This window comes from Mobula hypostoma, chromosome 14 (assembly GCF_963921235.1).
Source record: "Mobula hypostoma chromosome 14, sMobHyp1.1, whole genome shotgun sequence".
Classification (NCBI taxonomy): Eukaryota; Metazoa; Chordata; class Chondrichthyes; order Myliobatiformes; family Myliobatidae; genus Mobula; species Mobula hypostoma.
In genome coordinates this window covers 25,364,768-25,508,946 of record NC_086110.1, presented here as the reverse complement: position 1 = coordinate 25,508,946, position 144,179 = coordinate 25,364,768, and the positions used below count along the sequence as shown (strand labels likewise).

At 42.1% G+C, this 144,179-nt stretch overlaps 1 protein-coding gene across 1 annotated transcript; it reads left to right on the top strand.

Moving 5' to 3' along the window:
• Positions 1–50,708: 50,708 nt before the first annotated feature.
• lpcat2 (lysophosphatidylcholine acyltransferase 2) lies at positions 50,709–141,736 on the top strand. Its single transcript, XM_063067436.1, has 14 exons — positions 50,709–51,008; positions 53,034–53,176; positions 67,037–67,257; positions 70,392–70,504; positions 70,615–70,675; positions 73,365–73,423; positions 75,153–75,187; positions 85,689–85,743; positions 98,588–98,670; positions 98,984–99,109; positions 112,102–112,255; positions 118,423–118,521; positions 134,160–134,301; positions 139,985–141,736. Exons 1-14 carry the CDS (start codon positions 50,811–50,813, stop codon positions 140,170–140,172), a joined length of 1,677 nt encoding a protein of 558 aa, XP_062923506.1. The 5' UTR covers positions 50,709–50,810; the 3' UTR covers positions 140,173–141,736.
• Positions 141,737–144,179: the final 2,443 nt, after the last annotated feature.

Here is a 144,179-nt window from a genome sequence, read left to right as displayed (position 1 = left end):
TGGGACACACTGACCCCGATGGGGAACACTGACTTCGAGGGGCTACGCTGACTCCGATGGGCCACATTGAATCTGATGGACAAACTGACTCCGATCGGACACACTGACTCCGATGGGCCACACTGACTCCAATGGGGCCACACTGACCACGATGGCCCACACTGACCCCGATGGGGCACACTGACTCTGATGGGCCACACTGATTCTGATGGGGCCACACTGTTTCTGATGGGCCACACTGACTGCGATGGCCACAGTGACTCTGATGGGCCAGACTGACTCTGATGGGCCACACTGACCGCGATGGGCCACACTGACCGCGATGGGCCACACTGACCCCGATGGGGCACACTGACCCCGATGGGGCACACTGACTCTGATGGGCCACACTGAACCCGATGGGACACACTGACTCCGATGGGGAACACTGACCTCGACGTGCCACGTTGACCCCGATGGTCCACGCTGACTCCGATGGGGCACACAGACACTTATGGGCCACACTGACTCTGATGGGGCCACACTGATTCTGATGGGCAACGCTGACTGCGATGGGCCTCACTGACTCTGATGGGCCACACTGACTCGGATGCGGAACATTGACCACGATGGGGCACAGTGAATCTGATGGGACCACATTGACTCTGATGGGACCACACTGACTCTGATGGAGCACACTGACTTTGATGGACCACACTGACCCTGATGGGGCCACACTGACTCTGATAGGTCACACTGACCTTGATGGGGCCACACTGACTCCGATGGGCACACTGACTCCGATGGGCCACACTGACCCCGAAGGGCCACACTCTCCCCAATGGGCCACAGTGACTGCGATGGGCAACACTGACCACGATGGGGCACAGTGACTCTGATGGGACCACATTGACTCTGATGGACAAACTGACTCCGATGGGGCACACTGACTCCAATGGGGCCATACTGACCCCGATGGGCCACACTGACCCCTATGGGGCACACTGACTCTGATGGGCCACACTGAACCCGAAGGGACACACTGACTCCGATGGGGCCCACTGACTCCGATGGGCCACACTGACCGCAATGGGCCACACTAACCGCAATGGGCCACACTGACTCCGAGGGTCCACGCTGACTCCGATGGGTCACACTGACTCCAATTGGGCACACTGACTCCGATGGGCCACACTGACCCCGATGGGAACAGTGACCCCGATGGGCCACACTGACTCCGATGGGGCACACTGACCTTGATGGATCACACTGAAAGCGATGGGTCGCACTCTCTCCGATGGGCCACACTGACTCCGATGGGGCACACTGAATCCGATGGGCCACACTGACTCCGATGGGGCACACTGACCCCGATGGGGCACACTGACCCTGATGGGGAACACTGAGTCTGATGGGGCACACTGACCCCGATGGGGAGCACTGACCCCGATGGGGCACACTGACGCCGATGGGGAACACTGACCCCAATTGGCCACACTGACCCTGATGGTGAACACTGACTCCGATGGGACACCCTGACACTGATGGGGCCACACTGACCCCGATGTGACACACTGACCCCAATGGACACACTGACCCCGATGGGACACACTGACTCCGATGGGACACACTGACTCCGATGTGGCACACTGAACCCGATGGGGCACACTGACCCTGATTGGGAACACTGAGTCCGATGGGGCACACTGACCCCGATGGGGAGCACTGACCCCGATGGGCCACACTGACCCCGATGGGGCACACTGACGCCGATGGGGAACACTGACCCCGATTGGCCACACTGACCACGATGGTGAACACTGACTCCGATGGGACACCTTGACACTGATGGGGCCACACTGACCCCGATGTGACACACTGACCCCAATAGACACACTGACCCCGATGGGACACACTGACTCTGATGGGACACACTGACTCCGATGGGGCACACTGAACCCGATTGGGCACACTGACCCTGATGTGTCACACTGACTCTGATGGGCCACACTGACCCCGATGGGGAACACTGACTTCGAGGGGCCACACTGACTCCGATGGGCCACATTGAATCTGATGGACAAACTGACTCCGATGGGCCACACTGACTCCAATGGGGCCACACTGACCACCATGGGCCACACTGACCCCGATGGGGCACACTGACTCTGATGGGCCACACTGTGTCTGATGGGGCCACACTGTTTCTCATGGGCCACACTGACTGCGATGGGCCACAGTTACTCTGATGGGCCAGACTGACTCTGATGGACCACACTGACCGCGATGGGCCACACTGACCGCGATGGGCCACACTGACCCCGATGGGGCACACTGACCCAGATGGGGTACACTGACTCTGATGGGCCACACTGAACCCGATGGGACACACTGACTCCGATGGGGAACACTGACCTCGATGGGCCACGTTGACCCCGATGGTCCACGCTGACTCCGATGGGGCACGCTGACCCTGATGGGTCACACTGACTCTGATGGGCTGCACTGACCACGATGGGCCACACTGACTGCGATGGGCCACACTGACTCCGATTGGGCACACAGATTCTTATGGGCCACACTGACTCTGATTGGGCCACACTGACCGCGATGGGCCACACTAACCGCGATGGGCCACACTGACCCCGATGGATAACACTGACCCCAATGGGGCACACTGACTCTGATGGGCCACACTGAACCCGATGGGCCACACTGACTCCAATGGGGCCACACTGACCCCGATAGGGCACACGGACACTGATGGGCCACACTGACTCAGATGGACAAACTGACTCCGATGGGACACACTGACCCCGATGGGGAACACTGACTTCGAGGGGCTACGCTGACTCCGATGGGCCACATTGAATCTGATGGACAAACTAACTCCGATCGGACACACTGACTCCGATGGGCCACACTGACTCCAATGGGGCCACACTGACCACGATGGCCCACACTGACCCCGATGGGGCACACTGACTCTGATGGGCCACACTGATTCTGATGGGGCCACACTGTTTCTGATGGGCCACACTGACTGCGATGGCCACAGTGACTCTGATGGGCCAGACTGACTCTGATGGGCCACACTGACCGCGATGGGCCACACTGACCGCGATGGGCCACACTGACCCCGATGGGGCACACTGACCCCGATGGGGCACACTGACTCTGATGGGCCACACTGAACCCGATGGGACACACTGACTCCGATGGGGAACACTGACCTCGATGGGCCACGTTGACCCCGATGGTCCACGCTGACTCCGATTGGGCACGCTGACCCTGATGGGTCACACTGACTCTGATGGGCTGCACTGACCACGATGGGCCACACTGACTGCGATGGGCCACACTGACTCCGATTGGGCACACAGATTCTTATGGGCCACACTGACTCTGATTGGGCCACACTGACCGCGATGGACCACACTAACCGCGATGGGCCACACTGACCCCGATGGATAACACTGACCCCGATGGGGCACACTGACTCTGATGGGCCACACTGAACCCGATGGGCCACACTGACTCCAATGGGGCCACACTGACCCCGATAGGGCACACGGACACTGATGGGCCACACTGACTCAGATGGACAAACTTTCTCCGATGGGACACACTGACTCCAAGGGCCACACTGACTCCAATGGGGCCACACTGACCCCGATGGGCCACACTGACCCCAATGGGGCACACAGACTATGATGGGCCACACTGACTCTGATGGGGCCACACTGATTCTGATGGGCCAGACTGACTCCGATGCGGCACACTGACTCCGATGGGCCACATTGACTCTGATGGACAAACTGACTCCGATGGGACACACTGACTCCGAAGGGCCACACTGACTCCGAAGGGCCACACTGACTCCAATGGGGCCACACTGTCCCCGATGGGCCACACTGACCCCGATGGGGCACACTGACTCTGATGGGCCACACTGATTCTGATGGGGCCACACTGTTTCTGATGGGCCACACTGACTGCGATGGCCACAGTGACTCTGATGGGCTAGACTGACTCTGATGGGCCAGACTGACTCTGATGGGCCACACTGAATCCGATGGGCCACACAGATTCCGATGGGGCACACTGAATCCGATGGGGCACACTGACTCCGATGGGGCACACTGACCCCGATGGGGAACAGTGACCCCGATGGGCCACACTGACTCCTATGGGGCACACTGACCCTGATGGATCACACTGACTCTGATGGGCCACACTGACCCGGATGGGGCACACTGACCCCGATGGGGCACACTGACCCCGATGGGCCACACTGAAAGTGATGGGCCACACTGAAAGTGATGGGCCGCACTGTCTCCGATGGGCCACACTGACTCCGATGGGGCACACTGACCCCGAAGGGCCACACTGACCCCAATGGGGCACACAGACTATGATGGGCCACACTGACTCTGATGGGGCCACACTGATTCTGATGGGCCAGACTGACTCCGATGGGGCACACTGACCCGGATAGGGCCACATTGACTCTGATGGACAAACTGACTCCGATGGGACACACTGACTCCGAAGGGCCACACTGACTCCAATGGGGCCACACTGTCCCCGATGGGCCACACTGACTCCGATGGGGCACACTGAATCCGATGGGCCACACAGATTCCGATGGGGCACACTGAATCCAATGGGGCACACTGACTCCGATGGGGCACACTGACCCCGATGGGGAACAGTGACCCCGATGGGCCACACTGACTCCAATGGGGCACACTGACCCTGATGGATCACACTGACTCTGATGGGCCACACTGACCCGGATGGGGCACACTGACCCTGATGGGGCACACTGACCCCGATGGGCCACACTGAAAGCGATGGGCCGCACTGTCTCCGATGGGCTACACTGACTCCGATGGGGCACATTGAATCCGATGGGCCACACTGACTCCGATGGGGCACACTGACCCCGATGGGGCACACTGACCCTGATGGGGAACACTGACCCCGATGGGACACACTGACTCCGATGGGACACACTGAGTCCGATGGGGCACACTGACCCCGATGGGCAACACTGACCCCGATGGGCCACACTGACTCTGATGGACCACACTGACTCCGAGGGGCCACGCTGACTCCGAATGGCCACATTGACTCTGATGGACAAACTGACTCCGATGGGACACACTGACTCCGAAGGGCCACACTGACTCCAATGGGGCCACACTGTCCCCGATGGGCCACACTGACCCCGATGGGGCACACTGACTCTGATGGGCCACACTGATTCTGATGGGGCCACACTGTTTCTGATGGGCCACACTGACTGCGATGGCCACAGTGACTCTGATGGGCCAGACTGACTCTGATGGGCCACACTGAATCCGATGGGCCACACAGATTCCGATGGGGCACACTGAATCCGATGGGGCACACTGACTCCGATGGGCCACACTGACTCCGATGGGGCACACTGACCCTGATGGATCACACTGACTCTGATGGGCCACACTGACCCGGATGGGGCACACTGACCCCGATGGGGCACACTGACCCCGATGGGCCACACTGAAAGCGATGGGCCGCACTGTCTCCGATGGGCCACACTGACTCCGATGGGGCACACTGACCCCGAAGGGCCACACTGACCCCAATGGGGCACACAGACTATGATGGGCCACACTGACTCTGATGGGGCCACACTGATTCTGATGGGCCAGACTGACTCCGATGGGGCAGACTGACTCCGATGGGCCACATTGACTCTGATGGACAAACTGACTCCGATGGGACACACTGACTCCGAAGGGCCACACTGACTCCAATGGGGCCACACTGTCCCCGATGGGCCACACTGACTCCGATTGGGCACACTGAATCCGATGGGCCACACAGATTCCGATGGGGCACACTGAATCCGATGGGCTACACTGACTCCGATGGGCCACACTGACTCCGATGGGGAACAGTGACCCCGATGGGGCACACTGACCCTGATGGGGAACACTGACCCCGATGGGACACACTGACTCCGATGGGACACACTGAGTCCGATGGGGCACACTGACCCCGATGGGCAACACTGACCCCGATGGGCCACACTGACTCTGATGGACCACACTGACTCCGAGGGGCCACGCTGACTCCGAATGGCCACATTGACTCTGATGGACAAACTGACTCCGATGGGACACACTGACTCCGATGGACCACCCTGACTCCAATGGGGCCACACTGACCCTGATGGGCCACACTGACTCCGATGGGCCACACTGACTGCGATGGGCCACACTGACTGCGATGGGCAACACTGACCACAATGGGGCACAGTGGCTCTGATGGGACCACATTGACTCTAATGGGACCACACTGACTCTGATGGGACCACACTGACTCCGATGGGGCACACTGAATCCAACGGGCCACACTGATTCCGATGGGCCACACTGAGACCGATGGGAAACACTGACTCCGATGGGGCACACTGACTCCAATGGGGCACACTGACTCCGATGGGCCACACTGACCCCGATGGGTCACTCTGACCCCGATTGTCCACACTGACTGCGATGGGCCACACTGACTCCGATTGGGCACACTGACTCTGATGGGTCACACTGACTTTGATGAGGCCACACTAATTATGATGGGCATCATTGACTGCGATGGGTCACGCTGACTGCGATGGGCCACCATGACTCTGATGGGCCACACTGACTCGGATGGGAAACACTGACCACGATGGGGCACAATGACTCTGATGGGATCACATTGACTCTGATGGGACCACACTGACTCTGATGGACCACACTGACCCTGATGGGGCCACACTGACTCCAATGGACACACTGACTCCGATGGGGAACACTGACCCCGATGGGGCACAGTGACTCTGATGGGACCACATTGACTCTGATGGGACCACACTGACTCTGATGGGACACACTGACTCCGATGGACTACACTGACCCTGCTGGGGCAACACTGTCTCTGATGGGTCACATTGACCCTGATGGAGCCACACTGACTCCGATGGGCCACATTGACTCTGATGGACAAACTGACTCCGATGGGCCACACTGACTCCAATGGGGCCACACTGACCGCGATGGGCCACACTGACCCGATGGGGCACACTGACTCTGATGGGCCACACTGATTCTGATGGGGCACACTGACTGAGATGGGCCACAGTGACTCTGATTGGCTAGACTGACTTCGATGGGCCACACTGACCGCGATGGGCCACACTGATTCCGATCGGCCACACTGACCCGATGGGGCACACTGACTCTGATGGGGCCACACTGATTCTGATGGGCCACACTGACTGAGATGGGCCACAGTGACTCTGATTGGCTAGACTGACTTCGATGGGCCACACTGACCGCGATGGGCCACACTGATTCCGATGGGGCGCACTGGATCCGATGGGCCACACTGATTCCGATGGGCCACACTGAACCCGATGGGACTCACTAACTCCGATGGGCCACACTGACCCCGATGGGACACAATGACCCCGATGGGGCACACTGAATCCGATGGGGCACACTGAATCCGACGGGCCACACTGATTCCGATGGGCCACACTGAGACCGATCGGACACACTGACTCCGATGGGCACACTGACCCCTATGGGGAACAGAGACCCCGATGGGCCACACTGACTCCGATGGGGCACACTGACCCTGTTGGGTCTCACTGACTCTGATGGGCCACACTGACCCCGATGGGGCACACTGACCCCGATGGGCCACACTGACTGCGATGGGCCACACTGACTCCGATTGGGCACACTGACTCTGATGGGCCACACTGACTTTGATGAGGCCACACTAATTCTGATGGGCAACACTGACTGCGATGGGCCACACTGACTGCGATGGGCCACACTGACTCTGATGGGCCACACTGACTCGGATGGGGAACACTGACACCGATGGGCTCCACTGACCCCGATGGGGAAAACTGACTCCGGTGGGCCACACTGACCCCGATGGGCACCCTGACTCCGATTAGTCACACTGACTCTGATGGGCCACACTGATCGAATGGGACCACACTGATTCCGATGGGGCCATACTGATTCTGTTTGGCCACACTGACTGCGATGGGGAACACTGACCCCGATGGACCACACTGACTCCGATGGGGCACGCTGACCCTGATGGGTCACACTGACTGCGATGGGTCACACTGACTGCGATAGGCCACACTGACTCTGATGGGCCACACTGACTCGGATGGGGAACACTGACCCCGATGGGCCACACTGACCCGATGGGCCACACTGACTGCGATGGGCAACACTGACCACGATGGGGCACAGTGACTCTGATGGGACCATATTGACTCTGATGGGACCACACTGACTCTGATGGACCACACTGACCCTGATGCGTCCACACTGACTCTGATGGGTCACACTTACACTGATGGGGCCACACTGACTCCGATGGGCCACATTGACTCTGATGGACAAACTGACTCCGATGGGACACACTGACTCCGAAGGGCCACACTGACTCCAATGGGGCCACACTGACCCCGATGGGCCACACTGACCCCGATGGGGCACACTGACCTCGAAGGGGCACACTGACTCTGATGGGCCACACTGACCCCAATGGGCCACACTGACTCCGATGTGGCCACACTGACTCTGATGGGCCACACTGACTCCGATGCCTCTCTCCTGGGTGATTGTAAACAGGCGACACTGCAGTGTGAATCCTAGTCCTTACTACTGCTGAACCACACAGCTTTCACACCATTCGCCCATGAATCTGTGATTCAGACCTGCAGTATTCCACATTAAAAATGTCCAACAGGGTCTTGAGATCACAAGAAAAACGACTAGGACAATTATTCGATATTAGACTGCATACTGCCTTCACACACCAACTCCTTCAACACCTCTTTGACACACATAGCAGCACGATCCACAACAAGTTCAGCTCCTTCAGTTTCTCCACCAATGAGCAACTCAGTGATGGGACAGACCAGCAGTACTTTAAATTCGTCATGTCCAACAGGACATAAAAAATATGTTTATAAAAGACACATCTGGTTGACCCTGTAGAGCCACTGCGATCGAATATGCCACCTTCTTTGTCCAGCATCCCTCTCATGTCTCTATAATTCCCTTTACTCCATTGTACTGACACATCTGACTTTATCTTCTCCCTCTCAAGCTGCAGGGTAAATTCTATCATATTACAATCACTGCCTCCTAAAGGTTCCTGTACTTAAAATTTCCTAATCAAATCTGGTTCATTACACAGCCCAATCCAGAAATTCCTTTTCCCTGAGAGGGCTCAACCACAAGCTGCTCTAAAAGGCCATCTCATAAGCATTCTCTTGGTATCTAGCACCAACCCGATTTTCCAAATCTACCTGCATATTGAAATCCCACATAACTATAGTAACATTGCCCTTTTTACATGCCTTTTCTATCTCTGTTTGCAATTTGTATCTTACATCTAGATACTGTTTGGAAGCCTGTATATAACTCCCATTAGGGTCTTTTTACCCTTGCAGTTTCTTAACTCTAACAACAAGGATTTCATTTCCATGTCACCTCTCTCTAAAGATTTGATTTCATTTTTTACCAACAGAGTCACCCCACCTCCTCTGCCTACCTTCCTGTCCTTTTGATATAGTGTGTATCCTTGGATGTTAAGCTCCCAACTATGATCTTCTTTTAGCCATGACTGAGTGATGCCCACAATGTCATGCCTGCCAATCTCTAACTGTGCTACAAGATCATCTAACTTTTCCGTATATTGTGTGTATTCAACTATAACACCTTCAGTATTGTATACGTTGACCTTTTTGATTAATCTCCCATGTTACACTTCAACTCATCCCACTGACTGCAATACTGCCCGATCATCTGCCTGTCCTTCCTCACAGTCTCACTCCACACTGAACCTACTTGTATAACAACTGCCCAGTTCTTAGCTCTACCACTCCAGATCCCATCCCCTTCCAAATTAGTTTAAACCTTCCCCTAAAGCTCCAGCAAATATTGGTCCTCCTTATGTTCAGGTGTAACCCATCTTTTTGTACAGGTCATACCTTGCCCGGAAGAGATCCAATAATCCAGAAATCTGAAACCCTGCCACCTGCACCATTTCTTCAGTGCACATTCATTGCCAAATCATCCCATTCTTACCCTCACTGGGGCATGGGACGGGCAGCAATTCAGAGATTACCACCCTGGAAGTCTTGCTTTTCAGCTTTCTACCTAACTCCCCATATTCTCCACTCAGGAAGGACCCTTTTTCTACCCATGTCAATGGTACCGCTATATTCTCAACTTCCAGCTGCTCACTCATAATAAAGGACTGTCGTTCTCTCTTCTCTCACCTACTATTGGAAAAAAGATTCAAAAGTTAATAACATGCACCACCAGGCTCAAGGTCAGCTTTCATCCCACAGTTATTGGACCACTCATAAGCTGAAAGCTGAATTCTTGATCTTCCAGTTGATTTCATCGTGACTTTATTTGTGCTTTTTCCTCTGTAACTGCAGCTCTATATTCTGCATTCTCTATTCCTTATCAGTACCCTGATGTATTTACGTATGAAATAATCTGACTGGACGACTTACAAATAAATGTTTTTCACTCTATCTCAGTACAAAAGACAATATAATAATAAATCAAAACCAAGTTGTACAGCATTCTGACCTGGAAATGGATCACTGTTTGTTCATCAGCACCAGGTCTCCTGGATCTCTCTTCTAACAGCACCAAGGGTCTGCAGCAATTCAGGAAGGTGACTCACCACGTCTCAAGGCGAAATAGAATGGGTAATAAGTGCTGGTCTTATTGGCAATGCCCAGATCCCAAAAATAGCCTGAAGAAATAGCACTTGGAAATCCGGTGCTTATACAGTCAGAACACTCCTGAAGAGTTTAGAAGCGATCTTAGTGGTGTCACTCTGGAATTTGAAGTATTTTTGTATATCGGTGACCTAGATCTTACAATTGACAGTAACTCAATTTTGATTTGAGGTTTCATTTATGGTAGTCCCTCATTTATTAGCAAAAGCGGCACAGTAAAACAGCAATTGTAACTCAGATTTTCCAAATATAATGTGGTTCCAGCACGGTTAAGCATAAAGCAAGCACTTCTATGTCATCATGCAAAACCGGCAGCTGTAGGTTTTAACAAAATAGCAGAGATGTTTTATGTTTAAGAAAAAACCACAGCAACTCATTTATTGAACAGCAAAAACTGAACACAAAGCGCCCTAACAGTCCTTTACGTAATTATGTCTTCACATCAGATCAGCCTTTTAACGAGAAACCTCCAACTCTATGTCAATGATTGGGAATTTTGCATGTTTCAACCAATTACATTAACCTACACAGGCCATCCCCCAGAATTCACCAAAATTGGTCTTGGTGAACCTGTGAGAACTCAGACGAGCTGCCCAGCTTGGGTCCTATGTTCCGTGGGTGGAGGAACAGCAAGTGCCTCTGGCTCGTCTAGAGGTGTGTTGACACGCTCATGGTTATATCATGACAGCAGGGGCATGGTAGCGGAATCGTCCAAGTCTTGGTGGGTAGTTTTAAGGTGAACTACCAAAATATGTTCAGGTTTACCCTTCTTATCTAAGATAAAAGTCTTTTCTCTCCGTTCCAAAACATGGAAGAGGCTATCGTAAGGGGGCCTAAGGGGTTGTTGGTGTGCATCATCGCAGGCAGAAAGAAACGGGGCAGGATGTAGGTCAACAGGACCCATGAGTGTTGTATGCCATGATGGTAATTAGGAATAGGTGAAAAGAAATTGAATTCACAGAGGACGGTGGAACGCAGTTGAAAGGCCGGCCAGGTCATGCTGCCTGTATACCAACTCAGTCAAGGAAGACTGCAGGTCCTCTTTTGGAGCTGTTCTGAGCCCCAGCAGGACCCGTGGGAGATGATCATGCCAACACTCATCGGTCAGGGAGGTCCTCAGAGGAGCCTTTAAGGAGCGGTGAAACCACTCGCAGAGACGATTGGACTGCGGATGATACACCAAAGTGTGTCGTAGCCTAACTCCAAGGTTTTGGGCCATCGCAGCCCAGTGGTCTGATATGAATTTGGGACCATGGTCAGAGGAAATATCAGATGGGATGCTAACCAAGGAACTTAAGTGCACATGAATGCCTGAGCCACATCTGCAGCTGTCATCGATGCTAGGGGGACAACCTTTGGCCACCTGGTGGTACAGTCCACCATGGTAAGAGGTGTGTGAAGCTGCGGGGGGAAGAAGAGGGCCAACAAGGTCCACATAGATGTAGCCAAACCATGGTTCAGGGGCCTCTAAAAGTGCCAATGGTGCATGGGCATGACAGTTACGTCCTTACTAAGGGCATGCCACAGAAAGTTTAATGCAATCAGATTTGTGAGGACTTCCGGCCCTGATGCGAGAGGTCACGTATGGAGTTAAAAACAGTCCGCCTCCAGTTTTTGGGCACTATGGGGCAAGGGCAACCGGTTGAGACATCACACAGGAGAGAAGTAATAACTACCCTGAACTGAATGTCAGTCAAACAGTGGCCCATGACTGCTATTTGGTAAGCCTGGACCCTCTGCGTCAGTAGCTTGGTCAGCTGTCATGCTGCCATAGTCAACCCCTATGTGTATGACCTCAATGGCTGTGCGTGAGAGGCAACCAGCCACAGCTACTCGGATATGTAGGTCAAGTGGCATTGTTGTCATGCAGACCAAGGGTCTGATATTTTGCACGAGGGGTTTGTGGTCAATGAACACTATGAATTGCTGTCCCTCTAGAGGAAAAAGAAAATGGTGGCCAACCAGATAGGGACCGAGAAGATCACAGTCAAACATGCTGTACTTCCTTTCAGGAGGACAGAGCTGCCGGCTGAAGAAGGTAAGCAGCTCTGACCAACAGTTCATGCACAGCAGCAACAGCATAGAATGAGGTGTCAGTCGTAATGGCTATAGATGCGTTGGGGAGCTGGTGGGCCAGCAGGGTCATATTAGAAAGAGCTCCTTTGGTATCATCAAATACACTGGTCATGTTGACTGACCAGTCAAGCACTTGATTAGGGGGTATTGCCTTTAAGTGAATTATATAGGGGGGAAAATAAGTTCAGCAACTTGCGGAATGAAGCGGTGATAGAAATCCAGCATGCCTAAAAACTCCTGTAGTTTTTAGTAGTTCAGGGTGGTGGGAAATCTATAAAAGATCTAAAAACCTTTGATGGGAGGAGTTTCACACCTTCTGTGGAGATGCGATGGCCTGGAGAGTCAATGGCTGACAACCCAAACTGGCATTTAGCAGGGTTAATATTCAACCCGTGTTGGCTTAAGCACTGGAAAAGTGTGCAGAGATGAGATATGTGTTCAGATTTGGATGCAATGGCAACAGGTACGTCATCCAGGTAAACAAAAAGAAAATCTAAGTCTTTTAATACAGAGTCCATCAGCCATTGGAAGCTCTGTGCTGCATTTTTTCAGCCCAAATGGCATGCGTAGAAACTCAAAGAGGCCAAACAGGGTTATCACAGCCATTTTGGGAGTGTCCCCTGGGCACACAGGCACCAGATGGTAGCCCCTAACTAAATCGACTTTGGAAAAAAATTAACTTTTCGGCCAAACGTCGAAAAATCCTGAATGTGCGGGATTAGCTAATGATCGGGGTGGTGGCCTCGTCAATCACCACATGGGCAGCAACCACCATTGGACAGGAACCATATGGAGGGGCAAAGCCCAGGGACTGTTTGACCAGCATGCAATGCTAAGTCTTTCCAGGCTGGAAAACTCAATCTTCACAGTTGCCAGCTTTTCTGTGTCCAGTCTAGGTGCGTGGCATGGACTGGCGAGACAGTTGTAGAAATGTGCAGCTCGAGCTCATGTTTTGTGACTGTAGTGAAGAATACTACACTAGGGCTTGGTGAGGAATGGGAATTCACCCAGCAGTTGAGTAAACTGGTGCGTGTGCTTGACATCCACAAGCCAGCAGTTCTTAGAATCGTCTAATAGTCCTTGGGCTCACAGGGAATCTGCACTGAGCAGAGGTCTAGCCACTTTAGCCAGAACGAAGTCCTGGGTGCAACATCACCACTGATGCAGAGCATCACTCGTCATATCCTGTAGGTTGAATCCTGCTGCCATTGTCGGCCTCCAGTAAGTTCTTGTCACTCTTTGCCTTCTCATCAATAGGCAATGCAGGCAGCACACCCACTTGAGCACTCTTGTCACATAGGAACTGTCACCCTGAAAAGGCTACCTGTAATGAATTGTAGATTACCCTGGCAGTAACCTTCTACTGACTGTGACTTTATTTGCCAAAGCTTTAGTTGATTTGCTTTGAAATTCTAATAATCGCTTAAAATAATCAGCACTTTTACGTGTCATATGGCTGTGATTGGTAGTTAAGTGTCTTTTCAATTTTGCTAGAGACATTGCTGCATTTGTAAGTAGTTTGCCACAGACTAGGCACAATGGAATAGGACAACTGAGATCAGCAGTCCATGTAAAACCCATTGATAAGTGGCTTTCATTGTAAAGATGGACTGTTTGTGTCCATTGTTGCACTAGTCCAGTGAAATGACTCAGAAGATTGTAATTTTTCATCATTAACCCTCTCAGGATTGCCTGCAAGCCTAGGTCAAGAATCCTCCTCTTCATTCTCACACCTCCTCTTGAAAAATCGCCACACTAGACCATCCTTAGAATGAAAAGTTCCCTCCAATTTTCTACTACACAGTAGTTTGTTCGCTCTCATAAGTCAGTTGGCAGTGCGTAGGGGGAAGTTGAGGGCGGTAATTCAGAAGGGAGAGTATGACGTCACAGCTGAAGTTGGACAAATCCATTCAATGCTCAGAAAACGCACTTCACGCTCCTCATCAACCTACCACCTTCCCCTCTAAGCAAGACAGTGCTCACAAATTACCAACAGCCTCCCCTTTCTCACGTCAAATATTGAGAATGGACTCAAGCAAATAAACATGGTCCAACTGCATACTGCCGTACTGAGTTGAGGGACTTCCAACAAGTTTGCTAAAGGAGCTACTTGGTCACTGCCCAGCACTGCGAGTACTAGCATCGCGCATTGTGCAAAGTTCAGAAACTACGTTTTTTTTTAATCATGATCTCTAGCAGAACCCTTAGCGACCTCTCACAGAACCCTACGGTTCCGCGGAACTCCGATGGGAAACCCTGTCCTAGAGCATAGGGGTCACTAACATGGGTTTTCACAAATAGAATGGCAGAGACGTTTTACGTTTAAGAAAAAACAACAACAACTCATTTATTGATCAACAAAAACTGAACACAAAGTGTGCTAAAAATCCTTTATGTAATCACATCATCATGTCAGACCAGCCTCATAAAGTGAACTCAATGTCAGCAGTTGGGAATTATGTACATTTCCACCAACTGCATTACCCTACACAGCAAAACAAATGTGCAAGTGTTTGCATATAGCTATGCTGCCTAAGACTTTTGTATAGTACTGTATTTGTCAACATGGAGCTGAGAGCAAGTTTGTAAATCCGGCGGGAACAAAGAATGTTGAGAATGGCGAGGGTGCAGCACCACGAGAGGGGTGTGGGACAGGTGGTAGAGAAGGACTGTCAGGGGCAAGATGTGGTGCAATTGCAGACACACCCGGTCCTGAGGCACCAGGCAAGGTTATTTGATTGAAATATTGTGATATATTGGTAGCTCCGGTTGGCTACTTGGAAATTTGGTAGATCATCGAGCTTGACAAAATGTTTGCAGACGGTTTGGCTCCAACTGAGAAACCATCATCAGTGCGCAATGGAAGGTGTTGTCGCCTCAGAATGCCAGCTTATATACTCTGGGGTCCAAATGGATATTGATAAGGTGTCGTGATCTGGTTGGCTGGTTCAAAACACAGGGAACAGTTTAGCAGTAGAAGATTCTGATTGGCTAGCTTCGAGGGAGGTCAAATGGAAGTGTCTGATCCTGAGATAATTGGAAATTTGTTGATTGTTGATACTGTTATTGTTCCTCTTTTCTCTGTAAGGGTTCACATAGCAGATCTATGCCGCTGTTTTTGTTGATGGATCCTTCTGGAGAGAACAACGCTTTGAGAAATTTGCGTTCTTTTCTTGTTCTTGCTTGAGTCAAGACTCTGACTGTTGTCCAGATGAAAAGGTGTCCTTCCTTTTATATAGAGTATATCTTTGATATATATTTGATAAAAGTTATTTGATTCTAAACAATTGGTTTAATGGTCATTACAGAATATCTCTCCAGTTCTTCATGCTTCCTCTCCTCTCCCTTCTCCATTTCCCAACCATGATTCCCCCCTGCCTGCTCCCTTCCCACTCTCAGTCTACAAAAGAGACACATATCAGAATCCTCCAATGGCCTCAGAATTATGACCCTCATATTAGCCATTTCTGCTTTGGGAAAAAGTATTTGGCAATCCTCTTAATCTATGATTCTTATCATTGTATTCATCTCTATCAGGTCACTTCTCAACCTCCTTCATTCCCAAGAGAATAGCCCTAGCCCTAGATTCACCTCTTGACTGAACTAATGTCAGCTTTAGAGGCCACTGGTCTCAGTGTTGACCAACATTGTCTCCTAGTAAATGATAAATCAAGATTTTAAAATTCTTACCTTTGTTTTTGGATCTCCTCCCCCATCTCTATTATATCTTCCTAACCATAATGCTCCAATAATGCTCTTTGTCAACTTTGAATTTAAGCACTCTAAAAATGGTGCATGTGCCTTTGTTAAATTCCAAATTTCTTCCTTAAGAGCCCGAAACATGTGTGTAATATTTACATGATCAGAAAAAGTCAGCATAAATTTGAAAGAGTTTTCGAAGGGGCAACTAAAATCATTTGTAGGTTTTCTCTTGACTTGGATCCAGGAAGGTATTTGCTGAAGCCCCCCCCCCCCCACAAATAGACTGATAGCTAATGTAAAAATTGGTTAAATTAACATCAAATTATTGAACTGTCTAGGGAAGTGTCTGACGGGCAGGTAAAAGAATATTTAAATCAGCAGAATGTGGCTTAATTTTATTCCATGAGAATCTACATCAGGGCCATAACTATTCAATGTATTTATAAATACTTTTGATGAGGAAGAAGTTATGTATCCAAATTTGGTGATGATTCTAAGATAGGCTGCATTGTGCGCACTGTAGAAAAAGCATTGCATCACAAAGAGATTTTACTAGTTTGAACAAATAAGCCGAACTGTGGCAAATGAATTTCAATATAAACCACTCCTCCTGTAAAACCTAAAAAGGCTTTAACAATGTACATTTGAATGTGATAATCAGGAAGGTGTGGGACTCCAACAGACTTGTGGCTTCACATACACAGACTATGCACAAACAAAATTTTAAAAATAACTTGGGCACGTACTGAAATTAATTAAGTTGTCTGCTGAAATTGTGTCTCCAGGCAGTGGAAGGTGATATTTTTAGGTGCTTTGACAAGACTATACCTGGATTTACAACTGGCAATTGCAAACAGCACACTTCAGGAACGTTGGATTTGGTCTTTGAGGGATGCAGTATAGATTTACCAGAATGATAGCTGGCTTACAACAGTTAAGTTACCTGGAGGCATTATAAGAACAAACATTGTGTTTCATGTGCTTTTATATTCTTTTTTTCGATCTGAGCATCATTAACAGAGCCAGCATTTATTTACTTTCTCTAATTGCCCCTTGTGTGGGCACGTGGCCAAGTGGTTAAGGCATTGGACTAGTGACCTGAAGGTCATGAGTTCAAGCCCCAGCCGCAGGAACATGTTGTGTCCTTGAGCAAGGCACTTAACCACATATTGCTCTGCGACGACACTGGTGCCTACAGGTCCTAATGCCCTTCCCTTGGACAACATTGGTGTCATGGATTGGGGAGACTTGCAGCATGGGCAACTGCTGGCCTTCCATACAACCTTGCCCAGAGTGAAGACTTTCCAGGTGCAGATCTATGGTCTCGCAAGACTAACAGAAGCCTTTACTAATTGCCCCTGAAAAGATAATGGTATTAAGTGAACTCTAGGACACCTGCAGACCTTCATTTGAACTTTCCTGCACAGTGATGTTAGGTTGGGAGTCCTAGGGTTTACATTCAATGGTAATGAAGAACTGGTGATATACGCTCAGCAGACATTTTATTAGACACCTCCTGTACCTAATAAAGTGGCCAAACCATATGTTCGTGGTCTTCTGCTGGGTCACCCATCCACTTCAAGGTTCGACATGGGGTGCATTCAGAGATGTTCCTCTGCACACTATTGTTGTACGCATACTTATTCAGGTTACTGTCACTTTCCTGTCAGCTTGAAACCAGCCTGGCTATTCTCCTCTGACCTCTCTCATTAACAAGGAATTTTCAGCCACAGAAATGCTACTCACTTTATGTGTTTTTTTTTGTTTTTCACGCCATTCTCTTTAAACTTTAGAGTCCCTTGTGTATGAAAACCCAAGGAGATCAGCAGATTCTGAGATATTCAAGTCACCTCGTCTGGCACCAACAATCATACCACCATCAAAGTCACTTAGACCACATTCCATCCTCCACTTTGATGTTTGGTCTGAGCAACAGCTGAACCTCTTGACCATGTCTGCATTCTTTTATGCTTTGAGTTGTTGCCACATATTGTCTGATTAGATATTTGCATTAAAGAGCAGGTGTATAGGTATTCAAATAAAGTGGCCACTGAGTGTATTCCCAGCAGTATAGTATGCATCTTACAGGTGAACAAGCGGGTTCCCATGTGCCCATTAAGCTTGTCCTTGGAGATGTTAGAGGTTGCAGGTACAGGAGATCCTGTAGGAGAAGATTGGACAATGCATTTTGTAGATGGCAAAACTGGCAGCTGGTGTGCATTGGTGATGGAGGGAAATGAGTATTTAGGATGGTTACATTCATTAAAAATAAGTTACTTTGTCCAGGATGATAAAATCATTTTCAGAGTCTTAGCCCTGCTCTCATCTAGGAAAGCAAAGGATATTTTATCACACTCCTGTAACATTTTATGGACAGTGGAAAGGGTTTGAGGTATCACACACCACAATATATCCATTTTCTGACATGTTCTTGTATTTATATTACTGGTCCAGTTAATCATGACTCCCAAAATAATAATGGTGATTGACTTGGCAATGGTAATTCGAATTGAATTGAATTGTATTGACTTTGTTACTTATGTCCTTCATATACATAAGGAGTAAAAATCTTTACGTTACGTCTCAAAAAATGTGTAATGTGCAATTTATAGTAATCTATAATAAATGGTATGTACAACAGGATATAGTTAATATAACATAGAAATACAATTGTGTCAGCATGAGTTAAGCAGTCTGATGGCCTGGTGGAAGAAGCTGTCCCGGAGTTTGCTGGTCCTGGCTTTTCCGCTGCGGTACCGCGTCCTGGATGGAGCAGCTGGAACAGTTTGTGGATGGGGTGACTCGGGTCCCCAATGATCCTTCAGGCCTTTTTTACTCACCTGTCTTTGTAAATGTTCTGAATAGTGTGAAGTTCACATCACAGATACGCTGGGCTGTTTGCACCACTCTCTGCAGGGTCCTGCGATTAAGGGACGTACAGTTCCCATACCAGGCAGTGATGCAATTGTGCCCCTATAGAAAGTTCTTAGGATTTTGGGGACCATACCAAACTTTTTCAACCGTCTGGGGTGAAAGAGGCGCTGGTGTGTCTTTTTCACCACACAGCTAGTGTATACAGACCACGTGAGATCCTCAGTGATGTTTATGCTGAGGAACTTAAAGCTGTTCACCCCTCTCAAACCTAGATCTATTGATGTCAATAGGGGTTAACCTGTTTCCATACCACCTGTAGTCCACAACCAGCTCCCTTGTTTTTGCGATATTGAGGGAGAGGTTGTTTTCTTGATACCATTGTGTTGGGTAATGACTTCTTCCCTGTAAGCTGCCTCATTATTATTTGAGATGGGGCCAATTAGTGTAGTGTCATCAACAAACTTAATTGGCAGATTGGAGCTGTGAGTGGCAACACAGTCATGGGTATAAAGAGAGAAAAGGAGAGGGCTTAGGACATCGTCCTGAGGGACACCTGTGTTGAGGGTCAGAGGGGCAGAGATGAGAGACCTCACTCTTACCACCTGCCAGCAATCTGACAGGAAGTCCAGGATCCAGCTGCACAAGGCGGGGTGAAGGCCGAGGTCTCTGAGCTCCTTGTCGAGCCTGAATGGAATTATGGTGTTGAATGCTGAACTGCAGTCCGAAAATAGCATTCTCACATAAGCATCCTTCTTCTCCAGAGGTGTAGAGCTGTGGCTATTGCATCATCTGTTGATCGGTTGTGTCGGTAGGCGAAGTGTAGGGAGTCCAGAGTGGGTGGTAGCATGCTGCAGATGTAGGCCTCAACCAGCCTCTTAAAGCGTTTGCTTATTATTGAGGTCTAATACTCTTAGATTTCAAGGGTAGGTGGTTGAACTTTCGTAGGAAGTGGTTATTCCCTGGTACAGTGTGACATAAATGCCTATGTATGAATGTTATTCAGAGTTCACTGTATGTTGGCATCGCTACTCCATTTGCAGAGGAGAAGCACAGTACACTGTACAAACATCTCCATTTCTGGCTTTATAGTGGAAGGAATAACATTGATGAAGCAGTTTAAGGTGGTTCTGGAACTCCGGTGGTGATTTAGAAAGCTAAAGGGCCATTTAGTGGATTTTCATGAAATTATGGAGAACGGTTAGGTTGATATAGGTAAACTATGCCTACTAGCTGGCTATTCTAGGAATGGTGAACATTGTAGAAATATCACAGCCAAAGCGTTCAGGTGTAATCTAGGCCCGAAGTGATTCACCTTGGAGGAGCCCAGGCGCTAATGTGAGGTACCATCCACTGTTCAGGCAATTTAAATGCCAGCCCAGATAGACTGGAGGCTACCCTCACCACGGCACCAAGGTTGTAAGACTGCCCTCGGCTGCTGTGCTTCGTGTCTGCGAACTTTGCGGCAATTTTCCCAGCTAATGTGATGAACTGGATTCTGAGGCTTTAGGCCTACTCCTGGCTGCTCCAGGAATTTGGATCTAAGCACTCAATTTGTTCAGAATGCTGCACTTGTTGCTTGCTTCTATTGTTTGCATGATTTGTTTTGTTTTTTTTTCCTCTTTCTCTCTGCGCATTGGGGGTTGGTCTTATTTTTTTAATTTGGGTTCTTAAAAGTGCCTCGCTTTGTGATGGCCTGGAAGCAAACATATCTCAAGGTTGTGTAATTTATGCATTCTTTGATAATAAATGTACTTTGAATCTTTGTAATGTTAGGGAACAGATCGAGATGCAGAGGAAGGCTGAAATTTGGAAATCTTTTCCATGGGTAAAAGTTGATACTGTGTTATTTATTCATTGTAAATTTAAACTTGAGACATTTTTACTAACTGATGGTATTGGGAATGAGGGGAAGAAGTGTGCTTATGATGTTTTAAGCCACAGATCAATCATCGTGTTACTAAAATAAAGAAAGTGATTCAGACGGTGAAGCAGCCTACACTGCTGTGTTTCTATATATCTTATTATCTCTATTTCTCAACCTCCTTCCACCTTTTAGCTGTTCCTTGAAGCTATCTCGTATTTTTGGAGCCTCTAGCTCCAGCTCCAGCCTGGACCTTGACCGCCAGCACCTCCAGGTCGAGACTTTACTCACTGCTGCTGGTTCCTCAGACTCCCCTTCCCCTTCCACCACTGTCCAGCCTCATGTCTCTCAAGCTCCACCATCACCTCCTGGATCCTCAGAGCCTCCATCTTCCTCTCAGCCCACTTTCCCTGAACACTGCAAACCTCCTCTCCCTCCTGACACCACCAACTCTCTTCCCCCATCTGGACTCAGGTCTAATCCTTCCAATCTTTCCCTCTCTGAGGCAGAACGTTCTGTCCTCAGCAAAGGCCTTACTTTGTCCCCCTTTGCCCACTCCTCAGTGAGTTTTGCACCAGCCATGACGTTGAGCTCTTCTTATATCGCCTCCGTCTCTGAGCCCAGTTCATTGGCAAGAAATCCACACTCCGCACTGATGACCCCTTTCCCCCATCTTCAGCTCTCCTCCTCTTCTTGGACACCCCGCTCTGGCTCCCTGCCTACCCTGGATCTTTTCATCTCAAATTGCCGACAAGACATCAACCATCTCAACTTCAACACTCCTCTCTCCTCTTCGAACCTTACTCCTTCTGAACGCACTATCCTCACTCTCTCTGCACCAATCCCAAATTTAACATCAAACCCGCAGGCAAAGGGGGTGCTGTTGTAGTCTGGCGCACTGACCTCTACCTTGCTGAGGTCAGCTTTCAGATACCTCCTCATACCTGCCCCTTGAAGAGGAACCCCCACTCCAACCTATCAGAAAACCATCTCCGACACCACCACTGACCTCATCATATCTGGAGAACTCCCATCCACTGCCACCAAACTCATAGTTTCCTTACACCACACTGCTGGCTTCCACTTCCATAAACCCGACTGTCAGGGTAGGCCTATTGTCTCTGCCTGTTCCTGCTCCACTGAACTCATACCTCGATTCTGTTTTCTCCTATTTAATTCAGCCCCTTCCCATCTACATCCACAGCACTTCTCATGCTCTCGATCTCCTCAGTAACTTACAATTCCCTAGCCCTGACTGCCTGTTTTCACCATGGATGTTCAGTCTCTATACACTTCTATCTCCCATTAAAAAGGCCTCAAAGCTCTCCACTTCTTTCTTGACTAAAGAACCAACCAGTTCCCCTCCACCACCATCCTCCTCCATCTGGAAGAACAGGTCCTCACCCTCAACAATTTTTCCTTCGGTTCTTCCACTTTCTCCAGACTCAAAGGGTAGCCATGGGCACCTGCATGGACCCCAGCAATGCCTACCTCTTTGTTGGCTACTGTGACGAGAATACACATAAATTAAGATGTTTGCTGGCCTGGGCTAGCACCAGTGGCATCAGCAGTTGGTCTGCCACCTGTCCTCAGGGGAGGGAGAGATAAGGAACACAATGAAGCAGCATTTGGAGGTGTTAAGGAAGGAGCCATCAGTCTGGGTATTGTCAAGATCGGCTCCCCCTTTGAACCCTGAACTGTTTGAAGTGATGGGCAGGCGATTTGGAGATGTGTAATGAAGGGACAGGAGAGAGAGCTGTCTAGATCGGCTCCCCCTTTGAACCCTGAACTGTTTGAAGTGATGGACAGGCGATACCCCAGCAGGGGGATAAAAAGGGACAGGTTCGCTGAGGCAGGACACACACGACACCACGAGGTAACGAGACCCTGGAAGCGGTGCGCCTCTCACAAGTTGGTGGGAAGCTCTTGGACGGCTGATCGCGGGATCAGCCTTAGATGCACAGGGTGGAAAGGTACGATCAGCGGGAACCCGGTGTGTGTCCACCCTCGCTTGGGTGCCGGGTTCACTGCAGAGGATCGACCACATCTGGAGGAGGGGTCACAGTCGGTGACCCCAGGTGACATCACAAAGGACCGGCCCGAAAGCTGCTTGTGAGCAATATCGCAGGTCTGTGTGCGGAAGCCGTTTTGAATGATCAGTCGTTCTCGTTCTCTCCCTCCCTCCCCCCACCCTGTCCATCGCCATGGCAACTATTACTGCGAACTGAACTAAATTGAACTGGACTTTGTGTCACTTTGAAATTGGTCATTTACCCCTAGACAACAATAGAGCTTGGTTGATCCTGTTATCTTAATTCTGTGCACATGTGTGTTTATCATTGCTGAACTGTTGCATTTATTATCCTTTCGATTACTGTGTTGCTTGTTTCTTTAACAAAACTTTCTTAGTTCTAGTAATCCAGACTCCAACTGAGTGATCCATTTCTGCTGGTTTGGCAACCCAGTTACGGGGTACGTAACACTACATACAATATTCCATGTCCCTATCCTTTCCCAGTAACACACCCCAACACTTCCTCTGCTACATTGATGACTACATTGGTGCTGCTTCATGCACCCATGCGGAGCTCATCAATTTCATCAACTTTGCCTCTAGCTTCCATGATGCCCTTATATTCACTTCATCCATTTCTGACAACTCCCTCCCCTTTCGCAATCTCTCTGGAGGCAAACTGTCAACCAACATCTTTTATAAATGTATCAATTCCCACAGTTACCTTGACTATACCTCTTCCCACCCTGTCTCCTGTAAAAATGCAATTCCCTTTTCTCAGTTCCTTCACTTCCGCCACATCTGTTACCAAGATGTGGCTTTTCATTCCAGGACATCAGAGTTCCTCTTGTCCTTCTTACTATCCCATGAGCCTCTGCATCCCACAACTTCCGCCACCTCCAAAGGGTTCCTACCACTAAACATTTCCTTACCTCCAGCTCTTTCCACATTCCACAGGGATCGCTCCCTCCATGATTCCCTTGTCCATTTGTTCCTCCCCACTAATCTCTCCTGGCACTTACTCTACAAGCAACCAAAGTGCTCCACCTGCCCATACACCACCTCCATCACCTCCAGTCAGGGCTCCAAGCAGTCCTTCCAGGTGAGGCAACACTTCACCTACGAATCTGCTGGGGTTGTCAGTGTGTCCGGCGTTCCTGATGTGGCCTCCTCTACATCAGTGAGACCCGTCATACATTAGGGGACCGCTTCGTTGAGCACCTCCATTCCATCCACCGAAAGTGTAACTTCCCAGTGGCTAAGCATTTTAATTCCCATTCCCGTTCTGACATGTTAGTCCATGGTCTCCTCTTGTATCAAGATGAGACCATCTTCGGGGTGGAGAAACAACACCTTATAATCTGTCTTGATTGCCTCCAATCTGTTAGCATGAACATCGATTTCTCCTTCCAGTAATATTTTTTTCACTTCCCCCCCCTTCTTCTTCTATTACCCACTCTATATTTTACTTTTTCTCTCCTGCCCAACACTCCACCCTGGGTCCCCTCCTTCTTCCCTTTCTTTTAGGGTCCTATCAATTCCTTCTTCTCCAGACCTTTACCTTTCCCACCCACTTGACTTCACCTACCACATTATATTGGGAAACATTTTAACTCTGTTTTCTAAGTGTTTATTTTAAAGTGTGCTTTCATTGCGTATCAGGTGTTTATTCAGATGTTGACCATGCCTTTACTATGCATTAAGTGTCTGTTACTGAGTGCGTTGGATTACTATGGTATTTGAGATGTAACCATTGAATGAAACCTGTGTACTTTTAACCCCTCGAGAAAAACGAATGTAGCCAACTAAGAGAGCTAAGAGTGATTGATTTATTAGTTAGAGTAAAAAACTTACAGAGGTGTGCTAACCCGGAAGGGCTATAAAGAATGCTGTGTGAAAATGACAAATGGGCAGTCAGTGACAGACCGACACAGCCTGGTCCACTGTCTGTCTCAGCTTTACTTTGCAAATTAAAGTTTAAACATGTCTTGAAGAATCTTCGGCGCTTCCTTGTCATTTGTGAAACCACGACAAAACTGGCATAGTCGGCAGGATTGGGAAGAGACCCGTGGAAGAAGGAAACGGCAAATTGAGGGCACTTCCTGATCCCTGGGGGACCTCCACAGAGCTAACAGAATTCAGGGTGCACCCAAACAAAGGTAAGCGCTTTTTAGCGACAATTTGGACTAAGAATTCTGTTGGTTTTTGGGGAGATCTCGGGGACTCAGAAGTGTGAAACAACTGCCGAAGGGTCTCTCCGATTCAAAGAATCTGGCAGAATTGAGGGTTAAAAGGAGGCTCGGAGGATTAATCAAGAACACTGCAGTGAGGGGGTTGAGTATGAATAAAGTAATAAGAAATTAAGTGAGAAAAATTCCACGTGGTGTTGGTAAGTCCCTGTGGATACCGCTTCATACGAGACGAAGGGCTGAACGGACAGGGAAAGAAAGAAAAGAGAAAATCCTCGTGAATACCGCCTTAAGAAAAGTTAAGGGTCTGAATAGGCAAGGTGCAAAAAGAAAGTTCTGCGGATACCGCCCGAGAAAGGGGTCTGCATGGGCAGAACAGAATAGAAGATAAGGATAGCTTAAGTAGATAATTTAGACGCAGGTGAGAAGAAACCATAAGGCTAGATAGAGAATATGTTATAAAAAATAGTATTACTTTGGTGTGAGATGCCAAGAATACTTTAAAAGGGGGAAGAACAATATGACAGGGAAAGGAACAGCAGTAGAAATATTGAGTAGAATATTCCCGGTGTGTCAAGGTAAGATCGCGGAAATTTCAGAAAAATGGGAAAAAAGAACCAAAAATCTGGTCACGAAGTGGCCGAAAGAAGGAACATTTGATGTAAGTTTATGTGAGGAAATGGAGGCGCTGATTAAAAATTATAAACCAGGAGATAAATCTAAAAAAAGGGAGAAAAAAAGAAAACAGGAGATAGAAGTGTTAAAACTCTTTAGGATGGAGGGAGAAAGATTGAGAAAGAAAGGACGAATATCAGTAGCAAGTAAAGAAGACACTGAGAAACAAGAAAAGCAGTTTGGTAAATCACAGGAGAAACAGAATAAAGAGCCGACTCTATACCCAGACCTGAGAAATGTAGAAACCCCTCCCCCTTATTACGAGAAGGAGACTCTTAAACAGTGCCCTGTATTAACAGGAGAACTAGAACTGGAGGGAAAGTTTTAAGTCTGGGAGACCGAGGAGGAAAGAAGGAAATATGAGGAGGAGAGAGGGGCACTGTGGAAGGAGCTGCAGGAAGATAAGAAAAAAGTAGAACGAGAAAGTAAGATAATAAGAGAACGTATGAAAGAGTTGCAGGAATTGAGACTGAGGAAAAATCAGGAGGAATTCCTGTTACAGGAACACGACACTGAACAGGCTAAAAAGAAGATGATTTATCAGAAGAGCAAGAGTCAAGTAATGAGTATGAGGGTATAAGAGAGTGTAGACAGGGGATAGAAGAGGAGTTCCTTGAAGGGGAAAAAGAGAGAATGGAAAAGGGGATAAGAGAAGCAGAGAAAGAGTATAGGAGATTACAGCAGAAATTGGGTTTCCCACTGGGTTTCCAACAACAGTTTGAGGAATTCACGAGTACTCGAGCAAATGCTAGCCTGAATCAGAAAGAGAGAATTCTAAGGAGAAGTCAAGAGAAAATAGGAAAACAAGGGAGAGAGCAAACCCCCGGGAGATTTGTGTGGCAGCCAGTAAGAACGAGGTCAGAAGGGGACGAGGAGTCGGATGAGGAGGAAAATCAGAATATGGGGAGAGAAGGAAAAAAAGTGATGCCGTTGTTTGTAAAAGGGTCAGGACAAGTACACTATGTTCCTTGGGGCTCCCAGGACCTGGAAGGGCTGAAAAACACCCTGCCTAGCTTACATGAAGGAGCAGGGAAGTGGATTAGAGCTTTTGAAGAAGAAACTATGGGATGGTTATTGGCTATGGGAGATTTGAAGGCACTGCTGATAAAGTTGATGGGAACCTCCAAATTAAAAGAGTTGATGGAAACAGCTGGACTACTAAATGCGTTCAGCCCAATGACTGACGGGACCAGCTTTGACCAAGTGAGGCAGAGGGTATGGCAGGCCCTCAGGAAGTTTTACCCACCCAAAGTGGACCCCAAAGCTTTGAAAGGGGATCCGCTGGGGGACACTGAGAATCAGCAGCCTATGTAGAAAATCAGTTGAAAAGGTGGAGGCTGGAGACTGAGCAAGAAGTGGAAGACAACTCGTTTATGACCATACTGTTCCGAACCGCCGTTTTGGAAGCAATGCCTCCGCAAGTTAAATCTAAATTGGAGGAAGTGGTCGGACTGATGTCAATGAACTCACAAGAATTTAAAGACCACATAATTCATGTGGTTGAGAAATATCGGAAAGACAAACAGAAGCTGATTGAGAGCAGGAAGAGGTGCAAAGAAAGCTAATGCAAATGCAGCTTGAAGAACTCAAAAAGAAGGAAAAAGAGAAGGGAAAAAATATGCTGCCAGTAGCACCCAATTTGAGTGCAACCGTTGAAATGAATGAAATACCACAGTATGGAGGAACCGGTCGCGCTGTCAGACAGGGGCCAGAAAACCCCATGCCAATAACAAACGTCTTTGGAGGAGCATTCCCACAAACGCCCTATCAGGAACAGGGTAAATTTAAACAGCAGCCCAGACAGGACTGGAAACCCCAAGGAGGGGGACAGAGAGGTTATGGACAAAGAGGGCCAGTGAGGAGACAAGGGGAGAGAGAGATAGAGAGACTGTGTTAGGGGTGTAACCAGCCAGGACATATGAGAAGAGACTGTCCACTCAGGTTATGGCCCGTCACGTACCAACAGGGGCCGATGAAAAGGGAACCGCAGGTTAGCCAACGATCAGCCCCCACGGGCTCAACTGGACCCGTGAACCCCTATGCAAGATGCTAGGGGTGCCCAGAGAACCCAGGTGTGAAGGGACATTACCCAGTGATAACAAGGGAGGCAGAAGAAGAACCCATTGTTCAGGTTATGTTAGAAGGGCAATTGACACCCATGACGATAGACACTGTATACCTGTGTACAGCCACAGTACGCCCTTCACCTTCCCATGTCAGGAAAATTTATTAAGACTGTAGGGTTCTATGGGGAAAGCATAGTTAACACAATATACAGCTCCAGTACGGTTGGGGATGGGCAGTAAAAGAATAGTTTTGCCAGTATTACTGTCCAAAGGAACCCCGATTAATTTGCTAGGCAGAGATGCACTATTAAAACTAGAATTAAAATTAGAATGCACTAGAAATGGGTTGAGTGTGGAAAGAGCGAATACTCAGTTACTAGTGCGGGAAATCAAGAAAGCTAATGTTTTCTGGATAGGAGACATGGAAGATCAGATCTGGGAAACCTGGGAAAAATGGAAAAAGGGCGTGCAGGCCATATTGCCCAAGGCGGAAGCGCCCAAGTCTGAGTTACATTGCACAGTAATTTTTGACGAGACTCAGAGTAGGGAGTTAGAGGAGAGATGGCACGAGGGGCCATGTACCCGGCAAGCACCTAAGAGGAGAGGCTATAATAATTGGAAAACAAGGGGCAGCCCTACAAGTCAGGTGGAATACCTTCTTGGAGAAATGGTATAGAATACCGGAGGCTGTGCCCCACATAACGTTGCTGGTGAATGAAGGATACCAGTCTAGAGACCTAGGACCCTTAGTAAAACGCGCTGGAACCGTAATGGTTTGCAGGAAAATTATGCAGGAGGTATGGGCACCGGGAGACGACAACTACATTAAAATAATGGTAGATATAGATATGACAGGAACTATAAAGGAGGTCGAAATAATTCCTCAGCTGCACATGTCACTATTGGAAAAGGAGAAAGGTCAGGGAAAAGATAACAGGCTGGATAGGCCTGTTCTGTGGTGGCAACATGACACGGACATAGGGAGAATAAAAACAGCAAGTCCGGTAGAAATAAAACTGAAAAAGGGAGCAGTTCCACCTTGGAGACCACAATACCCTCTAAGACCAGAAGCAGAGGAGGGAATAGCTCCCACGATACAGGGGTTGCTCGAAGCAGGCGTACTTAAGAGGATAGATAGTCCGTATAATACTCCGCTGTTGCCCGGCTTAAAAGCGGACAAATCCAAATGGAGACTGGTACATGATTTACGAGCGGTAAATGAGGTAGTGGAGGACTGGCCAGCCATAGTCCCCAACCCACACACGCTTTTGACTAACGTTCCGCCGGATTCAAGCTATTTTTCAGTGATTGATTTGGGTTCAGCTTTCTTCAGCATTCCCCTGGCCGAGCAGTGTCAGTATTTATTTGCATTTACATACAGAGGTAACAAGTATACCTATGCAAGAATGACGCAAGGATTTAAGCACTCACCGCACATTTTTAATCAAGTATTAAAGGCAGACTTAGAGGGTATACAATTGGAAAGTACATTAATACAGTATGTGGATGATTTGTTAATTTGCTCCGAAAGTGAGGAGCAGTGTGACCAGGATACCGTAACCCTTTTAGAAAGACTGGCGTATGGAGGACATAAGGTATCAAAAAAGAAGTTGCAATTCTGTAAGCAACAGGTAAAATACCTAGGTAGGGTAATTTCCAAGGGAATGAAGGCGATAGCGCCGAGTCAAATTGAGGCAATAGCTAAAGTTCCTAAACCCCATGACTGTGTAAGAGAGACAATGGCATTTGCCAAATTAAGAGCAGATTTACGATCCGAACCACTAGAAGAGGAAGATAAAAAGGTTTGAGCAACATACACCAAAGTTGCTGGTGAACGCAGCAGGCCAAGCAGCATCTATAGGAAGAGGCGCAGTCGACGTTTCAGGCCGAGACCCTTCGTCAGGACTAACTGAAGGAAGAGTGAGTAAGGGATTTGAAAGTTGGAGGGGGAGGGGGAGATGCAAAATGATAGGAGAAGACAGGAGGGGGAGGGATAGAGCCGAGAGCTGGACAGGTGATAGGCAAAAGGGGATACGAGAGGATCATGGGACAGGAGGTCCGGGAAGAAAGACAAGGGGGGGGGGGTGACCCAGAGGATGGGCAAGAGGTATATTCAGAGGGACAGAGGGAGAAAAAGGAGAGTGAGAGAAAGAATGTGTGCATAAAAATGAGTAACAGATGGGGTACGAGGGGGAGGTAGGGCCTTAGTGGAAGTTAGAGAAGTCGATGTTCATGCCATCAGGTTGGAGGCTACCCAGACGGAATATAAGGTGTTGTTCCTCCAACCTGAGTGTGGCTTCATCTTTACAGTAGAGGAGGCCGTGGATAGACATGTCAGAATGGGAATGGGATGTAGAATTAAAATGTGTGGCCACTGGGAGATCCTGCTTTCTCTGGCGGACAGAGCGTAGATGTTCAGCAAAACGGTCTCCCAGTCTGCGTCGGGTCTCACCAATGTATAAAAGGCCACATCGGGAGCACCGGACGCAGTATATCACCCCAGTCGACTCACAGGTGAAGTGATGCCTCACCTGGAAGGACTGTTTGGGGCCCTGAATGGTGGTAAGGGAGGAAGTGTAAGGGCATGTGTAGCACTTGTTCCGCTTACACGGATAAGTGCCAGGAGGGAGATCAGTGGGGAGGGATGGGGGGGACGAATGGACAAGGGAGTTGTGTAGGGAGCGATCGCTGCAGAATGCAGAGAGAGGGGGGGAGGGAAAGATGTGCTTAGTGGTGGGATCCCGTTGGAGGTGGCGGAAGTTACGGAGAATAATATGTTGGACCCGGAGGCGGGTGGGGTGGTAGGTGGGGACCAGGGGAACCCTATTCCTAGTGGGGTGGTGGGAGGATGGAGTGAGAGCAGATGTACGTGAAATGGGGGAGATGCGTTTAAGAGCAGAGTTGATAGTGGAGGAAGGGAAGCCCCTTTCTTTAAAAAATGAAGACATCTCCCTCGTCCTAGAATGAAAAGCCTCATCCTGAGAGCAGATGCGGCGGAGACGGAGGAATTGCGAGAAGGGGATGGCGTTTTTGCAAGAGACAGGGTGAGAAGAGGAATAGTCCAGATAGCTGTGAGAGTCAGTAGGCTTATAGTAGACACCAGTGGATAAGCTGTCTCCAGAGACAGAGACAGAAAGATCTAGAAAGGGGAGGGAGGTGTCGGAAATGGACCAGGTAAACTTGAGGGCAGGGTGAAAGTTGGAGGCAAAGTTAATAAAGTCAACGAGTTCTGCATGCGTGCAGGAAGCAGCGCCAATGCAGTCGTCGATGTAGCGAAGGAAAAGTGGGGGACAGATACCAGAATAGGCACGGAACATAGATTGTTCCACAAACCCAACAAAAAGGCAGGCATAGCTAGGACCCATACGGGTGCCCATAGCTACACCTTTAGTTTGGAGGAAATGGGAGGAGCAAAAGGAGAAATTATTAAGAGTAAGGACTAATTCCGCTAGACGGAGCAGAGTGGTGGTAGAGGGGAACTGATTAGGTCTGGAATCCAAAAAGAAGCGTAGAGCTTTGAGACCTTCCTGATGGGGGATGGAAGTATATAAGGACTGGACATCCATGGTGAAAATAAAGCGGTGGAGGCCAGGGAGCTTAAAATCATCGAAAAGTTTAAGAGTACGCATGATCCTCTCGTATCCCCTTTTGCCTATCACCTGTCCAGCTCTCGGTTCTATCCCTCCCCCTCCTGTCTTCTCCTATCATTTTGCATCTCCCCCTCCCCCTCCAACTTTCAAATCCCTTACTCACTCTTCCTTCAGTTAGTCCTGACGAAGGGTCTCGGCCTGAAACGTCGACTGCGCCTCTTCCTATAGATGCTGCTTGGCCTGCTGTGTTCACCAGCAACTTTGATGTATGTTGCTTGAATTTCCAGCATCTGCAGAATTCCTGTTGTTTGAGATAAAAAGGTTTTGTTTGTAGCTGGCTCCTGTTATATGGATTATGATGGAAATCATGCAGATTTCTCAGTAGTGCAGCAGGATCAGACAAGCTTTAAGACTATTAGAGTGGAAGCTTGCCCCCAACTCTGTTCCGCCCAGTTAGCGGAAATCAAAGCCCTGACAGCAGCGTGTGAAATGATGGAAGGTGAGAAAGTAGACATTTATACTGATTCGGCATATGCGCATGGAGTGTGTCATTTGTTTGGGGCAGTGTGGAAACAGAAAGGATTTAAGAAGAGTAATGGAGATCCCATACAGCACTGTCAGCAAATTTTAGATTTAATAACAGTGATGATGAAACCCGAAGCGCTGGCTATAGTGAAGTGTCAGGCACATAAAAAAGGAAATGATGTAATAACTAAGGGAAATCAAGCTGCAGATGAAGCAGCCCAGAAAGCATCTGGATGTATGTCGGCCTTCATTGCGCCCCAGGTAAGTTTGGAGCCGGAACCTAAGGTAGAGTACCTGATTAAGATACAAGGTAAGGCAACATTGACAAAGCAGACAATGTGGAGACGAAGGGGGCCCAAGCAGAGCCCAGACGGTCTGTGGAGCACGGAGGATGGTTTATTGGTAGCACCCACCCCGTTGTTGACTATCCTGATTTCAGAAGCGCATGGGATGGATCATTGTGCAAGGGGGGAAGTAATAAGGAAGATAAAAAAGGACGGTTTTTGGTCGCCTTATTTACAGGCTTCAGTAGATCATGTGCTGTTGCAGTGCGAGGTATGTGCACAGAATAATGTTCGGAAAGGAACTACAACCCCAGTAGGTCATATACCCATGCCCGAAGGGCCATTTAAACATTTAGTGATTGACTACGTAGATATGATAAGGACAGTAAGAGGGAAAAGATACATGTTAGTAGTAATTGACAGATTCAGTAGATGGGTAGAAGCAGTACCCTCGAAAGATCAAGGGGCAGGAACAGTGGTAAAATTCCTGACAAACGAAGAGATCCCAAGATTCGGAATACCTACAGAAGTCAGCTCAGACAATGGTTCAGTGTTTATCCAAAAAGTGGTCAAATTAGTATTGCAAGCACTAAGAATAAAGCAGAGGTTTGGATGCGTCTATCACCCTCAGTCGCAGTGCATGGTGGAAAGAATTAACGGGACTTTAAAAACCAAACTGAATAAAATTTGTGCGGGTACTAAACTCAATTGGATTGACACGCAGCCGTTAGCGTTAATGAGTTACTGCATGCAAACTAATCGAGTGACGTGTCTAACACCGCATGAAATGCTAACCGGAAGGCCCATGCCAGTGCCCCAGTGGAGAGGACCATATAAAGGGCCTAGCTTGGAACAACTGGAAGTAGAACTAAAACAATACATGCAGCAACTAACCATGATACATTAGTCTATCTATGCACAGGGAAAACGGAAAGAGCCGGAGATCATGCAAAGGGAAGGACCAATCAAGCCCGGAGATCAGGTCTATGTGCGAGTTTTTCGAAGAAAGTGAAACGAACCAAGAAGGGAAGGGCCTTTTACGGTAACCAAGGCGTCACCCACCACAGTTTAAGTAGAGGGACGTTCCACCTGGTACCATCTCAATCACTGCACCAGAGTAGTCCCGCAGCTACAGTTAGGTGTGGAGCCTGAGGTAAGTGGTGAAGAGGAACGGATAGCAGGGGACAGACGAGAAGAACAAGAAGTTGTCACTGTACCACTGGAGTTTGATAAGGGAAATTTTTGGTCCTGAGGACAGGCCCGAAGACCCTAAGGATGGGGTTATGGGTGGTAGTACTTTTTCAGATAATGGGGACGTCTTGGGGGCAACCAGTCTCGCCCCTCGGGATGATACACTCAGATACTCTTGTGCAGACTTGGAGACCATTAATTTGGCAGATGTGGCATGGGACTGTTAGGATCCCACAAAACCTGAGAGAAAGGAGTAAGAGAAGCACAACAGTTACCTCCATACCATGGTATCAGAACACGTGGTACCAATGGGCAAACTATACAACAGGGATGATGAAGAGGCAGGATTGTTATCTGTGCTCAAGGGCAAGCCCTGTGCAGCATGTGGTCCCCATGCCCTACAACTCCTCCACTTGCGCACAATGGCGAGGGGAGCATAGGGAACGGTGTGAATGGCAGTGCCCGAGTGCGACCAAGGCTTGTTCCATGAGGGTTTGCGTTAAGGTAAACCCCTGTTATCAGAAGTGTGTGGCCAACACACCAATGTGCCCTTATTGGTGTATGTTATACCAGGCTTCCTCGCAGTTTGATCAAAACAAGCTTGCCTCTAACTGTAATTACAGCAGACCGTGGGCTATAAATAAAAGAAGCCAGACACCCACAATGGGAAAGCTTAAAATGCAGGAACATCTGAGTTATGAATGCTTCACGCGGACGGGTGATCTCTCGGTTGGGCATTTCAGCGGCAACTGTGTTAAGACTTGGGATGTAACCCCAGGCCGAAGATACAAGACATGTACCCCTCCACCCGATGGTGCACTGGATGCCCAGACCATCCCATTAGCAGATACCTGGTGGCTGTGTGGACAGGAGGGAGGTCTGAGATCCACGCTCCCCCTCGGTTGGACTGGTACATGTACACGGGTTATGCTGATTCAAGAAGTTGTAGTATCCCCTGAAGTACAATTTGACGCTCCGAAGCAGCAGACACTGCGGCGGAAGAGGCGAAAATATGAACCTGATCCAACAATCCAGATCGACAGTATAGGACAGCCGAGAGGTATATCTAACGAGCTTAAGGCAAGAAATGAGATTGCTGCAGGCTGGGAAGCACTTATACCTGTAATAGGGGTTAGCAAAAATGTTGAGTGGATAAATTATATATATTATAATCAACAGAGATTCACTAACTACACCGATGATGCGCTGGAGGCACTAGGACAACAGCTGGATGCAACTAGTAGAGTGGCGTGGCAGAATAGACAGGTGTTAGACTGGCTGTTGGCAGAAAAAGGAGGAGTTTGTGTAATGTTTGGAGAACAATGCTGTACTTTTGTACCAAATAACACTAGTCCGGAGGGATCATTTACCAGAGCAATGAACAAATTGACAAGTCTGAGAAGAGAAGTTAGACAGAATGCAGGGTTTGGACATCAGTTACTTGACTGGTTAGATAGTAAACTAGGGGGAAGGGGAGCATGGCTAACCAAGATAGCGATAACTGTAGGTATTGTATTGGTAAGCTGTGCGATTGTTTTGTGCTGTTTTCTTCCGTGTCTCAAGTCTCTTATAGTGCGGGCCGCAACAAAATGCTTTCCGATGCTCCTGGAAATTGCTGAATCAAGCCCAGTGGAAAGAGAAACACCGATGATGTATTGTTACAGCTTACACGACATGCAAGATGTACAGGAGGGAAATGATAATGTGGCAGTAGACTGTAAACGCTCCTGAATCTTTTTTCCTGTCGCAGTCACGAAGGGACAGGTTTTTGGCTCAGTGGCCTAGGAAGGTAGGGAGAGAACATTTCGAGTTCTAAGCACAAGAAATTATAGTTTGACCCAGATTTGGGAGTAAATTCTGGAGTTTATTTGAGCTTTTGTGTGTGTACTCGAAGTTTCCTCTCTCTTGTGAGACTTTGTAAGTCTCAAAGGAGGGATTTTATTGGAAAACATTTTAACTCTGTTTTCTAAGTGTTTATTTTAAAGTGTGCTTTCATTGCGTATCAGGTGTTTATTCAGATGTTGACCATGCCTTTACTATGCATTAAGTGTCTGTTACTGAGTGCGTGGGATTACTATGGTATTTGGGATGTAACCATTGAATGAAACCTGTGTACTTTTAACCCCTCGAGAAAAACAAATGTAGCCAAGTAAGAGAGATAAGAGTGATTGATTTATTAGTTAGAGGAAAAAACTTACAGAGGTATGCTAACCCAGAAGGGCTATAAAGAATGCTGTGTGAAAACGACAAATGGGCAGTCAGTGACAGACCGACACAGCCTGGTCCATTGTCTGTCTCAGCTTTACTTTGCAAATTAAAGTTTAAACATTTCTTGAGAATCTTCAGCACTTCCTTGTCATTTGTGAAACCACGATAGCCTCATTTATTCCACATCTTCCCCTTTCCTTTCCAGTCCTGAAGAAGGGTCTAGGCTCAAAACAGCAATTGTTTATTCATTTCCATAGATACTGCCTGACCTGCTGTGTTCCCTCAGCACTTTGTGGGTGTTGCTCTGGATTTGCAGCATCTGCAGACTTCCTCATGTATGTTCTTTTTTTTTGTTATCTATCTTAATCGTTCTTAATGTATTTATCATTATTCTTTATTTGATTGTATTCCTCTAAAGTGCCTGAGGACGTCTTTTTAAATTAAATCTCCAATTTAAATGTAAGTTCCTGTTATAGCTCCTCAGGAGCCTTGAATCGTTGAATGTTCCTCTTTTAAGAGCAAACTGTTCCAGTCTCAACTTCTCCAACAGCCCAGATTTACTATTATGTTGTTATTCCCCACTGTCTAAAAATAGAAAATAATTTTATTCTGGGTCAAACCCATGCTGCTCTTGAGGCACTGCCAATACTCTGAATGACAATGTGAGGCCAGTTTATGCATGGCAGGGTAGGAAGAGCACTAAAAATGCACTTTCTTGTCACACAAAAAAAGAGGAAGGCTGGGTATGAATCAAACTAATGTGCCACAGAAGCAGAAGGAGAGTATGGCAGAACACTGTCTAACCTTGCAGTTTCATTTTGCAGTCTTTGTTGGCTGAGGTGTACAGAGATATCATACAAAGGAATAAAACTTCTTAACATAGTTTCCTCGTTGGTCCCAAATCTAATGCACCATCACTCAGGGAGAATGAAAGGAAGTATTGAAACTTCATGCATGTGTTCTTCCTTGCCACAGTGCAATATTGTTCTGTTGTAGTGTTGAATTCGTTTACTATCAAATATTGTTTGTTTGCAATATTTTTCCCATGGGTGCTAAAGACATTTCCTAAACTACTGTTGAACTGATTTAAGAGAAGTTGAGATAGGTACATGGATGAGAGAGGTACGAAGGGATTTGATCTGGCTGCAGGTGGATGGATGAGGCGGAAAATCAGGCCAGCATTGACTAGATGCACCAGAGGGCCTGATTTTGTGCTGTCGTGCTCCCTGGTCCTATTCCCATCTTGATAGCACCCTAAATCATGTAGTAATGTTTGTTACTAGAGTTGGTTTTCTCAAAGTATTGCTGCATATTTAACAAGTAAAGCAGTGAGGCTGCTCAGCCATGATCTACACTAATCCACTTTGTAAATTAATTCACACATTAATAAAAACAATTTGCAGAGCTATCAGTTAGGTAACACAGTGAGTAATTGACTCTGATTGAAGTTAGTGTAAATGTTTTGAATTCCTATTAGCACTAAATGACTATAAAACAGATTGATGCAACAGATTGAACAGATCTTTCTGATGAAAGTCCATTGACCTGAAATAATAACTCTTTCTCCCTCCACAATGGCTGCCTAAGAATTTCCAGCATTTTCTGTTCCATCTTGGGCTGGCCAGTATCTGCAGTTTTTAAAAGTTTTGTTCAAATTGGTAAATATGAACTAAAAATGTGATCTTGATTCAAATGCAATGATAAACACATCACTTGGTTACTTTCATGCATTCTGTCAAGTTACTTTCAGCATTAATCAACAATATAGTGGTGGTGGACCACAGCAAGCATATTTGGAGGTAAATTTGGAATTTATTGATAATATGTAATGAGAAAAAAAATAACATCTAGGAGGAAAGAGATTTAAAGGGAACGAGTAACGTGCATTTTAATTTATTGTGTAGTATAGAAAAGAAAAGTTTAATTTGTAATAATTCTTTATTGCATAAAGGAGTTTTAACTCCAGCATGATGATAATTGGAAAAGATAAAATAAGTTTCAGAACTTGAAGAGTTAAAATGACTTTCTATGTTCAGCGCATGCTCAGTTCTGTTTTGACACAATATTGATTGAAGATTAGTAATACACTCCGAAACAACCTGGTTATCTAACAGTAGAAGTAATCCATCGTATCAGGAACTTCTTTGTCAAATTGGAATACATTTGACTGTATTTGAACATGCAAATGAACGTTGCTAAAGTTTCAATTACAAACAAGAGAGAATCTGCAGATACTGGAAATCCAAGCAACACACACAAAATGCTGGAGGAACTCAGCAGGGCAGGCAGCATCTATGGAGAAGAGTACAGTCAACATTTCAGGCCAAGACCCTTCATTGGGACTGAGAAGGAAGAGGGAAGATGCCAGAATAAAAAGGTGGAGGGAGGGGAAGGAGGCTTGCTGGAAGGCTTTATGTATTTGCATAAACTAACATAATAACTAAATACTTGTGGTATTACTTCCAAATTATTCTCAAAACCTTATCCATGTTTATGTCTGAGGAAATAAATACCTTAATTTTCACCCAAAAATAAATAGATTAAACAACAAATATAACAGCACATTTTTTTTTCTATAAATAAGTACTTTTAGTTTATCTTAACTAAGATGTCAAAGATGTCACTGGGGGAGGGGAGAGACATATTTTGGAGTTCTTGGTAGTTGAATTATAAGGAAGTTGAAGGAAATAATCCAGAGATTAGTGGGGGTCTGGAACTCACTGAAGGAAAAGGTGGCAACACATTTAGAAAGATGAGCACTAGAAATACCATAATCGACAAAGATTTGTAGCCCAGCAATGTGCGAACAATATGCCAAACGAGCATGTTCCATTCTACCGAAATCTGGATAGTCCCTGTCTAAACTGATATCATACGCCTATCCAAAATGTTTAAATTAGAACTTTTGTTCAGAATTCCCCTGACTGATCCTTCATTTCAAGTTAAGTCCTCTTCTCTTTCCATATTACGTATTCTTCTTAGCTACACATAAATACAAATAAGTAAATGTGATCAGTCATAACACAATATTGAATAACAATGGCAACACTTCCCTTTGGCAACGAAAGTTGTACCTATGCCAATCGATTCACAAAATCTGACTAATTTTCTGGAAAATGGATATTTTGTATATAGTACCACTAGGACATTATAGTTCTTGATGTTTTTATTTCTCATCCCTGTTATATTCTTGATACGCCCCTTGTAACCTTTGAGACAAGTACAGTTGAAATCAGAAGTTTACATACACCTTAGCCAAATACATTTAAACTCAGTTTTTCACAATTCCTGACATTTAATCCTAGAAAACATACTCTGTCTTAGGTCAGTTAGGATCACTACTTCATTTTAAGAATGTGAAATGTCAGAGTAATAGTAGAGAGAATGATTTAGTTCAGTTTTTATTTCTTTCATCACTTTCCCAGTGGGTCAGAAGTTTACATACACTTTGTTAGTATTTGGTAGCATAGTCTTTAAATTGTTTAACTTGTGTCAAACATTTTGGGTAGCCTTCCACAAGCTTCTCACAGTAAGTTGCTGGAATTTTGTTCCATTCCTCCAGACAGAACTGGTGTAACTGAGTCAGGTTTGTAGGCCTCCTTGCTCACACATGCTTTTTCAGTTCTGCCCACAAATTTTCTCTCAGATTGAGGTCAGGGCTGTGTGATGGCCACTCCAATACCTTGACTTTGTTGTCCTTAAGCAATTTTGCCACAACTTTGCAGGTATGCTTGGGGTCATTTTCCATTTGGAAGACCCATTTGCGATCAAGCTTTAACTTCCTGGCTGATGTCTTGAGATATTGCTTCAATATCTTAATTTTCCTTCCTCATGATGCCATCTATTTTGTAAAGTGCATCAGTCCCTCCTGCAGCAAAGCACCTCCAAACATGATGCTGCCACCTCCATGCTGTACGGTTGGGATGGTGTTCTTCGGTTTGCAAACCTCACCCTTTCTCCTCCAAACATAACGATGGTCATTATGGCCAAACAGTTCAATTTTTGCTTCATCAGACCACAGGACATTTTTCCAAAAAGTAAGATCTTTGTCCCCATGTGCACTTGCAAACTGTAGTCTGGCTTTTTTATGGAGGTTTTGGAGCAGTGGCTTCTTCCTTGCTGAGCAGCCTTTCAGGTTATGTTGGCATAGGACTTGTTTTACTGTGGATATAGATACTTGTCTACCTGTTTCCTCCAGCATCTTCACAAGGTCCTTTGCTGTTGTTCTGGGATTGATTTGCACTTTTCGCACCAAAGTACATTCATGTCTAGGAGACAGAATGCATCTCCTTCCTGAGCGGTATGACGGCTGCGTGGTCCCAGGGTGTTTATACTTGCGTACTATTGTTTGTACAGATGAATGTGGTTCCTTCAGGCGTTTGGAAATTTCTCCCAAGGATGAACCAGACTTGACAACATATTTTTGACCTCAATCCGATAGAAAATTTGTGGGCAGAACTGAAAAAGCGTGTGCGAACAAGGAGACCTACAAACCTGACTCAGTTACACCAGTTCTGTCTGGAGGAATGGAACAAAATTCCAGCAAATAACTGTGAGAAGCTTGTGGAAGGCTACCCAAACCATTTGACCCAAGTTAAATAATTTAAAGACAATGCTACCAAATATTAACAAAGTGTATGTAAACTTCTGACCCACTGGGAAAGTGATGAAAGAAATAAAAGCTGAAATAAATCATTCTCTCTACTATTATTCTGACATTTCACATTCTTAAAATAAAGTAGTGATCCTAACTGACCTAAGACAGAGAATGTTTTCTCGGATTAAATGTCAGGAATTGTGAAAAACTGAGTTTAAATGTATTTGGCTAAGGTGTATGTAAACTTCTGACTTCAACTGTATGTGCCCTGGCTCTGTGCTCCTGTCCATGAAATTCACTGGACATGCATTATAATTGTCCAATGATAAATTGTCTTTTTTAGTTTTTCTCAGTTTGACTAATCTCATTGGATACACAACACTCTAAGGTTCTGCAGTATGCTTATAAGATTAAATAAAATCACTTTTTGCAAAGAAAATGTAACAAAGAAAGGTGTGTAACCAATAGTCTATCTGCCTACAAACCTCCACTGAAATTTAAAATATATATTCAGCAAAATGTATATTAGTTTTCAAAGGTAACAGAAATCAAGTTTAAAATCTAATGGTTTGAGCTTCTATAAAAAAAGCTACAGCTGCCGCAACAGATGCATTTATTTTCAGTGAATAGTACATGACTTACTTTGTTGTACACTGTAATTGTCATATCTGTTCATTTGTTGATACAGATATATAAAGAATATTATTTATTTGGGGAGAGAAGTGAAGGTTATCAGCTTAAATGAACAATTAAGTCTGTGGTTCCATTGTGTATCTTAGACACATGAAAAAAGGACACATTTTACATTGTGTTTTCTCCACAGTGTGATTCGCTTAGTGACCCTCCTCAGCAACATCTGGGGCTATCTTTATTCAATATAACAGTCTTGTTTTACAATAGGTTAGCAAAATAGTCAGTTATCCACATTGGAATGTACTTAAAATTTTCACCCTATGAAGATTTTGCTTCCCTGTTTTTTTAAAAATCATGCTGAACCATCTTCAAATATAACCTGAGTGCATCTGCAATATCCTTACTGCCATTCAGGAACCTTTAGAAGCTGTAGTTAGTCTCTCTTGGTACATCTCATGTGCTCAGCCTGAGCCTGTCCAGGTTGGGTGAAACTAATCAAGATTCATTGAGTAGCTTAACTCATAACTGTTAATAAAAGTTTGTTGAAACTAATTAAAACCACTAGTAATATAAATTAAAATGCTCCAAATAACAGAAGATATTGTAAAAATCTACAAAAGTATATGATATAAGAGTAAGGCTCTGAAAACTTGTGCCAACCAACAGGTGGGAATATTCAAGAACGTTTTCAACCTTGATCTCTGCTACAGTCAGAACTTCCCACCTGGTTCAAAAAGGTAACAATTATACCAGTGCCTAAAAGAGTAGCATCAGCTGCCAGCAGAACTCACATCTACAGTGATGAAATCCTTTGAGAGGTTGGTGATGGCTAGAATGAACTCATGCCTCAGCAAGGAACTGGACTCATGTAATTTGCCTATCACCACAATAGGTCGACAGCAGTTGCAATCTCAACGGCTCTTCACACAACCTTATATCACCTGGATAATACAAACACCTACGTCAGGATGCTGTTCATTGACTATAGCTCAGCGTTTAACACCATCACTCCCACAATTTGCAGAACCTGCACCACTTTACCTCCCTCTGCAATTGGATCCTTCACTTCCTAATCAGAAGACCACAATCTGTGTGGATTGGTGATAATATCTCCTCCTTGCTGAACATAACTGGCGCACCTCAGGGGTATGTGCTTAGTCCACTGCTCTCGTCCCTCTATACCCATGACCATGTGGCTCAAATACCATTTATAAATTTGCTGATGATACAACCATTGTTTGTAGAATCTCAGATGGAGATGAGAGGGCATACAGGAGCAAGATATACCAGCTAGTTGAGTGGTGCCACAGCAACAATCTTGCACACAATGTTAGTAAGATGAAAGAGCTGATTGTGGTCTTCAGGAAGGGTAAGATTTGATTTGTCAACTAAAACACTCAGAAACTTCTGTAAATGTACAGTGGAGAGCATTCTGACAGGCTGCATCACTGTCTGGTATGGGGTGGGGGGGGGGGAGCTACTGCACAGGACCAAAGGAAGCTACAGAAAGTTGTAAAATTAGTCAGCGCCATCTTGGGTACTAGCCTGCATAGCATGCAAGACATCTTCATGGAGTGGTGCTTCAGAATGTTGACGTCTATTATTAAGAAATCCTTCATCCAGGGTATGCCATCTTGTCATTGCTACATCAGGAAGGAGGTACAGAAGCCTGAAGGCTCACACTCAATAATTCAGAAACAGCTTCCTCTCCTCTGCCATATGATTCCTAAATGGACATTGAACCCAAGAACACACTACCTCACTTTTTAAAAGATGTATGTTACTTCTGTTTTTGCACTAATTTAATCTATTCAATATACATACAGAATATATACCTACTGTAATTGATCTACTTATTTAATGATTTATTTTCTTTCTATATTATCATGTATTACATTGAACTGCTGCTGCTAGGTTAACGAATTTCATGACACATGCCCATGATAATAAACCTGATTCTGATTCTGAATTTTATCAGCACCTTGGAAAGCTGCTATTATACCAAAATTTCTTAGAGTCAGGCTGTGTGGAAAACTGATAACCTAACTTCTGTCCTCGTGTAAATCTTGCTGTGAATATAAAGAATTTTTTCCTCATAGTTTCTTCAACTTTTGGAGACTGCTTTTTAGGGTTGATTTGACATGGGTCACATAGTCTCTCACAGCATGCTGGGTAGAATCTAGGTCATTGAGTAGTTAAACAAGCATCTTCTTGAAGGTAGTACCTGCCTCCCAAAGCAAGGTCACTGTTGTGATGTTGATGATTGACAGCATCCTTCCACAGAGAAGTAGTCAGCTGATTCATTGAGGGTGATATTTCTTGTATTAGGTAGAGCATCAGGGATAAAAGTTTCCTTCAAATGATTGTAATAGAATCTTTTACTAGAAAGCAGGCACAGATCTGTGTTTAGGCCTCATCTGATAGACAGCAACTCCAACTGTGTTGACTCATTTGGCACCACACAGGAATAATACTCTGGACATTTCAACCTACGTTTATAGAAAGGATTTCTCAATCAGAGGCAGTGAGTTCCACTTGCTGAGCCAAACATTTATACAAGTATTCAACTTAATAGTTGGGCATGAAGGATCAGTCCACTTATATAACAAGAGGCTCACTTTCATTGTTAGTCTTATGCTAGGTTAGATTGTCCCCTGTTACTAATGCTTGCCTCGCCCTTGACTTACCTAAGTGTACAACAGAGCCAGCTGCAGTGTCACTGATCTGGTGGTTCAGGCCACCCCCCTCCACTTCCAGCAGCATCCAAGGTAAAAACTTGTTCAAGAGGGACCAGCCACAAAATAATCTTGCACTACCTACCTTCCCCTCCTGGCTATTGGTCATCTATGTGACTGAACATTTGGTGAGAGACCATCTTCCTGAAACACAGTGGTCTCTGGTGACGAGAAAAGACCTAGAATCTAAATCTAACTCAGAGCAAAATAAGTCAGTGAGGATGCAGACTAATTCACAGGGGTAATGGAGAAGAATTGCAATAAAGTTGGTGGCCTAGCAAGGAACTTTTGGCATGGACTGATTATGATGAGTTCAGTCTTAATGATTAATGGGAATTGTAGGTCATCCAAAATATAGTGTTAAATCAGCAAATTGATAGCTCAAGTGATGGAATAGCTAAGGGCATTTGTGGAAAAGTAGAGCTAAAAGTTGTGTGCACAGAAATATGCCATTTAGGCCATAACGCCATTGTTAACTTATTGAATGAACTATCAAAAGTTATTTCACTCCACATCAATTCAAACTGTTTATCCACTTCAAGCAACACACAAAAAAATGCTGGTGAACACAGCAGGCCAGGCAGCATCTATAGGAAGAGGTACAGTCGACGTTTTGGGCCGAGACCCTTTGTCAGGACTAACTGAAATAAGAGATAGTAAGAGATTTGAAAGTGGGAGAGGGAGGGGGAGATCCGAAATGATAGGAGAAGACAGGAGAGGGAGGGATGGAGCTAAGAGCTGGGAAGTTGATTGGCAAAAGGGATACAAGGCTGGAGAAGGAAGAGGATCATGGGATGGGAAGGCTAGGGATAAAGAAAGGGGGAGGGGAGCCCAGAGGATGGAGAGCAGACAAGGAGTTATAGTGAGAGGGACAGAGGGAGAAAAAAGAGAGAGAGAGAGAAAAGGGGGATAAATAAATAAATAAACAAAGGATGGGGTACGATGGGGTGGAGGGTCATTAACAGAAGTTAGAGAAGTCGATGTTTATGCCATCAGGTTGGAGGCTACCCAGACGTAATATAAGGTGTTGTTCCTCCAACCTGAGTGTGACTTCACTCCACTTAAAGTAACTCCTAATCTTAATCTACATTGTTACTGATGGGCAATCCTTGATGTTAGCAACAATTCTCCAGGCCTTTTTATCATGAATTTATTTTCTCCTGTTGTCAATCATGAATTAGCAAGATTAGTTTTTCCTTCTATAATTATCAAAACATCTTTAATTCAGAGTCTTCCAACAGATTCTCACAGTGTTCTAACCAAATAATCCACTACAATTCTGCAAAACATTGAGACCACTTCCTCAGTATTGTTTATAGCGCCTACTTCCAGCTTCTCTGTGGAAACAGTATAATTTCTACCTCTGATATCTCTCTTTTTCCTTTCCAGTGTGAATCGGGTTCTATTGAAAGACCCTGACCTGGAGTCACATTCAGACTTCAGTTCTTTGCTGTGGTGGGATCCACTCCCAAGGGTTCACAACCATCCGCTTTTCAAAATCCCAGGGACATGGCCATGAAGACGAATGCACCTTTGGGGTTCCGAGGCTTCGCGCACCTGTGGATGAGCTGACACTGTGCTGGGGCTGCCGACTGAAGCATCATGGGAGAAAATGGTACATCGGGAACAGTGGATTGGCTGTTGACGAATCATAATCTCTTTCTCCCTCTCTCTCTCTCTCTCGTGAAACCTCTCTGCCCCTTTATTTGGGGGGGGGAGAGGGAGAGAGAGAGAGAGAGCGCGCGCGCGAGCGCCTGTGGTATGTTGAATTGTTGGGATGAATGATTAGTTTTTGTTGTACTGCAGATCATGGACTTTCTTGGGGCCCTTGCTATTGCATTCTTGGTGGGTGGAGGGTGCTCCTTTTTGTTTGCTGAAGTAAGGGGAGGAGGGGGGTCATTGCTTTGTTGCTGTTTGTGCATGGGAGAGTGGGGTTGGAGGAGCTTTGGGGTCTAACGTTTTTATTGTCACTCATTCTTTGGGGTATTCTTCTGTTTTCATGGATGTCTGCGAAGAACAAGGATTTCAGAATGTATATTGTATATATTGTTATTAAATGGAACTATTGAAACCATTGAATCTTTGAGAAAAGAAAATAAGTTAACATTTTAGGTCAATGGAAATTCCTAAGTATTGAGCTGGTTCTTCTGTGTTAGTCAGCACCAAAGCAACTAACAAGAATGGAACCATTAACAAGCCCTTTTATTAAAGATAGCTGATACCTTGCTGGCAGTAGTTGCTGCTACAACAATGTACTAAGTCTTGTTCCACTTGCTAAGAGATATTCTCACATATACATCTGGTTCTAATTCAAGAGTACTAATGAGAAATTATTCACCTTAAATAATAATACCCCATAGATGCTGCCTGACTTGCTGTGTATTTCCAATATTTTCTGTCTTTTCTTCACCCCCAATTTATTTTACTCCTGCTCCTTCCCATTACTTTTGGCATTTCTTGACAATATTATACACAGTGCTCATATGTTCTCTATCCCACTGTGGCCTATCCTCTACTTAAGTTGATATGTTTCCGAACATATGCTTCCTCTGTTTCCCACATATCTAGTCATAGAAATACTTTATTGATCCCGGGGGAAATTGGTTTTCGTTACAGTTGCACCATAAATAATAAATAGTAATAGAACCATAAATAGTTAAATAGTAATGTGTAAATTATGCCAGTAAATTATGAAATAAGTCCAGGACCAGCTTATTGGCTCAGGGTGTCTGACCCTCGAAGGGCGGAGTTGTAAAGTTTGATGGCCACAGGCAGGAATGACTTCCTATGACGCTCTGAGCTGCATCTCGGAGGAATGAGTCTCTGTCTGAATGTACTCCTGTGCCCACCCAGTACATTATGTAGTGGATGGGAGACATTGACCAAGATGGCATGCAACTTAGACAGCATCCTCTTTTCAGACACCACCGTGACAGAGTCCAGTTCCATCCCCACAACATCACATATCTGTGCTAATCCCTCATCCCGGAGCACAGCAAGGATCGGCTTCCTCTTCTCCTTAACTTCCATTTCTTCAGTCTCTACAATCAATGAATCATCCTCTGCAATTCCTATAGGAATCCACCATCAGACCCCTCTTCCACTCCCCTTAAGCATGCCAAATGGAACATTCCCTTAATGAATTATGGAATTACTTTCTTATGCAATGATAGGAGATGCAGCACTTGCCACTTTACCCTAGCTTTTCCCCTCATCCAGGGTCCAAACATCCTTCCATGTGAAAGAGCAGTTCATTTCTATCATCAGGATTAGAGAAAAACTGAAGAAGTTATATGACTCTGATAGCAAAGGGAGAGGTAAATCACATCAGTTTGCTATCTTTTGAGCAAACTAAGGATTCTCACAAATGAACTTATAACCTACTTACAGCAATTTAATCAATCTGAAAAATGATAGCTTCACCTAATATTTAATGTTTTTCTTGGTTTGTGAAAATTATACCACTGAATTAATGTTTTCATTGGTTTCATCTTACAGCATGACTTTCTTCCTCTCCCACCCAATCTGACAAACAGATCCAAGCCAAAAACACCATCGACATAAACTCATCTTTGTGCCTTTGACATACCAAACTTATGATTAAATTGAAACAACAGATTCGACTGCCTTTGCCGTAACTATGTTACGATTAAAAGGTTCAATATTTGCCAACAGTGACATATTAATATAATCAATACACCACAGGAGACTATCCACTCTACTTGCTCAGCTCCAGCTTTCTGTCACGCAATTCAGCCAGTCAAATTATCCTACTCACCCTCCTATTTATTTATTTGAAGTGCTGTCTAGTTTCCTTTTGAAATTAATGCTTATTTCCAATTTCAACATCATTGCAAGCAGTAAGATTCAAAACACTATTCACCGTGCTATGAAGTCCTTCTTAACTTGCTCCCTGTAGCTATTGTCTAAAAGTTTAACTCTATATCTCCTATCTTTGATACCATTAGAAGGAGGAGAAGATGGCGGTGCAACCTCTCCGGTGAATGATATCTGTAATCTGTCAAGTAGGGGACCGTGCACAATTCTGATTTGATGGAGACAGACGTGAGAATACGGAGGAACATCTGGAGAAACTTCTGAAATGCCCGCTTCGCTGCCGCTGCTACTGTGTGGTAATCGGAATCTCTGGAGCAGAAGGCCCCGAATCCTCGGCTTTGCTTGTTTCAGCGGCCGGGGCTAGGTCGAAGGCGCTCAGCAGAGGATGGCACTCGGGAGGCTGTATCGGAGGGGCTGGTTGGAGACTCGAAGTTTTCGGATGGACGGACTCGATGTCGGCTGTGGTCAGCTGCTTCCAAGGCATCGGCAGTTGTCGGTGCCTTGGAGGTTTATGGCAGGGAGTTTCTCCCTTTTGCCGCCTGCTATTGGGGACTTGGGCGTCGATCGGGACTTGAGATTTTTTTTACCGTGCCCATGGTCTGTTCTTTATCAAATTATGGTATTGTTTTGCACTGCTGTAACTATATGTTATAATTATGTGGTTCTGTCAGTGTTAGTCTTTGGTTTGTCCTGTTTTCTGTGATATCACTCTGGAGGAACATTGTATCATTTCTTAATGCATGTATGCATTTCTAAATGACAATAAAAGAGGACTGAGTGTTCTCATAATCTAATCTAATATAATGGGAATTACTTTTTTTTATTTACCTCATTTTAGCCTATCATAACCTTGCATATATTATCTATTAATAATTACTGAAAAAGCTGGAAACATTAGCAGGTTCATAAGCATCTGTGTTTCAAGCTGATAACCTTTCATAAGAACCAGGAAAATTTAGAAAACAACCATGATTTAAGTTGCAGTAAAGGGAAAGGGGCAGAGAGAAGAAAGGGAGTGCTGAAAATAGGGTGGAAACCAAAAGAGAATGAATGATGCAAATTGTCCTGGTGATGGCTGAAATGGGGCAGTCAAGGCATATTCATCATATCTGATCTGTTTGCAGTGATGAGAATAGAGGAGAAAAATAATGCTATCAATGTGTGGTACAAAATGTAATTGTTGTAGGTCTAAAATAATATACTGTAAATGAGTAAAGACTGGCTATCTGAAATTCTGAGTGCTGTTTAACTTTCTAGTCAAGTGAAGTGAGTTCATGCTGGACTTCACTGAAACAGTACAAGAGCCTGAAGTCAAGATGGGAGTGGGATGGAAAATAAACTGAAAGGTAACAGACAGGTACCAGGTCACCAATGAGGACTGAAAAGTGCTGTCTGCAGTTTGGCTTCTTTAGGAAGAAGTGTATTGGCACCAGGTATTGGGAAAATAAAAGATAAAAAGACAGATTTGCAATCAGTGGAAATGCAGAGAGAATGTCCCTTTGGAATACTAAAAGGGGAAAGGTGTGTCTGATAGTGACAGCAGATTGAAATTCGAGGATTACCTGCTTTACATGGAAGCTGAGAACAAGGGAAATGCTTACTCTGAAAGAGAGGAGTGGAATAAGAGCATTTGGGATCAATGGTAATGTGGTGATGTAGGTAGACAACTGGCAGTGAATAATGGAGTATAGTGCGTGGACCCTACCTGTTTAAGATATATATGCTAATAAATTAGATAACGGAATTAAATGCAATAACTCCAAGTGTGCATAGGACAAAGCTGGGTGAGAATGTGAGCCGAAAGGCTCCAATGTGATTTAGGTAGTGACTAGATAAAAGCACTGCAAATGCAGTATAATGTTGATAAATGGGAGGTTACCACTTTTTTTCGGTAAAAGCAGGAAGGCAGACTATCATCTGAACTTTGATGGACATTTGGAAGGAGTGTGGTGCAATGAGTCCTGATTTTCATAGTGAACCAGCCATTGAAAGTGAGCATTCAGATAAAGAAAGCAGTTAAGAAAACCAATGCTGTTTTAACCCTTATAGTGAGATAAAATTGCACAATGATTTGGTAAATCTTAAGTTAAAGGCATCCGTTAGTCTGGTAAATTTATGCTTTCAGTATTGTGCGTAACTTTGAACTCTTTATCTGAGGAAGGATGTTCTTACCAAAGAGGGATTGCAGAGAGGGTAATAAAGGATAATTCCTGGATGGCAGGAATGCCTCATGCCTAATTTATTGCAGAACTAGCTCATAGAGCCAAATTCCCTTCCTCCGCTTTCACACTATGTATCTCACTCTGGAGACACTCTGGGTCACTTTATTTCTGCATCAACTCTTCAAAGTGCAAACAACACCTGAAGTCCCTCAGACTTTGGAAGCTATTTCCTGATTCATTTCTTCAGATTGTGCAAGCTACGTCTACCATAGCGAGCAGAGCGTGGCCGACAAGCTTGTGCTCTCCCACTGTGCGAGCTTTCTTTGGGTCACTCTCCCATATAATGCAAACCCGTCTATGGGTTTTTTTTTCCCCCTGCATAAAGCAAGCCGCTGTCTGAATCAGTCATTCTCATTACCAGCCCGTCTCTCTGTCATCCAGTCACACTGTACCAGCCCCTCTCTAGTTCACTCATTCATCTGGCACCAGCCTCTCTCTGGGTCACTCACTGACATTGTACCAGCTTATCCCAGAGCGACTCACTCACACTGGGTCAATCATTCACTCTGTACCCGACCCTCTCTGGGTCACTCACTGACATTGTACCAGCTTATCCCAGAGCGACTCACTCACACTGGGTCAATCATTCACTCTGTACCCGACCCTCTCTGGGTCACTCACTCAGTAACACTGTACCAGTCCCTACCCTGAGCAACTCTCTGTCACTCTGCACCACCTCCTGTCTTCCGCGCATTCTGACTCGGCGGCCGCTCTGCGCATGCCCGCGGCGGCTCGGCAGCAGCAGGGTTCCAGCGCGGCGATGTCGTCCGTGTCGTGGTCGCTGAACGACAGTGACAGCCGGAGGAACAAGACGAGCCGGGTATTCCCGGTGCCCAGGCAGACCTCGCTCTTCCAGCCGCCCGTTCTCAACCCCTTCGCCCACCACATCGAGCTGAGCGTGGCCGACAAGCTGAAGGTGAGCGAGAGGAAACGGCTGTCCGAGAGCGGTAGCGGTTAGCGGAGTTTGGAGAGCAGCCGGGGGTTGAGGGTTGAGGGGGGTCGGGGGGTGTTGATTTCAAAGGGTCAGCGAGTGGGGTGACTTTGGAGGGGTATGGGGGGTTTAGTGAACCTAGAGCAGCCGGGGGTCTGTAGAGGGTGACGGGAAACCGGGGCTGTAGTTAAAAGGGGTAGGCGGGGTACCACTCGGGGCTGTGGGGTGGGGTAGCAGGTGTGTAGCTCCTGAGGAAGCAGCTCCTTCCGTCCAACTGGTCCATGCCGACCAAGATTCCCGTCTAAACTAATCCCATTTGTCCACGTTTGACCGATCTCTCTGCAAGTCTTTCCCACCCAGGTACTTGGCCTTTTAAATATTGTTAATAGACCTGCTTCAACCACTTCCTTTGGCAGCTTTTTCCCTTATGCTGACCGTACCCTGGGTGAAAAGGTGGCCCTTCCAGTCCCTATTCAATCTCTCCCGTCTCACCCTGAACTTGCATCCTCTAATTTTTGACTCTTCGACCCCGCGGGGGGGGGGGGGGGGGAAACCGTGCACATTCACTATATTTATGTCCCACGTGATCTTACATGCCTCTGTAAGATCATTCCTAATTCCCTTCTGTGCCAATAAATAAAGTTCCAGCTTGTTGAACCTCTCTTTATAAATCAGTCCTTCCAGTCTGGGCAACACTCTTCTACGTTTTGTTCCCACTCTTTCCAGCTTAATGGCATCTTACCTAAAACACAATATTTCAACTAAACACAATACTGAACACAGTCTTTCAAATGTGGCCTAGTCAACACCTTATTCAACCAGAAAGTAACATCCTTACTCCTAATCTAGATGCCCTGGCTGATCAAGGCTAAGGGAGGAAATGCATTCTTCACTACCCTTTCAACCTGTGGAGCTATTTTCAGGGAACCATTTACTTGTACTCCTATATCCCTCTGTTCTACAATGCTTCCCAGACGAAAGTCCTTCACTGTGAATGTCCTATTCTCATTTGTCTTCCAAAAATACACCACCATGCTCTTATCCAAATTAAACTCTATATGCCATTCATTGGCCCACGTATCCAGCTGATCCAGATGCCTCCAAAAATCCTGATAACCATCTTTGTTGTTGATAGCACCATCTATTTTGTTAGTCTACAAGCTTACGAACCATGCCTTCTACATTCTCATTCAAATTACTGATGCAGTTAACAAATAATAATGGGCCTCAATTAACCCCTGGGAAATACTACTAGCACAGGCCCGTAGTCCAATAAACAGTCCTTCATCATGACACTCTTTTTCCATCATACCAACTGTGCATTCAGTTAACTAGCTTTCCCTGGATCCCATGTAATCTAACTTTCCTACCATGCAGAATCTTATCAAAGTGCTACTGAAATCTATGGAGATTATATCTATATATTCACATTTACTTCTCCAAAAAAAAATCAATCAAATTTGGGAAACAGAAAGCGGTGCTTACTATCCTTAATCAACCTGTCTTTCCAAATGCTGTTATATCTTCTGAAGGGCATTAGGATTGGTGGGTGGTGAGGGGAGACTGTATTATCAGAATGGAATGAGGGTGGAATGTATTAGGAATAAAATGCACTGGAATAGAACAGTGACTCCTGAGTCTGGGGGAGGAAAATGGGATCGGGCACTGGGGATGTAGTTGCTGCAGAGTGTGGGTTCAATATCTGGATGAGTTGTCAATATTGCAAAGTCGATATTGTCATTATTATAGGATCTGTCCAGTTCTAGACAACTAAAGTGTGACTCATTGCTGCAAATGATGGAAGTGATGTGAAGGTTAGTAGGATTGAGAGGGTGTATGAAAGATGGGGGGACACCACTGCAGTGTGAGGGTTACCATTGTAGGATGTAGTTAGGGGAGGATGGAAATAGTGCGAGGGCGGGCAGTTGATAATATCAGAGTCATGATTCATGACACATTTCTGTGGTGAATGTAGTGAACTGAAGACCCTATTTTCTTGTTTGTTTACAGATAGCTTTGGCCAGCATCACCCTTGTACCTTTGCGCATTATATGTATTTCTATCTTTGTTATTGTTGCTTGGCCATGTACACTCCTTGGACGATTTTGTTATCCTGTATGTGGCAACCAGGAGCCAATTCCAAACTGGAAACGGTAAGTATTAGTAACTTCTGGTTGTAAACCGTCTATCACCATACGTACAGTGCCCATTTGAATTGTGGGGGGGGGGAGATATCGAGCTCAATTTTGGCGTTCATCTTTCATTAATGGATCTGATACTGATTATTGAGCTCTCTTATAGTTGACGGATTTAAGTAAGATTAACATTTGAGAAGCAAAAGCAACGTAACATTCATTATTTTTACAACTGTTACTCTGCTATCAGACTTTCATTATTTGAAGTGTGACATTAGTATTTGCTCTTTTTTAACAAAATGGTTCTAGTTTACAGAGCAATCAAGGTGGACCAGTAATTGCTTTTAAATATTGCTGCATTCTCTTGGAAGCAAGAGATTGAAGCAGGTTTCTCTTGGAAACAACTTTGGGTTGATCTTGGTGTGCTTGAATTCCATTTGGAATCTGAAGCCCAAAGTGTTGGCGCTACTTTGCAAGTTAATCAGGCCAGCCTACAATGCAATTTTAGTTAATTTTTAACTCTTTAGGATATATTTTACTCCATCTGCATTTATTCATTTCATTTACAGCAGCGTTACGAAGTATGGAAATATGTTCTCATTGACCCATCAAATCAGCAACTGAGCATGACACACCCATTTACACTAAACCTACACTAATCCATTTTATTCTCCCCACATTTACATCAACTCCCCTTTGATTTACCACTCATTTACACATCAGGGGAGATTTATTTACAGTGACAATTAATTTACCAAAAAAAAATGCATGTTGGTGTGTGAGAGGAAAGCAGAAGAACACTTTGAGGAAATATGGTCACAGAGCATAGTTTAGATGCCGATTAAAATTGGGAAGCTTGGTTTACCAAAAAAAGACATTTTCTCTTCCCCTTCCCCTTGGCCAGGATTGCAGGGTAATCATTATATATTGTTCCAGCTTCCAGAGCTCTTTCCTGTTCTATTTGTTTGACTATCACGTTGTCTGATCTAATATTCAAATGATGTACCTGATGCGTGGTCAGAAAATAAAAGTGAAAAGTATTTTAAAAATGACCTAGTAAACGTTTATAAGAATATACAATATTTTAACCACGACATGTACAAATGTTTTTGTATTGACTGGCCTGAGTGCTGCAGCTTGAATTCCTGTTTACAGTAACATGCCAAAACAACGACCTTATTCATTTTCTTTTGCCCCAACTAATAAGATTGTTATTTCAGTTTCAACACTCCCCTAAAGCACCTTCATACAGCATCTTCAATATCAGTGTGATCTTTGAGATTGATGGTCTTTAGCAAGAGTTGAAATATCCAGTTCAAGTTGTGACAGCAAAAGTCTTAAGTCCCCATGTGTAACAATGTCCAAGTGGTTTCTGTTTTTGTGAGTATATTTTTTCACTGCACTGAAGCCTCTTTCAACAAGGTAAGAGGATGGAAATGCAATGAAGAGCAGTTAGGCTGTTCCCCAAAGACCAGGAAACTGTATGACAGTGTAGTCACATACCACAAAAGCCAACATTTTTAAAAAACATTTTTGCTGCTTCATCATTATGATTTCAATTATTTCTTCTGGCAAGCCCTCTTCCTGTTCTTTTACCTTTCAAGGAAATGGGTTTTTACCCAGTCCAGAATTTACAGAATCCTTGAATCAATTCTGAAAATCCTTCTTCAGTGACTGCAGGTGTGAGCAATACTCTTGCACATCACCATCTGTGTAAGAGAGTGCCATACTATAAAAGTGGACACTGCACTTTTAGCCTGGATTAAATTGAAATTCTCAGCCTGCAGTTTCATACTTATAATGTTCATTTTGTCATACAGATCGGCTCGGTATGCCTCAACTCCGTGTAGAAGTTCAATCTTGTTTCTTAAGCTGTTGTTGACTTTGAACAAAATTTCAACCACAGTGTCAAAAATATCAAAGAAACATTTTAAGCAGCAGCCTTTTGTCAGCCAATACACTTCAGTGTGAAGAAGCAAGCATTCATAGTTATCTTGGCACAACTGGCAAAATATTCTGCTACGTAATAGATGAGCTTTAATTTTGTTGATAGCAGACATTACAAGAGTCATGCTTGAAAAAAGTCTCTGTCTGAGGTTCTTGGCTGTGAGATGGTGATGAATTACACAATAAATTGCAAACAGACTTGGAGGTTCTTTCTTCCATAAATGCCACCAAACCAGCATGGCATCGTGTAATATTTGGTGCTCCATCTGTCGCACAAGAAATCGTATTCCTAATCAGAATGCTTTTATCCTCAATACATATTTTAAGCCTGCTGTAGATTAATTCTCCATTGATATTTGTTTTTAACTTCCCCAGTTTGTTAATTTCCGTAAATTTTTCCATTTTTGATAAACCATACATATACCATTAGCAATGCCTCATTGTCTTGCACAGTCGATTCATCCAGCGTATCGCAATTTCAGTTTTTTGTAGCTCCGTGCATGGTTGATAGTCAACGTCTTCACTCATTTTGTCAATATGACAAGCTACAGAGTTATTACTCAATGGAATTGATTTTAAAATGCTGGTATCCATTTTGAGAACAGTGGTGAGCACTTCTGATACAGCAGGCATTATTAATCTTTAACCAATTGTATGAGATTTTCTACACTTTGCTATCATTTTGGAAATGTTTTAAGAAGCAATGAGACCACTATCAAGATAATTTTTAGCTTTATTGGCAAATGACTCAAGTGTGCAATGCTTTTCAAATGCTTCTTTCATCTTCTGAAACGGAATAATACCATAAGTAGCTTTTTCAGGGTGTCTTTCAGAGAAGTTTTCCTGTAATCATGGCTCCATTAGACACATGGGGCATCGCTGATCTGACGGGAACAGAATAAAACCATACTCCCAAGTATGTAACATCGTATTGATACACTTTCTGTAGTTTCTGTTTCTTAGCAGGATTAGAATTCAAGGCTTCACTGCCTTCAGGCACATGGAGATTGTGCAGTATGTATTTATGCATCATTAATGGGTCTTAATTAAAGTAAAAAATTAACACAAACTGGGAATGCCTATCTGATTTTAACGATGGTGGTGCGTTGACACGGATGGAACGATAGTAGCGGTACTCAAAGGAATGGCAAGGCGAAGATGAAGACGATCACAACAGTGAAAATTACACTGACAAGGATTCAGATTGGAATCTGAATGTTGGTCGAGATAGAGCTGGTGTTCAGCAAGGTATCTTTACACTATTCCACTTGGCGTGATTGACCAATCACATAAGGCCTCATAATCCCCAAAGGTGGTTCTTGACCGCAGATATAAACCTGAGTTCACGTTGAACACCTGAAGAGGAATCCTCGGGGTCGGCAAGTTCACTGATTGGCTGTATTTCACTGCCTGCAGAGCTATGTTTCTTCCTGTGTTCCAGTGGCCCCAGTGCCTCAGCCTATTTTTTTGGGAGTGCCTGCTCTACTAATGGTTGGCCAGATCTTGTGCCTTAAGTTAGGGTGCCGTCTAATGCCCCCCCTCCCAAGAATCTTCAATGCTCCTGATGACTTCTGTGTCCCCTTGGGACATGTAACTGCCCCCTTGGGAATCACTGCATTAGATCTTGGATAATCCTGTGCAAAATGTTTGGTCATCTGCAAATGAATAGATTACAAGACATTTAGGCTTGAAAATAAGAGTACTTTTGTAAATGTTGGCATATAGATTCATAATTCTTAAGAATTTTTGGCCAGTTTTGCACCAGAGCATAGTTTAATGCATGATAAATAGGGCTCTGCACTTCATGAAATCATAAGATAAAGGAATAGAGTTGAGCTATTTAGCCCATCGAGTTTTCTCTGCCATTAATCAGGGCTGACTTCATTAAAGCCCATTGTCCTGCTTTCTCCCTGTGATCCTAAACCCCCTTACAAATCAAGCACCTATAAATCTCTGCCTTGCATTTTGGGTGTATTATACCAACTAGCTTGGCCTCTGAGACAATAATTTCCACAGATTCACCACTCTCTGGCTGAGCAAATTCTTCCTCATTCTTAGTTTTAAAGAGACGTGCCTTTGTTTTGATGCTGTCCCTTTGGACCTTAGACTTGCATACTAATGGACACATCCTCTCCATGTTCACTCTGTCCAGGCCATTCACTATCCAGTGGGTTTCAATGAGAACTCCCCATCATCTGTATGAACCATTGAGTACAGACCCATGGATATCAAATGCTCCTCATATGATAAGCTTTTCATTTCTGGGATCATTCTTGTGAACCTCTTCTAGACCTTCTCCAGGGCCTGCACATCCCTCCATAATTACAGTACCCAAAATTGACTAGAATATTTCAAATGTGTTCAGACCAATGCCTTAAAGCCTCAGCGGTGCAATCTTGCTTTTATATTTTGGTCCTCTTGAAATTAATGCTAGCATAAAATTTTCTTTCTTTGTTGATGACCAGTGGAGTTCTGCAGAAGACAGTGTTGAAACCACAACTTTTTAGTTTGTATATTAATGATCTGAATGAAATAACTGATTGCATTGTGCTCAACCTGCATGTTAACCATGTGAGATTCTTGGACTAGGAACCCAAGTCCCTTTGCGCTTCCTGGTCTTGAATTTTCTCCCCATTTAAAAAATAGTCTATGCTTTTATTCAGTCAACCAAAGTGCATAAATATATACTTCCATCTGCCACTTTTTTTCCCATCTCTCCCAACCCGTCCAAGGGTTTCTACAGACTTCCTGCCTGTGTGATAGTAACTGTTCCTCTACCTATCTTGGTATCATCTGCACCCTGTCCACAATACTGTCATTAATGTTTAAATTGAAAAGTTGTGGTTCCAACACTGACTTCTACAGAACTCCACTGGTCACCAACAGCCATCCTAAAAAAGTTCCCTTTATGCTTACTCTGACTTCTGTCATCAGCCAGTCTTCCATCCATACTAGACCCTTGCTTCTAACACCGTGGACTCTTGTTCAGCAGCTTGTGTGGAGCACCTTGTCAAAGGCCTCTGAAATTCCACGTAAATGACATTACTGATTCTGAATTTGAATAGGTTTGTCAAGCAAGATCTCCTCTCAAAGAAACTCTGCTGATTTTGTTCTTTTTATTGTATTTACAAATACACCAAAATTTCATCCTCAATAATGAACTCAAAAATTATTATGGCACAGAAATGGGCGTCTTGGCCTATCAGCCAAAAATGCTAACTTTTCACTTCCATTTCGCACCCATCTGCCCTCACCCCATCTTCCCACCACCACACCAGGGATAGCGTTCCTCTTGTGCTCAGCTACCACCCCACTGGCCTCTATGTCTACAGCATAATTCTCCGTTATGTCCACCGTCTCCAACAGGATCTCACCACCTACTGGGATCGCTCCCTACACAACTCCTTTGTCCACTCGTCCAACCCCACTGATCTCCCTCCCGGTACATGCCCTTGTAAGTGGAACAAGTATCACACTTACCCCAACACCGCATCCCTCACTACCATTTAGGACCCAAACAGTCTCTCCAGGTGAGGCGACACTTCACCTGTGAGTCTGTTGGGGTCATCTTTTGTATCTGGTGCTCCTGGTGTGGCCTCCTGTATGATGGTGAGACCCAACATAGTTTGGGAGACCACTTTGTCAAGCGCCTTTGCTTCAGCTGCTAGAAAAAGTGGGATGTCCCGATTACCACTCATTTCAATTCTACTTCCCATTCCTATTCCATATCAGTCCATGGCCTCCTCTACTGCCACAATGAGGCCACTCTCAGGCTGGAGGAGCAGCACTTTATATTCCATCTGGGTAGCCTCCAACCTGATAACAATTTCTGAGAACATCAATTTCTCAAACTTCCAGTAATTGCGCCCCCCCCCATTCCTTCACCATTCCCCATTTGTATTTCTTTCTCTCTCACCTTATCTCCTACCATCACCTGCCTCTGGTGCGCCTCCCCCCTCCCTTTCTTCCATGACCTTCTGTCCTCTTCTATCAGATTTCCCCTTCTCCAACACTTCACCTCTTTCACCAGTCAACTTCCCAGCTCTTCACTTCACACCCTCACTTCCCCCCCACCCCGTCTTACCTATCACCTACTACCTTGTTCTTTCTCTTCTTCCCCTCCCCCCACCTTCTTACTCTGACTTCTCCTCTTCCTTTTTAGTCCTGGTGAAGGGTTTCAGCCTGAAACATTGACTGTTTACACTTTTTTATAGATGCTGCCTGGCCTGCTGAGTTCCTCCAGCATTTTGTGTGAGGAACTTTTCACTATGTTTTTGTTTTCTCTGCAGAAGAGAAAATGTTAATATGATATTTTAATTTTATGTGGTGCTGGTAGTAAGTGAATAATACATTACTTTCACTAAGATTCATTTAGTTTTTCCTGTGGCAAAGTATTTGGGCAACTGCATATACTGTGACGGAATTGTCAGTCATTCATATTCCAAAGATTTTCTCAAGGTTAACTGGTGTACAGGAACGTGAATGGGACTCTGATTAGTAAATGAGATGTAGATTAGTAAAACTGCATTAGTAGGACTGTATGTTTGCACTGCTTTCAGTATCCGAAACCTACTTTAATTGTATTAATACTCATGAGAAATAACATGAAACAACATATTTCAAACTGAAAATCAGTTCATTTTTAAAAAGATGGAGTTCTTGCAAATAACTCCAATAAACAGTGATTGATGCCTAATTTGGCTGTAGATTATACAAGAATAACTCATTTTGTAACCTTCAGTCCTGATGAAGGGCTCCAGCCTGAAACGTTGACTGATCATTTCAACAGATGCTGCCCGACCTGCTGAGTTCCTCCAGCATGTTGAGCGTGTTGCTTTAACTCATTTTGTAATCTTAGTCCTCATTCCATCATGATGCAGGTTTATCCAGTTAGGAATAAGCATTGAAATATGGTTTTTACTTTTCAATAGAACTGTGGTATAGTCAGTTGATGTGTCAACTACAAGATTAGTCATTCAGAGATTTGAGTTGACAAAGGTGCATGTAGTTCTCTCCATACCAATTAAATAAATTAAATTAAATTAAAATTAAATAAAAATCCAGAATAGATAATGGGATTGTTAATTATATAATTCAGGGAAGTAAACTTGTCATCTCTTCCTGGTCAGTAGATTTGATTTCAGGCTCAGCAGTGTATCTTGAAGTTAGGACAATTAGATGTGGTCAGTAAATGCTGATGTAGCCAGCGATACCTGGCCCTGGGAAGAAGCTTATTTTAAAGGGACTTATTGCAGTTTATAGTCTGTGGAGATTTGGAATTAATTGGGTGAGATCATATGGGATGCAGTATGGAATCCTAAAAGTGTTTTTTTTCTAATTAATCTTCAGGAAGCTGATGTACTTACTGAGCATAATGTATCAAGACTGAGAACATTCAAAAGGTTAACAAGGCTGTACATTTGCACCTTTGCTCCTTTAAAGAAATGTATCTTTCAGAATTGTTCCACACCAAGTACAATATCATTTATCCTACTTTTGAAAATCTAATAAAATTATTTTATTTAGATGATTCTGTTGTAGTTTACATATTTTATGTATTGTGCAAGATCCAAAAAAAGTTATCCTGCAATAACATACACAATTCAGCAGGTCAGGCAGCATCTTTGGAGGAAAGTGCACAGTTGATGTTTCAACTCGAGTCTCTTCACCTGGATTAGTAAGAAAGAGGGGAGATAGTCAGTATAAAATGCTGGTGGGTGATGGGAAACTGAGGGAGGGGGAGACTGGGAAAGATGTAAGAAGCTAGGAGGTGACAGGTGGAAATGATGAAGAGCTAAAGAAGATGGAATCTAATAGAAGAGGACAGTGGATCATAGAATAAAGGGAAGGAGGAGAACCAAAGGAAGGAATGTGGGTGATGGGCAGTGAGAGAGTGATTGGGTGGGTAGAGAAGGTAAAATGCGGCCAGTAGAATAAGGGAAAACAAGGGGGGGGGAGAGGTTATCAGAAGGTAGAGAAAGCAACATTCATGCCATTAATTTGGAGGCTCCCAAGGTAGAACATGAGGTGTTATTCCTTTCTCAGCATCTAGCCTCAACTTGGTAGTAGAGGAAACCGTAGGCAGATGTATAGGTGTGGGAATGGGAAATAAAATGTCTTCCTACTGGGAAATCTTGGCTGTTATGACAGATGAAATAAATGTACTTGACAAAGTGATTTACCCCAATCTGCTCAAGACTTTCTGATGTAGTGAAGGCAGATGTAATGAATAGCACTGATAGATTCACACTCACCTGGAAGGACTGTGGAGGGTCTCTGAATGGAGGTGTAACACTTAGCTGAGTTGCAGGGATATATGAGTGGAGGGATGTGGGTGGGGTGGGGTGGGCTACAGGGAAGTCAGTGGTAGTGATCCCTGAGGAAATTTGATGAGGAAGATGTGCCTAATGTGGGATCCCATTGGAGATGACAGAAGATGTGGAGAATGCTTAGCTGAGATACAGAAGCCTGAAGGCACATACTCAGCGATTCAGGAACAGCTTCTTCGCCTCTGCCATTCAATTCATAAACGGACATTGAAGCTTTGGACATTACCTCACTTTTTTAATATACAGTATTTATGTTTTTGCACATTTTTTAAAAATCTATATTTTATTTATTATTTTTCCCTCTCTCTGCTAGATTATGTATTGCATTGAAATGCTGCTGCTAAGTTAACAAATTTCATGTCACATGCCGGTGATAATAAGCCTGATTCTGATATTCTATCCCTGTTATATCTGAGGGGGAATAGAAGTTAGTGGGGAATAGAAGCATGTGAGGGCTGCATCAATAACAGTGGGAGAATACCCCATTTTCTGGAAAAAGAGGACATCTCAAATGTCTTGAAGTATTCTCCAAATTTTAGACTCAAAGTCAAACATATTCTTTAAGAGGATAAATATTTTGGAATGTTTAAATTTGAAAATAACACCAATTTAAAAGAAAACATCACTCAGTGGGTTTTATATAAAGCAAAGAGTATCTAATGAACATTTTCATATCAAGGGTCTCTGTAAAATAAAGGTTTATATAGAACTGCATAAATGCTGAGGATGTATTTATGACCTCTTTAGCCAGATAGGAACTTTTGAAATGCAGTTCCCCTTAAAAATTGGCAAAATCTATAATAATATTTGGATTACGAAAAGATCCCACAAATAGCAGATGAGGTGATCTATATTCTTATACACTGATTTGAAGCAAGGGGTTATTTTGTGGGCTCCTTTTAGAGCAGGCAGAGTTTTATTTAACTGGTACAGTTCTTCCAAGTACTATAGTGTAATGTAAAATTGCATCTCTACAGTTAGATGAACTCACATCTTCTAACTCAGAAATGAGAATACTAACACTGAACCAAGTTTAAAATTAAATATCTTCTGTTTTAAAAGTTAAGAAAAAAATTCTTGTTTTGATTTAAAAGTCTGATTTGCCTGATTGATTTAAATTCCGAATAGTTACTTTTAGTCTCAATTTTTACATATTGTGAATATACTTAAGTTTGATTAGACTGAGCAGGAAGTGTCTTATTGCCGCTAATCTGTAAAATGTACATTTTAATGCCACAATCAATTTCATTTTGTTTATTATTTGGAGAGAATTATTTTCTCAAATTATCAGCATTTTGTAATTTCACATTATACTGCTAAAAGGGTGTAAAATTTAGTTGTTAACAATGCTGAGCATTGGTTAAAAATCCATGAATGATATTTAATAATGTGACTTTTTTGATCATTTTGCTATAGTATTTATTTTTCTCAATGTTCCATTGATCTCTATCATTTATCTTTTTTAAGTAGGCATTAAAAATTAGCCAAGAGTTTAATTAAGATATTTTATATTGATTTTTAAAGTGTTAAAACAGGCCTATATTTGAAAATGCATTCCTCCAGTCTTTGAGGTATGAAGGTCAGTATTTATAAACTGGTTGCACCAGATGGTTAGAGAGCTAATTCAATCAATACGCTTAACAGATTAACCATGGTGGGTTGGAATTTTTGCTTAGTTGTACAAACATAATTTGATTACATATACACTGCTTCAACTAACCTTACTTTCATCTCCCTTTACCATAAATAAATGGCATTAAAATATGTTGCTTAGGACTTTCAGAAATGTTGAGATTGGCAAAATTTGCCATAATGTACATTGTTTTGTGCATATTTTTTCTTTTGTAATCTACACCAATATTTTCTGGAAAATTTACATGACTTTGCTATGTTGTATATAGTGTTGATTCTGGAACTAATGGGGAATGCAACAAATGGTCAGTTAATTTTAGCACAAACAAGAGAAAATCTGCAGATGCTGGAAATCCAACACACAAAATGCTGGAGAAACTCAGCAAGCCAGGCAGCATCTTCTAAGGGTCTCAGCCCGAAATGTTGACTGCTTACTCTTTTCTATGAATGCTGCCTGGCCTGCTGAGTTCCTCCAGAATTTTGAGTTAAGTGCAGCATCTTTGTTTCTGACTGATGGGTGTAAATTCTTAGAGCAGACACTACAGAATCGATATAGGAATGTTAAAAAAATGCTACTTTTTGACTGTTGTATTATTCTCATAAATATGTATGGAACACTTGCTGTGTGGTAGAAAAAAGAATTTTGACGTAGACCACAAAAATAAAAGTGAGTATAAAGGGAAAATTTAATTAATGCAATTCCCCAATTTGTTGCAGGAACCTTCAATTAAGTTGGTGATATCAGAATGGGATTTTGCGGCTAGGAAGATATTGAGAAGTATTCAAGATGGCGTTTGGTTACTCATTGTTTTTAGTAATTTGTTTTTCAAACTCTAGACGTAAACATATCTCTATGTTTTAATGTGGGATATATTATTGAAAAAGGACAGAATCTTGGATCTTTTTCTTCACTGTCAAACATCTATTCAATTTAATTAAATCTGTGGTTTGGAATTGAGTATGTTGTTTTGTCCACAGATCCATTAAGATCGCTAGGTTAAACTCATAAAATAGTTTAAAAGGCATAATATTTCACATATTTGCATATTTCACTGGGGCATAAAACCAAGAAACATGCTAAAATGTATGAATCTTTAGGTTAGAGTCAGCGATGTTGTGAACAGTGTCATTTTACAAAATGAGTGCAAAAGCACTGTAGAGGGTGCATATTAAATTTATGAGGACTGGATTATTGTGGTTATGAAAAAAAATTGAACAGGCTGTCCTTTTTCGGTTTAGGATACTGGAAGCTGAGACTTAATTGAAATGTAAAACATTGAAGGTGCCGAGAGTGGATAGAAGGAAACATTTCCCCTACACTGACCAGTCATTTTGTCTCCGGGCCAGCTTACTATAGGTGGCAGTATTAGAAAATGTTAAGGGGGGGATGTTTTTAATCATGATAATGGTGGATATCCAGAATTTGCATCCTAAGAAAGGTGGAAGCGGAAATCCTCGTTGTACTGGAATCAAAGCTATGCACCAACAAGTAGAAAGTGGGATTAAGTTGAATAACATGAAAGCAATATCCTGACCGGTCTTTTGAGTTGTAAGTTTCTGTGATTTTTTTTTATAAAAACAAAGATGCAAGTTGACAAAACTTGATTTGGATTTGAGGCCTAGTCTGCTAAAAAGCCATTTTACATGCATAGTACATGGAACATTGTGTAATTCCATTGGCCGATAATGCTGTGCTGACCTTTATAAGCCTATTCCACAATGAACCTGATCCTTCCTTCCTATATATCCCATAATGTTCAATTTTTCTTAATCCATGTGCCTATCTAATCTTTTAAATGCTCATATTGTATCAGCCTCTACCATCAGCCCCAGCAATGCATTCCAGACACCTACCACTCTGTGTAAAAATATTTTTAAAAAAACTACTGACATCATCTTAAATTTTCCTCTCTCACCTCAGATGGCTTTTCTCTGGTATTGGCCATTGCCATCTTGCGAAAAGGTGCTGGCTGTTTGCTCAATATAGGCCTTTCCTAATCTTGTACGCCTTTATCCAGGTGCTTTTTCAAAGAGAGAAGTCTAAGCTCACTGGTGCTTTCCTCATAAGATGTTCTCTGATCCAAATAGCATTATGATAAATCTCCTCTGCACCCTCTCTAAAGATAATGAGGCAACCAGAACTGAACAAAATACTCCAAGTGGTGTCTAACCAGAGTTTTATAGAGCTGCAACATTTCCTCACAGCTCTTGAATTCAGTCCCCGAACCAATGAAGGCAATTAACTTGCATTGATCCCAAGATCTCTCTGTTCCTCCACACTGCCAAGAATCCTGCCGTTAACCTTGTACTCCACCTTCAAGTTTGATGTTCCAAAGTATATCACATCACACTTTTCCAGATTGAACTCCATCTGCCACTTCTCTGCCCAGCTCTACATTCTGTTCATATCCCATTGTAACCTATGCATGACTGATCAACAGCAAATCAAGTTGAAATATTATCAATAAAGTTTCTCTTTCAATATCATTGCATTTGTCAGGGGTCTCTCTCATCTGTTCCTCAATCACTTTGACCTCCTACCATCAGGTGGAAGTTACCACAGCACTGTTAAGGTGGGAAACATCTTCCTTCCCCAGGCTGTGCGATTACTGAACGCAATGCCACCTATCCAGGTTTCGTCACGTAAAAGTGCTGGTAGCATTATACTGTTTATTTTTTTAACTCGTGTCATAAATGTCAGTCTTCTGGATTATATTTTACTTGTTAGTTTATTTGTGGTAATATTACTTTCTGTTGTGCCTGAGTTACATGTACTGTATTATGTACTTCGGTGTGGAGGAACGTAGTTTCATTTGGTGGTATGCATGTAAACAGCTGAATGACAATAAACTGGAATGTGAAGGTAATTGTTGTGGGCCCTTTGATAGTGCAATGTGATTCTTGAGCAAGGTAACCATTGTTCTAGGAAAAGACTACAGCACCTGGCATTTACAAGTGATTCCTTTTCTATGTACTACTGAGGCTGGTTCCTCAAGGATGTCATACTGGGGGAGGGGGTGGAGAGGCAGGGAGTGAAGGGAATAAATTCCCGCTATCTATTAATTTCTCCCATTAGTGTGCGTCTCAAATAGCCTCTGACAACCAAGTCCAGCACTGGCATTCACGTATGGCTTAGCTACTAAGCCTGATGGAATAGTTTCTACAGCCCAAATGGACAAAGGCGGGTTACTGACACCTTAAAACCAATCACCTTGGCAGATGGTGCTTGTCTTTTGTGGTTGACAACTCTTCTAGGGGAAGGAAAATTCTGATCTCAAAGTTTCACTGCCTTGCGGCTAGTCACTCATTGGGAAGACTTTGGCATTAAACCCCGAGGGGAAAATCTGGAGCTGGAGTCCCTCACGCAATCCTATGCCAAGTTCAGTGCTGACAGGCAACTCCTGTGATGCCACTGTTGCCAATTTGTATCAGTCTCTGCAGCTTCTTTGGATTCATCAGCTGCATGGGCAAAAGCTTGCTCTCCATATCACCTAGACAGTTAGGATGCAACATCCATGGTCAGCCATGATCAAGGGAGGGCCAACTAATCTGGTCTGAGTTTACTTATAATATCAGCATCAAGCATTTTCAGTCCAGCTGATGTTCTTGATAATTATTATTGAGTATTAGGTTGTGTTTTTTTTTTGGTTTGAAGCGGCTCTTTTAATTAATGTCTAATTGGTGGCCTTCTGATGCGTGAATTTCTGCTGCTTTAGTTCTGTTAGTTCAAGGTCCTCTGGTTCTATTCAAAGTAGCTTTAAATCTATTTGATAATCCTGATACCTATTCTTTACCCCAGTTGGTGCAGATATGCTCAGTGAAATCAAATATTTCACTACACTTTATTCAGATGCATTTTATTTTTGTTAATTAAGTCACTCCCTATGCCAAACTAGTATTGTGAAATAAAATTAAGCTCCAAACTTGGGGTAACTTACTAATTTCACATATCTATAAATTTTATTTACAGCTGTATTGTACAAGTTGTGTTGAAATTCTTGGGACGTGCCTTTTATTTTTGTATGGGTTTCATCCGAGTTGAAGTGAAAGGGAAGAGAGCTGAAGCAACTGAAGCACCAATTCTTGTTGTAGCTCCTCACTCAAGCTTCTTCGATGCAATTGTGAATATCGTAGCTGGGATACCATCAGTTGTCTCACGAGCTGAGAATGCTGAGGTGCCTTTTTTTGGATGTAAGTTTTGTTTTTTATTGTTACTGTTGCACTGTTTCCATTACATTCGTATTAAAGAATTGTTAAATTTTGTGGGTATCATTGTTAAACAACGTATTAAAATGTAGCATTTTTAAGCATGTTAGTTGAATTGCTAATGTAATTAAAGCAGATGAGTAAGTATTTATACGTAGAAACAATTCATGACATGTTCCAAACAGTTGTGTTAAAATGTGGCTGAGTGAACTGACCATAGTTTACAAATTGGGGGGGGGGGGGGGAATGAAGAGATCCTGTCATCAATATTGTGGCTGGTTTATGTTTCATCGGTAAGCCTCCTGTAATAACTTGCAAAGCTGCATATGTACAATTACTCTTCACAAATATAATGTTTATCTGATAGAATTGCAGGGCTGGTTTTGCTTAAAAGCTTTGCATATCTTAGTTAAAACTCCAGTGAGTTTTATCATTTTCCACTTCCTCTCTCCTCCTCCCCCCCCCCCTGACTAATCATTAACATTTGTTGTCAGAATTGCTTTGCCACATTGTATAAAGATAGCATTTAGCGTTTGGTGGTTATTAAAGAGTGGATTGCGTGTTTCCATTTTAATCCCTCACTAATAATTGCATTCTGAGACGAAGGACAACATTTGTTTTTGCATGTTTTCCATACTGTGTGAAAAGTTTGTATGTGGCTGCATCTGCTATCTAATTTCTCTCTGGTGTCAAGATTTGGTTACCAGTTATAATCTTTTATCTTTCAGTATTCTGATTGGTTACTTTTGAAAAAATTTGAGACTTCCTTCTGTACCATATTTTTTTTCTATAGAGTATTGCTGGATGCACATTATTGAAAGTGAAGACTCATCATGCCGATTGTATTTTGAATTTGGGATAGATTAATTGCATGAATAGCACTTTTTCTTTATGTTCAAATGGTTCCATTTGATATCAGAGAATGTATACATTATATAACCTGAAATTCTTGCTCCACACATATCAATGAAAAACAGAATACCCTAAAGAGTGACGGTATGAGAATTAGAACCCCAAAGCCCTCTTCTCCCCCCTCCCATGTGCAAGCAGCAGCAACCCATCAACACTCCCCCTCCCCCACTTATTTCAGCAAAAAGCATTAGCACCCGCCACCAACCAAGCAAGCAACAGCAAAGCCCCCAAAGATAGACCATGATCTACAGTACACCAAAACCTAATCATTCAATCGGACCATTTGACATGCCACAGGCTCTCTTTCTCTCTCCCTAATAAAATGGCAGTGAGGTATCACACAACGAGAGGGGAGACTAGCAAAACAAAGTTCATTGATTACAATGTTAAAGTCTGTCATGTGGCTCCTCCCCAAGTTCTCTGACTGGAGTATTGACAGCTAACTCTCCAGCACCATCAAGAGTATAGAGGCTTCCGACAGCCGATCCACTGTTTGCAATGTTCCGTTTTCTCCCGTAACACTTCAGTTGGCAACACTGGCTTGGAATTGACTCATCCCCATGGCTGCAGAGCCTCAGAACCCTGAAGGCATGCACGTCTTCCAGGCTGCATCCTTAGAATATTGAAAAATAGTTGGTTGATGAACCCCAGGAGCAGGAACCATCACAGTAATGAACCATAGTTTGACTGAACAAGGACTCTGACAGGACTCCATCCACCTTGAAAAGGGAATGAAAGAGACATTTAAGGAAGAAATGAGGCTGTTTTTGCAGATGAGCTCGAAGAAGAGCAAGAATTTCAAGTTGTATAATGTATACATTCTCTAATATTAAATGAAACCATTTGAACTGAAAGAAAAAGTGGTATTCATGCAATTGAACTATCCCAAATTCAAAACAAAATTATATACTAGCACGATGATCCTTCACATTTTAACAACGTGTATCCAGTAATACTTTAGAGAAAAAAGATGAGATAAAGAAGAAAGTTTCAAGTTTTTATCAGAAGTAACTAATCAGAAAGGATCTGTTATCATTGGAGAGAGTCCAGAGGAGGTTCAGGGGGATGATTCTGGGAATGAAGGGGTTAACATATGATGAACGCTTGGCAGCTTTGGGCCTGTATTCATGGGAATTTAGAAGAATACGGGGGGGGGGATGGGGGGGGGGATTTCATTGAAACCTACCAAATGTTAAGAGGATTAGATAAAGTGGATGTGGAGAGGATGCTTCCTGTGGTGGAGGTAGCCAGAACTAGAGGGCACAGCCTCAAAAATGAGAGGTGACCTTTTAGAACAGAGGTAAGGAGGAATTTTTTAAGCCAGATAGTAGTGAATTTGTGGAATGCTCTGCCACAGTCTGAATGGAGGCCAAGTCCATGGGTATATTTAAAGTGGAAGCTGATCATGCCCAATTGGTCAGGGCATCAAAGGATATGGTGAGAAGGGAGGAGTAAGGGGTTGAGTGGGATCTGGGATCAGCAAAGTTGGAATGGTGGAGCAGGGTCAATGGACTGAATGAGCTAATTCTGCTCCTATGTCTTGTGGTCTAAACTGCCCTCTGGTGCTATGGTAGGTCTGCCCAGTTATAAATTAGGTAAGTTTTAACAGATTCATCCCAGTTCCTAATTTTATTGGTCATGGCATAAAAATTTTTGACTTGCTATCCTATCCAATTTCCATCAGTTACTGAAGGCAAGTACTATAGGTTGCTTTCTCGAAAGTAAAGGCAGTGGATCAAACTACAAAAGATAGATTTTATACCATGAGAATTACTTGAAGCTTAGTCAAGATACTTTAAATGGAAAATATTTCTTTTCATATTTTGACTCTTATCTCTGAGTAATTCCTTTCAGTTTTGAAAGACAATTAAAATACCCAACAAACATCATTTCTGAAACAACTGTACTTTAGAACCAGACTGATTAAAACAAAGTTTTTTTAAAAAAGCATTCTTAAGTATGCAAAGTAATTTATAGCACTGAATTCCAGCAATTTATGGCAAACTTGCTACCTATGAGTATGACACGATTTAAAACAAACAATGGGTGGATGTCCAGGCCTGAATTAATGAGGTTCTCAGAATGGATCAATCAACTTTATTTTTTAATATGAAATATTTTGAACAGTATCTTATAATATCTGCCTTTAGATTATCAGTTATTTTTCAGGTAATGCCTCTAATTTGAATTAACATCTTATGTTTCAGCTTTTCTGCGTTGTGTTCAACCTGTATTGGTATCGCGCAATGACACAGACTCCAGAAAGAAAACTATTGATGCAATTACAAAGCGTGCAACATCCAATGGGAAATGGCCCCAGGTATTTGAAACAGATCTAACTAGTTATGATTTCATAGGTTCAATCAGTTTTATAAGAATGTAGTGCAGTATCAAGACTTTTTTTGAAGTTTGCACTCTTTCTCTTTCAAGCTTATGATTTTTCCAGAAGGGACCTGTACAAATCGCACCTGCCTCATCACTTTCAAATCAGGTGAGTAAAGTCTTGTAATAGAATTTTTTGTGCTCCTATTCTTGTTTCAAATGCATACTTTGCAAAGAAGCTTTGAAAACTGGAGTATAAAATCAATGGAATTGATCAAAACCTGGCAATTTTTGTCTCATTTAGTTGAGTAAAGATTGTAGAAGAGCTTTTCATGAAATTAAACATATCTGTTGTCATTTCAGGTAATTCTGTAACATTGGTTTAGCTAGTAAGTTGATAAGCCCATTTAAAGAATAAACTTACTTTCACTTCCATAGTTTAACTTCATGATGAAAAGTAAAATTCTCATAAAATGATGTGAACATGCAATTCCAAAAATACTGAATTACTTTTCTCTAGTTTTCTGATGAATTGAATTGAACTTGAAATGAATTTTTGTTAAACAAATAATATGAAGGGTTAGCTCAGGGTCACGATTATTTTCTTGTGTAATATCCCTTGAAATTAGTTTGAGATTTTTGCATAAATACATCGTTCTCAATGTTGCAGTAAATATTTATGGCAGGTTGCAGACTACTCCACTGCTGACTTTGTTGTTTGAGTCTGGCATGGAAACAGAAAGATGGACTCCGCATGGAAACCTGTGCTGATTAGGCTGAGTTTAGGGAGTTATTCTGTAATGATTTCAAAGGGTGAGAAATGCTCATGAGCTGCCTTGGTAATAATTTCTTTTAATCTTTATTTAAAGGAATAAATAAGAGACAGTAAAGTTGTTTCCATTTGTAAATGAGACTAGACCGAAGAGACATAGACGCAAGATTTGGGGAAATAGATTTTGAATGGAGAATAGGAGAAATTGATTTTCCAAGAGTAGTGAATCTCTGGAATTCTCTGCCCAGAAAAATAGTAGAGGTTACCCTCATACTCATTAAATATATTTAAGGCATAATTAGATTTTTGCAGAGTAGGGAAATTAAGGGTTAAGAGGAAAAGGTAGGTAGGTGGAGTTGAGTCCATGGCCAGATCAGCCATGATCATATTAAACGGCAGAGCAGGCTTGACAGACCCACTCTTATTTCTTATGCTGCCACATAGAGCCTCAAAACTGAGGAATGCTAGATTCTCTCAGTAAGTTTCTAATACAGGGGAGCTACATAAAGTCAGTGTAATTGTTTCACGTTAGTCAGCATTTGAGTGCAGGTGATTGCAAATGACCAGCCTAAGTTATGACAGCTATGACAGATGTCTAAACATGGGAAAGCCTGGCCAGAATGGAGATGAGGCATCCTTGGGAGTGTCAGGTTAATTGTATTTGTGCTGGACAGGGTGGCTGAGGTCATTTTGTATAAGTCTGTATGAAGATATCAAGCTGCTGACAATAATGTTTAGTTAAAGAGTTATAAGGCATGAAACAGACTCTTTGCCCCACCACAGCTATGCTGACCACCATGCTGATTTATTTTAATCTTATTAATATGCCCTTATTAATTCTATAACCATTTTAGCCTTGCTGATTTAAGTATCTGTCCAGATGCCTCTTAGTCAATGATACAGTTCCTGTCTCCATCACCACCTCCAGAAGCTCATTCTACATATCAATTACTCTTTGTATGAAAAATGTATCCATTTTAAACAACCTCCCTCTCATCTTGAAGTTCTGCCCTCTAGTTTTACACTTCCCTCCCATGGGTAAGAGTCATTGATAACTACCCTATCTGTACATCCCATAGTTTTACATTCCTCAGTCATACTCTTCTTCCTACTGCTAAGGTCATGCAGGATCCTGTGTGTTCTAATACTTCAGATCAGCCTCGTATGCTGGACCTTTTCAAAAGCCTTACGAGAATTCACCTAATTTCTTCTTTAAGAGTATTTCTGCATCCTTAGTTATCCAAATCTTGCCACTTTGCCTTGTCAATGCCCCTGGTCACTTCTTCAAAAAAAAAACTCATTCCATTATGTGAGACATAATTCCTCACACACAAAGCCATGCTGACTATCCCTAATCATTCCTTGCCTTTCCAAATGCAAATAATTCCTATCTCTTAGAATCCTTTTGAGTCTCTTTCCCTCCAACTGAAGTAAGGCTCATTGGCATATTGTTCCCTCGCTTATCCCTGGTGCCTTTCTTAAATAAAGGAGTCATTAACTATTCTTCTACTCTCATCTGTGGCTAAAGAAGACAAAAGTCTCTGACGAGTCCCAGCATTCTCTTCCTTGCTTCCCATAACCTCCTGAACCTGGTCACGTCGCAGAGATATATCCACTTCTGTCTGTTTCATGATCTTCAATACCACTTCTTCCTTGATGTGTTCTACGATATACAGTAACTATTCCCTTCCCAAAACTCATTAAGTTCTGTGTGGCTCTCTATTGTATAGAGCAGAAGAATCTATTTAAGATCCTGCCCCTTTCCTGTGGCTTCTCATAAAGGTTAACATACTGGTCATTAATGGGTTCTACTCTCTCTCCAGCCACACTTTTGCTCTTAATATACTTAAAGAATATTTTAGGATCCTCTTTTATCTTATCTGTTATTGATATCCCATGGTCATGTTTGTCCTCCTAATTTCTTTCTTAAATGTATTTCTCCTTCCTTAGCTTCAAACCTTACTACAGTGCTCAACCTGTATAAAATAAGTGAGCAGTCACCATGTTTAATACTTCCTCCACTTTTAAGTCAATGTGAATATGTGACTGAGTTTTGGAATTCTAACTGTTTCCGGTATGCTTGCAGGGGCTTTTATTCCAGGAGTTCCTGTTCAGCCAGTACTTATTCGATACCCAAATAGACTGGTGAGTTATTAATGTGTATGGATATATTTTGCCATAATTTGAGGGAAAAAATTATTTGAGCCTTATTTTGTTGTTCTTGAAAGCAAGTTCCCCAATGCAAACTTCATTGGATAACTAGCTTCAAAGAGATTTGCTAACTCTGTCGCAGTGCAAATCCACTCCATTTTTAAATAACCCTGTCCACAGAACAGCAATGCTCGCTCAGTTAGTCATGTCACCTGTTCCTGGCTTTTCCAACTGTGAAAATGATTGAATGTTTGCAGTTATTCCTGCCTTTCACAAGCATGCAATAACTTTAAAAGTGAAGCATATTATGGGATTTCCACTTTCCTCCCATGTGCTAAGGACGCTACGGTTGGTAGTTAAACATCTCTGGTCTTTTGGTGAAAGGTAGCATCTGAGGGGAGCTTGGAGAGAATAACATGGGATTATTGTGGTGGCTGGAGGGCTTGTTTCTATACTGTATGACTCTTATACTGTGTATGATGCCAATCTACAACTGGGGTCGTGTACAAAGCAACCCTCCCCTTTTTGGACCTGCAAGTGGCCTATGCCTTGAACAATGAAGCTAATTTTAAATAAAGATTTGAATTCACCTTTGTGTTAATTGAAGGACCAACTCCACTCTGGTATTACTGTGGAATCCAGGGCATTAATTGTTTATAAGCTCGGTTCTTCCTCAAAGGGTTTCAGTTATTGTACAATGTTCATGCGTGGCAAGCAATGTTGGGCAACCCATTGCTAACCGTAAGTGTCACATGGAGCAGTCAACACAAGAAACCTTCACAGGTGAGTATGGCAGTTCAGTTTAATGCTAAACTTTTCTCATTTATGAAGAAAAATAAAGACAATTTTAGACAAAAATGTCATTGGTAATGAAAACTAATTTATATCGTTTGTATTTACTAAATTTTCCATCAGTTACATCTTGAACATATCTGTTCAGGAGAAAGAAGCTTATCTCCACTTACTGAAATGATTGAGGCAAGCGAGGCTCCCCGCTCTGCATTCTAACCAATTTTTGCAGGATCACCACTGAGAATGTGCTGATCAGCTGCATCACCATCCGGTATGAGAATTGCAAGGCATCTGACCACAAGACCCGACAAAGGATGATGAGGTCAGCTAAGAGGAACATCAGGGTGTCTCTTCCACCCATCAGAGATATTTTTCAGGAACTTTGCAAAATCAGTTATACCTGACCAACAATCTCTTTGCCCCCAACCATCAGGCAGGAGGTACTGTAGCTTTAAGATAAGGACTGTTAGAATGGGAAGTCGATTCATTCTCCTAGGTCATGAGACAACTGAACTCCCTGCTACCACCCAGGTCTCCTCATGTATGAAGCGCCAGTAGTGTTATACAATATTCTTTTTAACTTGCATCGTAAATGCACCTTATTGTGTGTTAATTTATTTGTGGTAATATTATATATGCCGGCTGGTGGCGCAGTGACATCAGCGCTGGACTCCGGAGCAAAGGTTCCCGAGTTCAAATCCAGGCGGGCTGCTCCTGGGCATGTTTTCCATCCGTGCCGGGTTGACTGTTGAGTTCGCAACTCGGCCTTGTAAAAAAAAAGCTGTGTACAGTTGAATGACAATAAACTTGAATTTGAAAATTTTTCTACAAAAACCTTAATACAAAGATTAAAATATGTGCAAGTAACTTGCTATTTAGAAATGCTTAATCTGAGACTTCAAAATAAATTATGCAAAATATTTTTCTGCAGGATACAGTTACTTGGACTTGGCAAGGACACAGTGCGTAAGTTTTTTTTGTATAAAATTAATATAGCAGTATTTTAAAAAAGCTGGATAATGGTTGATAAACCACCCTTGGGTTTATTCAGAAATTAATTTTCTATTAAAAACAGGACAGAAAGGGGCTATATGAAGCACAGTTTTGCACAGTGATTTGGGTTGTTGATTGTACCCAGCTTAAAAAGTGATTTTATAGAACGTATAAGCTTTACAACATGAGTCCTCTGTGCTCAGGACTGGATTATCCAACCCTCTAACCCTATTCTCGGAGAGTCCCTTTATTAGTTTTAATTTTTCAAAAATTGTTATGAGATCACCATTTATCGATAATGGTGGGTATATGTGCCTTTGAATATTGAACTAATTCCTAAAATACAATATATACAGGACATAGTGGTTAAATTATCAGACCAGTAATCAAGAATCCTGGGGTCTGGAATTCAAGGTTGAAATTCCATCATGGCAGCTCTGGAATTCAGATTGAGTTTAATAATCAGGAATTTGGAACTCAAAGGAATACTAACTAATCTGAGCAAGGATGACCATGAAAGCAACTGACTCTCTGGTACATTAATGTCCTTCACCAAAGGGGTGTAGCCTACTTAGGATTCCAAACCATACCCAGCCCATGCCATTGAATGCTTGCTGAAGCCTGGCAAGTCACCTATTTGTACCATTACTGATGTGTTCAGACAGAGAAGAAGAAAAGTAGTATGCACCACCTGGAATCAAGCTAGGTACTTGAGTAAGACACAAAGTTATTCTCAATCTAGATGTCTTTGGGAAGTGATACTCATGAACATGTGGGCCTGGTATAAAATTTGGGTGCACTATCACACTGACTAGAGAAGAAACAGCCTACCTGAATCGTACTTGCAGAATCACCCCTTACATAAGATGTACCAGCCTCCTCCATCGGAATCCCTAAGTACATCTTGTACCAACAACAGGGCAGACTCGCCTGCAATGATGTCAGATTTGTGCAAGAATGTAGCTTATGGGTCCACTCAAGACTCTGTGAAATCTAATGGCATCATTTTAAACATAGACAAGGAAACCTCTTGATTATCTTGTACAGGTGATGAATCAATGCTTTCCTATGCTGATAATACTTAGAACCAAGTACGGAAATTAGTGAGGGCACAGAATGTACACAGTGAGTAGTGGGGGCTCCAGTGTCCATCATTGAGTGGCTTGGTAATGTCACTTTAGCCAATGCTGGTTGAGTCCTGAAAACTCTGCTGCAAGAGATGAGTGAATCAACGTGCTGCATAAACTTCCTTATCTATGATGGATCATTCATTACTTGATAATGCTGCAATATTTACTGCACAAGATTGACATAATGCTGTCTTCATACAGAGGACAACCTCCATTAGAGCTTCAGAAACCCAGATTCCTCTGGCACTATCTCTGTGAAGTTTCTACTTCCTCTGTGGCTGTGGGTTTCTTTTGTGTGTTCCACTTTCCAATGACATAGGGACTACTGTTCACCACTCAAAATTGATTGTTGTTTGTAGGTGAGTTAATGGGTATGTGGGGAAGTGTAAATGTGTGTTTGATGGCTGGCATGGATCTGATGAACTACAGGTTTGGTTTCTTTAGTCAGAGTCATGAGGTGATACAGCATGGAAAAGCCCTATTACCCATAGAGACCATGCTGAACATCAAACACTCAATTATACTGGTCCTATAGTATGACATCGTGCAAGGAACCACATCAAGTAATCTAAAAAAAGAGATATCAGCCTACTGAAACTAGGACTATACATGTGCTAAACATCATGCACCAAAGAGAGCTAAGAACCACCATCAAGCAGATGAGGTCAAAGTGCTACAGTCACTGCATCTAAACATTTAAACAAGTTCCAGGACAATGCTCCAAGAACAAAAATCTGTACGTGGATTTTCAGAAGGCCTTTGACAAGGTGTCGCACTTGAGGCTGCTTGGCAAGTTAAGAGCCCATGGCGTTACAGGAAAGATACCGGCATGGATAGACCATTGGTTGATTGGCAGGAAGTAAAGAGTGGGAATAAAGGGAGTCTTTTCTATTTGGCTGCCGGTGACTAGTGGTGTTCCACAGGGGTATGTGTTGGGACTGCTTTTAACGTTATGTCAGTGATTTGGGTGACGGAATTGATGGCTTTGTGGCCACGTTTGCCGACGAAATGAAGATAGGTTGGGGGGGGGGCAGGTAATGTTGAAGCAGAGAGGTTGCAGAAGGACTTAGATTAGGAGAATGGGCAAAGAAGTGGCAGATGAAGTACAGTGTCAGCAAGTGTATGGTCATGTACTTTGGTAGAAGAAATAAAAGTATAGACTATTTTCTAAATTGAGAGAAAATTCAGAAAGCTGAGGTACAAAAGGACTTAGGAGACCTCATGCACGGTTCACTGAAAGTTAATTTGCAGGTTAAGAAAGGACAGTAAACATGATGTTAGCATTCATTTCAAGAGAACTAGGGTATAAAAGCACGGGTGTGATGTTGAGGTTTTATAAAGCACTAATGAGGCCTCACTTTGAGTATTATGAGCAGTTTTGGAACCTTTATCTAAGAAAGGATGTGCTGCCATCGGAGAGGGTTCAACTGAGGTTCACGGGATTGATTCTGGGAGTAAAAGGGTTATTTCATGAGGAGCATCTGATGGCTCTGGGCCTGTACTCCCTGAATTCAGAAGAATGAGGGGGATCTCGGAGGAATTTGTTGCCTCAAACAACTGTGGAGGCTAAGTTATTCGAGATATAATATATATTTGATAGATTCCTGATTATTCAGGGACGAAAGGTTACGTGGAGAAGGCAGGAGGTTGGGGCTGATTGGGAAATGGATCAGTCATAATGAAATAATTCTGCTCCTATATCTTATGGTCTTAGAGTCTTAACATCCTCAAAAAGAGTGATAGCCAGAATGTAGATGTTGAAAGTAAGGCTGAAGCATTTTCAACCATGTTCAGCTTGAGGTGCTGAATAGATGATACAACTCTGCTTCCAGCTGAAGTTGCCAACAGACTCTAGCCAATCCATTTCACTTCTAATAATATCAAGAAGTGGCTGAGAGCACTCGATTCAGCAAAGAAAACAAAACCAGACAAAATCCCAGATGCATTACTGAAGACCTATGGTCTGGAATGAACTGTGCCTCTAGCCAAGCTTTTCCAGTACCGATACAAACATGCGCCTATTTGACAATGACTTAAAATGTCCATTCACAGAAAAGTAGAACAGATGCCAAATCCACTTACTCTCAGTCAGTAGCAAAGTAAAGGAAGTCGTCATCAACAGTGCTATCAAATAGCACTTACAGCATTTACTAATAACTTACTTTACATCAAGCAGCACTTATAGTATTTACCAATGCTCAATTTTCCCAGGAGAAAAAGGAAGGCAAAAGTTGATTTTTGGTAAAGGTGAGGTATTTATACAAAGATGAAATAATACCAATAAAATAGGGGAAATATGTTTCTAAAAAGCTGACAAGTATTAGGCATTCAATCAGTTCAGCCACAACTGGGCAGTAGTTGCTGGCCAGTAACAAATTATTTTTCTTAATGTATCCAGATTAGAAATGATCTTCTTGTGATACTTGTAAGTTTTTGAGTTGACTCTTTCATTCATTGTAGTTTGCATTCTGTTCTCTTTTCTCTTTTAGCAAGTATTTGGCCTCAGCTAGCTTGTTTTGAGTCATAGCTTTACTGAGATTAATAACTATCTCCAAATACCACTATCATATTCTACATCTTACCATTCTAAGATGTATTTGTTCTTCAGAACATTTCTATCATAAAATCTCTCTTAATAGCAGATTGGGTGATACTGGTGCACCTTACATTTGCATATACCTTATTTAAGATCAGCATATCTGATTAATTCTAACTTCCTAAATAGTCTTTTGAGTAGAGGCTTTAAGTTCACAATCATAGTGTATAAATACATGTATTACTCATTCAAAATCTTTCTGCTTTTGGCCTGTGCAAAGCAGTTAGTTTTGAAAGATAGCAAAACATGATTTGGAGATAACAATGTTCACATTGTTAGTTAGTATTTTACACAGCTGCGTTTGATGTGACCTATTTTAGGTCTGAGAAAGCATGAAATGTGTACTTGTAAAATTACAGGTTTGTTAACAAGGAAGAAAGTGCAAATACGATGGTTTATATGTCTATTTTTTATTTTAGTGATTTAAAGCATATATCACTGTCCTGTCTTAAGATTTCCTAACAGCAAAGGAAATGCCATACAACCGGAAGGCTCGAACTATTTCCTGTTGAAACTAAAGGCGAGGGGTTTCATTGTGGTTTTTGCCTTTTTTTTAGTAAAAAAGGGATATTTAGTTTTTTTTTGCATTGCACTAATAAATATTCCACCTCACTCTAAGTGAAATGCAGAGGTGGTTTTGAGGTATTTGTCCTAAATATTTACTAATTGTAAGATATGCCTCTGAATTTAAATTACTATAGTAACATATGGTAAATGCAATTTTATGCAGAAAAATGTAAAGTGATCCAATCTGAGAGAATCAACAAGGAGCAGCAGTATGAATGTTGCTCTCCTGAAGGGGTTGCAATAGCAGTGCGACCTGAAAGTCAAATCAGATGCTTTTAGTTCAAAAAGACAGTCACAGGCAAAGCAGCTAGCTACATTTGTAACCATCCCTATTTAGATTAATTCTATCAGAGATACTCCCTTTATTCCACCCACCTTCTTCATAGACTGAAAACTAACTTTTTCCCTCTTTCCCAGTCTCAATAAAGGTTTCCATTTGAAAGATTCATTATTTCTTTTGCCGTAGAAGCTGTCTGACCTACGGAATGCTTCTATTTTTTTTGTTTTTACATTAGGTTACCTTTATCAGAACAGTTGAAAAGAAAAATGAGCATCTATAGAAATGAATAAACAGTCAATGGTTCAGGGTAAGACCCCTCATCAGGAATCAGCTTGAAATGTCAGACATTGAACATTAAGCATCATTTCCACAGATGCTGCTTAACCTGCTGTGTTCCTCCAGCATGTTGTGAGTGTTGCTCTGGATATGCAGCATCTTTAGAATCTTGTGTTTTAAGAGAAAAATGAGTTAGTTTAAGCTGATAGAGGAAGAATGGATAGAAAGAAAAGAAAATGTTTCTGACTGAGGTTAGGATTGCTTTGGTAAATGCAGTTTGGGGAAATTGTAGGGAGATAAACAAATAAAAGGATGTGTAAAAGCTGTGACGTACAGGGTGGAGCTGTTATAGAGAACTGATACTAGATGTCCAGGAGGTTAGCCATTGCGTGTAGTCAGAGAAAAAAACTGAGTTAATATTACAGAGTGATAACTTTGCTGCAGAACAAGCAATTCTGATAAGGCAACAACAACATTTCTGAAATTGTCTACTACAATATGTGTCCTAAAGGGTGTGAAGAATAGAGGCAGAAGATGAGGTGATAGGATGGAGATAGACAGGAGTAGACTGGAGAATTAAAATGACATGTAACTAGAAGCCTATTTGGACCGAATAACATTCAAAGATTCAAGATTCAAAAACTTTATTGTCATTCTAACCGTACATCAGCACTGCAGGGCAGAATGAGACAGCGTTTCTCAGGAGCAGTGCAATCATAACATAACAAACGCAACACCTAATAATAAGCATAACAATAAATAGTAAAACACAACAGCCACATGTCAGTTAAAATCAAGTTATAAGTGTCCAGTCTAAAGCAGAGTCAGGTAGAGCAGCTATTTAGCAGTCTGACTGCCTGTGGGAGGAAGCTGTTTAGTAGCCCAGTGGTTTTAGTTTTGATGCTCCTCTAACGTTTGCCTGATGGCAGAAGAACAGACAGTTCATGGAGAGGGTGTGAGGGGTCTTTAATGATGTACCGTGTCTTCTGGGAGGCATCGACTCTGATCTTTGAAGGCATCGATATGATCGCCTAATCTGTGGTTTCTCCAGTTTAAAAGAAGAATATCCCAGAAGGCATGCACTTAAAGTTGGTGCGGTGTTGCGGGGAAAGAAAGAGTTCGAAAGGAGGTGAGCCAACTAACATAGTGGTGAATTCCTCAACTATGCTGTCTGGGCTTGTGCTGGAGGGAAACATGTTAGAAGCATTTAAGAGGCTCTTAGGCACAGGGAATGGAAGGATAGTGACATCCTGTAGGCTGGAGGGATTAGTTTAGTCGGACATTTGAATACTAGTGTAATTAGTTTGGCACATCATTGTGGGCCGAAGGGTCTGTTCCTATACTGTAAAGCTCTATGTAATCTCTGCTTCATCTGTTTAGGTTCATAGCTTCTAGGAAGGCATGATGTAAATTAGCAGCTGTTGTATCTCCTGCAGCTGCATGGGAAATTATAGAGGGAAAGAATATTGACAATGGAAGAATGGACTATGGGGTCACAAAGGAATACTATAGTAGAAATGAGAGGAAGATGTATTCGATGGTTGAATCTTGTTCAAGGTGTCTAAAATTGCAAAGGCTCATCCTAAGAATACTGATGCTGATGAGTTGGAACGTGAGAAAGAGGGCAACACTTTCTTTGGCTGGAGGAAGGTGGGATGCAGAAAATGTGGTCAAGGGCTCTATCAACTACGGAAGAAGGGCGTAGTAACTATGACCTAGAGGAGACTGGTTGATAACTGCAAAAAATCTTTACTGAACACAAGGAGGTGATCTGTTTCGCCCCCCCCCCACCCCGATGCTCAACAGTGCATTAATGTTTTATACCTTTTTATGCGCAAAGGCAAGAGTAAACAACTACACTTTCAATGGCTATAATTACTTTAACATTTTAAGTGTAAACAGTTAATTTTGCACAATTACTTAATCGCAGCTCAACTGGCAGAACTCTTGTAAGTGGTCAGAAATGGGTAGCTGGACAAAGAGGATTTGAGTAACAAATATTGGACATACAAGATGCTGGAGAAACTCAGCAGGTCAGGTAGCATCTATGGAAAAAAAAGTACAGTTGACATTTCGGGCTGTGACACTTTGGCAGGACTGGAGAAAAACTGATGAGTAGATTTTAAAGGTGGGGGAGGAGAGAAAAAAACAAAAGGTGATAGGTGAAAGCAAGAGGGGAAGGGTTGAAGCAAAGAGCTGGGAAGTTGATTTGTGTGAGAGATACAGGGCTGGAGAGTGTGGAATCTAACTGGAGAAGACAGAAGGCCATGGAAGAAAGAAAAGGGGGGAGAAGCACCAGGGGAAGGTGATGGGGCTCCCCTTCCTCCACCATCACCTAAGTTGGTTGAGAATTGGAGTCAATCATGAGTTTGCGCTCCGCCATTGGGCACACTCCATTCTCAACCTCTCTCTCAATTATGTCAAATTCCCTCGGAGACAGCAAAACCTCCTGATCAATCCAAAAATACCTTATCAAAATGTAAATTATAGGGTCCAATTCAACACAGATTAAGAGTAGAAATATATTTAAAAGATAAAGAAGAAGTAGCTTTGTGAACTGTCTGCAGGACATCACTAATAGTCCTGTTGGTGCCATCTTGCCACTTCAAGATTGTAATGTAAAGTGAAATCTATATGGTACATAGCATTGCTATTGAAATTGCCGTGCCATTTTGAATGAATTGTGTAAAAAAATTACAATATAATTTGATTGCTTTTCAAAAATAAATTGGATAGTAAAATTCATGACTAAATAAATTCTCGTAAACTACTAGCAACAAAAAGGAAATGGTGTTGCCACAGTTTCCTAATTTATACTTCAGTGTTGAAATACTGTCACTGAAAACATTTTCCATTCCATAAAATGAAATTTTTCTGCAGTCTTCAGTAGCCTAAAGTCCGTCCTGTTTTGCACATTTGGAGCAAGTTTAAGATTTTTTTTGGAAATGTTTGAAAAGATTCCCTGTTTGAGTGAAAGCGTTCCCTAGAAATTAATAAGGAGCCCAAAGTGGCATTAAAATCAGCTGCTACATTTTTATACCATCAGTGGTATATAATACTTTCCTTGTTTTTTTTCCTCCCTGCTTGTAGGAAAATGATTCATTTAACACTTCCAGTACAGAATTATCTTTGTCACATGCAAACGATGAAGTTTATAGTTTATTCTAACAAGTTTATTCAGCTCCCCAGTGAGGAATTCAATTGTTTCTAGCTATTCTTTCAGCCAAAAAGTCCTTGTCTGTCACTAATTAAGGATAATAGATTAAGTAATTTCATCATAGGTACAATGTTGAAGTCACAGTTAAAAACAAGATTGCCAGAAGTGATGACAAGATTTTGTAGAGAGACTAGAGGAGATTTTCTAGAATTATGTCAGGGATAAAATACTTCACCTACAAAGAGTAATGAAGAAGGATGGCAGATGTTTACTTCTGTGTGTTTTACAAGTAATCATGGAGAGACCCGAGAAATTGCAGCTTTCTGCCAATGATTGGAGAAAAGTAAAGATAGTTTTGAGGGAGATGATGGAAGCCTTGATGGAATATGGTAAACTAAATAAAGATAATTTTGGATTAAGCTAGAAGGGACAGCTTTAGACAAATTAATATAACAGTCAATGAGCATATGGAGAAACATTTTTATTTAGTAGATTTGTTTGATCTGAAATGCAGTGCCTGCAAAAGTATTGGAAGCGGATTCAGTAATATCTTTCAAAAGCTAATTGAATAAGTACTTGAAGATGAGCTTTACTGGGCTAAGGCAAAAGAGCAATAAAGTAGGACTAATTAAATGGCTCTTTTTAAAAGCCTTAGCATTTAAGTGTTAAATCATTAAATTATACTGTGTTTGTCAGCATTCATGTAAAATGGTGCACTTCTCTTTAAATCAAAATAATTTGAAGTGTACTTACTTTCTTCAGAAAGCTTCATTTTCCTTAGGTAGAAACTCCAAAATTTGACCTATAAGCATCCAGCAACTTGCCATAATTTCAGTTTCATAGTAATAAAGTATAATTGCAAAATACTAAAAATACTTTGTACATTATACAGTATTTGAGAACGAAAAACTAGCATTTCATGTTTCTGACTTTTCCATCAGAACCAGTTTATCAGAACTGGATTTCATAAGAAGTCATCAAGAAAAAGTATTAATTCTTATTTTCTCCTGAAATGCTGATAACTCGCTACAGTATTTGTACTATTTTCTGTCATTACTTAGGATTTCTAGAGTTTTTGAATTAGGAATAGGTAAATTTAGTTCTTTTACTAAAAAAAAACCCTGAACACAGTTATGCCCTCTGAATAGAGTTTAAAAACTGATGTCAAGCTAATTAGAGAACCAATTGAATGATCCACTGTTGGTTTCTTAAGTTGAAGTAAAAATGCTAAATGGATTTCTAGTTTGCAACTATCTGGTAATGCAAAGTGTTTGTTGCCAGGGATTTGTCAGTGGTTTCTTTCTTATTAACACGTGTTCTTTTCCAGAAAATGTATTTGGTTTCCCTTATTGCCAGAGGAGGTTTTTGGTTTCAGTCCTGTACCTCAGAAGAATATAACAACAAATATGCATCAGATAGTGTATTGTTTTTAACCAGTGATTTGTTTTGACTGTAATATTGGTGTTCTCATACAGCATACTGTTACGTACCCCGTAACTGGGTTGCCAAACCAGCAGAAATGGATCACTCAGTTGGAGTCTGGAGTACTAGAACTAAGAAAGTTTTATTAAAGAAATAAGCAACACAGTAATCAAAAGGATAATAAATGCAACAGTTCAGCAATGATAAACACACGTGCACAGAATTAAGATAACAGCATCAATCAAGCTCTATCGTTGTCTAGCAGTAAATGACCAAATTTCAAAGTGACTCAAAGTTCAGTCCAGTTTAGTAGTTCAGTTCGCAGTAATCGTTGCCATGGCGATGGACAACGTGGGGGGAGAGAGAGAGGGAACAGGAACAACTGATCATTCAGACACGGCTTCACTCACAGACCGGCGATATGGCTCACAAGCAGCTTTTGGGCAGGTCCTTGGTGATGTCACCTGAGGTCACCGACTGTGACCCCTCCTCCAGATGCGGTCGATCCTCTGCAGTGAACCCGGCACCCAGGCAAGGGCGGACACACACCGGGTTCCCGCTGATCGTACCTTTCCACCCTGGCCGTTGTCCGATACTTCCCACCGACTCGTGAGAGGCGTACCGCTTCCAGGGTCTCGTTACCTCGGGTGGCGTGTGTGCTGCCTTAGCGAACCTGTCCCTTTTTATCCCCCTGCTGGGGTATCGCCTGTCCATCACTTCAAACAGTTCAAGGTTCAAAGGGGGGAGCCGCTCCAGACAGCTCTCTCTCCCCCGTCCCTTCATTACACATCTCCAGACGCTGCTCCATTGTTCCTTATCTCTCCTTCCCCTGAGGGCAGGTGGCAGACCACTTGCTGGTGTCACTGATGCTAACCAAGGCCAGCAAACATCTTAATTTTATGTGTATTCTCGTCACAATACAAAGAAACAGATTTTGCCATTTTTTAAGGAAAAATCTTAGAGGAAGGTATCTGAAGAATTCTTCTCAAGGAAAGACATACCTGAAATGTTTGGTATTTCAAGTTGTGCCATTTGTTCTTTTGCAGGAACAGACTTATGTTCTTAACATTATGTCAACCTTACACAAAAGTGGAAGTTGAGGTAAGATTATAACTACTGGGCAAACCAAGCTTGCCTTAGTTTAGAATTTGTATTGTGAAAGCTTCTCAGGAGAAAAAAATATTGAAAGGAGATTTGATCAAGATGTTTGAAAAGCTTGAAAGATGTTTAATAACTCTGATGCAAAAAAAACTTGGCAGGAGAGCATACACTGACTTACATAAGTAATTTAGTCATTTTAGAAGTGGCTGATGACACAAAATGTACTTTTGAAGTGCAGTGGTGCACATTTTGTCTAAATTTTATGCTGCAACATTTTCTGATTACTACTTCCATATTCAAGGAAATGTAAAAGTGCACAGCTTGCAGAGAAGTAGACAATTTTAAGGGGTCAGAGACTGCTGGTTCTCTGAAGAATGGAATATAAATGATCAAATACATTGCCAGCCCTGTGTATTCAATTGTTTTAAAAATAAAATACATGCCAAAATTGAACTAGAAATTAAGAAACGATGTCATTCCTGCCAAACTAAGTCAAAGATCAGTAAAGAAATTGAAATCTGAAGAGAAGAGTAAAAAAAACATGATCTGGACTGTCATGCGAATCGATTGTAGTTATTTTAAGTTCTCTTTTCCTGTTTGCTTTTAAACTAGGTTATTTTGAGCAATTAGAATAGATTTCAATGAAGTGTTACTATATGGTAACATGAAAGTGATCACATGACTATAACTCTTCACTCTGAGCTAAAATGTGGTAAATAACAAAATAAAGGATGAATTTTACTATCTCCTTTATATAAGATCCTTGTACAGACCTACAGGTATTTTAAATCCAGCTTCTGTTAGATCCTGCGTTGCAACTTGATGAGAGATAGGAATTCAGTTGGGCCAAGCCTTACAACATCACTATACCGTTTCCTGCCTACTCCAGGTCATGTACTTGCATCCTAAGCTAAAGCAAAATTTAAGTTTCACATCCTTACAGATTTGAAACGAGATTCCAGAATTAAATTCAAAATCAGGTTTTGTTATCACTGTTTTATATGACATGAATTTTGTTGTTTTGCAGCAACAGTAAAGTGCAAAGACGAAATTAATATAAGTTATAAAATGAAAAATAGTGCCATTAAAAGAAATAATGAAATATTGTTCATGGAGTGTTCAGAATTCTGATGACAGCAGGGAAGAAGTTATTCCTGAATAATTGACTGTGGGTCTTGAAGCTCCCATACTTGCTCCTTGATGGTAATAATGAGAAGAGCCTATGTCTCGGATGGTGATGGTTCTGAATGACAGATGCAACTTTCTTGAGGTCCTGTCTCTTGAAGATGTCTTTGATTGTGCCTGTGATAGAACCAGCTATGTCTACAGCCTCTTGTAATTCTGTACATTGAACACTCCATATCAGACTGTGATGCAACTAGTCAGAATGCTCTACCCTGTACATCTACAAAAAAATTGAAACAGTCTTCGGTGACATACCAAACCTCCTCAAAGTCCTAATGAAGTAGAACTACTGGCATGCCAACAATGTGATGGGCCCAGGACAGATCCTCGGAGATGCTGACACCCAGAAAATCGAAGCTGCTCTTCCTTTCCACTGCTAGCCCGAAAATGAGGATTGATGCGTGTTCTGCCAACCTCGCCTTCCTGAAGCCCATCCCCACCGTTGAGCACATCTACACAAAACATTGTCACAGGAAAGCAGCATCTATCATCAGGGACCCCCACCACCCAGGAAATGCTCTCTTCTCACTGCTGCCATTAGGGGGTAAAAAAGGTACAGGAGCCTCAGCACTTAGACCAACAGGTTCAAGGACAGTCTCTTGATCCAAAGGGGATAACTTCACCCGCCCCGTCATTGAAATATTCCCACAACCTATGAACTCACTTTCAAGAACTCTTCATCTCATGTTCTTGATGTTTGTTGTTTATTTTTATTATTATTTATCTTTGTATTTGCACAGTTTGTAGTTTTTAGCACCCTAATTGAACACCTGAGTTAATGTGTTCTATTATGGTTGTTTTTCTATTATGGACTTACTGCGTATGCCCACAAGAAAATGAACCTTAGGGTTGTAAATGGTGACATATGTGTACTCTGATAATAAATTTACTTTGAACAATTTCTTGGTCTAGCAAGGTTGTTATTGTGACAACTCTTAACCAGCTGATCCATCACACACATGTATCTTATTATTGCCATCAGAGATTTTACTAACAACAGAGGTATCAACTATGAGTGTATAAATGACACTTGAGTTGTGTTTAGTCACACAGTCATTAGTGGGGAGGGAGTAGTGCATTGTGATAAGCACACATCCTTGAGGTATGTCTCTATTGATTGTCAGCGAGGAGATGGTATCATCAAACCATTCTGACTGTGCTCTCCTGAAGAAATTGAGGATTCATTTGCAAAGGAAGTTACAATTGCCCAGGTTAAGAAGCTTAGTTTTTAATACTGGGGGAATGACTAACCAAGCTGTAACTGATGCACAGCAGCCTGACATACGTTTCGCTGTTGTCTGTGTGCTCTCCGAAGTAGAGAGAGAGCTAGTGGGACTGTCTGCCGTAGACCTGTTGCAATGGTAGGCAAATTGCAGCAGTTCCTGATTCTTGCTCAAGCAGGAGTTACTTCCAGCTATAACCAATCCCTTTAAGCACATCATAACCAGTTGATAGTTGTTGAGGCAGATCATCCTACTCATATCAGCAGTATTATTGTTATCCTTTTGGAGCAGTTAGCAACCTCTGACCAGAGCAGTGAGAATTTGAAGATGTCCTTGAACACCCCCGTCACTTGGTTGTCACAGGTTTTTAGTACCCAATCAGTTAACACTACTGATGCCTTGCGAGGGTTTATCCACCACCGCAGTATAGTAGCAACACTATCATTATGCTGGACATATCCATATTATTCTGTTTAAAATAGACTTGACTAAATTATTGATTAAAATCCTTGAATGGAATGCTGCTCAATTCATACAGGAGTGTATCTTATTCATGAGTTTAATCATAAATTATGAGGCTATTCTTATTCATTGCCTTTAACAGTTGCTCCTTCCAATAATGTAGTCTTTATTTTAAGTGGCCTTTTTAACATTTTAATAGAATTGTTGCAGAAATATAATTTGAACAGGGCCATTGTAATAGGCATTATTTTGAGTTATTAATGCAATTTAATTTAAAAAATGAATGCATTTTGTAATCAATGTGCAGAGTATTTTCGCTGTCTGATTTTGATATTGGAAAACTGGAATCTTCCCATACACCAATACAGTGATTAGCATTCAAATAATCAAAGTTAAAGAATTGAAGAGAACAGAAAGGAGCATGTGCAATTGGGAGAGAACACCCAAGATTGAGTACATTGGAGGCACTAAAGTGCTGGTAAGGTGAACAGATGGAACTGCAGGGCTAAAATGAAACCATTCATTGAAGTTTCTCCATGCAGATGTCAGCTCATCTGCAGTATACAGAAAAAGGTAGATTATCTTTTAGCGCATCTATAGATTGGCATGTGTGACCTTCTGGATATCAGAGAGTCATGGCTGAAAGATCAGAAAGCTTAATATCCAAGGATACACATTGTATCAAAAGCACAAGCAGGTAGACAGAGGGGATGGAGTGACTGTTGGTTTAAAAAAAAATTCTTAGAGGTGACATATATAATCCCTGAAGTAGAGTTATGAGACTGTAAGGGTAAAAAGACCCTGATGGGAGTTGTATATAGGCCCTGAACAGTAACCATGATATGGGATATAAATTACAATGGGAGATAGAAAAAGCATGTAATAAGGACAACAATAATTTCAATATTTCAATATGCAGGTACATTGGGGAAAATCAGGTTGGTGCTGGATCCCAAGAAAGGGAAGTTGTAGAATGCCTAGGAGATGGCTTTTTAGAGTCCATAATGAGAAAGGCAATTCTGGATAGAGTGTTGTGTAATGAACTGGTTTAAGGTAAATGAACCCTTGGGAAGCAGTGATCATAAAGTGATCCATCCCAGAGATGAAGTATTCTAAAGGGAGGATGAGGCAACCGTGGCTAACAAGGGAACTCAAAGACAGCATTAAAGCAAAAGAGAGGATATATAATAAAGCAAAATAAAAGTGGAAAGTCAGAGGATGGTGAAGCTTTTAAAAGCCAACAGACGACAACTAAAAGAGCCATAAAGAGAGAAAAGATGAAATATGAAGGTAATCAAGCCAATAACATAAAAGAGGATACCAAAAGTTTTTTTTCAGATATATAAAGAGTAAAAGAGAGGTGAAAGTGCTGCTGGAAAACTATGCTGGAGAGGTAGTACTGGGGGACAAAGAAATTGTTGATGAATGTAAAAGGTACATTGCGCCAGTCTTCACTGTGGAAGACACTAGTTGTATGCCAGAAATTCAAGAGTGCCAATGGGCAGAAATATGTAGTTGCTATTACTAAGGAGAAGGTGCTTGTGAAACTGAAAGGTCTGAGGGTAGATAAGTCACTTGGTCAAGGTGAACTGCATCTCAGGGTTCTGAAGAGGTACAATAGCTGAAGAGATTGTAAAGACGTTATACATGATCATTCAAGAATTGCTGCATTTTGGAATGGTTTCAGAGGACTGGAAAGTTGCAATTGTAACTCCACTCTTTAAGAAGGGTGGGGGGGGGGAGGCAAAAGGAAGGAAATTATAGGCCAGTTAACCTGACTTTAGTGGTTGGGAAGATCTTGCAGTCTGTCATTGAGGATGAAGTTTCAGAGTACTTGGAGTCACTCCTAGAACTTGAACATTGTATGGCATTCTCCTTCAAAAACAAATAGCAATTTTGCAGTCAAAATCCCCAGATGCAGAGAGTTTTTGTTTACCTAATGATCCATCAATAAGTTGAATGCCCTTTACAAATCTTTGGGAATTGTGCACTATCAACCTTGTACTTCTAATTAAATATGTGTAGCTGCTTAGTTTCCAGGATGTACTTTTTATAAAGAAAAATAAAGAAGATAATACATATTTTCTGAGGATGTGCACTGAAAAATATAGAATACCATTTTGCTCTGAGCACCATTACCAGTCTTGCTTAGCCCTAACTGACTTTAACAAATGGTTAATCATTGGGTGGTTCAAATTTCTCAGTGCGGAAAATGAAAAAATAAGTGCTATATAACCTTCCCCACCCACTCACATTGTTTGAACCAATATGTTCTTGGGTGCTTACAACAAAAATTCTTTTCATTAATATAAATTTTCTATAATTACCCAAGTTACAGAGTGGATATTTATTTGTTGTGCAATGCATTTCTCTAACTTCCTGTCCATCCATTCATAGTTTCGTTTTAAAAATGTAATTGTGTTTATACTTGATGCACCGCAAAGGAACATACATTTTATTCCACAAAATCAAGATATGAAAGCTATTGCCAAAGTACTTTTGAAATATCATGGCTGGGTAAGTAAACAAGGCAACTAATTTACAAGCAACAGCATCTGGTGAATGGCAGTGAGATAACATAATGGGAACACCATTAAGGCAGTGACTCATGTGAGCAGCTCCTGTGGAAATCTTCATATATTTCTGTTTTAGACTGCTACATCTGAAATCCACTGCTGCAGCCATGGACAATACAGCAAGCAAACTCATTTTAAAGTGTTTAAAAAAAAATCTGTTGCTTTTCAAAGTCGAATCTCAGACAGCAATCTCCGGTTGCAAGTGCAATTCCTCTTTAAAATAGCGGGAAAGAGGATGCCGCACTGGATTAAAAGTTTGTTTAAGGAGAAGAGGGTTCAGAGTTCCACTACTGTCTATTCTGCTGGGAAATGTACAGTCTTCGGAAAATAAAACCGAAGACATCAGAGCAAGATTGTTGTACCAGAAGGACGTCAGAGATTGTTGTGTGTTTTGTTTCACAGAGTCATGGCTATCAGCTGCCATTCCAAATGTAGCAATACTACATACGAGCTTCACGATTCACTGCCATGATAGGACTGCTGAATCTTTCAAAGTTAGAGGAAATGGAGTATGATTTATGACTAATTCCCTGTGATGCACAAACATGACAGTTCTGTTTCAGTCCTGACGTGGAACATCTAGCAATCAAGGGTCACCCACTATGTCTGCCGTGGGAGTTTTCAGCCATAGTCTTGGTGTATATTCTATCTCAGGCCTGTGTCAAGCAGGCTCAGGATAAACTGAGCAATGTAATCAACAGGCATGAAGCAGCACACATTAATGCCTTTCCCATCATTTTGGGGGATTTTAACCAGGCCAGCTTGAAAAAGTCCCTAACTAATTATCACCAACTTATGGAATTAGAGGAGCTAACACAATGAACCACTGTTATAGCTCCATTAAGAATGCTTACTGTGCCATCCCACGCCCACATTTTGGAAAGTCTTATCACCTGTCTGTACTTCTACTCCCTGAGTATAGGCAGAGACTGAAGACCACAGTGCCAGTAAAGAGGACCAAGAGGTATGGATAACAGAGGCGGAGGAGAACTTGGAGACTGCGTGAAATCAGTGGACTGGACAATATTCCGGGATTCATGTTCAAGTCTGAATATGCCACAGTTGTCACTGACTTCATTAAAACCTGCATGAATGAGTGGTTTCCTACAAGAACATACCGTATATACCCTAATCAAAAGCCATGGCTGAATCAGGAGATTCATAGTCTGCCAAGGGCTAGATCTGTGACATTCAAATCTGGTGATCTAGGACTATACAAGGTCAGATACAGTTTACAGAGGGCTATCTCAAGATTAAAAGAACAACTCCAATTGAAGTTAGAGGTTGAATTGGATGCACAGGAACTCTAGCAGGGTTGACAGACCATTACTTCCTACAAAGTGAAAACCAATGTTAGGAATGTCGGTGATGCTTCGCTCAAAGATGAGCTCAATACCTTTTATGCATGCTTGGAAAGGGAGAACAAAACTACAGCTACGAGGATACCTGCAGGATCCAGTGACCCTTTGATCTGTCTTGGAGGCCAATGTCAGAACATCTTTCAAGAGAGTGAATGCTCACAAGGTAACAAGCTCTAATGGTGTACCTGGTAGGGCTCTGAAAACCGGTGCCTACTAACTGATGGATGCGTTCAACGACATTTTCAATCTCTCATTGTTACAGTCAGAAGTTCCAGAGGGGCAACAATCACACCAGTGCCCAAGGAGTGCAGGGTGAGGCTGCCTTAACAACAATTGTCCAGTAGCGCTCACATCTACAGTGATGAAGTGCTTTGAGAGATGAGTCATGGCTAGAATCAACTCCTGCCTAAGCAAGGATCCAGACCAACTGCACAATAGTTGTACAGCAAATACAATCTCATTGGCTCTTCATGCAGCCTTGGATCACCTGGAAAATACTAATGCTCTCATCAGGCTGCTGTTTCTTGACTACAGCTCAGTGTTTAACACAATCGTTCCTAAGGTTCTGATTAAAAAGCTCCAAAACCTAGGCCTCTGTACCTCCACCTGAAACTGGAACCTTGACTTCCTCACCAGAAGACCATGGTCTGTGTGGATTGGTAATAACATCTCCACCTCCCTGATAATTAACATTGGCGCACCGCAAGGATATGTGCTTTGCCACTGCTCTTCTCTCTGCTCTCCCAGCCTTGACTGTGCGGCTAGGCACAGCTCAAATGCAATCTAAAGCTTTCTGATAACACAATATTGTTGGCAGAACTTCAGATGGTGATGAGAAGGCATACAGCAGCGAGATAGATCAGCTGGTTGAGTGGTGTCGTGGCAACAACATAAGCAAGGCCAAAGAATTGATAGTGGACTTCAGAAAGAGTAAAGTAAGGGAACGCATACTAGTACTCAGAGGAATCAGAAATGGAAAGAGTGAGCCATTTTAAGCTCCTGGGCTTCAACATCTGAGGATCTGTCCTGGGCCCAACATATCAATACAGTTACAACAAAGACATAACATCAGCTATATTTCATAGGAGTTTGAGGAGATTTGGTATGTCATCAAAGACACTTGTAATTTTTTTTTAACAGATGTATAGTTGAGAGCATACTTACTGACTGCATCATTATCTGGGATGGTGGGGGGTGGGGGCACTGCACAGGATCAAAATAGGCTGCAGTAAGTTGTGAACTCGGTCAGCTCCATCATGGTCACTAGTCTCCCCAGCATCCAGGACATCTTCAAAGAGCAATGACTCATATAAGGTGGGATCCATCATTAAGGAGCCCATCACCCAGAGGGGAGGTACAGGAGCCTAAAGGCACACACTCAATAATTCAGGAATAACTTACCCTCTGCCATCGCATTTCTGAAAGGACATTGAAGCCATGAACTCTACCTCACTACTTTTTCTTTTCTCATTATTTAATTTTAGTGTATATTTACTGTAATATAGTTTTTATTATGTATTGCAATGCACTGCTGCATAATAACAAATTTCATGACATGTCAGTGATATTAAACATGATTCTGATAACTGAAAAAAGGGTAATTGGAATGTGCAGGATAACTCTTGTTCTGTAACATTGGGAAATCTTGGCTGGTATCATAGCATCATTTAAGAAGATGAATAAGACCTCAGATTGGCATTGGGAAGATGACAGTGTAGCACTCCTTTGGTGTCAAGTGACAGCACAAATTGTGATGAAGTCACATAATGGGTGAAAAACACAACCTGACTACCTTGCTCAAACCGTACATAAGCCATTGAAATGCACAACTTGATATTTTTATATTTTTGTTCAAATCATTCAGCAGACATCCTATATTTAACTGTTTATTCAATAATCTGTATTGCAAATGGCAAGTTTGAACAAAAAATAGTTAGGTTTCAGTGGAATGACCAGTGTGTGTGGACCAGTGTTAGAGTGGGGAGCTCAGGTTTTGGCTCATTGTTTAGGTGAGGATGTGCAGAAGCCATAGGTAGATATTTTCATTTAATCTTTCTTTCATTCTTTCTGCATTTAGGACAGTGGGGATGTCAGGCAGGATGGTGGATGCTCCTTTTGGGGGATGTGGGAATGCAGGGAGACCTGTAGTGTCCCTGTCGACTATACCTGCAAGAAGTGAATCCAGTTGCAGTTTCTAAAAAGACCAGAATAATAGTTTAACATGCAGCTAAGGAGATGGTACAGGAGGGAGGGCTTCAGATTTTTAGATCATTGGACTCTATTCCAAGGCAGGTGGGATGATTTGCATCTGAACTGGATGGGGACTAATACCTTTGCGGGAAGGTTTGTTAGTGCTGCACTGGGGTGGGGGGGGAGGAGGTGGATGGTTTAAACTAGAGTTGCAGGGAGGTGGAAACCATATTGTCACAGCAGATAGTGGAGCGGTTGTGGGGAAAATTGTTGTTAAGCCTACATACAAAATCAGGAACCGAAAGGTTGAACATGTTGAGACTATTGTAGGAAAGGCAGATGCACGTAGGATCTGGATCAGCACGTGGAATTTTGACATTGTAGCCATTAGTGAGACTTGGTTGCAGGAGGAGCAGGACAGGCAGACCAATGTTCTGGGGTTCTGTTGTTTTAGACGTGATAGAGCAGGAGGGATTAAATGGTGAGTGGTGACATTACTGTTCAGGGAAAATGTCATGGCAGTGCACAGACAGCACAGACTGGAGAACTCATCTGCTGAGACTCTATGGGTGGAACTGAGGAATAAGAAAGCGATGACCACCTTAATAAGATAATTTAATGATGATCTTAACATTCCACATATTGATTGGTACTCATATTATAAAAGGGCTGAATGGGATAGAGATCGTCAAATGTGTACAGGAAAGTTTCCATAATCAATACACAGTAATCCCAACTAGAGCGAGTGTGATACTAGATCTCCTATTAGGGAATGAGACAGAGCAGGTGACAAAAGACTATGGAGGGGAACACATTGCATGTCATGATCGTAATGTCATTTGTTTCAATATAGTTATTGGATAACAGGTTTAAGCAGCCTTGGTTTTTGAGAGATGTTGTAGTCCTGGTTAAGGAGGAGGTGCTTGGCAGGTAAAGGTAGGAAGGAACAAATAAAGTAAGAAATCCAAGACAGCATTTAAGGAGGAAATCAGGAAGGTTAAAAGAAGGCATCAGATTGCTGCAGCAAACAAGATGAAGGAGAATTCCAAGAACTTCTACAGATATATTAAGAGTAAAAGGATAGCAAGGGAAAAATTGGTTCTCTTGAAGATCGGAGCTAAAAAAGATGGGAGAGATAGTAAATGGATTTTTTTACCATCTGTATTTATTCAGGAGATGGACATGGAAGTGAAATAAAACAGTAGTGAGGTCATGGACTGTATACAGAGAAGTAAGTGTTTGCTGTCAAGGCAAATTAGGGTGGATAAATCACCAGGGCCTGACAAGCTGTTCTATCAGCCCTTGTGGGAGGATAGTGGAGAAATTTCAAGGTTCCTAACAGATATTTTTTGCCATAGTGACATGCCGGAGAATAAGCCGGGAAATTAAAGGCCAGTGAACCTGGCATCAGTAGTGGGTTAGTTATAGGAAGGTAGTCTAAGAGACCGGATATACAAGTTTTTCAAAGACAGGGCCTGATTAGGAATAATCAACATTGCTTTGCTTGTGGTAGGTTATGTCTAAGCCATCTTTTTGGAGGAAGGTACTAGGAAAGTTGATGAAGGCTAGGCATTGGTTATTGTCTACATGGACTTTAGGAAGGCTTTTAACAATATCCCACATAGGAGGTTGGTCAAGATGGTCCAATTGCACGGCATTCAGGATGAGGTAGTAAATTGGATCAGACATGGGTTTTGTGAAAGAAGCCAGGCCAGGGGGTGGTAATAGATGATTGCCTCTCTCACTGGAGGCCTGTGACGAGTGGTCTGCTACAGGGATTAGTGCTGGCTCTGCTGATTGTTTGATCTGGATGATGATGATGTAGTAAACTGGATCAGCAAATTTGCAGATGACACCGCGACGGGGGGCATAGTGCACAGTGAGGAAACCTATCAAAGCTTGCAGCAGGATCTGGACCAGCTGGAGAAATGGGCTGAAAAAAATGGCAGATGGAATTTAATGCAGACAGGTGTGAGGTGTTACACTTGTGGGAGGACCAAGTAGGGAATATTATACACAGTAAGCGGTAAGACACTAATGGGTGTGGTTTAACAGAGGGATCTGGGAATACAGATTCATAATTCCTTGAAAGTGACATCACAAGTAGATAGTGTTGTAAAGAGAGCTGTTAGCACATTGGCCTTCCATAAATCCAAGTACTGAGTACAGAAGTTCGGACATTATGTTGAAGTTGAATAAGATGTTGGTTGGGGCTAAATTAGATTATTGTGTGCATTTCTGGTCACTTAGCTACAGGAAAAATATCAGTAAGTTTGAAAGAGTACAAAGAAACTTTACAAGGATGCTAACATGAGGAATTCTGCAGATGCTGGAAGTTCAAGCAACACACATCAAAGTTGCTGGTGAACACAGCAGGCCAGGCAGCATCTCTAGGAAGAGGTACAGTCGACGTTTCAGGCGGAGACCCTTCGTCAGGACTAACTGAAGAAAGAGCTAGTAAGAGATTTAAAAGTGGGAGGGGGAGGGAGAGATCCAAAATGATAGGAGAAGACAGGAGGGGGAGGGATGGAGCCAAGAGCTGGACAGGTGATTGGCAAAAGGGATATGAGAGGATCATGGGACAGGAGGCCCAGGGAGAAGGAAAAAGTGGGGGGGGGGAACCCAGAGGATGGGCAAGAGGTATAGTCAGAGGGACAGAGGGAGAAAAAGGAGAGTGACAGAAAGAATGTGTGTATAAAAATAAATAACAGATGGGGTACGAAGGGGAGGTGGGGCATTAGCGGAAGTTAGGGAAGTCAGTGTTCATGCCATCAGGTTGGAGGCTACCCAGACAGAATATCAGGTGTTGTTCCTCCAACCTGAGTGTGGCTTCATCTTTACAGTAGAGGAGGCCGTGGATGGACATGTCAGAATGGGAATGGGATGTGGAATTAAAATGTGTGGCCACTGGGAGATCCTGCTTTCTCTGGCGGACAGAGCATAGATGTTCAGCAAAGCGGTCTCCCAGTCTGCGTCGGGTCTCGCCAATATATAGAAGGCCACATCGGGAGCACCGGACGCAGTATATCACCCCAGCCGACTCACAGGTGAAGTGTTGCCTCACCTGGAATGACTGTCTGGGGCCCTGAATGGTGGTAAGGGAGTAAGTGTAAGGGCATGTGTAGCACTTGTTCCGCTTACACGGATAAGTGCCAGGAGGGAGATCAGTGGGGAGGGATGGGGGGGACGAATGGACAAGGGAGTCACTTAGGGAGCGATGTTGTCAGGGCTTGAGGACCTGAGTTATAGGGAAAGGTTAAAGGTTGAACTTTATTCCCTAGAGTGTAGGACAATGAAGGAAGACTTGACTATGACCAAATGGAGTGGTATAGATGAGGTAAATTCAAGCAGGTTGCGTGATATTAGAACTAGAGATCATGCATTAAGGGTGAAAGGTGAAATTTTTAAGGGGATCATGAGTGGGAACATCATTCAGAAGGTGGTGAGTGTGTGGAACAAGCTGCCAGAGGAAGTAGTGGATTCAGGTTCAATTTCATCATTTAAGAAAAAATGGAATATGTACATGGATGGTAGGGGTATGGAAAGCTATGTCCCAGGTGTAACTTGATGGGATGAGGCGGATTAATAGGTTGGCATGGACTCGGTGGGCTTAAGGGTGTGTTTGTGTGCTGTAGTGTTTGATGACTGTATTACTACATAATTTTATTTTGATGCAAACATTATGTTTGTTTTGAATTACTGGCTCAGAGTGAATTGTTGTCTTTTGGCTATAACCATAATATTAGTAATATGCAGAAAATTCATTGTAGAGCACTTTTTAATGTATAGATGCTAAATACTTTCTCTCTAAATGGCTGGTGTAAAACTATCATGATGAACTTTGCAGTTTTTGCCTGTATACGTACCAAATGCTGAAGAACGATGTGATCCCTTCCTCTATGGCAACAGAGTTCGCAGTATTATGGCAATGTAAGTGGCTTACAGCAGCTCATTTTCTATATATAACTTTTTTCTGGGGGAGGAGGCTGCCCTTTGGTTTTTCTTAGGTTATTTCACATTTTCTGTAATGGGAAAATATGCTTTTACAATAGAGACATAACATTTCAGTTATGTCTTATTTTCATTGTTTGAACATGGTTATTACTGTTCTATCTGGAATAATTTAAATGGTGTTAATGGACATATAATATGTTGGGAATGCCAGTTATGATCATCTTTAAGGCAAGTGAAAATCATGCTATTATTAATTTTGATTCCTATTATATTATCCTTATTTCTGTAGAGAATTGGATGTGCCAATGACAGATCATACATTTGAAGATTGCAGACTGATGATTTCAGCAGGCGAACTGACTTTGCCCATGGAAGCTGGCTTAGTGGAGTTTACCAAAATTAGCAAGAAACTCAAGTATGTAAATCCTAACTTTTATGGGGTAGTTTAGATGGTTGTTTCAGGTTTGAGGTTGCATTTTTAAAATAAGAACACAAATCCTTTGAATTTTTTTTCAAGGAACTATTGAACCAATGAATGCAGTTATTTGAAACATTAAATCCTTTTCATGTTCTGACAATTTAGAAGTGATTCATCTCTTCATTATTAAACATTAAACAATAGTTCCCAGAAACAAAAGATAAATGAAAATGTGATCTTGGCAATACCTACAGTAGCTCTTGCTGGAAGGGCATTTTAGTGAGCCCTGGTATTTGTAGATTTAATGAGTGTAAAGAAACACTCTACTGTCACATCAAAAAACAGTTGAGGTAGCGCAATATGTGAAATAGAGTGAAATATTCAGAGAGCAAGCTTTCAGTAATGAGTAACAAATGATTCTGCATCTCAGATTAAAAAGTGAATTAATTTTAAGATTTAAACCTTTTTTAGTTCTGTTGTATTTAATTTCATTTTAAATTAAAATAGCTAATGTCCCCAGAAATGAAAAGAGCACATTTAAGTGCAGCAGAGATATGAGGAGTATTTTAAAAAAAAAACAGTCTGTGATTTAAAAGTCTGCTAATCTTTTGTCTAATGTGTGTAGAGTCGCAGAGTACTACAGCACAAAGCCTGGCCCTTCGGCCCATCTGATCTGTGCTGAGCTCTTATTCTGCCAGGTCTCATCAATCTGTACCAGGTCCTTAGCTCTTCATACCCCTCCCATACATATCCCAATCAAAACATCTCTTAAATGTTGAAAAAGAACCCCGCATCCATCACTTCTGCTGGCTGCTTGTTTCACACTCCATTAGTGAAGATATTGTCCTTAAATAATTCACCTTTCATCGTTAAACTATGACCTCTAGTTCTAGTCCTTCCAATCTTAGTGGAAAAACCTGCTACATTAACCCTATTAATACCCCTCATAATTTTGTGTATCTCTATCAAATCTCCTCTCCTCCTGCCCCCAATGAACCCCCCCCCCCCCCATTCTCCTATGCTCCGGTGTATAAAGTCTGAATTAGTTCAACCTTTTGCTATTACTTTAAATCCTCAAATCCTGGCAATAGCCTTGTAAGTTTTCTCCAAACTCCTCCAATCTGATTATATCTTTCCTATAGGGAAAGGTAACCAGAACCATAAGATACAGGAACAGAATTAAGTCATTTTACCCATTGAGTCTACTCTGCCATTTCATCATGGCTGATCCAATTTTCTTCTCAGCCCCAATCTCCTGTCTTCTTCCTGTGTCCCTTCATGCCTTGACCAATCAAGAATCTATCAACCTCTGCCTTAAATATACATAAAGACTTTGCCTCCACAGCTGCTTGTGGCAAAGAATTCCACAGGTTCATCAATCTCTGGCTACGGAAATTCCTTATCTCCATTCTGTTTTGAGTGTGTGTCCTCTGGTCTTAGACTCTCCCATCACTGGAAACATCTTCTGTACATCCACTCTATCAAGGCCTTTCACCATTCAGTAGGAACTCAGCAGGTCGGGCAGCATCTGTGGAAATGATCAGTCTATGTTTTGGGCCAGAAGAAGGGTCCTGGCCCGAAACGTTGACTGATCATTTCCACGGATGCTGCCTGACCTGCTGAGTTCCTCCAGCTTGTTGTCAGTGTTGCTTTGACCCCAGCATCTGTAGAGCATTTTGTGTTCACCATTTGGTAGGTTTGAATGAGGTCACCACTCATTCTTCTGAATTCCAGTGAGTACAGACCAAGAGCCATCAAATGCTCTTCATATGACAAACCGTTCAATCATGGAACACACATCAAAGTTGCTGGTGAACGCAGCAGGCCAAGCAGCATCTATAGGAAGAGGCGCAGTTGACGTTTCAGGCCGAGACCCTTCGTTAGGACTAACTGAAGGAAGAGTGAGTAAGGGATTTGAAAGCTGGAGGGGGAGGGGGAGATGCAAAATGATAGGAGAAGACAGGACGGGGAGGGATAGAGCCGAGAGCTGGACAGGTGATAGGCAAAAGGGGATACGAGAGGATCATGGGACAGGAGGTCCAGGAAGAAAGACGGGGGGGCGGGGGGGGTGACCCAGAGGATGGGCAAGAGGTATATTCAGAGGGACAGAGGGAGAAAAAGGAGAGTGAGAGAAAGAATGTGTGCATAAAAATGAGTAACAGATGGGGTACGAGGGGGAGGTGGGGCCTAGCGGAAGTTAGAGAAGTCAATGTTCATGCCATCAGGTTGGAGGCTACCCAGACGGAATATAAGGTGTTGTTCCTCCAACCTGAGTGTGGCTTCATCTTTACAGTAGAGGAGGCCGTGGATAGACATGTCAGAATGGGAATGGGATGTGGAATTAAAATGTGTGGCCACTGGGAGATCCTGCTTTCTCTGGCGGACAGAGCGTAGATGTTCAGCAAAGCGGTCTCCCAGTCTGCGTCGGGTCTCACCAATATATAAAAGGCCACATCGGGAGCACCGGACGCAGTATATCACCCCAGTCGACTCACAGGTGAAGTGATGCCTCACGGAATCATTTTCGTGAGCCTCTTTTGAACCCTCTCCGGTTTCAGCACATCCTTTCTAAAGGGCCCAGAACTGCTCACAATACTCCAAGTGAGGCCTCCCCAGTACTTTATGAAGTCTCAATACTAGATCCTTACTTTTATAGTCTAGTCCTCCTTGAAATGAATGCTAAAATCGCATTTTCCTCCTTTAGCACAGACAACCTGCAAATTTACCTTCAGGAAATCCTGTACAATGACTCTCAAGTCCTTTGTGCCTCAGTATTTTGTATTTTCTCTCCATTTCAAAAATAGTCAGCCCTTTCATTTCTTCTACCAAAGTGCATGACCATACACTTCCCAACACTGTATTCCATTGGCCACTTCTTTGCCCATTCTCCTAATCTCAATCCTTCTGTAGCCTCTCTCCTTCCTCTAAACTACCTGCTCCTCCATCCATCTTCACGTTGTCCACAAACTTTGCAACGAAGTCATCAATTCAATCATCCAAATCATTGAAATATAACATATAAAGAATCATTCCCAACACAGACCCCCTGTGGAACACTAGTCACTGACTGCCAGTCAGAAAATGCTCCCTTTATTCCCACGCTTTGCCTCCTGCCAATCAGTCACTGCTTTATGTATGCTAGAATCTTTACTGTAATACAATGGGCTTGTGGCTTGTTAAGCAGCCTCATGTGTGGCACCCTGTCAAAGGCCTTCTGAAAATCCAAGTACACACATCAACTGATTCTCCTTTGTTGGAATTATTTGAAGAAATAACCAGCAGGATAGATAGATTTGTCAGGTAATATTTGCCCTTTCGGAAACCATACCAACTACTGTCTGTTTTATTTTGTGCCTCCAAGTACCCTGAGACCTCATCCTTGATAATCAGGTCCAACGTCTCTGCCAATCTCTGAGGTCAGACCAACTGGCCTATAGTTTCCTTTCTTCTGCCTCTCACTCTTGTTGAAGAGTAGAGTGACATTTGCAATTTTCCAGTCTTCTAGAACCATTCCAGAATCTAGTGATTCGTGAAACATCATTACTAATGCCGTCACAATATCTTCAGCCTCCTCTTTCAGAACTCTGGGGTGTATACCATCTGGTCCAGGTGACTAATTTACCTTCAGACTTTTTAGTTTTCCAAGAACCCTCTCTCTAGTAACGGTAACGTCACACACTTCATGATCTCTGACACCTGGAATTTCCACCATACTGCTAGTGCCTTCCACAGTGGAGACTAATGCAAAATACTTATTCAGCTTGTCCGCCATTTCCTTGTCCCCCATTACTACCTCTCCAACATAGTTTTCCAGCAGTCCAATATCCACTCTTACCTCTCTTTTACTTTATGTATCTGAAGAAACTTTTGGTATCCTCTTTAATATTATTGACTAACTTACTTTCGTATTCCATCTTTACCTCAATGACTTTCATTAGTTGCCTTCTGTTGGTTTTTAAAAGTTTCCCAATCCTATAATTTCCCACTAATTTTTGCTCTATTATATCCCCTCTTTGGCTTTTATAGTGGTTTTGACTTCTCTTGTTAGCCACGGTTATGTCATCTTTGCTTTAGAATAATTCTTCCTCTTTGGGATGTTTATATCCTGTGCCTTCTGAATTGCTTCCAGAAATTCTAGCCATAACTGGTCTGCTGTCATCCCTGCCAGTGTTCTTTTCCAATCAATTCTGGCCAACTCCTCTCTCAATCCTCTATAATTCCCTTTACTCCACTGTAATACTAATACATCTGACTTTAGCTTCTCAAATTTCAGGGTGCATTCAATCACATTTTGGGCACCTGCCTCTAAGGGTTCTTTTAGCTTAAGATCTCTAATCAATTCTAGTTCATCGCACTACACCAATCCAGGATAGCTTATCCCCTAGTTGACTCAACTAAGAACTGCTCTGAAAAGCCCGTTTTATGTACTCTAGAAATTCCCCTCTCCTGTAATCTAGCACCAACCTGATTTTCCCAATCTACTTGCAAATTGAAATCCCCCATGACTATTGTAATATTTCCCTGTTGGCATGCATTTTCTATCTCATGTTATAATTTGTAGATTTTCTATCTCATGTTATAATTTGTAATCCTTACTACTGTTTGGGGATCTGCATGCAACTCCCATGAGCGTTTTTTTTTACGGTTTTATTCACAAAGATTCAACACCTTCTGATCCTATGTCAACTCTTTGTAATGATTTGATTTCAACAAAACAATGTCGCCCCTCTGCCTTTCTGCCTGACCTTTCGATACAATGTGTATCCTTGGACATTAAGCTCTCAGCTATTACCTTCTTTCAGCCATGAATCAATGATGCCTACAACATCATACCCGCCAATCTGCAAATATGCAACAAGTTCATCTACTTTATTCAGTATACTGTGTGCATTCGAGTATAACACCTTCATTCCTGTATTCACCCTTTTCGATTTTGTCCACCTGTTACATTGCAACTCATCCCGTTGACTGCAATTTTACCCTATCAACAGTCTCTGCTCACTACACATTGCCTCTGTTTGTAAACCAGCTACCTCATCTCCAGCACTATCATCTGCCTTTCCTACGATAGTTCTTGCATTGAAATATAAGTAGTTCAGGACACTAGTCGCACCTTTTGATTCCAAACTTTGTCAGAGGTCTTCCCAACATCTGCCTCCACAATCTGTCCACTAACTGTTCTGGGAGTCTGATTCCCATCCCCTTGCAACTCAAGTTTAAACCCAACCATACAGTATTAACAAGTCTTCCCACTAGGATATTAGTCCTCCTCCAGTTCAGGTGCAAACCATCCCTTCTGTACAAATCCCACTTCCCCTGGAAGAGAGCCCAATGATCCAAAATTCTTATGCCCTCCCTCCTTAGCCACATATTAAATTGTATAATTTGCCTAGTTTTGTCCTCATTAGCACATGGCACAGGTAGCAATCCTGAGATCACAACCCTGGGGGTCCTGCCTCTTAACTTAGCATATAGCTCCCTGAACTTGCTATGCAGAACCCTGTCACTTGTCCTACCTATGTCATTGGTACCTACAAGGACCACAACTTCTGGCTGTTCACCCTCCCACTTAAGAATGCTGAGGACTTGATCCAAGATGTCCTGAATCCTGGCACCTGGGAGGCAACATACCAACTGAGAATCTCACTCTCACCCACAGAACCTCCTGTCCATTCCTCTAACTAACAAATCCCCTAAGATGACAGTGTGTCTCTTCTCCCCTTTCCCTTCTGAGTAACGGAGGCAGACTCCATGCCAGAGACCTGACCACTGTGACTTTCCTCTGTTAGGTCAACACCACCTTCCCCTGCCCCCCCAAAAAGGGGTATGGCCACAGGAGTACTTTGCACTGATTCCTTAATCTCTTTCCCCTTCCTGACTGTCACTCAGTTTCCTGTTCCTGCACCTTGGGTATAACTACCTCTTCCTATGTCCTATCTATCACTCCTACAGCTTCCCAAATGATCCGGAATTCAACCAGTTCCAACTTCAACTCCTTAAGGCAGATTGTTAGAAGCTGCAGCTGGATGCACTTCTCGCCACAGCTGTAGTCGTCAGTGACACTGGACGTCTCCCTGCTTTCTCACATCCTGCAAGAGGAGCATTCAGCTGTCCTGCCTGACATCTCTACTGAGTAGAGAAAAAAGGGGGGAAAAAAACTTAACTGAGCTTTCCTTTCGCTTTCTCTGACTGAAGCCTCTCTTCCTGGAAGCCTTGAAGAGCTAAAGCTTCAAGGTAACCACTCCGACTCTGTCCACTCAGACAATGGCCACTGCTTTCCTTTAATTTGGTCTTGCTAATCAATCCCAAACGCTGATTCACCACTGGTCAAAGCTATTTTTTGTAAATTGCTGCAGAACTGTTAAAATCTCGATCACTGTCCTGATTAAAAGGTAGCTCTCTAATGCACTTCCTGCCGTGGATTGTTCCAGTCAGAAAACTGGCATGAAGCTCTGCTTTTAAATCTTGAATGCAGACCTGACTGAAAGGTAGCTCTTTTTACGCACTGCCTCTTGTTGATTGATTGCTCTCCAATTTAGAGAATCTGCTGTGAATCCCTGCCTTTAAAGTCTCGATTGCCATCCTGATTAAAGCCCTCTAACACATTCCTTGCTGTGGATTGTTGAACTACAATACTCCAAATTAGGCCTCATCAAAATCTTGTACAACTTCAACTGCTATACTCAATACTTTGATTTATGAAAGCCAATATGCCAGAAGCTCTCTTTATGACCCTATCTACATACCTATGACACCACTTTCAAGGAATTATGAAACTACGGTATATTCCCATAACCCTCTGTCATAGTGCATCTTTGGTGCTCCACTGTTCGCCGTGTAAATCCTACCCCAATTTGTCCTCCCAAAGTGCAACATCTTATACTTCTTTGCATTAAATTCCACCTGCCATTTTTCCAGCTGGTCCAGATCCTTCTGCAAATTTTGATAGCCTTCCTTGCTGTACACTATGCCCCTAATCATGGTGTCATCCACAAATTTGCGGATCTAGTTTACCACATTATTATCCAGATTGTTGATGTAGGTGACAAACAACAATGGACCCAGCACTGATTTCTATGGCACACCAGTAGTCATAGCCCTCTATTCAGAGTGGCATCTGTCTTTTTATTAATCTTTTTATTGATTTAAAAGAAACATAAATACAAACAAGAGGAGAATTATCTCAAATATAAATATATATATATATATATATCAATAACCATACGAACAAAGATTAAAATAAACATCAAAATCATTCAGTGTTAAGCTAGTGTATAATATATAATAAAAAAGAAAACAGCAATTCTCCTCTTTATCAGTTCATAAAGAGGAAAGAAAAAAAACTTTGAATTTTAAATAAGAAAAAAAAACCACTACAGTATACCAAAAAAAAAGGGACTGGGCAGTCCATTCTGAGGATACAACCAGAAAAGAAAAAGAAAGACTTTATGATCAAATCTAAAACTTCGAAAAAAAAATTGGAAGAGTAATAAATCAAATTAAATAAAAATATTGAATAAAAGGTCGCCAGATTTGCTCAAATTTAAAGGATGTATCAAATGTCCGACTTCTTATTTTCTCTAAACTTAAACAGGACATAATGAAGGAAAGCAAATAAAAGACAGTAGGTGGATTAGAATCCTTCCACTTCAGTAAAATGGCTCTCCTAGCCAATAAAGTTAAAAAGGCTGTCATACGTTAAGCAGAAACAGGAATATTTCCTGGTTTTTCATTGGGGTAATCCCAAATATTGCCATAAGTAAATTAGGTTGTAGGTCCAGATCCAAGACTTTTGACAATGTTTTAAAAACATCTCTCCAAAAATTGTCTTGCTTTATACAAGACCAAAACATTCAAGTTAAAGTGGCTGCTTCACTATTACATCTGTCACAAATAGGATTGATGTTGGAAAAAATATGTGCTATTTTATCCTTTGACATATGGGCCTAATGCACTACTTTGAACTGTATCAAGGAATGACGGGCACAAATAGATGAGTTATTAACCAAATGAAGAATCTTACTCCATTGATTATCTGAAAATGACTCTTGAACTTCCAATTCCCAGGCACGTTTAATTTTATCGTTCGATAACATTCGTAAATTCAATATCCGTTTATAAATTATAGCTATCAACCCTTTTTGAAGTGGTTTAAGCTGAAAAAAAACATCTGTCATATTAGGTGGATCAGCATAAGGGTAATTTGGCAGCAAACCACGTAAAAAAATCCTAATTTGTAAATATCTAAAGAAATGTACATTAGGTAAACCATATTTATCCACTAACTGAGAAAAAGACATTAAACAGTCCTGTAAAAATAAATCTGAAAATGTTGTTATTCTCTTAGTTTTCCAAATTAAAAAGGTCTTATCCAAAATTGATGGTTTAAAAAAAAAATTAAAATGGATATTACTAAAAAGAACAAAACTTAAAAATTTAAAAGAACTTAAAAAATCTACAAAACTGAAACCAAATTCTTAAGGCATCTTTCTACCACCACTCTCTCACTTCTCCCTCAAAGCCAATCTCTATTCCAATTTATTACCTCATCCTGAATACCAAATGCTGAACTTTCTGGACCAGCACCCCACGCAGAACTTCAAAGGTCTTGATAAAGTCTATGTAGACAATGTCCACTGCCAACCATGGCTAAGGACACTTTGAATGCTTTTGCCAGGGCCCCTGTAATTTCTGCAGTAGCCTTCCATAGGTCTGAGAGGTCACCTTATCAGGCCCTGGGAACTTGTATGCCCTAATGTGCCACAAGACAGCAAGCACAAATGTAATCTGTACAAATGTAAATGTAGTCTATACCCCAGTGCTATATTGCCTCAGTTAAATATATTCTGTGCCCGTCTGAGTAAATATAGATCCAAAAAATCCATTAAGTTTTCCTGCATCTCTTTCCACTCTATGCATTGGTGACAACATTGATCTTCAAATTGACTGATTTTGTCTCTAGCTACCCTTTTGATCTTAATATATCTACAGAAACCCTTGAGATTCTCCTTCACCTTGTCTGCTAGAGCAACCTCATGCCTTCTTTTGGCCCTCTTGATTTCCTTTAAGTGTTCTTTTGCATTTCTTATACTCTTCAAGTACCTCACTTGTTCCTTCTCTCTATGCACCTCCTTAACCTGGGCCTCAAAATCTCTGTAAACCAAAGTTCTCTTAACCTTTCAGCCTTGCCTTTTATTTTAACAGGAGCATCGAAATTCTGTACTATCAAAATTCCTCTTTGAAGACTTCCCACTTCCCAAGCATACATTTGGTAGAAAACAACCTATCCCAATTAACACCTGCTAGATCCTTTCTGATGCAATCAAAATTGAACTTCCTTCAATTTAAAACCACAGTCCGAGCACCAGTCCTATACTTCTCCATAATTACCTTGAAACTAATGGATTTATGATCACGTGATCTAAAGTGTTCCCCTGCACACACTTTGTCACCTGCCCTGTCTTGTTCCCTAGTGGGAGATCCCATATCACACCCTATTTGGGATGGATATATATATATATCAATAAAGTTTTTTCAAACATATTTGACAAGCTACCCATCCTGTCCCTTACTGTAAGGGAGTCCCAGTCAATAAGTGGAAAGTTAATATCACCTACTATAACCACCTTATTTTGATGAGATTGTTTGCTGTCTCTACAAATTTGTTCCTTTAAATCCCACTGACTATTAGGTGGTCTATAATATAACCCCATTAATGTGTGCATCTCTTTCTTTTATTCCTCAGTTCCACCCATATAGCCTCAGTAAAAATGTTCTCCAGACTGTCCTGTCTGAGCACTGCCATGATATTTTCCCCAACTAGTAATTGAACCAAACTTAAAACAAATTCAGCTATCATTCACCCATATATGGATAGAGCCAAATGAAACAGCATTCCTCTCTGGGGCCAAGGTGCAAAACATACACATCACAACACAATGCAAGGCACACAGCGCATTCAATATTGTGAACAGTCACACAAAAAATATACACCTTATAAATTATGTGTATATAATATATAAATATAAAAAATAGTTCCCGGCAGTTGGCAGACAAACATGCATGCAATCCAGCTTGTCATTCCACCGATCAAACACTGGAGGGCAGCACTGATGGGAGAGGACTGCTCCCAACCGAGCATGGATGCTACGTCACACCGCCTCCTGTATCTCCTCTCCTACACTGTAATAGCAGGCAAGCCCATGGCTTGAGTCCTAGTTCTCGCTACAACTGAGGCCATGCAGCTGCCTTACCGTCTGTTGCACCACCAAACAGGTCTGCAGTATCTTATATTATCAATGTTCAATAGGGTCTTATGATCACAAGTGAAATGTTACATTGCATGCCACCTTCGCGTACCAACTCTAATGCCTTTGTGTAGCAGACAGCAACACGATCTGCATCAACTCCAACTTCTTCACCAACAAACAGCTCAATGGTGGGGGAGACCTGCAGGACCCAAAGTTCTTGGAGTCCAGTATTGTCTTGCAATTGTAAAACAGACACTTAAAAAAAGAAAAATAACGCCTTTGGTTGGCCCGAGAGGCCGCTACATCCGAGCATGTCGCCATATGCAAAGCATCTGTTTGTACATGTTTCAATTTTTCTATAAGGGAGCCCAATGATCCAAAAATCTGAAACCCTCCCTCCTACACTATCTCTTTAGAAGCATGTTAAACTGTATAATCTTCCTATTTTTGGCCTTGTTAGCACATAGCACGAGTAGCAATCCTGAGATCCTAACCTTGGCGATTTTGTCTTTTAATTTAGTACCTAATTTCCTTATCTCACTTTGCAGGACCTCATTCTTCTTTCCTATGTTATTAGTACCAACATAGACCATGACCTTTGGCTGCTCACCCTCCTTCTTAAGAATATGTGTAATTTTAATCCAACTAGCTGATGCTAAGTCTTTTTATCTGTTCAAATATAATTTGAGGAGAAGGATCAGTAGAAAAGGAATCCTATATCCTAATGAAAGAATAACACGCTGAAATGTTAACTGTTTACCTCTCTAAATATGCTCCTGGACTTGTAATTCACATGATATTGCCTCATTTTCTCTGGAGTGGCAATATTTACTTTGTACCTCAGGTCTGGTTTTAATTGAACATGAAATTTGCAGTGCCCTGCTGAACCCCAAATTATTTTTGCATTTGAACATAGCTGACATTATTCTAGAGGATATTAGTATCCTCTGTACAAAGTTGAATTGCAGGTAGAACTTCAAGTATTGTGAAATTACCATGGGATTGGCAGTAGTGAGAATTATGGAATTAGAATTATTCATTTTTTGAGAGATCCATTTGTATGATCAGCAAAGAAGAAAATGCGTCTATTAGTGAAATATCATTGGAAGTAATGGAATTGAAGGAAGATGGATGTGGACTGGTAGAGCGAAGGAAGGAAGCTTGTCCTTGTTCTGGCTGACGAGAATAAAATTGTGGGAAAGGCCAAATATGATGCAAGGACATCCGCCTGTAATATTAACAATATTTTTCTTTCCATAGTTGGTGTCTGATTTCCCAGATATGCCAGCATGTCTTGCTTCATATTTCTGACATTTGCTGTTTTATCTCAATTCCAGCTTTTTCTTTGTTTTCTTTTGTTTTCCAAATGCTCTCTCATCAAGCAATTAGATGGCTCAAAGCATTGTCACCAGGACAACCTTGGTCTCCATTATCATATTTGTTGTCTCCATAACCTGAAACATCCCAAAAAATTGTTTCTTCTTAGAATGCTGCCAGACTTATTGAGGATTTCCAGTACTTAAGTTTCTGACAGCAGTTTTTCTTGGAGGAAATATAGAAGAGAATAAAGCTGATCTTTTGAATTGTCTCAGAACTTGTGGATTTTAATTTTTGTTTCCTAGTTTTTCACCCTGTAACTGTGTTATCTGCCTCTGGAATTTTGATCAGATATACTCGATAATGTAGAACCAGTCCTTTAATACATTTAATTTCTTGTTCAACTACTTTGCTTTACAACATACAATCATTGGTGGTAACCTGCCTCAAAGACTATCATGGAGTAGCACTTAAATCCATTGATGAAATGCTTCAAGATGATGAAACATATCAGCTCTCTGCCTGAGAAGCAAATTGGATCTGCTCTATTTTGTCTACCATCACAGTAGGTCTACAGCAGATTCTGTTGCATTGTATCTTCACTCAGCCCTTGAATATCTAGACAGCAAAGGTGCATACATCAGGCTGCTCTTTAACTACACCTCAGCATTCAGTACTATCATCCCCTCAGAACTAACCAATAAGCTTCAAGACCTTTGCTTCAATACCTCATTGTGCAATTGGATCCTCTATATCCTTACTTATTAGACCCCAGTGAGCTCGGATTGGCATCTCCTTCACAATCTCCATCAGCACAAGTGCACCATAAGGCTGTGTGCTTAGCCCCCATTCTACTTATGACCGTGTGGCTAAGCACACCTCCAATGCCACATTTAAGTTTGCTGATGACCACATTGCTGGCTGAAACAAAGGTGGTGATGAATCAGCATGCAGGAGGGAGATTGAAAATCTAGCTGAGTGGTGCCATAACAACAACTACCTACCACTCAATCTCAGCAAGCTCAAGGAGCTGATCATTGACTTCAGGAGGAGGTAACTGGAGATCTATGAGCCAGTCCTCAGAGAGATCAGAGGTGGAGAGGGTCAGCAACTTTAAATTCCTTGTCTCATATAGAGGGGATAACTTCACTCACCCTATCACTGAACTATCCCCACAATCTATGAACTCACTTTCAAGGCCTCTTCATCTCATGTTCTTGATATTTATTGCTTATTTATTATTTCTTTTTCTTTCTTTTTGTACTTATGTGTTGTCTTTTGCACACTGGTTGTCTGCCTTGTTGGTGCAGTTTCATGGATTCTATTATGGTTATTGGATATGCCCACAGAAAATGAATCTGAGGGTTGTATATGGTGTACTTTGATAATAAATTTACTTTGAACTTTGTTTTATTATTACAGCCTAAAGTGGGACAATATAAGAAAACAACTGGACTGTTTTGCTACAATTGCCAGTCAGTCTAAAGGTGGAAGGATTGGTATCGAAGAATTTGCTGAGCATTTGAAACTGCCAATCTCACCTGCACTGAAGGAGGTGTTTCATCTTTTTGACAGAGTAGGTGTTTACTCACTTTCAAAATATTCTGTTAGAGCAGGGGTTCCCAACCTGGGGTCTGCGGACCACTGAGTAAGGCTCCATGCACAAGAAAGTTTGGGAACCCTGCAGATGAAGGCAAGCACACTAAATGTGTCTTTTTTATCACCATCTATAGTACTTGCATGGCCACTATCAGTGACTTTTGTACTTTTACTCCCAGGCCCTGCTATCTACTGTACAAGTCCTACCCTGGTTTGATTGTCCAAATGCATTACCTTGGGCCGGCTGGTGGCACAACAACATCGGTGCCGGACCCGGGAGCGGAAGTTCCTGGGTTCGAAACTAGTTGGGTCTGCTCCCGAGTACGCTTTCCATCCGTGCCGGGTTGAGTGTCGAGATTGCAACTCGACCTGGTAAAATAAAGGGAAAATACTGCGACATTCATCTAAACCCTTAGTCACCTCTTCAAAAAGATCTGTCAGACATGACAGTTCTCAAATACGACATACTATGCTGACTTTTCCTGATCAGGCCTTGATTTTCTAAATAATGGTAGACCTTGTCCCTCAGAATCCCCTTCAGTAGCTTCCCTAAAACTGAAATAGGGCTCACAGGTCTGTAGTTCCAATGCTTCCACATCCTTCCTATAGTGAGGTGAACAGAACCGGACACAGTACTCCATGTGTGGCCTAACCAGAGTTTTATAGAGCTGCATCATTACCTCACGACTCTTAAACTCTATCCCTCGACTTATGAAAGCCAACACCCCATAAGCTTTCTTAACTATGCTATCCACCTGTGAGGCAACTTTCAGGGATCTGTGGACATGTACTCCCTCCTCGGCTCCTCCACACTACCAAGTAACCTACCATTTACTTTGTACTCTGCCTTGGAGTTTGTCCTTCCAAAGTGTAGCACCTCGCACTTCTCCGGTTGAACTCTATCTGCCACTTCTCAGCCCACTTCTGCATCCTATCAATGTCTCTCTGCAATCTTCGCCAATCCTCTACACTATCCACAATACCACCAACCTTTGTGTCATCTGCAAACTTGCCAACTCACCCTTCTACCCCCACATCCAGGTCGTTAATAAAAATCACAAAAAGTAGAGGTCCCAGAACCGATCCTTATGGGACACCACTAGTCACAACCCTTCAATCTGAATGTACTTCCTCAGCACGACCCTTTGCTTTCTGCAGGCAAGCCAATTCTGAATCCACCTGGCTAAACTTCCCTGGATCCCATGCCTTCTGACTTTCTGAGTAAGCCTACCGTGTGGAACCTTGTCAAATGCCTTACTAAAATCTATGTAGATCACATCCACTGCACTACCCTCATCTATATGCCTGGTCGCCTCCCCAAAGAACTCTATCAGGCTTGTTAGACATGATCTGCTCTTTACAAAGCCATGCTGACTGTCCCTGATCAGACCATGTTTCTCCAAATGCCCATAGATCCTACCTCTAAGAATCTTTTCCAACAGCTTTCCCACCACAGACGTAAGGCTCATTGGTCTATAATTACCCGGACTATCCCTACTACCTTTTTTGAACAAGGGGACAACATTCGTCTCCTTCCAATCCTCCGGTACCATTCCCATCGACAACGAGGACATAAAGATCTCAGCAATCTCTTCCCTCGCCTCGTGGAACAGCCTGGGAAATCTTCCGTCAGGCCCCAGGGACTTAACCGTCCTAATGTATTTTAACAACTCCAACAACTCCTCTCCTTTAATGTCAACATGCTCCAGATCATCGACCTCACTCATATTGTCCTCACCGTCATCAAGTTCCTTCTCATTGGTGAATACCGAAGGGAAGCATTTATTGAGGGCCTCACTCACTTCCACAGCCTCCAGGCACATCTTCCCAGGTTTATCTCTAATTGCTCCTCCCTTCATTCCTATCATCCTTTTGTTTTTCACATAATTGAAGAATGCCTTAGGGTTTTCCTTTACCTTACTCACCAAGGCCTTCTCATGCCCTCTTCTTGCTTCCCTCAGCCTATATTCCTCAATAGACCCATCTGATCCTTGCTTCCTAAACCTCATGTATGCTGCCTTCTTCCACCTGACTAGATTCTCCATCTCACTTGTCACCCATGGTTTCTTCACCCTACCATTCTTTATCTTCCTCACCAGGACAAATTTATCCCTAACATCCTGCAAGAGATCCCTAAACATCGACCACATGTCCGTAGTACTTTTCCCTGCAAAAACATCATCCCAATTCACACCTGCAAGATCTAGCTTTATAGCCTCATAATTTGCCCTTCCCCAATTAAAAATTTTCCTGTCCTCTCTGATTCTATCCTTTTCCATGATAATGCTAAAGGCCAGGGAGTGGTGGTCACTGTCCCCCAGATGCTCACCCACTGAGAGATCTGTGACCTGACCCAGTTCATTATCTAATACTAGATCTAGTATGGCATTTCCCCCTAGTCGGCCTGTCAACATACTGTGACAAGAATCCGTCCTGGACACACTTAACAAATTCTTCCCCATCTAGACCATTGGAACTAATCAGGTGCCAATCAATATTAGGGAAGTTAAAGTCACCCGTAATAACAACCTTGTTATTTTTGCGCCTTTCCAAAATCTGCCTCCCAATCTGCTACTCGGTATCTCTGTTGCTACCAGAGGGCTTATAGAATACTCCCAATAGAGTAACTGCTCCCTTCCTGTTCCTGACTTCCACCCATACTAACTCAAAAGAGGATCTTGCTACATTACCCACCCTTTCTGTAGCTGTAATAGTATTCCTGACCAGTAATGCCACCTCTCCTCCCTTTCCCAACCCCCTCTATCACTTGTAAAGCACTGAAATCCAGGAATATTGAGAATCCATTCCTTCCCTGGTGCCAACCAAGTCTCTGTAATGCCCACTACATCATAATTCCATGTTTATATCCAAGCTCTCAGTTGATCACCTTTGTTCCTGATGCTTCTTGCATTGAAGTACACACACTTTAGCCCTTCTACCTTACTACCTTTACACCCTTTATTCTGCTTCTCTTTCCTCAAAGCCTCTCTGTATATTAGATCTGGCCGGCCTACTCCATGCACTTCTTCCACTGCTCTATCACTCCGAGTCCCATCCCCCTTGCAAATTAGTTTAAACCCTCCCGTACCATGCTAGCAAACCTACCTGCAAGGATATTGCTCCCCGTCAAGTTCAGGTGCAACCCATCCAATCTGTACAGGTCCCACCTTCCCCAGAAGAGATCCCAATGATCGAACAATCTAAAACCCTGCCCCCTGCACCAACTCCTCAGCCACGCATTCAACTGCCATGTCCTCCATTTCTTACCATCTCTGTCACGTAGCACTGGTAGCAATCCTGAGAACACCACCCTTGAGGTCCTGTTCCTCAGCCTTCTGCCTAGTTCCTGAAACTCACACTTCAGGACCTCATCCCTCTTCCTGCTATGTCGTTGGTGCCAACATGTATCAGGACTTCTGGTTGCTTTCCCTCTCGTACCAGGATGTCGTGCACCCGGTCAGAGACCTCTCGGACCCCGGCAACGAACCATGCGGGTGTCCTTCTCACGTCCACAAAATCTCCTGTCTGCACAAAATCATTAAGAAGACTTAGTTTCTCCCCAGTCTTTTTTTACTGTTAATACTAATGAAGAACCTCATGAAATTATTTAATGGCTTGACACATCCATATCAACCTTTAAGCCCTCATTTCCCTCTTAATCCTAGTCTTAAACTTCAAGATATTCATTTGTACAGTTGCCATGTACACTCTTTTTTTAAACCAGAGCCTCCCTCTCATCAGCCAGGTTCCCTGAGCTTGCTGTTTCTACCCTCCAACAGTTTGGACTCTTATTTGCTAGCTGTTCCTTTGTCTCTAAGTAGATTCACCCCATCAATCAAGCTAGAACTTGCCTAATGTCCTCAAAGTTGGCCTTGTTCTATTTCAGAACTTTAACCTGTGGACCTGTTTTATCTTTCTCCACAATTTCAAAAACTAATAGAATTATGGTCGCTGGGCCCATGGGCTCCCCCAAATGCCACTTCACTTCCTTAGCTTGCTTCATACCATAAGTGGTTCAGTATTGTTCTTTTGAGTCGGTTCCTATATATTGTGTGAGGAAACAATAAACAGTGTCTTGGATGCACCACATAAATTCTATCCCATTCTGGCCCTTTGCTTCTGGGTGACCCAGCCAATAACAGGAAAATGTAAATCTCTCTCCAGCATTTCCCTAATATTCATATGCAATTTCTCACACATCTCCTGCTCAGGTTCCCATTAATGATTGGGGAAGAGGGGGCAGTCTATAATAAAGTCCCACCAAGATGCTTGTTTCTACAAATGTTTGTAATTTCTACCCAATGATCCCTCAAAAATATCCTCTACGCACTTGTTACGTCCTTTTATTGGAAAGGAATCAGCGCTTGAACTCTTACCTTTTCCTGTCATGCATAAAGCATCAATATCCCAGAACACTGATCTGCCAGTTTTACCCTTCTCACAGCCACCTTTGTCATGACCACAACATCCCCTGTCCCTTGAGGCAATCCACATTCTCAGTTCATCCACCTTGCCTGTTAAGCATTGCTTGATGAACTCAGCAGGTCAGGCAACATCTATGGAAATGAATAAAAAGTCAACATTTTGGACTGATTAAGGATAGCCCCATTTACTCAAGTCCCAATCCCTATTGTCAATCTAGTTTAAATTTACTCTGATGACAAAAGCAATTTCTCACCCTTAGGTATTGGGCCCCCTCCAGTCTGAGTGAAACCCATCCTCGTGCAGGTCACTTCTAACCCAGAAGAGAGCCCAGTGATGCAAAGAACCTGAATCCCATCCCCATGTACCAACTCTTCAGCCACACATTCATTTGGCCTATTTCTATTCCTGTACTCACTAGCACATAACTTCATGAATAATTTGGAGGTCACTACCCTCAATCCTGCATTTTAATTTTCTAAGCTCCCTGTACTCATTCTGCAGGACCTCATCTTTTATTTGTACCGATGTCTTCTGTACCAATGTACACAATAACCTCTGGCTGTTCACCTTCCCCTTTGAGAATATTCTGCAGCCAATCCATCACATCCTTGACCTGGCACTCGGGAGTCAACCCCATCTTAGCATCTCTTTTGCAGCCACAGAGTCCCCCTTATTATCAAGTGTTGTATTGCTGTAACCCTGACTGAGCCAGTTGCAGTGCTAGAGACTTGACAACTGAAAGGACATCCCTCTTAATAGTATATAAAGAACTACACCTGTTAGTGTAGGGAACAATTATAGGGACACCCTGAATTGACTACCTACTCCCTTTATTTCTCCTCATGACCACACACCTTTTGAAGGCTGTACCTTGGATATGACCATCTCATTAAAAGTCTTATTCATGAAACCTTAAGCTCCCCAGATGGTCCCTAGTACCTCCAGCTGCTTGGACCATCAGAAGCTGCACCTCAATGCAGACAACATAAGCAGAAGACCATGAGATTCCCTGACTTCCCACACCTTGCAGGATGAGCATTCTACTACACCAGCTACCATCTGCCTACACTGAATCAAGAATGTGCAACAAAATAAACCTTGTCTGTTCCTTCTCACGAAAAGTGTTTTCAAAAGCTGCTCACACTTACAAAACCTCAACCCATCCCATCGTGCCAAAGCTTCTTGACCTTAAACCTCAGCTCCTTACTTTTAAACCAGCCCACGCCAACTGCTTAACCCCAACTTCTTTTCAGAGGCACTGTCAATTTGGTAATTAGCCAAACACCTATTAACTAACAGTTTGCAAATGTGCCTCTTTTGGAGTCCTGTAGTGTGAAACTCACCAGCAAGTTCTGAGACCTACCTTTTTTTGAACTCTCAGTTGTATTTTGTGAATAACTGAACACTTTATGTAACTGGATTATTAAATGCAATAAGGGTTAAACTGGTAATAAATTTTTTAATGTGATTCAATCACAGTGACAACTTAACCATAAAACACATGTAAAAAATGATACTTGCAGAATTAATATGTTTTGTGTAACTCTATATTTTATAAGCAATTTCATATGTGACTAATCCTAGTTATGTTTTAGCTCTATGTAAATGATTCTTGGATTGTAATATCATGCACATTTATCACTTCAATTGGCCTGAACTTTCAGTCAGATAATATTTAATAGGTCATATATTTGATGATATGTTATTATTTCTTTGTAGAATGGAGATGGAACCATAGATTTCAGAGAATATATAATTGGTCTGGTGATTCTTTGTAGCCCTGCCAACACAGAGGAAACCATTCAGTTTGCATTTAAGGTAAAAGTAGTGCTAATATTGCCACACTGTAAGATTGAACAAATATTTTATTGTCCATGAATATCTTCCAAAATGAATTATCATTGAGGTATGAACACATTCGTATTTAAAATAATTAAAGAAAGATAATTGTTTCCTTGAAGAATTTTGTTCAAAAAGATTCGGTGCCATTATTTCTGTTGCATTTTCTCATGAACAAAGTATACCACAAGGAAAATTAAAATGAGTAGAAAAAATTAAGAAGAAGCTGTTGAAATAGTATAATATATTTTGTGTCTTCATAATATCGTATTTCAATAACATCTTCATAATTTACTTATGTGAACCAACAACAAAGGGGAAAAACAACCTTGAAATAGAATGGCCAAACAGTGCAAGACATTGTCTGCCTTCACTCAAGCAGAATTCAGCTGGCTGTACAGAAACCAAGTGGGGCAAGAGCACTTCGTTTTAATACGAGCTACTACATCTGCACGTGTTGAGATGAATCCCCTTTAGGTACCTGCTTTAGGTGCGACTGCAGAAGATTTACAACTCTACTTCTCTCTAACACCAAGACCCAAGACCCTTTTTTAGCAATATTTGTGCTAGTTGTATCAATATTTTGTAATCTTTAGAAGCAGTTTCTGTGCCTTGAAACTCGATGCTTAGGAAATCCTTATGCTCAATTAGTTCCTTGATATGTAAACTGTGCCTATGCACAACATAGTCAACAGAACAGCATTATCTCAAAGTGAGGGAAAATATTTCTTCATTACTTGAATTAATGTTCCTTATGATATTAAATTCACTTTGGTTGGCAAATAAGACCATAAGACATAGGAGCAGAATTAAGCCCATTGAGTCCACTACACCATTTCATCATGGTTGATCCTGGATTCCATTCAACCCCATACACCTATCCTCTCACCATATTCCTTGATGCCCCGACCAATCAGGAATATATCAACTTCCACTTTAAATATACCCACAGAATTGGCCTCCACCGCAGTATGTGACAGAGCATTCCACAGATTCACCACTCTTTGGCTGAAAAATTCCTTCTTACTTCTGTCTAAAAAGTCACCTCTCAATTTTGAGGCTGTACCCTATAGTTCTACATACCACCACTAGAGGGAGTACGTAGAACTAGACATCTTATCTAGTCCTTCCAATATTCGGTAGATTTCAATGAGATCCCGCCGCATTCTTCTAAATTCCAGTGAGTACAGGCCCAAAGCTACCACATACTCCTCATACGGTAACCCTTTCATTCCCGGAATCATCTTCATGAACCTTCTCTGGACTCTCTCCAATGACAAATATGTCCTTATTAGATAAGGGGCCCAAAACTGTTGACAATACTGCAAGTGCAGCCTGACTGGTGTCTTATTAAACTTCAGCATTATCGCCTTGTTTTTATATTCTATTCCCCTTGAAATAAATGCCAACCTTGCATTTGCCTTCTTTACCACAGACCCAGCCTATGAATTAACCTTCTGGAAGTCTTGCACGAGGACTCCTAAGTCCCTTTGTACCTCTGCTGTTTGAATTTTCTCCCCATTTAGATATTAGTCTGCACTATTGTTCCTTTTACCAAAGTGCATTATCATACATTTCCCAACATTGTATTCCATCTGCCACTTTTTTGCCCATTCTTCCAATTTGTCCAAGTCCTGCTGCAATCTCATTGCTTCGTCAGAACTACCTACCCCTCCACCTATCTTTGTAGGATCCGCAAACTTTGCCACAAAGCCATCAATTCCACTATCTAAATCATTGATAACGTGAGAAGTAGCAATCCCAATACTGATCCCTGAGGAACACCACTAGTCACTGGCAATCAGCCCAAAAAAGCCCCCTTTATTCCCACTCGCTGTCTCCTGTCTGTCAGCTATTCCTCTATCCATCCTACTATATTTCCTGTAACACCATGGGATTTTAGTTTGCTATGCAGCCTCATGTGAAGTACTTTGTCAAATGCCTTCTGAAAATCTAAGTAAATGACATCCACTGCCCCTCATTTGTCAATCCTGCTTGTTACTTCCTCAAGGAATTCTAATAGATTTGTCAGGCAAGATTTCCCTTTAAAGAAATCATGATGACTTCGACTTATTTTATCATTAGTCTCCAAATACCCCAAAGCCTCATCCTTAGTAATGGACTCCCAACACTTTTCTTACCGCAGAGGTTAGGCTAACTGGCCCACAATTTTCCCTCTTTTTGCCTTCTTCCCTTACTTAAGAATGGAGTGACATTTGCAATTTTCCAGTCCTCCAGGACCATGCCAGAATCAAGTGATTCTTGAAAGATCGTGACCAATGCATCCGTTATCTCTTCAGCAACCTCTCTCAGGACTCTAGGAGGTAGTCCATCTGGTTCAGGTGACTTATCCACCTTCAGACCTTAGAGTTTGCTTAGACTTTTACGTTTGAAATAGCAATGGCACTCATTCCTGCTCCGTGACACTCAAGGACCTCTGGCATACAGCTAGTGTTTTCCACAGTAAAGGCTGAAACAAAGTACTTTTTAAGTTCATCTTCCATTTCTTTATTCCCATTACTACCTCACCAGCATCATTTTCTAGTGGTCCAATATCAACTTTCACTTCCCTTTTGCTCTTTACATAACTGAAAAAACTTTTAGTATCCTGTTTTATATTTATCAGCTAGTTTGCCCTCATATTGCTCTCTGTTTGTTGGCCTCGTGGAACAGTCTACGTTGCAAGCTTACACTGGTGACCATCCTGCACTTTTCCTATGCTACATCAACGATTGCATTGGTACTGTTTCCTGCCCTCATGCTGAACTTGTCAGCTTAATCCACTTTGCCTCCAACTTCTACCCTACCCTCAAATTCACCTGGTCTATTTCTGACACCTCCCTTCCCTTTCTCAATCCCACTGTCTTCATCTCTGGAGACAGCTTATCACCTATGTCAATTACAAGTCCACAGACTCTCACAGCTACCTAGACTGCACCTCGTCCCTCCCTACAACTTGTAAAAATGCCATTTCCTTTTCTCAATTCCTCTGTCTCCACCACATCTGCTCTTGGGTTGAGACTTTTCATTCTGGAATGAATGAGATGTCCTCCTTTTTCAAAGAAAGGGACTTCCCTTCCTCCACCATCAAGGCTGCCCTCAACCACGTCTTTTCCATTTCACACACGTCTGCTCTTACCCCATCCTCCCGCCACCCTACCAGGGATAGGGTTCTTCTTGTCCTCACATCCCACACCACCAGCCTCCGCATCCAGCACATAATTCTCCAAATCTTTCACCACCTCCAACGGGATCCCACCACCAAGCACATCTTTCCCTCCCCCCTACTTTCTGCTTTCCACAGGTATTGCTTCCTATGCGACTCCCTTGTCCGCCCCCACTTATCTCCCTCCTGGCACTTATCCTTGCAAGCGGAACAAGTGCTTCACCTGCCCCTGCACCTCCTCCCTCACTACCATCTAGGGCCCTAAACAATCCTTCCGGATGAGACGACACTTCACTTGTGAGTCTGTTGGAGTCATTTATTGTGTTTGGAGTTCCCGGTGTGGCCTCCTGTACACCGATGAGACTTGATGTAGATTGGGAGACTGCTTCGTTGAGCATCTACCCTCCATCTGCCAGAACAAGTGGGATCTCCCAGTGGCCACCCATTTTAATTCCACTTCCCATTCCCATATGTCCAGCCGTTAGTTTAGAGGAACAACACCTTATGCTCCGTTTGGGTAGTCTCCAAACCTGATGGCATGACAATCGATTTCTCAAACTTCTGGTAATATTCCCCAACTCTTTCCCCCCGCCCTTCCATTAACTATCCCCTTTTCCCTTTCTCACCTTATCACCTTGCCCACCCTTCACCTCCCTCTAGTGCTCCTTCCCCTTTTTTCTTTCTTCCATGGCCTTCTGTCTCTTTCACCAATCGACTTTACAGCTTCTTACTTCATCCCTCCCCCTCCAGGTTTCACCTATCACCTGGTGGTTCTCTCTTCCCTCCCCCCCATCTTTTAAATCTACTTTTCAGCTTTTTTTTCTCCAATCCTGCCAAAGGGTTTCATCTCATAACATCGATGGTACTTTTCTTTCTTTTTCTTTTTAAATCTTTTTATTAAATAAGTATACAAAAAGGTAAGCCATATAGACACTAATACACTGTTAGAATATAATAAAATTACAGAAGATATTAATACAAAAAAAATACTACAAACAATGTAATTTAAACATAACATACCAAGGTAACATAATAGTATACTAATTTTATATATATATATCAATAGAGAAAAGGAAACCCCCCCCCCAAAAAAAAACCCACCGTGCAACTAACTAAAAGCAAAGCAAAGCAATGGGCTAACTTGAAACCAAACAGAGTTAAACTTAAAATCACGTCCTCAATCCCGACCTCCATTAAAAACAGTAAAAAAAAACAAGAAGGGTATATATTACATTAAATGAAAATATTGAATAAAAGATCTCCAAGTCTGTTCAAATTTAAATGAGGAGTCATAAAGATTGCTTCTAATTTTCTCCAGATTCAAGCATAGTATCGTCTGAGAAAACCAAAAAAGGTAGTTGGAGCATTAAGCTCTTTCCAATGTTGTAAGATACATCTTTTCGCCATTGAAGTAAGAAATGCAATCATTCTACGGGCTGAAGGGGAAAGATTACTGGAAATTTTAGGTAGTCCAAAGATAGCAGTAATAGGCTGAGGAGAGATATCTATATTCAATACCTTGGAGATAATATTAAAAATGTCTCTCCAAAAAGTTTCCAAAGTAGGGCAAGACCAAAACATATGAGTTAAAGAGGCTATCTGCCCCGGACATCTATCACAAAAAGGATTAATATGAGAATAAAAGCGCGCTAACTTATCTTTGGACATATGTGCTCTATGAACAACTTTAAATTGAATTAGGGAATGTTTAGCACAGATAGAGGAAGTATTGACTAATTGTAAAATCTGCCCCTAGTCATCCACGGAAATGGTAAACCCCAATTCCTGTTCCCAATCTACCCTAATCTTATCAAATGGAGCTTTCCTAAGTTTCATAATAATATTATAAATCATAGCCGATGCACCTTTCTGACATGGATTAAGGTTGATTATAGTATCTAAAATGTATGTAGGAGGAAGCATTGGAAAGGAAGAAAGTATAGTACTTAGGAAATTTCTAACTTGTAGATATCTAAAAAAAATGTATTCTAAGTTATATTTATTAGATAATTGTTCAAAAGACATAAGGGAACCATCTAAAAATAAATCCAAAAACCGTGAAATACCCTTAGTCTTCCAAGTTTGAAAAGCACGATCCGTAAAAGAGGGAGGAAAAAATATGTTACCTAAAATAGGAATCGCTAACCCAAATTGATTAAGATCAAAAAATTTTCTGAATTGAAACCAAATACGCAAGGTATATTTAACTATCGGGTTAGACACCTGTTTAAGGCGTTTCAAATCAAAAGGAAGAGAGGAACCTAAAATAGAGCCAAGTGTAAAACCCTGAACAGATTGTAATTCCAATGCTACCCATTTAGGAATGAATAGTATATCCTGGTCCCAGTAACCAGAATTTCATATGTCGAATATTAATTGCCCAATAATAAAATCTAAAGTTAGGTAATGCTAAGCCTCCATCTCTCTTAGCTTTCTGTAAATGTATTTTACCCAGTCTCGGGTTTTTATTCTGCCAGATAAATGAAGAAATTTTAGAGTCAACTTTGTCAAAAAAAGATTTTGGAACAAAGATTGGTAATGCCTGAAATATATATAAAAATTTTGGCAAAAAAAACATCTTAACTGCATTAATACGACCAATCAAAGTTAAATATAAAGGAAACCATTTAGATGAAAGTTGAGTAATATGGTCTATTAATGGTAAAAAGTTAGTCTTAAATAAATCTTTGTATTTACATGTAATTTTAATCCCAAGATATGAAAAATAATTATTAATCAATTTAAATGGAAAGTTATGATATAAAAGAAGTTGTTTATTAATCAGAAAAAGTTCACTCTTACTAAGATTTAATTTATAACCTGAAAAAAGACCAAATTGTGCTAATAACACTAAAACAGCCGGGATGGATTTTTGAGGATTAGAAATATATAAAAGTAAATCATCAGCATAGAGTGATAATTTATGGGACTTTAAGCCCCGAGTTATCCCAGTAATATTTGGAGATTCTCGAATGGCAATTGCAAGAGGTTCTAATGCAATATCAAATAATAAGGGACTAAGAGGACAACCTTGTCGAGTACCTCGAAAAAGAGGGAAAAAAGGTGAACTTAAAGAGTTAGTACGGACCGAGGCCACAGGAGAATAATATAACAGTTTAATCCAGGATATAATTTTCGAGCTAAAATTAAACATTTCAAGCACCTTAAATAAATAAGGCCATTCTACTCTATCAAAAGCTTTCTCGGCATCTAAAGAGATAACACACTCAGGAACATTTTGTGAGGGAGTATAAACGATATTTAACAGTGTACGAATATTATAAAAAGAGTAACGACCTTTAATAAAACCCGTTTGGTCTTCCGAAATAATAGAGGGAAGTACTTTTTCTAATCTATTTGCTAATAACTTAGAAAAAACTTTAGAATCAACGTTTAATAAAGATATTGGTCTATAAGATGCACATTGAGCAGGATCTTTATCCTTCTTTAATATAAAAGAAATTGACGCTCTATTAAAAGATTCAGGAAGTTTACCAAGTTTCAATGAAGCCTCAAAAACCCTACAGAGCCAAGGGATTAATGAAGGAGCAAAACATTTATAAAATTCTACGGTAAACCCATCAGGGCCAGGAGCTTTCCCCAAATTCATAGAGAAAATAACATTCTTAATATCATCCATGGTAATGGGAGTATCTAACATAGAAGACATATCCTGTGAAATCTCAGGGAAGTCTAAATTATCTAAAAAATCATTCATATATTTAGAATCTCGAGGAGACTCTGATTGATATAAGGAAGAATAAAAATCACAGAAGGTTTGATTAATCCCCACATGATCAAGTATCAGTCGATCATTTTGGTTATAAATCTGATTAATTTGAGATTTAGCATAATTAGACTTCAATTGAGTAGCCAACAGTTTGCCAATTTTGTCACTGTGTACATAAAATTCACTTCTTGTTTTCTTTAATTGGTTTACAATCGAGGACGAGAGTAATAAACTGTGTTCCATTTGAAGTTCAGTTCTTTGTTTATATAACTCCTCAGAAGGAGCTATAACATATTTCTTATCAATTTCCTTAATCTTGTCCACAATTACCAACTCCTCCTGCTTCAGCTTCTTCCTCAAAGCAGCAGAATACGAGATAATCTGACCACGAATATAAGCTTTAAAAGTGTCCCAAAGAGTGTTAACAGAAATATCCTCTGTATGGTTAATTGTAAAAAAAAGATCAATCTGTTCATTCATAAAGTTAACAAAGTCCGAGTCCTGAAGCAACAGCGAATTAAAACGCCATTGTCTATTATTTTGTATATTGGCCAGAATTTTAATAGAAAGCTTAAGTGGAGCATGATCCGAAATGGTTATAGAGTCATAATCACATTTAATCACTGAGGAAATAAGACGAGAATCAATAAAGAAATAATCAATTCTTGAATAGGAATGATGAACATGTGAAAAAAAAGAAAAATCTTTTTCTTGAGGATGCAAAAAGCGCCAAATGTCCGTCGACCCAGAATCAGAAAGGAATGAATTAATCAAAGTTGCAGATTTATTAGGTAAGGTCCGTAAAGGAGCCGAACGGTCCAAAGCTGGAGACAAACAGGTATTAAGATCTCCGCCCCAGATCAATGAAAACTCATTCAAATTTGGAAACTGATTAAATAATGATTTATAAAATTCCGGACAGTCCATATTAGGAGTATAAAATTAACCAAAACTACTTTTTTATTAAATAGTAAACCACTAACCAATAGAAATCTACCATTCGGATCAGAAATAATATCATGTTGTATAAAAGTAACTGAGGAGTCTATAAAAATAGAGATGCCTCGAATCTTAGCATTGGAGTTCGAATGAAACTGTTGTCCCTTCCAGAATTTAAAAAAATGTAGTCTGTCCCCCCTCCGCACATGGGTCTCTTGTAAGAATAAAATTTGTGCTTTAAATCTCTGGAACACTTTAAAAACTTTTTTCCTTTTAATAGGATGATTAAGACCATTAGTATTCCAGGAGACAAAATTAATAATAGACTCCATAAACCCTAAAGTCAACCCACAACAAGGAGGATTGACGATAGGCTCGACCCACGAACCCGGAGAGGGAACAGAACATACAAGAGATACCGGGAAGAAGAACGCAACCAATACTTCAATAATGTATATAGCCCAAGAAGAAAGAAACTAAAACGTGAAGCCCCTCCCACCACCCCCACCCCATGACCCCAAGGCTAAATCTAACGCAGACCAGCCCGAAAGAAGCAAGCACTAAAACTACCCCCATGACTTCCAGTATACGCTCCCTAAAAAAAAAGTGTAAATATAAAAAAGATCAGCTGATTATAAAACAGTAAAAGAATAAAAAAAGATAACTCAATTAAAATAAACACATAACAGAATAAAAGCCAGAAAATATATAAACAAACCGCAATAAACCCCAGACCCATGAATAAACAAAACAACAAAAAACAAATAAGATTATTAACATAAACTAGTTATAAAAACCTACAAACCAAAATAGATTTAAAAAAAACTACAAAATTTAAGGCCACAAAGGAAATACGTAAAATGACAATAAGGAAGTAACCACCCAGAATCCCCTGGGAAAGAGAAAGAAATGACGCAGTTAAAAAGAAAGTTTAGCAACCATATTAAGTAATCAAAAATAAACTTTTCTGCCCAAATAGGGCAAAAAAAAAATTAAGACCGACAAATTCACAGCCTCCGATCAACGGAGATAGTTAAAAAATTACAATTAAGATGTTGAAGGTGAAAATTGATCCAGATAACTCTGGGCATCCGATGGAGAGTCAAAAAAACGGAGGGCTCCATCCAACGTACGAATCCTTAAACGTGCAGGGTAAAGAAGCGCTGGTCTTAAATCCATCTTGTAGAGTTCCGACATCACAGATCTGTAACGAACCCGTTGATCCCGGATTGGTTTACTGAAATCTTCCACGAATCGGAACTTAAGATCCAAAAAATCAATGAAACCTTTAGATTGAACGAATCGAAACAGTTTCTCCTTGTCTTGAAAGTAATGAAACCGTAAAATGACATGTCTAGGTTTATCTGACCTAGGCGAGTATGATGGAACTCTGTGAACACGATCCAATAACGGTGGTTGGTCAGGAAATACAGTAGGAAATGCATCTTTTAAAAGTTGAGAAAAATACTTCATAGGGTTATCAGATTCAACAGCTTCACGCACCCCAATCATTCGTAGATTCTGCTGTCGCATTCTAGATTCTAAGTCAGAGTTTTTAAAGGTCAGAAAGTCAAGTTTCTTCTTCATTACATTAATTGTTTCTTCGATTTTCCCCATCTTAAGCTCACTTTGTTGCATGGATTTTTGAAGATCAGATATAGCCGACTGATGTTCCGTAATAGATGTTTGTATCTTATCGATTGAATCGGCAATTTTCTGGAAATTAATTGAAATTTCCGCACGAATCAGCTCCGTAACAGAGGTTGAAATTTCCCTTTGAATTAACTCCGATATAGCTTTCCAAGTCACCGGTGGTTCAGTCGGAGGGAAATCAATACCCTTCGGTTTAACCGGAGGTTTGCCATCCTTCCCGTTTTTCCCATTCTTAGACATAGCAGACCTTAAATGCATCCAGTTATCGGAGAGCCCAATTTATTTCAAAGTATTGTAAAAGTTGATGCCTTAATGGTTAATTAAAATATAGCTGATCATAAGAAAAGGTACTTTTCTCCATAGATGCTGGCTGGCCTGCTGAGTTCCTCCAGCATTTATTATGTGTTGCTCAGATTTCCAGTATCTGCAGATTTTCTCTTGTTTGCCATCATATTTCATCTTTTCCCTTCTTATATCTTTTTTAGTTGCTTTTTGTTGGATCTTAAAAGCTTCCCAATTATCCAACTTTCCACTTACTTTTGCTATCTCTTATGCCCTTTCCTTGGCTTTTCTGCAGTCCTTAACTTTCCTTGTTAGCCACAGTTGCCTACCTCTACCATTTGAGAACTTCTTCCTTTGTAGGACATATCTATCCTGCACCTTTTGAACTACTCCCAGAATCTTCAGTCATCTCTGCTCTGCCGTCATCCCTACCAGTATCTTCCTCCAATCTGCCTGGGCAAGCTCCTCACTCTCATGCCTCTAATTCCCTTTATTTCATTGCAACACTGATATGTGTGACTTGTGCTTCTCCTGCTCATATTGCAGTATGAATTCAATCATATTATGATCACTGCCTCCTCAGGGTTCTTCTACATTAAGCTGATTAATAAGATCTGCATTATTTCACAACACCCAATGTAATAGCCTTTTCCCCAGTAGGCTTGAGCACAAGCTGGTCTAAAAAGCCATCTCACAGGCTTTCAACAAATTCCCTCTCTTGCGATCTGACACCAACCTTATTTTCCCAATCCTTTGCATATTTGAAGTCCACCATTACAATTGTGACATTACCCTTATTACATGCCCTTTCCAGCTCCCTTTGCAATCTCAACCCCACATCTTGGGCTACTATTTGGAGGCCTATGTATGGTCCCCATAATAGTTTTTTCACTCTTGCGTTTTCTTAACCCCACCAACAAAGATTCAACATTCATATGTCACCTCTTTCTAAAGATGTAATTCCACATCTTACCAACAGAGCCATACCACTGCCTTTGCCTTCTTACCTGTCCTTTCGATACAAAATATATCCTTTGATATTAAACTCCCATCTATGACCTTCTTTCAGCCACGACTCAGTAATGCCCACAACCGGCCAATCTCTAATTGTGCCATGAGTTCATCCACCTTATTCCAAATGCTACATGCATTTAAACACAACACCTTAAGTCCTGCATTCTTCGCCCTGATGAATTTTGCCTCTGTGTTACAACTTAACTCTGCTCTGTAGTGGTATTCAATCATTGCTTGTCCTTCCTTATATTCATATTACATACTAATTATCTACCTGTAAACCTGCTGGCTCATCCTCACCTGATTAGTTCCAAGGGTTTAGACGGAGCAGAGTTTGTTGAGTATGTACAGGACGGATTCCTGTCACACTATGTGGACAGGCCGACAAGGGGAATGCCATACTAGATCTAGTGATTGGTAATGAACTGGGTCAGGTCACAGATCTCTCAGTGGGTGAGCATCTGGAGGACAGTGACCACCGCTCCTTGGCCTTTAGCATTATCATGGAAAAGGACAGAATCAGAGGGGACAGGAACATTTTTAATTGGGGAAGGGCAAATTATGAGGCTATAAGGCTAGAACTTGCGGTGTGAATTGGGATGATGTTTTTGCAGGGAAGTGTACTATGGACATGTGGTCAATGTTTAGAGATCTCTTGCAGAATGTTAGGGATAAATTTGTCCCAGTGAGGAAGATAAAGAATGGTAGGGTGAAGGAACCATGGGTGGCAAGTGAGGTAGAAAATCCAGTCAGGTGGAAGAAGGCAGCATACATGAGGTTTAGGAAGCAAGGATCAGATGGGTCTATTGAGGAATATAGGGAAGCAAGAAAGGAGCTTAAGAAGGGGCTGAGAAGAGCATGATGGGGGCATGAGAAGGCCTTGGCGAGTAGGGTAAAGGAAAACCCCAAGGCATTCTTCAATTATGTGAAGAAAAAAAGGATGACAGGAGTGAAGATAGGACCGATTAGAGATAAAGGTGGGAAGATGTGCCTGGAGGCTGTGGAAGTGAGCGAGGTCCTCAAGGAATACTTCTCCGGTATTCACCAATGAGAGGGAACTTGATGATGGTGAGGACAATATGAGTAGGTTGATGTTCTGGAGCATGTTGATATTAAGGGAGAGGAGGTGTTGGAGTTGTTAAAATACATTAGGATGGTTAAGTCCCTAGGGCCTGATGGAATATTCCCCAGGCTGTTCCACGAGGCAAGGAAAGAGATTGCTGAGCCTCTGGCTAGGATCTTTATGTCCTCATTGTCCACGGGAATGGTACTGGAGGACTGGAGGGAGGCGAACGTCGTCCCCTTGTTCAAAAAAGGTAGTAGGGATAATCCGGGTAATTATAGACCAGTGAGCCTTAAGTCTGTGGTGGGAAAGCTGTTGGAAAAGACTCTTAGAGATGGGATCTCTGGGCATTTAGAGAATCATGGTCTGATCAGTGACAGTCAGCATGGCATTGTGAAGGGCAGATCATGTCTAACAAGCCTGATAGAGTTCTTTGAGGAGGTGACCGGGCATATAGATGAGGGTAGTGCAGTGGATGTGATCTATATGGATTTTAGTAAGGCACTTGACAAGGTCCCACATGGTAGGCTTATTCAGAAAGTCAGAAGGCATAGGATCCAGGGAAGTTTGGCCAGGTGGATTCAGAATTGGCTTGCCTGCAGAAGGCAGAGGGTGGTGGTGGAGGGAGTACATTCAGATTGGAGGATTGTGACTAGTGGTGTCCCACAAGGATCTGTTCTGGGACCTCTACTTTTCGTGATTTTTATTAACGACCTGGATGTGGGGGTAGAAGGGTGGGTTGGCAATTTGCAGACGACACAAAGGTTGATGGTGTTGTAGATAGTGTAGAGGATTGTCAAAGATTGCAGAGAGACATTGATAGGATGCAGAAGTGGGCTGAGAAGTGGCAGATGGGAGTTCAACCCGGAGAAATGTGAGGTGGTACACTTTGGAAGGACAAACTCCAAAGCAGAGTACAAAGTAAATGGCAGGGTACTTGGTAGTGTGGAGGAGCAGAGGGATCTGGGGGTACATGTCCACAGACCCCTGAAAGTTGTCTCACAGGTGGATAGGGTAGTTAAGAAAGCTTATGGGGTGTTAGCTTTCATAAGTCGAGGGATAGAGTTTAAGAGTCGTGATGTAATGATGCAGCTCTATAAAACTCTGGTTAGGCCTCACTTGGAGTACCATGTCCATTTCTGGTCGCCTCACTATAGGAAGGATGTGGAAGCATTGGAAAGGGTACAGAGGAGATTTACCAGGATGCTGCCTGGTTTAGAGAGTATGCATTATGATCAGAAATTAAGGGAGCTAGGGCTTTACTCTTTGGAGAGAAGGAGGATGAGAGGAGACATGATAGAGGTGTACAAGATAATAAGAGGAATAGATAGAGTGGATAGCCAGCGCCTCTTCCCCAGGGCACCACTGCTCAATGCAAGAGGACATGGCTTTAAGGTAAGGGGTGGGAAGTTCAAGGGAGATATTAGGGGAAGGTTTTTTACTCAGAGAGTGTTTGGTGCGTGGAATGCACTGCCTGAGTCAGTGGTGGAGGCAGATACACTAGTGAAGTTTAAGAGATTACTAGACAGGAATGTGGAGGAATTTAAGGTGGGGGGTTATATGGGAGGCAGGGTTTGGGGGTCGGCACAACATTGTGGGCTGAAGGGCCTGTAATGTGCTGTACTATTCTATGTGCTATTATACTGATTATCATCCCCCTGCCACATTAGTTTAAACCACTCCCAACAGTTCAAGCAAACTGGCCTAAAAGGATATTGATCCCCCTTGGATTCAAGTGCAACCACCCTGCCATTTGGTAGACAAACTACTATCTGTGTTTCCTTTTCATGTCCACAGAATTGCCCATCTGTTCCCCTAAATATAGAATCCCTTATGATGCTGCCATCCTCTTTAGTTTCCTGCCCTGCTGAGCCACAGGGTTAGACTCAGTGCCAGAGGCATGGCCACTGTTACATCCCCCAGGTATGTCGTTTCTAACCCCCCCCCCCCCACAACAGTACTCAAGATGGAGCACTTATTGTAGAGGGGACAGCCATAGGGGTGCTCTCCACTATCTGACTTTCTCCATTCCCTCTGCCCACAGTCACTCATTGATCTGTCTCCTGTAGCCTTGGGATGACTACCTCTCTGTAGCTCCTGTCTATCACCACTTCACTTTCCCTAACAAGCTGAAGGACATCAAGTAAGTCAGCAAGTAAGATGCACTGGCCTGGGTTTTGCGTCTGTGATGATGATGTACCAAATAGTGATTACTTTTATGACACTAAAACTGACAGCAGCATTGGAGCGCACACTTGGATTAAACATTAAAATCTGGAAGTTGTTGCTATTGATTCATTGTTACTGCTCATTCTGTGCTGTTTTATAACGTTCAGCTCAATTAAGGGAAGTGAGTGACCTGATGAAAACTTGAGAGAATGCATCCTGATTGACAAACTCAGTAACTGCATGCCATTGTGAACCTGCAGTGTCATTCACTATGCTTTGGAGCACAATATTCTTACAGGAGGTTTACTCCTAATGGATTAAGGGTTTCTTGATGGCAAGTGACTTATCCCAGGCTTGCAGGCTATTAATAATCTGGCCACTTCAGTTGTTGCTTCATGCTTGTTCCTTGAAAGTTTGATGCATTTTGAAATTTGTAGTGTTTACTATCAGAAGAAAGTTATTTAAATTTGTACTAAATGTAGCCAATATTCAAATCTATTGCAAATTATGATTTGTAATTTGTCATGTTGTCCAACATAATTTACTTTTTCCAGCTTCAAATAAGTTCCAAACTACAGATGAGTTAGCCAAATGTAGCAAAGTCCCCTTGTTCTGCATTGTGTGCTAGTCAATTACAGAACACAGAACTAAGCCTCGGTCTGATGACCAGAAGCCATCCAGCTCATGCTGGCACAGCCTTGAATCACTTGTGTCTGTCAGTGCATGGATTGTAATCCAGGACAAGAAAGCCAATTGGAAAATAGGTAATGATGCCAAATGGATTGCCAAGATCAGAGAACGACTCAACCCAACCATCAACCACCTGAGCTACACCTTTTCTGAGTCATTTCCATAGGTAATGATTTTTGGTAAACATCATAAACACCATAATAGGTGTTTATGATGTTTATCAATTAAACAAACCCAAGTGTGCTAACACTTGAGAAGCTGCTGTAATATCTTCACAAGAGCAACTGAAGTATTTTCAAACTTTTCTGTTGGGTGAGGTTTTAAAAATAGCTTAATAATTTTGTAAACTCTCTAAACTTAAAACTGATATTACATACATGAATTGTAATTCCCTCAAAAAGGTTTCAAAATTTAGTAACACAGAATGCTAGAGGAACTCAGCAGGTCAGGCAGTATCTATGGAGGGAAATAAACAGTACATGTTTTGGGCTGAGACCCTTCATCAAGACTTTTTTTGTTTCCATATGCTGCTGACAGCTAGAATTTTATGTTTGTTGCTCAAGATTTCCAGCATCTGCAGAATCGCTGTGTCTCACAATTTTGTAGTTCAGGTTCTGCCTTACTCTGAGTTAAGGCAGAACCTCTGTACTTTGTAAAATTCCCACATCACTTAATTTTTTGGGATAATTTTCTTTGAGGTTAACTATAAGCGATTTTTCTTTCATTCATTAAAAAAGACAGGGCTAAATCTTAGTTTGATTGTATTTGAGTTATTTTCATTTGTCACTTGTATTAACTTTGGTCATTAGGTTCTGTCATAAAATTCAACTTTACAGTCACATTGCCAAAAAGGTGAAATCATTTCTTTGTAGATTATAAATATATTAGAATTACCTCACTTCATATTTCAGATGTTTGACGTGGACGGAGATGGATATATAACTGAAGATGAGTTCTCCCATCTCTTACGATCCGCATTCAGTGTGCATGATCTTGATGTTTCTGAATTGTTCAAAATAATTGATGTAAATAATTCTGGGAAGATTTCATATGGTAAGTAAATGTTAATTTTGCAGTTTCTAGTAATGAGAGAGTATTTTTATTCCTCTGTGATTGGTTTTATTCCCAACTCTTCCCCCCGCCAAACTTCTATTTATACGTTACTATTGACATAGCAAATTTGTCCCAAACCAATTTTAGGGAACCTAACTAAAAGCTCTGTCAAAAAGGTAACTTTAAAAAAAGTCTCGTAATTATGGTGGAAAAGTAGAGTGACTTGGGAATAGAATTTCAGAATTGAGGGACTTGGCAGCTGAATGTATAGTCACATGTGGCAGAAAGTTGTATTTAGCTTTCAACAAGGGGCCACAATTAGAGCACCATACTTTAGCAGGTCAAAGTTTTTGAACACATAATAGTGATGGTGAGAGGTGTGGTGTGAGAAAGGTTTGAGAGCTATGGTGAGGTACAGGGATTTCGAATTCACATTATGTGAACTCCTTTGCTTTGTTTATTCTCGGAAATGTATTATCTTCCAGTTCTTCAAATTGTATTCTGAATGTTTTATTTTGTACTCACCTGAAGAATTCATTGGAATCATCTTGTCACCAGGGGTTTTTTATCAACCACACCGCCTATTTTGATATCTTCATGCTTTTGGCAGTACTTAGCATTCCTCACACTGGCAAATAGAGTGGATGGCTTTGTTCTGTTCTGAAATTTTGAGATTTTCTCTATTCATAACCCAGCACATTGAAAACATTAGTTCAATATGCTGCTGTAACTTCAGTAAACTTTTATGTAAATTTATTCAGAAATTTCTGATCAGCTCTTGGAGTGTGCAAACAATGCCTCCATTTAATTATCAAATAAAGATGGTGCCTGTTTGTTGAAAAGATCTTTTTAGGAGTAATTCTGTTCATTTATACAGTACTCCATCAAAATTCTGAAGCATTAAAACATCTGTAATAGGAACTATTCCTAAATTGTTCATGTCAATTCTGGGTAAAGGTGACCAGATCACCATATCTCTCCCTTAATAAATGTTTCCATGTTGAATGTAGAAACCTTGACAGTCCAAAAGTCCATTATTGTTAAAAAGAATTTTTCAGCAGAATTTGTGGAGCCGTACAAAATAAAAATAGGCTCCTTGACCCATAGCATATACTGTATCCAAATAATCAAAAACCCATCTATATTACTTCCCTTTTCCAGCACTTAGCCTTTTATGTCTTAGTGATTCAGATGGTCATCTTGGCAGTATTTAAATTTTGTGAGAGTGCCTATCATCACGTTCCTCTCCACCAGATTGTAAACAGCTAAGTGGAATAATCTTCCTTGGATCCCATCTAAAGATCTTACCAGTTACTTGAAATCTATGCCCACTGATTTAATACGTCTCTACCATAAGCAGCTGGTGTATATCTCAAGTCCTGGTTATGTGACCACTGACACCAGGCAGACAATCTCTGAAGAGTATCTATAAAGGCTGGGGTCACTCATCTTGTAAAACACTGCCCAGAAGAAGGTACTGGCAAACGAGTTCTGTAGAAGAGTTTGCCAAGAATAATCATGGTCATGGATAGACCATGATTGCCCACGTCAAATGGCAGGGCACATAATTTTGATGATAATGATGAGGAAAGGTTCCTTACTATATACTCAGTGTATTGCACAGTTCAATTGTATACCTCATTCAGGTGTCTATAGCCACCTAACCCTCCTTAGAAATCTAACACAGCCTCATAAGTCACTCCTCATAACTGAAACACTTCATCCCAAAAAAAATCGTAGTGAATCTTTGTAGAACCTTGACCAGTGCAAATTACAACCTACCTAGAATACGGCAACCAGAGCTGTACACCATACTCCTAACTAATGTTTTATAAAGTTTTACATTCTCGTTTTGACTTTTATGTCCTAGCTAAGTATCACATAAGCTTTCCCAACCATTTTCAGGTTTCCTTAAAGTTCACACCAAAGTCCTCTGTTCTCAGCTCCCCCCCCCCCCCATTACCATTCACTGTGTGGCTGAGTCTTCTTCATCTTCCTGAAGTACTTCAACTTCTCCTTAGCAGAAAGAAATTCCATCAACTATTGCTCCACTCATCTTACCAATTCCTCAATACTATCTTGTAGTCTTGAACAGTTCTGATAACCATCAACATCATCACCAATTTTCCAGTCATCTGAAAACCTATTAATCATACCTCCTACTTCAATATCCAAATTATTATTGTATATAATGAGTAGTAACATATACAGTACAACATAAATCCCAGCATGGATTCCTGTAGCACATCAGTATCACAGGGTTGCAATCACAAAAATAACCTTCCATCATAAGCCATTGCCAACTTGCTCTGAATCTCATAGGCTCTTACCTTTAGACTCCCAAGTGTGATCTTGTCAAAGGGCTGATTGAATTTCATGTAAATTATATCAATTTCATTGCTCTCATAAATGCATTCTGTAGCCTCTTTGAGAAATTCTAGTTGGTGAGACAGGACTTTCCCACTAACAAAGCCATGCTGACCATCTTTGATTTATCCCTGATTTTCCAAGTGCAGAAGCTTTATCGTATCACCATTGATATTCAGAGCATTTTAAAGGAGACCTTAAATATTATGTTGTAAATTCTCTCCCTCTCCCTCCCCTAGGCACCCCGCCCCACCCCACCCTACCCTAACCTATGCTGTCAGCTTATTTGTGATGTTTTTTTTCCCAATACATCACCTATCTGGAGCAAATACAATGATTATTGCTTTGTGGCAGACTTTCACTTTTAACATCATTCCCTGCTAAAAAGAGTAACTCATGTCTTTATCAAACTGCAATCATATTTTCCTTAAAATATTTCTTTTTTTTCTTGGGCATTGATCAGTCATTTTCCTGGAACTGACTTACCTGAGACTTCCTGTAACACGGTGCTGAAATGTGACTCTATGAATACTGTTAAATACATGTCATTTTATATTCTCACTAATCATCCTCAAGTCCAATAAACAGAGAAAATATTTTACTAAAAGTAGCAACATTCTTCAAATTATAACAATAATTTCAATAGCATGTCAAATTATGATTAACCTAACCACTTTTAAAATAACCACATTCTATTTTGTTCAGTTTGTGTTGTGTTCACTCACTGACAGCTAGTGATGAAACCTGAGGTCAGGACATATGACAAAGCTGGAGCTCAAAATACCCCTTTATTCAATAAAACCGCTCAACTACAAAAATCTCAAAACCTAACTGTACATCTCAAAGCACGACTATTTAAATAGTTTACCCAAGAACAGTTGAGATGTTGATAGGAACAATGACCAGTCAGGGAAATTCAGCCTGGGATTGGTTGTCAGTTGACCAATAGGTGTTCATTGTTTTGACTGACCATCACACCACCCTCTTGAAGATGATTACCTGTAGGATTTGAGCTGAGAATTGACTTGGATTGGAACAACCGACTTATGCTGGTGATTAGTCCTCAGTGGTTGCAGGCTGTCACTTTCTTGTTACGATGGTGCTTGTGGCTGTGCTGGCACTGGTGGTTGGTTTGGCTGGGGTAAATCCAATCCTTCCAGGAGGAGATTAAGGTCCATGTCAGTGTTTGATGATCTGCCCGACAAACGTGCCTTTAGGAGTACATGGCCACTACTAGTTGATGTAGCAATGCCAGCGAAGTCTGACTACGATAATTCCATATACAGCACTTTCCCCATTTGTTTGACAATCTGCCCTTATACCCAGAGGTCTTGCCCCTGCGATATACTCTGACCCACACTGCAGTTCTGGGCTTGAATGACTGAGATCTGTGTGGCTGCCTTTGTGCACCTGACCAAGAACATTTGAGATATTGATGGGAACAAGGATCAATCAGTGAAAATCAGCCTGGGATTGGTTGTCAGTTGACCAATAGGTGTTGGTTGTTTTGGCTTGTGGTAACAGTTTGAAAGAAAATCAGGACAAGCTATTGTCAGGGAGTAGTGCATGAAGCAAGCAACACACATCAAAGTTGCTGGTGAACGCAGCAGGCCAGGCAGCATCTCTAGGAAGAGGTACAGTCGACGTTTCAGGCCGAGACCCTTCGTCAGGACTAGCTGAAGGAAGAGTGAGTAAGAGATTTGAAAGTTGGAGGGGGAGGGGGAGATCCAAAATGATAGGAGGGGGAGGGATGGAGCCAAGAGCTGGACAGGTGATTGGCAAAAGGGATACGAGAGGATCATGGGACAGGAGGTCCGGGAAGAAAGACAAGCGGGGACGGGGGAACCCAGAGGATGGGCAAGGGGTATATTCAGAGGGACAGAGGGAGAAAATGGAGAGTGAGAGAAAGAATGTGTGTATAAAAATAAATAACAGATGGGGTACGAGTGGATTATCAGAAGTTAGAGAAGTCGATGTTCATGCCATCAGGTTGGAGGCAACCCAGACGGAATATAAGGTGTTGTTCCTCCAACCTGAGTGTGGCTTCATCTTTACAGTAGAGGAGGCCGTGGATAGACATGTCAGAATGGGAATGGGATGTGGAATTAAAATGTGTGGCCACTGGGAGATCCTGTTTTCTCTGGCGGACAGAGCGTAGGTGTTCAGCAAAGCGGTCTCCCAGTCTGTGTCGGGTCTCGCCAATATATAAAAGGCCACATCAGGAGCACCGGACGCAGTATATCACCCCAGCCGACTCACAGGTGAAGTGTCGCCTCACCTGGAAGGATTGTTTGGGGCCCTGAATGGTGGTAAGGGAGGAAGTGTAAGGGCATGTGTAGCACTTGTTCCGCTTACACGGATAAGTGCCAGGAGGGAGATCAGTGGGGAGGGATGGGGGGGACGAATGGACAAGGGAGTCGGGTAGGGAGCAATCCCTGCGGAAAGCGGGGTGGGGGGAGGGAAAGATGTGCTTAGTGGTGGGATCCCGTTGGAGGTGGTGGAAGTTACGGAGAATAATATGTTGGACCCGGAGGCTGATGGGGTGGTAGGTGAGGACCAGGGGAACCCTATTCCTAGTGGGGTGGCGGGAGGATGGAGTGAGAGCAGATGTACGTGAAATGGGGGAGTTGCGTTTAAGAGCAGAGTTGATAGTGGAGGAAGGGAAGACCCTTTCTTTAAAAAAGGAGGACATCTCCCTCGTCCTAGAATGAAAAGCCTCATCCTGAGAGCAGATGCGGCGGAGATGGAGGAATTGCAAGAAGGGGATGGTGTTTTTGCAAGAGACAGGGTGAGAAGAGGAATAGTCCAGATAGCTGTGAGATGAAGTGCATGAAGCAATATTTGAGTGTTTGTGAAGGCTCTTCATATTCACATCAAAGTCCTCTTTCATCTGTTAATTAAACATACAGTATGTTCATATATCATTGATTCCCCAACCACGAATCATTTTGTTACATCAATGTTTTCATTTGAGATCAATGACTAAAGTAGTTTTGAAAATCACAAGTTTTTCCGTTAATATTTTATATTTAGAGTCTTGTGTCTCTAGAATTTTATTACAAAAATATTTGGCCATTTTCAGCCTCTTGGTGAAAAATGCCTATGCATTCAATATTTAGAATTGTACATCTGGTTTTGGTTTTCATTTCACATTGTTTCACCAAAGGTACAATGCAAGTTGCAGCTGTGTGTGAGTTGCTTTCTTATTTTGTGGGATTTATGAGCATAAAATGGTGTTAAATGCTTTTCTGATTTTCATATAAAAATTTGCAACAATTAATCATTTTCTAATGAAGCATTTGTTTTTAATTCCTAGAAACATTCCATGAGTTTGCTCTGAGACGCCCAGAATATGCCAAGTTGTTTACCACATACTTCGACCTTCAGGAGTACTTATCATCACAGACATCAAATACTGATGACGATGATCTAGAAAAACCAAATAAAGTGCAGCCAGTTGCTTCTGATGATAGCTTTAACAGCTCTGACAAAAAAGAAGACTAAGCTTGAATTACTGCATTATATTCTGAGAAGGAGTTGCGAAATCTCAATTTTTATTTTTTGGCAGAATTCTGAGATTCCTGCAGTAAAATATGCCAGCTTTTAATTTGTTATTGTACAAAGTGATGGTGTTCTACCATCTGTGATGTTTCTTCCTATTCATATATTGGCATTTTTTAATCAAATGCACACAGAAAGACCAACATTTTTCCTGAGTATTTTAATTTCATTTTGTTTAAATTAAAAACAAGTCAGAACCTTGCATTTACAGTATATAATAATTTTAACAAATTCTACGGCTTTTCGGCAAATAAGTAAATACAAAAATTAAATGCTGAGTAGGGATTAGGAAGCGTTATCAAAAGCTTCACCAAAACTTTGAGAAGGCATTTGGAGGTGGAGAGGTAAATCAAAGGGTTTCAGTAGGGAATTGCTGAGATTGCTACTGAAGCAGTTGAAGACTTTTCATATGAACAATGAGCAAACAGAATATTTACAAGTTTTCATTGATAAGCTTCAGTGAAATTTCAGTATTTTATGATTTAATACAAGTCCAGATCCTACTCTTAAATAGACTAAATGAATCATAACTTCTTCGTGTTTTATTCTGATGTTTAATTGGCTCACATTTCAGTTATGATGTTATTGTGCCTTTATGCAAAAAAACCTAATTATTGTAGGTAGATAATATAAATGAACAACAAATTAATCTGAGCAACCTACTCAAATTAATATATATTAGAAAAGATCAATTTTGTTAAAAATGTGTTTGCAGCTATACTCAAAGTCAAGATCAGCAAAGGTATTTCTTGACTGCTGAATTGGATTGCCAGCCTCTTTAGTTCTTCTCTATATTCTTTGGTATTGAAAACTTTTTTTAAAAAATGGATGTAGATAGCTGTACCATATAAACTATACCTCAGCAAACCAAGATTAACCTACATTTTCTTTTATAATGACAAGAAATATATTTTCATTAATTCATTTAGTTTCTCATTGCCAAATCACCTGTTCAATTTCACAAAAGGTAACTCTCACGGATACAGAGTAAAGAAGAACCCAAGCTATCATGCAGTGTTTATTGAGTTTTGACAGGGCTTATTGACTTTTAAAGCAGACTCATATTTAGAACATATTTTTCTGTGTGCATATTGATCTCAAAATCATTCTCTCTCCTAAAAAACATAGCTACATCCCAAATTTATTGGGAGCTAGAAAACAATCATAAAGCAGGATTGACTAAGTTTTAAAGGGGAAATGCTGCAAAATCAAGTTATATTAACAGCTCATATCTAAATTGCAGCATGTCAATAGGAAAACTTTGTGACTGATGTTGGTACTACATAAATTCATGAGGAGTTTTCAAGAAATGAAAAGATATTGTTAAGTGAAGCATTCCGGGCTAATTTTTACTAAAGAATTGAAGGCTTTTTACTGGAAAAGTTCACAAAGCTAACAACCACTTACGTTACTTTTCCTTGCTTTATTGCATAATGATGCTGCTTTGCAATGTTCAAAGTTTAGAAACTAAACAATAATATATGATTTAAATGTAAATAAATACTTCGGTGATTTTACTCTGATTGTTTAGTGTGTGATTTCTGCATCTGAATCAGTAAATGAATTGAGAACCTTCAGTCCTGAAGATGGGGCTCAGCCTGAAATGTCGACTGTTTATTCATTTCTATGGATGCTGCCTTACCTGCTGAGTTCCTCCAGTTTGTGATTATGTTCCTGTGAATTTCTATGTTGCTTGAAAGTATGGTGGTAATAGTTAAATGCTGTCTTAGAAAAATGTCACTGAAACACACAGGTTATGAGTTTGGTGCAACAGCTGAAAGGTGAAAAAAAGGCAGGAACATAGCATATATGCAATACAGTCAGTCCCCAAACTCCATTCCAGAGAGCTGTCCATAAACTGATTTCTTCATGTCAGACACATTATTTTCTACAATAACTCGTATTGTATCAAGCTACCTGCACTTGTTATAATTCCTCCACTTCATTAAATAATTACCCTGGTATTGCCCAATCCAGTCTTTAATGAGTGCCATGAAATATTTTTTATTATTTTTATCTTGAGAATCCTTTAAATTACACGCATATGGAAACAGTTCCAAAAAGTAGGATATCTTCAAAAGTTCATTTATAACCCAGAATGCCCCTATGTATGTAATTAAATGTGCATGTACGATCACTTAGGTTGTATCAGTTGAGTTTTTATTGTGTTGTGTTTTTATTCAACCTGGAACCTATTGTATAATCTAATGAGTTATACCTTTAAACAGTGTGAATGTATTTCAGAGTATACAGTATATCAGTTAATTATTCCGGCAATAGAATAAACCAAAGAACACAAAATAATCTCTAGATGCTGGGATCAAAGCAACACTCACAGCACACTGGAGGAACTCAGCAGGTCGGGCAGCGTCAGCGGAAACGATGAGTCGACGTTTCAGGCAGGAACCCTTCATCAGGACTGAAGAAAGAAGGAGGGGGAAGGATTTGAAGAATGCTTGTAGGTTCAGTTGAAAAACCAGTAATTTGAAAAACAAAGGGGTGGGGGAGGGGAAGCAGGGACGTCATAGGCAGGAAAACAATGGGTAGTAGAAGAAGGAGGCGGAACCACGAGGGAGGTGATAGGCAGCTGGGGGAGGGGGCGGAGTGAAATAGGGATAGAGGAAGGGAGGGGGAGGGAATTACTAGGAGAATTCTATGTTCATACCAAGGGGCTGGAGACCACCTAGACGGTATATGAGGTGTTGCTCCTCCAACCTGAGTTTAGCCTCATCATGGCAGTAGAGGAGGCCATGTGTGGACATATCTGAATGAGAGTGGGAAGCAGAGTTGAAGTGGATGGCTACTGGGAGATCCTGTCTGTTGTGGCGGACGGAGTGGAGGTGCTCAACGAAACGGTCCGCCAATCTGCGTCGGGTTTCACTGATGTAGAGGAGGCCGCACCAGGAGCACTGGATGCAATAGATGACCCCAACAGACTCACAAGTGAAGTGTGGCCTCACCTGGAAGGACTGTTTGGGGCCCTGAATGGTGGCAAGAGAGGAGGTGTAGGGACAGGTGTAGCACTTACACTTACAGGGATAAGTGCCGGGTGGGAGATCTGTGGGGATGGACGTGAGGATAAGGGAGTCGCGGAGGGACCAATCCCTGTGGAAGGTGAAGAGGGAAAGATGTGCTTAGTGGTGGGGTCTGTGGAAGGTGGCAGAAGTTGCAGAGGATAATGTGCTGGATCCAGAGGCTGGTGGGGTGGTAGGTGAGGACAAGGGGAATTCTATCCCTGTTGTGGTAGCAGGAGGATGGGGTGAGGGCCGAAGTGCAGGAAATGGAGGAGATGCGGGTGAGTGCATCATTGATGACTGTAGAAGGGAAACCACGATTAAAGAAAGAGGACATTTGAGATGTTCTGGAACGGAAAGCCTCATTCTGGGAGCAGATGCGTGGAGGAAAGCACATCTTTCCTTCTCCACCCCTCTCTGCTTTCCACAGGGATCAGTCCCTCTGCGACACCCTTATCTGCACGTTCATCCCCACAGATCTCCCACCCGGCACTTATCCCTGTAAGCGTAAGTGCTACAGCTGTCCCTACACCTCCTCTCTTGCCACCATTCAGGGCCCCAAACAGTCCTTCCAGGTGAGGCCACACTTCACTTGTGAGTCTGTTGGGGTCATCTATTGCATCCGGTGCTCCTGGTGCGGCCTCCTCTACATCGGTGAAACCCGACGCAGATTGGTGGACCGTTTCGTTGAGCACCTCCACTCCGTCCGCCGCAACAGACAGGATTTCCCGGTAGCCACCCACTTCAACTCTGCTTCCCATTCCCTTTCAGATATGTCCATACATGGCCTCCTCTACTGCCATAATGAGGCTAAACTCAGGTTGGTGGAGCAACACGTCATATACCGTCTAGGTGGTCTCCAGCCCCTTGGTATGAACATAGAATTCTCCAACTTCTAGTAATTCCCTCCCCCTCCCTTCCCCTATCCCTATTTCA

What these genes read in the sequence shown, in the direction of transcription:
- lpcat2 (XM_063067436.1), top strand. Translation starts at nt 50,811, where the DNA reads ATGCCCGCGGCGGCTCGGCAGCAGCAGGGTTCCAGCGCGGCGATGTCG. An exon ending in CCAATTCCAAACTGGAAACG is followed by an intron (nt 53,177 to 67,036) that starts GTAAGTATTAGT and finishes TTTTATTTACAG; the next exon opens with CTGTATTGTACAAGTTGTGT. An exon ending in ACACAAAAGTGGAAGTTGAG is followed by an intron (nt 85,744 to 98,587) that starts GTAAGATTATAA and finishes TGAACTTTGCAG; the next exon opens with TTTTTGCCTGTATACGTACC.